Consider the following 144,179-nt stretch of genomic DNA (forward strand, 5'->3'; position numbering starts at 1 on the left):
TTTTTGTTGTTGTAGGTCTTTTCCTTTTCTTGTGTTTCTTACCTAGAGAAGTTTCTTTAGCATTTGTTGTAAAGCCAGTTTGGTGGTGCTGAATTCTCTTAGCTTTTGCTTGTCTGTAAAGTTTTTAATTTCTCCATCGAATCTGAATGAGATCCTTGCTGAGTAGAGTAATCTTGGTTGTAGGTTTTTCCATTTCGTCACTTTAAATATGTCCTGTCATACCCTTCTGGCTTGCAGAGTTTCTGCTGAAAGATCAGCTGTTAACCTTATGGGGATTCCCTTGTATGTTATTTGTTGCTATTCCCTTGCTGCTTTTAATATTTTTCCTTTGTATTTAATTTTTGATAGTTTGATTAATATGTGTCTTGGCATGTTTCTCCTTGGATTTATCCTGTATGGGGCTTTCTGTGCTTCCTGGACTTGACTATTTCCTTTCCCATATTAGGGAAGTTTTCAACTATAAGCTCTTCAAATATTTTCTCAGTCCCTTTCTATATCTTTTCTTCTTCTGGGACCTCTATAATTCGAATGTTGGTGCATTTAATGTTGTCCCAGAGGTCTCTGAGACTGTCCTCAATTCTTTTCATTCTTTTTTCTTTATTCTGCTCTGCAGTAGTTGTTTCCACTATTTTATCTTCCAGGTCACTTATCCATTCTTCCTCCTCAGTTATTTTGCTATTGATTCCTTCTAGAGAATTTTTAATTTCATTTATTGTGTTGTTCATCATTATTTATTTGCTCTTTAGTTCTTCTACATCATTGTTAAAAGTTTCCTGTATTTTCTCCATTCTATTTTCAAGATTTTGGATCATCCTTACTATCATTACTCTGAATTCTTTTTCAGGTAGACTGCCCATTTCCTCTTCATTTGTTTGGTCTGGTTGGTTTTTACCTTGCTCCTTCATCTGCTGTGTATTTCTCTGTCTTCTCATTTTGCTTCACTTACTGTGTTTGGGGGGTCCCCTTTTCACAGACTGCGAGTTCATAGTTCCCATTGTTTTTGGTGTCTGCCCCCAGTGAGTGAGGTTGGGTCAGTGTGTTTTGTGGGCTTCCTGGTGGAGGGGACTGCTGCCTGTGTTCTGGTGGATGAGGCTGGATCTTGTCTTTCTGGTGGGCAGGTCCACATCTGGTGGTGTGTTTTGGGGTGTCTGTGACCTTATTAGGATTTTAGGCAGCATCTCTGCTAATGGGTGGGGTTGTGTCCTTGTCTTGCTCTTTGTTTGGCATGGGGTGTCCAGCGCAGGAGCTTGCTGGTTGTTGAGTGGAGCTGGGTCTTAGCGTTGAGATGGAGACCTTGGGGAAGGCTCTCGTCAGTTGACATTATGAGGGTCTGGGAGGTCCCTGGTGGACCAATGTCCTGATCTCAGCTCTCCCACATCAGAGGCTCAGGCCTGACACACGGCTGGAGCACCAAGGTCCTGTCAGCCATGTGGCTCAGAAGAAAAGGGAGAAAGGAAAAAAACAAAGAAAGAAAGAAAGAAATAAAAATAAAGTTATTAAAATAAAAAATAAATTATTAAAATAAAAGAATAAAAAAGCAATTTAAAAAAAGGAAGAGAGCAACCAAACCAATAAACAAATCCACTAGTGATTACAATTGCTAAAAACTACACTAAAAAAAATGGATAGACAGAACCCTAAGACAAATGGTAAAAGCAAGCTTATATAGACAAAATCACACAAATAACATACACATACACACAAAAAGAGAAAAAGGAAAAAATATATATATATAAAAGGAAGAGAGCAACCAAATCAGAAAACAAATCTCCCAATGATAATAAGCTCTAAATACTAAACTAAGATAAGCATAAAACTAGAAAGAAATTATATGCAGAAAGCAAATCTCAAGCCTACAGTTGCTCCCAAAGTCCACCTCCTCAATTTGGGATGATTCGTTGTGTATTCAGGTATTCCACAGATGCAGGTTACATGCAGTTGATTGTGAGGCTTTAATCTGCTGCCCCTGAGGCTGCACGGAGATATTTCCCTTTCTCTTTGTTCACATAGCTCCTGGGGTTCAGCTTTGGATTTGGCCCCGCCTCTGTATGTAGCTCGCCCTCTGGCGTCTGTTCTTCACCCAGACAGGGCAGGGTTAAAGGAGTGGCTGATTAGGGGGCTCTGGGTCACTCAGGCCGGGGAGAGGGAGAGGTACGGAATGTGGGGCGAACCTGTGGCGGCAGAGGCCAGTGTGACGTTGCAGCAGCCTGAGGTGCGCCGTGTGTTCTCCCGGGGGAGTTGTCCCTGGATCACGGGACCCTGGCAGCAGCGGGCTGCACAGGCTTCCCAGAATGGGGGTGTGGATAGTGACCTGTGCTCGCACACAGGCTTCTTGGTGGTGGCAGCAGCAGCCTTAGCATTCCATGCCCGTCTCTTGTGTCTGTGCTGATAGCCGCAGCTCGCGCCCGTCTCTGGAGCCTGTTTAGACGGTGCTCTGAATACCCTCTTCTCCTGCACCCTGAAACAATGGTCTCTTGCCTCTTTGGCAGCTCCAAACTTTTGCTTGGACTCCCTCCTGGCTAGCTGTGGTGCACTAGCCCCCTTCAGGCTGTGTTGAAGCCGCCAACCCCAGTCCTCTCCCTGCGCTCCGACCGAAGCCCGAGCCTCAGCTCCCAGCCCCCTCCCGCCCCGGCAGGTGAGCAGACAAGCCTCTTGGGGTGGTGAGTGCTGGTCGGCACCGATCCTCTGTGCGGGAATCTCTCTGCTTTGCCCTCTGCACCCCTGTTGCTGCGCTCTCCTCCATGTCTCTGAAGCTTCCCCCCTGCCACCCTGCCCCCCCCAATCCCTGCCAGTGAAGGGGCTTCCTGGTGTGTGGAAACTTTTCCTCCTTCACGGCTGCCTCCCAGAGGCGCAGGTCCCATTCCTATTCGTTTGTCTCTTTTCTTTTGCTCTACCCAGGTACGTAGGGAGTTTCTTGCCTTTTGGGAGGTCTGAGGTCTTCTGCCAGCGTTCAGTATGTGTTCTGTAGGAGTTGTTCCACATGCAGATGTATTTTTGATGTATTTGTGGGGAGGAAGGTGATCTCCACGTCTTACTCCTCCGCCATATTGAAGGTCCTCTGGGGTTGGTGGCTTTTCTTTGCTTCTCAGTGACTTTGGTAAAAAAAAGTGATACGTTTTTGCACCAGTCAACAGTCAAGCGAGCCTCCTGCCTTATAAATACGTTCTGAATTGTTCACGTGTGTGCAGTCATTTTAGATTTTGTTTCCCTATAGATTTTCTGGGATATGAGTCTTTCTTATGAATGGTTTCAGTGAAAGATAAACTAGGTTATCCGAATTTTGGTTATTAATATAATTGCATTAAATGTAATTTCTCAAAAAATTAAATACATTTTCATTGCAAGAAATTATCTGAGGTTTTTTAAGTACTTAATTTAACTTGCTATACACATAGCATCTGGTCATGATTTTTCCATCAAAAATAATAAAGAATAAGGGCTTGCCTCTGAAGTGTGTACTTTGATTTGTAAATAGAACTATCTAGTGATATAATTGGTAGAAAATTGAAATCCCAAAGAGGATTGTGTTCCGTGAAAAGGAGAGACTATGAAAAGAATTTTTTTTCTTCCTTTTTGGTTCTCCCAGCATGCTTTGCTTGTGTCATAAACTATGGATTTTTCATATATAGTACTTACCTTATCTCCATTATCAAACTCTCCATTACCAAAAAAACATAATTTTTTACAAACAGTAGTTGCTCAAAAAATGATTGCAAATGAATGAATCTATCATACTTCAGAAAATCAATTCATAGTCCTGAATATTTTAATGAGAAGCATTGAAATATTATGTGTATTGATGCAAACTTATGGACACAGTAAAGTTGCATTTTATATTTTAAAATAGATCTGGTCCTAATTTATACATTTAAGAATTTAATTCTTACTTAACCACTTGACCTACTACTGTCCACTATTCTCAATTATTTAACAACTTAAACTAACACTTAATAAGTATGTATATGGAAACACCCTAACATAATGCAGGTGTCTTCCTAAGTGCCAATTATATGCCTCAACATTCCCTTCAATTTGAATGTGTTAGTAAGAATCTAATTACACTGGTTAATAGCTGATGGCATTACGGAAGGTTTCTCTCCTACATACTTATTAGACCTCAATAAGTGTTCCTTTACAATCTGTCGCTATTCAATTACCAAGTAATAACTGTCTTAATGAATCTAATTGAAATGCTTATTTCAGACTCCTGTCACACACAAAGAAGGAGGCTTCACTTGGAGTGCTTCCCCTGGATGGAACCTGACTTGTTTATCCAGAAAGAAGTGACTTCACTGGGAAGAGGGTCAAGGGGCAAAAGCTTTTGCAGAGTTTCAAGGGCATTCATTTCTCCATCATTCAAGTATCATAAAACTTAAGCCCTTCCCCCAAAGCTTGCTACTCAGGCCCATGCCTACATGAATCTTCACCCAGTCTTCAGCTTGCATTTTCCCCTTACAGTGAGAAATGTTGGTTTAGCTTTCCTCAATGAAGACAGAATAATAATAAAAATGTAAATACCAATAGCTAATATGCATAGAGTACTTCCTAGTGCCAGAGCTGCCTAAACACTTTACATATAGAAACTCATTTAATCTCCACAAACTCCCTAAGAGGGATATATACTGTTATTGTACCCATTTGACAAATGAGGAGACTGAGGCTAATTTATTTTTTCGAGAAGGACAAATTTGCACAGCTTATAGGCTAATACATGGCAAAGATTGTGAAGCAACCCCAGGTCAACTGGCTCCACTGCATAAACACACAAAAGCAAGACGTGAAATGAATGTTAGAGCTTAGTTGATGCAACCTCTTGTTACTCAGGAAATTGAGGGTTAAGCCTTACACAGCAGAGAAGGGTCTAGTTCCTGCCCTCCAATCTTGTGCACTCTGACCTAAACTATGCTGCATTGTTTAAAAACAACAAAATAGTTACGAAACCAAAACAACAACAAAACCCCTTGAGTTAGATGTTCTATTTAACACTCCTTCCTGCCTCCCTCCCCCTTTCTGTAATTGTTGTTTGGATCAGCAACTGGGTTTTAAAACTCATTTATCTCAAGGTGATGATAGAATTTGTTTGGAAGAATGTATAAGAGGACAGCCCAAAACATACCACAGTGTTTATTTTTCTTAAGGAAGAAATTTCAATTGTATTAGTCCAAACAGGGATGTGAGGTTGATGCAGGGAATTGCAGATCACTGATAGTTTACAATTTCTATGCAGATTATGTGAGGCTGTGCCATTGAAAACCACCCTTGGAGAACTGGCTTGGCCACAGAGCTGCTGACACACGTGTACTAAGCCCAGAGACTCACTGAAAGTCAAGTTAACCTCAGCAGGATGTGGTCCTTCTCAGTATGTGTCCTCATAGTCATGGTGATGGGCAGTTATCACATCAGGGTTCAGCTCTGGGACATACGCTGCATGCATGATAGTGTGTCCAGGAGACCCCACAGTGATTGCAAGGATTTCTGCTAGGAAAATGTCTCTATGGAATTTACAAGGATTTTAGACACACACACACACACACACACACACACACACACACACAAAAGAAAACCTATCTGACAAGAATAACAACACTTTATATAAATTAGCTAGGTTTGCTGAAGCAGCGCCTTATATACAGATGCAGTTTTTCTTCTTTACCCGTGGTCCATCTCAGTGGTGATTGGTGTCATTGCTCCAGTTATAAATGGCCAGAAATGGGAGTGCTCAGGCCTGTTCCTGACCCACATTGTCATCTGTGCAGCATTCTTCTCATTTTAGTCTGTGATATTTTCCTCCAGTCATCTATGCTTGTCCATGCTGATTCTAGGGGCTTGCTTTAAGACTCCTTTTGCATTCACTCAGGAACAGTTTGTAAGGAGCAAAGGGTCCTCATATCTACCCAGTGAAGATAGCAGCAAAATTACAGAGACTTTGGGCTTCTCTGGTGGCACAGTGGTTGGGAGTCCGCCTGCCGATGCAGGGGACACGGGTTCGTGCCCCGGTCCGGGAAGATCCCACATGCCGCGGAGCGGCTGGGCCCGTGAGCCATGGCCGCTGAGCCTGCGCGTCCGGAGCCTGTGCTCCGCAACAGGAGAGGCTGCAACAGTGAGAGACCCGCGTATCGAAAAAAAAAAAAAAAATTACAGAGACTTCTAACAGAACAATAACTTCTTTTCTGTGGAAAGAAAACAACACTACAGGAACACTATGGAACCCCACTTAAACTGGGAAATTTAAGCTCAGTGCATTCCCACCAGTTTCTCTAGGTGTTTTCATACTGCTCAGCAGTAGACACTCACTAAATGTCCATTGAATGAATGAATGCATGCTTGCAAAAGCGTACCTGGGTTAGAGAACTATCATAATTATTACAATGTGTGCACTCTAATTGCCATTATTTGTTTATTTATTTATTTATTTTTGCCTGCATTGGTTCTTCGTTGCTGCATGCGGGCTTTCTCTGGTTGCGGCGTGTGGGCTTCTCATTGTGGTGGTTTCTCTTGTTGCAGAGCACAGGCTCTAGGCGCACGGGCCTCAGTAGTTGTGGCATGCGGGCTCAGTAGTTGTGGCACACGGGCTTAGCTGCTCCACAGCATGTGGGATCTTCCTGAAGCAGGGATTGAACCCATGTCCCCTGCATTGGCAAGTGGATTCTTAATCACTGCGCCACCAGGGAAGTCCTCTGATTGCCATTTAAATTTTTATTCCTGGCCCCAAGGTAAGCCTTGAATCCAATGGTGGGAAGTGGGGGAGGGGGGAAAATACTTTGTTCATATTTGAATCTCCAGCAACTGGAAGACTGTATATGGTCCATAATAGGCCCTCAATGAATTCTTACTTGAATGAATGAATAACCAGATTACTGAATGCACAGTATTGGCTTCTAAGTATGACTTAGGGAAATGATAGGAGATAATGAGGACCCATCACTGAAGCCATGTTGGGAAGGTCCTGGTATACAAATAAGGAAGTTGGGATTTATTACTTATTCTTTTTGTTATAGGAAATGACTGAAGCTTTTTAAGCAATCAGGGAGTAATTTAGTAACCAAAATCTGTTTTAGAAAACCACGCTGATGGTCACGTAGAAGATCAGTTGGGGGGTGAAAAGACTGACTTGCACCTAAGCTTTTGTTGCTTTCAAAAAGTGATAATGAAAACTTTAATGACCAAAGGGCTTTTCAGTCCAGACATAGATGTGGCTGCCTTAACTCTGTTTTGTATTAACGGAAATAAATATACTTTACCGACCTTACACAGTCTAAGAGTGCTGTATAGTTTTAGAAGACAAGTCCCTATGAAATTAGTGTAAACACATTTAATGTATTCAATTATCTATCATTTCAGGAAATATAAAGTAACAAGGAACTTCTAGATCCTTAATGGCCACCAAGACTACCCTGAGACTAAGAATAAGAAATGCTCCCCTTCTGAGGAGTTTTTAACATCACTTTGGGAAAGAGAGTGCTTTGATTCCTACGGTCCTTTAAAGTGTTGGACATCCAATTGCATGATTTTGTAGCCACTCTAAGATTCGAAGGGTTGGACTTATAGAAGCAGATTGTTTTGTTTCTTTCTGCCATCTGTGTTGTGGGCCCCTGATGGTCACAACTTAACATACAGTTTCAGTCAACCACTTGGGATTTTTTCCATCAGAGTTAACTGAAATGTGTTGGCCTAGAGCTGAGGCTACTTACTTCAGGTCCATCATCCTGTGCTTTTTGCACCTCTGAAACATACAAACACCTCTTGGTTACATATCATCACAAATATTGATTGGTCACTATGACAATATATGGCTGTAAAATTTTTACAGCTCCTTCCATCAAGCAGTGGGGGTCTTTTCTCCCCTCCCCGCTGGATCTGGGCTGACCCTTTGACTTGCTCTGACCAAAGGAAGTGACAGACATGATTCTGTATGATTTCCAAGTCTCTACTTGAAGCGGCCTTGGAGCGTCCACTCTCACATTCTTGGGACTCTACACCTTGAAGCAAGCCTAAGATAGCCTCTTTGAGGGAGAGACATGGAGAAAGACAGACAGAGATCCTGTTACAATAGAGGTCCAGTCATCCCAGACATCCCAGATGAGGCCCAAGGTATGTGAGGCCATCAAAGACTAGCCAGCCTCACGGACAGCTCTACCGGCTGATGGATTGCAGATGCATGAGAAACTCCAGCCAACACCGTGTGGAGCAGAGGTGAGCTGTCCCAACTGAGCCCTCCCCAAATTGCCAACCTATAGAATTGTGGAAAATAATCATTGTTGTCAGCCATTAAATTTGGGATGTTGTGGTAGACAGAATTTTAAAGATGGCCCCCTGCCCCGCCAAGATTCTCATTCCCTTCTTATTTAATCAAATACTAATATAGGTACTGCTGTGAAGGGATTTTTCAAACATAATTAAAGCCCCAAGTAGTTGACCTTGTGATAGGGTCCTGATGCAATCATTTAAAGTGCTGAAGTGAGCACTTTAAAAGCAGCGAGTTTTCTTTAGTTTTTCTTAAAGGTTTTCTTAAAGATAGAGTGGCGCCACCTGACAAGGAATTACTGACAGCATTTAGAAGAGTGGCTCCAGCCATCAAGGGAGATGGGGCCTCAGTTGTATAACCAAAACTGAATTCTGCCAACGGTCTGAAAGAGTTGGAAGCAGATTCTTTCCTAGAGCCTCCAGGTAAAAGCCCAACTCAGCGGAGAACTTCTTACAGCCTTGTGAGACCCTGAGCAGAGAACCCAGTCCAGCATTCCCACAACACTGACCTATAGAATCATGTGCTAATAAGCATCTAGTTTGTGCTAATTTGTTCTGCAGCAATAGAAAATTAATACAAGTAATTTATTTCAGATGACGAATACACATACTAACATTTTCATGACACACAAGAAAGACATAACATAGAGCAGGGAATTTTAATTCTGGCTGAACATCAAAATCTTGTGGAGAGCACTTTGAACATACCAATGCCTGGGCCCACCCCAGAGATGCTGACTTAATTGATTTAATTGTTCTGGGATGTGGCCCAAGCATTGGTAGTTTTGAAAAGCTCCCCAGGTGATTCTAATATGCAGACAAAATTGAAAACCACTAATATGAAACAAATTATGTATGGGCAAATAGATAGATGAGAGAGATTTCCACCTCATCACCCCTCCACTGTGAGATAACTACCTTCAGCATGTTGGTGACTCTATCAGTTAGGGTGCTTTCAACTGGAAGAAACAATATCCCATCAGCCGTGGGACAACAAGAATATTAATCTCTCCCTTAATAGGAAATTCAGATATGAGGGGCTTCAAAGTTGGTGAGTTCAGAAGCTCTATATAACCATCTTTCCTCTGCCTCCTTCAGCATGTGGGCTTTTCTCCCAGTTTACTTCATGGTACCAAGAAGGTACCTGCTGATTCATGCACCATATATCACTTGCCACCATCCAAAGGAGGGGAGCTTCTCCTCATGTATTCCCTTCTATTAGGGAAGGAAAACTTTCCCAAAGCCTTCCCAGACTTTTGCTAAGGTTCTGCTGGCCAGAACTGGGTTACATTTCCATGTCCTCACTGTCAAAGAGACTGGAAAAGAAGTACTTGACATGTTAAGCCTCTGTAGTGGGAGGTGGGCTCTCCTAGCAAGTTCGCAGCAGGAGAAGATGGGTGGAAGGTTACTGGGTAGACTACCAACCACCTTGATTCTTTCATGCACACCCTTATGCTCATATAAGGATACATGTTTATGTATCTCTATATACATGTACACACATGAGTAGAATTATATCATAGATGGTCTTTACTGTGGTCATTCTCCCTCTCACATTCTAGTATTGTTATTATAATAGTTTTAACTTATTCTGTTTTAGTCCAATAACAAATGTTCACACCTGGTGTTTATCCTTTAGTAATTTTCTCAATGCATACATAAATCATCAAAAATGCATATACTAGGACTTCCCTGGTGGCGCAGTGGTTAATAGTCTGCCTGCCAGTGCAGAGGACATGGGTTCGATCCCTGGTCCCGGAAGATTCCACATGCTGCGGAGCGACTAAGCCCACGTGCCACAGCTACTAAACCTGCACTCTAGAGCCTGTGCGCCACAACTACTGAGCCTGTGCTCTAGAGCCCACGAGCCGCAACTACTGAAGCCTGTGTGCCACAAATACTGAAGCCTGTGAGCCTAGGGCCCGTGCTCCACAACAAGAGAAGCCACCGCAATGAGAAGCCCGCGCACCATAACGAAGAGTAGCCCCTGCTCACTGCAACTAGAGAAGGTCTGCACACAGCAACGAAGACCCAACACAGCCAAAAATAAATAAATAAAAAATAAAGTAAATTTTAAGAAAATGCATATACTTATGTGTTGGAGAGGGGGTGTCATGGTTTATTTACCAAAAGAGGATCATATTGTATATTACAGCAGTTCTTTCAAGCCAAATACATGCAAAACACAGGTATTTTTCTTACTAATCTCTAAATATTATCTATTACTGCCCAACTTTTCTCAGTTTTCCCTCTCATTCATCTCTCCTTTCCACTCCTTCAACTTTTATCAGAGTCCAATTAAAACTGAGTACAAAGTAGCTTACCTCATACTTTGTTGTTTGGGATGTGAGGGCAACATAGTTATGAAGCAAAATATTTTCTAACTACTCCTCTATCTTTCAACTAGTTGCTTGCACTTAGAAAAGTTTTCTGGATATTTGCAAACGAATCAATGGACAAAGGATTAATCTCCAAAATATATAAACAGTTCATGCAGCTCAATATCAAAAAAACCCAAAAAACCCAATCAAAAAATGGGTAGAAGACCTAAATAGACATTTCTCCACAGAAGACATACAGATGGGCAAGAAGCACATGAAAACCTGCTCAACATCACTAATCATTAGAGAAATGCAAATCAAAATTACAATGAGGTATCACCTCACACTGGTTAGAACGGGCATCATCAGAAAATCTACAAACAATAAATGCTGGAGAGGGTGTGGAGAAAAGGGAACCCTCTTGCACTGTTGGTGGGAATGTAAATTGATACAGCCACTATAGATAACAGTATGGAGGTTCCTTAAAAAACTAAAAATAGAATTATCATATTTGGTAATTGACCCAGCAATCCCATTACTGGCCATATATCCAGAGTAAACCATAATTCAAAAAGACACATGCACCCCAATGTTCATTGCAGCACTATTTACAATAGCCACGTCATGGAAGCAACCTAAATGCCCATCAACAGATGAATGGATAAAGAAGTTGTGTATATATGTGGTACATATATACAATGGAATATTACTCAGCCATAAAAAGGAATGAAATTGGGTCATTTGCAGAGACGTGGATGGACCTAGAGACTGTCATACAGAGTGAAGTAAGTCAGAAAGAGAAAAACAAATAATGTGTATTAATACATATATGTGGAGTCTAGAAAAATGGTACAGATGAACCAGTTAGCAAGGCAGAAATAGAGACACAGATGTAGAGAACAAACATATGGACACCAAGGGGGGAAAATGGCAGGGTGTTGGTGGGATGAATTGGGAGATTGGGATTGACATGTATACACTGATGTGTATAAAATGGATAAGAACTAATAAGAACCTGCTGTATAGCACAGGGAACTCCACTGTACAGTAGAAATTAACACAGCATTGTAAAACAACTGTACCCCAATTAAAAGTATATATATTTAAAAAAAGAAAGAAAAGTTTTCTGGGTCTCCTGATATTCCCATGTAGCTTTTAAGATCCTTTATCCTCTTTCTACTTTCCCAGTGAAAGCCAGTAATTAATTTTGTCCCTCCTAAGCTGCTGGAAGGTGCATTCTCTCCTAGGGGAATGTAAGACCTTGGGATGATGTTTTGCATTTCCAAAGATGCCATATTTCCCCATGACTTTTGCTACCCAAATGGTAGAAGTTCCCTATTGCAGGATAGAGAGGAATTCATTCTTTCCAGACTCTCTTCTTTTCCCATGTCTATTGCAACATGGAAGGGAGTTTCTTCACAAAGCTCTAAAATACAACCATTCTGCCAAAGAGTTTTGTTTTGCTTTGTTATGTTGTTGGTTGTTTTTAGTAGGTATGGCCTTTTCTGTTATTTTTTAAAATTATTATTAATTAATTAATTTATTTTTGCTGTGTTGGGTCTTCGTTTCTGTGCGAGGGCTTTCTCTAGTTACGGCGAGCGGGGGTCACTCTTCATCGTGGTGCACGGGCCTCTCACTGTCGCGGCCTCTCTTGTTGTGGAGCACAGGCTCCAGACGCGCAGGCTCCGTAGTTGTGGCTCACGGGCCTAGCTGCTCTGCAGCATGTGGGATCCTCCCAGACCAGGGCTCGAACCCGTGTCCCCTGCATTAGCATGCAGATTCTCAACCACTGCACCAACAGGGAAAGTTATCTTTTAATCAGATGTGAACAAAACCAAAGCGTTGTTAAACAAATTTATATACATAGTAAACCTGAGTCCTCTCTGTCTAAACAACTCCCTAAATATACTGATGTCTGAGTAAAGGAGAGAAGAAAAGAAGCAAAAGATCTGATCATCGGAAAAGACACAAAACCATTCAAAAAAGATTACAACAGAATTGTGACTCCTGGTCACCTTCAATTCAGGGACAGGGCAACAACTTTGTCAGACCAGGGCCTGATCAGAGTCTAATAAAATGTGAATAACGCCTAGAGCAGCCAGGGTTTCAAAACGTTGTAACCAATGTGTTTTCAGTGTGCCCAGGCCACCCATTTTAGATTTAGAAATTAAAATGATTCAATTGAGGTGATTTCATATGTAAAGATGAGGAAAGTACTCTTCCTTTACAAATAGCTCTTCATTCCCTGGCATTAGGTGACCAATCTAAAACCAAAAGACGCAAGTCCAGTTATGTGATTAATTTACATTTTTTCAACAGTGGGGGTAATTTTCTCTTTAGTGGTTTCATTCTCCCTTTTGCATTGTAAGCTTATTTTCAGAGAAAAAGAACTTCCCACTGAATTGTCTTGGCTATTGATACTCTATATAAGTTAGAACAGCAGAAATGCCAATAAAAAATATGACGTACAGCTAAGACCTTAAATGCCATGTTAGAGGTTGAATTCCATTTTAGTCTGGCTACACTGGTTAAGATTACCCAAAAAACTTTTTCAATCCCTTTAAGGTGGTCCATGCTACAATAGAGAGGAGGGGACAAAGTCACTTCTTCAAAGGGAGAACTTGTTCAATTCAGAAAATTCACTTAAAAAAAAGGGATGGGGTCAGTGGGAGGGGCGAGGGGAGGAACCACAGGGAATTTTGGAAAGGGGTGTGGCTTTTCTGACAGCCTTAATTGGCATGCTGTCACAGAGGAGAGCATTTTGCTCTACTAATTATTTTGTGTTTTCACGAGTTGTCATTGCCGTAACAATCTCATTGTCCCCAGAGCTACCTGTTCTCTATTCACGTGCTTCCTAGCTTTCTGTTATTCTGGAATCCAGGGAAGAGAAGACAAAGGAGAAAATGGGTCTTTACAGGTTTCTGTGTCTGTGCCCTTTGAGAATAAGACCAAGGCTGACACAGCTTCTCCATTCTGAGGTCCTGCTCTGGACTCTTAGCATCTACTCATGCCCTGCTCAGCTGCTGCCCAGGCCGCTCTGCCTGAGTCTTAGTTCTTTCCTCGGAAGCCTCTTTTCTGCCTTTTGGGATTTTCACAATTTTCATATTTCACCACATCAGTCCTAGGATCTCCAGCTGAAAATGAAATACGCTGTTTAAACACCTTGGAAACCAAAGGACGCCAAGGTCAATAACCACTGGGACATCTCTCTCCCAGCTAAATCAAACCTTCCCGGAGTTTGTTTCTAGCGGTGGACCGATGTCACCTTTTCTTGAGACCAGAAAACTAATCAAAGTCAGGGGCTGTCTCCAGGAGGTTTTTTTTTCCTTTTTTAAAACAAATTTAGAAGAATCTAAATTAAAGACATTTCTCCAAAATATATGTTTGAATGGGGCACGTTTCAAAATGTTAGTTTTAATGGTTACAGCCAGTTTTTAGTATTTTGTGTGTTTCTTTCCAGACTCCCTTCTACATGTATACTTACATTTAAAATAATTTGAATTCCATCACTTTCTTCAGTTAAATTTTTTACCATTTTCATTAAATAAATTTATGGTAAATATTTATGTAAATTATGCCAGCTTCAAGAGTTCAACTGTTTCTACCTCTCTGGAGATGGGTTGCATAGGTAATTGGAAATAATAGCTTAATAAGTCCCAGAATTCAGATGGGCTTATTCAGGGGGCAGCCTTCACTTGGTCAGTCTGAGAGGCTGTCATCAAGTCAGGTTGAATCTTAAGGTTTGACTTCAATTTTATGAGTTGCTGTAGGTACGTAACTGACCAACAAACAATCCAGATTGCTTAGATCAGCTAATGGTCCTGTCTCTCAACCTGAGATGTCCTTGAATTTTGGAGCCTAAGTCAAATTCCAAATGCACACTAACGCCTGAGGCTTTCAAGTTTGCAAAAGTACCCCGTTTCCATTTCCTTTTTACACTTTCTAAAGCTCTCCCAAACCTATGGCATGCTCCATTCAGAATGTTAAAGAATTCTCTAATCCTCTTATTTGGGAACCTGATTTGCAAATGCTAAGTGGTATATGCTTCTGCTATGTTTATTAGCATTAACGTTTGCAATTGTCTGGTCAGTCTCTGCCACTTGACTTAGAATAAAACCCTGAGGCAGTCATCAAATTTGCTCCATCAACAGACATTTTCTATGTTCTTATTCCAAGCCTCACAGAAGGCTAGGCAGCTCAGATCATCAGAAAACATTTTCCGTTAAGATAAAGCGTGATTCCTATAGGTCTCCCAACCATAGGGAAAAGTGGGAAAATTATAACCGTGTTTAACTCCCAATATGCAACCCCAGCTCAACATGAAGAAATTCCAAAATAAGAAATAAAGTGAATTCGCCCCCAAAGACTCTGACAGTCCACAGATGTAGATCTGGCAGGATGCCCAGAAACTTAGATGGGTACAATTTGGACACCATCCTCTCTGGTTGCTTTCAGCCTACAGTACTGCATCACCTCAATCCAGGGATTTTTTTTTTTTTTTCCAAATAATTGATTTGGCATGTTCTTTATGATAGTCAAGCACGTGACTGATTCACTAAATGTTTCATTTTTCACTTGGTATTTGGCACATACCCCTGGATACTGTAATTATTCTACCCTTTTTGTCTCTCCTCATTATACATGAAACACTGGAGAGAGGCCATCCTTTCTGATTGAACACTGATATTCTCTTTCAGCCCTCTCATGGAGAGTGTTGGTTTGTGCCCAGGGCCTGAGTGTGAGAATATGTGAATTAGCCCTGATTTGTGAATTGGCTGTCATCTATATTTCCATAGCTGCCACAGCCCCGCTGATCTCAATTTCTGCACCTGGAAAATGGGAATGACAAATGTTATTCCTTTCCAACAAAAAGCATGTTGAGAATTAACTCATAGAGCTCGAAAGCACCAGGAAAATGTAAGAGGAAACCGTTCACCAAAGCCAAGTGCTGACCCTCTCTCAGGTCCCAATGGATGTGCTCATCATTGTTTCTAAACAAGAAAAAAAAAAAAAAACCAAAGACCCTCAAACTAGAACTGTGATTGATCGGTTGATCAACTGTGAGCTCAGTGTTTATGAGACACAAGGGTAGATATACAAAATGTACAAGGCAGATCTCATCTTCTAATCAGAGTCAAGTGTCCCTTGGAGTTGTTACATTGAGAGCAGCAGTTTGACCTCTGACAGTTGTGGCAGCAGCAGTGGTGGCTTTCCAGATCAGTGCTGTCCAATATAGTACTTCAGTGGCATTGGCTGCCACTGAAGTACATTGGCTACATTCCAACTGCTCAGAAGCCATATAGGCTAGTGGCTACCATATTGGACAGCACAGAGTCTCCACCAGCATAGAAACTTCCACTGGACAGGGCTGTCTGACACTGACAAATCTTCCCTCTCACAACTTCTCCAACTGGCCCTAAGTCAATCTTTACAGTAGCTTCAGGTGAATCCATCTCACACAAATGAATTAACAGTGCATATGAAACAAATGCCGTATTTTCATACTTTCCTTCACCCAAACCCAGCACAAGAGGCTAAGATAAGCCAAAGTGTATGCTACACAGAGATTTATCAACCAATAATCAATACCTAATTCTAAAAAGAGTTATATCATGGGACAGGGTCTAGAAATAGTCTATTTTCCTTAATATACGAGTCCCAGTTGATTCATGGTCTGAATATCCAGGGTTTGACTGCCCTCCCTCAACCTCTCACCCCCTGATTCCTCTGTGAATTAAAGATTGATTTTATTATCCGTCCATTCCCTCCTTGTTTATGGTATCACATCTATTTGATAAAGAAGGCAACGTTAGCAGAGATTTAAGTGTTTTGCATGCTATATATGCAAAAAGGGTAAACATCAAATATAGACACAAGCTAAATGGCTTAAAATGCATTGTTTTCATGCCTTATTTTATTGCCAATCTCATATATACCTCACATCTAACAGGGAACAGGGCTCACACATCCATAAAAAGCTTACAGACCAAGCTATTGAAAGAGTAACATTTAAGCGTAGCATTCATAAAATAGCTAATGGTGCTATAGAGTTGACAAATACCATAGAAGTGTCAGAGAAATGGATGTTGAACCATCTCCTTTCAAAAATGAGAAAACTGAAATCAAGAGAGGGAACGCTCTTACACTGTTGGTGGGAATATAAATTGATACAGCCACTGTGGAGAACAGTAGGGAGGTTCCTTAAAAAACTAAAAATAAAGGTACCATATGATCCTGCAATCCCACTACTGGACATATATCTGGAGAAAAACATGGTCCAAAAGGATACATGCACCCCAATGTTCATAACAGCCAAGACATGGAAGCAACCTAAATGTTCATCAACAGAGGAATTAGTAAAGAAGGTGTGGTACATATATACAATGGAATATCACTCAGCTGTTAAAAAGAATGAAATAATGCCATTTGTGGCAACATGGATGGACCTAGAGATCATCATACTGAATGAAGTAAGTCAGAAAGAGAAAGAGAAATATCATATGATATTCTAAAAAGAAATGATACAAATGAACTTATTTACAAAACAGAAACAGATTCACAGACTTAGAGAATGAACTTTTGGTTACGGTGGGGAGAGAAGGGTTGGGGGGGAGGGATAGTTAAGCAGTTGGGATTGACATGTACACATTGCTATATTTTAAATGGATGACCAACAAGGACCTACTGTATAGTACAGGGAACTCTGCTCAGTATTATGTAACAACTTAAATGGGACAAGAATTTGAAAAAGGATACATGTATATGTGTAACTGAATCCCTTTGCTGTACATCTGAAACTAATGCAACATTGTTAATCAACTATACTCCAATGTGAAATAAAAGTTAAAAAAAAAAAAAAAAAAAAAAGAGAGGTGGGCTTCTCTGGTGGTGCAGTGGTTGGGAGTCCGCCTGCCGATGCAGGGGACATGGGTTCGTGCCCCGGTCCGGGAAGATCCCACATGCCGCGGAGCGGCTGGGCCCGTGACCCATGGCTGCTGAGCCTGTGCGTCCGGAGCCTGTGCTCCGCAACGGGAGAGGCCACAGCAGTGAGAGGCCCGCGTACCGAGAAAAAAAAAAAAAAGAGAGGTAATAGTGCTGCAGTTACTTGATGGGTAGTGGAGTCGGGATTTGAACCCAGCTCCCAGACCTGGACGCAGGGCTATTTTGGACCCCTTGTTCTTTGCCCTCCTCTGATAAGGAGGATGAAGGAGATGAGCTGGGAGGGGAGGAGAAGGGAGAAAGTTGCCTTCTCTCAGATGGCAGAAAGGCGAGTCCTCCTGGTACCTGGCCAGCACCTAGGCCACACAAGGCCCACTACTTTGCATGTGAGACACCCTTTCTTCTTAGCCTGAACCAGCATCTCTTGTGTTGCCATTTCCCAGAGTAACCTAAATGCCAACCAATGGGATCTCTGGAACCAGAGTACGGGTGGTGTGTCTTGGTTAATTCACTTTCTTTACAATGCTTTCCTTATGAAAAGCTCCAAGTTCTCTAACTCCATTTCTCTCAAATGGCATCTAAGCACTTATCTCGAGGATTCGTAGATGTGGTTTTAGGGGTCTGTAAATCCCCTGAAAATGGAAAATGAAATTCAGCTCTCAGTCCATACCATTCATTAAATTATCAAAGATGTCCATGATTGAAAAAGGCTAAAATTTGCTATAAAGGAAGAAGAGAAAGATGTGCTTTTTAGAAGAAAATCACTGAACCCAGGAAAATTTGTAAAATGGCCAGAAGGTATAATAAACAGCCACTTAATAGAAATAGACCATAGAAATGAAAGAGAATACAATGCTCAAGAAGCCCAGGGAGAAGCAAGGCTGAAGATACATTTCCCTTAATTGTCTCTTCCTTCATTCGTCTAAGCCCAATGACAGCAGCCACTAACTCATGCCACGCTAAGGAAAGAACTAAGCGGAATCATTACTTTACCTCCCATTTCCATATGTGAGGAACGTTATCTCTTACTACATTCTGATTCAATTGAAACAATGGAATTGAGAAATGCCCTATACCAAATAGCAAGCAATGTTCACAGGAACCTGATTTACCAGCTATAATTTTAAACTAAAATATTAAAAATTTCACAGGAGAACACACATCATGAATGTTAAAAATGCCTGTTGAACTAGCGATACGTGGACAAGGTGAGCCACTGGGATGTTGGCCTGAAGCATTTGACTGTTGCTGTGGTACAGTTCATCTGGTTTTCTGAATTATACGTTTTTCAGGGGCTCTGCCCAGCCTTCCAAGATGAGAATGGTGGGGTAACCACGACCTGACGGCAAGTATTCCAGGTAAGAATATTTTGGTATATTTTAAAAGAAGCTCTCAAGGATGTTGACTGACTTAAAAATATGTTAAAAACACGATACCTTCCAGACCTCTTCAACATCAAGAGGCAGGATATAATGATTTGTATATTTTATTTTGACTTTACATGCGGTGTTAAAAACCCAAAGTACATATTATTTACACATCCACAATACAAGTTTACAAGATATCTATACATGTTAAAGTACTCTATAAAACAGTATAGAGCCACTTCACTTTAGGGTTACTTTTTATGCCGTACCATTAAAAAAGATACAATCTGTGTTTACCTTTGCACAAATGGATAAAGCATTTTAAAATTAAATTAACAGGATACAGACTAGATCTTATGTTAGAAATTTCAACATAAATACTGATAGAACTCACATTACAAACTACAAGGCAGCACGATGTTAAAATGTTATCCGGGTTCACATAGAGTTACTGTTCCACTTTCCGCACGCTGGGATTAATATCGGTAAGGTGAATTCGAACAGGTTTGTCAGCGATGGACTGAGGAGTGTTTATCGTTGGTTGGTTTAATTTATTATCAATCTGTAATACTTTCGTTTCAAAGCTGAAGTGTTTCAAGAACATAAGTTTTAGCTTTTGAGCTTCCAGAGACCTCAGGGAATTGTGTTCTTTATTAAACAATATTCTCAAAGGAAAAGAATGACTGCATCCGTATTCTACATTCTGCATCAAAATGCTCTGGTCTTCTGCAACCCATCTCCCCCAGGTAACAGATATCATCACGGGAAAACAGTTGAACTGATTTGTCTGACCTTGATACTTTCTAGATGAGGTTCAATAAACCATGGTGTGCAGCCTATTAACCGAAATCGTCATCAGGGTTGCACATAATCAACTCTAAGTGGCTTCTGCGAAACTACAAATAAATGACTCTGTATGGTTTCCGCAGGTGTCACATTACCCAGGAAACCTCATTTGACTTCACATTATCACTGTTTCATCCTTAAGAAAGTAGGAGTGGAATGTGTATCATGGCAAAGGATGTAATGCAGCTATTTGGATAGATTGTTTTACAATTGACTGTTCTAGACTGTTAGGATTTTTTAAAAGTCTTTTCAGGTGCTGGTTGAAAAACATTTACAACTGGCACTCAGTAAATGATGTGCTATACTGAAAACACTTGACATATTTGAGTACTTCTATCATTCTCATGAATAAGGCACAAAATGCACAGATTTAGGTAAACTCACATGTAATATGTACAGTATACTGTCATTACCTGCATGACTTAGGAGAAAATTCTCACATCACACAACATAGACAACATGATTGCACCACTGTTAGGTTTTCACAGACTGTTTCTGCTAAGCCAATTACAACCCTCTCACATCCCCTTCTTTTGTCTTCTGTTGTGTGTGTGTGTGTGTGTGTGTGTTTGTTTGTTTTACCTTGGGGTTAGGGGGAATTAAAAGAAGGGGAATTTTACTACATGGGAGAAACCAAACACAATCAAGATAAAACCTCATTAGTGTGTCCAAGGTTGAGTAGAGTGATTCCGGCTCGGATTCACAGTGGACAGGTGAATTTTACTACTGAATACTGGTGGATAAATCAAGGATACCTCTTATCATCTCCATCTCCTTAAGCTGGCAAGACTGTTATAGAAGTTTTAGTGAATAGCAGCACAAAATTACTTAGAACTCTTACATTCTGGCATTGGGTAACACGTAAGTCAAGTTAATCATTTTGACTGTCAAAATCAGCCTCGGTTTTACTTCTTTCTCAAAGCTGAACCCAATGGACTGCTGTGGGAAGAAGTTATTGTCTCTTGTTCAGTAATGTGCGATGTAAATAACTCCATAGCACTAAAAGATGCAATGAGCACCTAAACAAATCCTAGTGGGGACAGAACACACACACACACACACACACACACACACACACACACACACACACTTACACGCACACACACATGCACACGCAACACAGTTCCTTGGTGGCATGAAAAAAAATGCCACACATAAAAAAATGCTACAGTTTGGGTCAAAGACTGAATTTTTAGCAAATTGTTTGGTAATCTACAACTTCTTTTCTTTGAGACATTACCATCGTTTTTTGACATTTGTGCAAGAGGCAAGGTGAATGCATACATATTAAAATGTTCACATTTAATGGGAAGACCACACAGAATGGCAGTCTAAGTTGAACCCATTTTCAAGTATTTACTCACAGACAGATTCTTCTGAGCACTGTATCAGCTCCTTATACTGGTTACAGGTAGCCCCTCGGAGCCACATATCTCTTTAGTTTCAAACAAAAGAAATGGAATGACCAGCACCTTCCTTTGTTTTCAGACAAGTACGCAGAAGCCTTTGCTGCAGTAGCTACGTATGGCAAGTTCTGATGTTGCCAAAGTTAGGAAGAGTTTCTTTGGCCACTTGGTTCTCTTAAAATACAAGCGAGTCTCTTGTCTTAATGTACCCTTACAACATCATCCTCTCAACAACACGGACAGGATAAAGCCACGTGGGGAAGAGCACACTTGAGGCCTAGTAAGTGTATTTGTTCAGTGGTCTGACAGATGTGGTTTGGGGAACAAATGAAGGCTTTGGTGGTACATCAGGTTTTAATGACGGTGTCCTCTTTAGTCCCGTCCTGGGAAGGGTGCCATTACTGGTGTAGCTGCTCTGTCTGGAGAGGGAAGGCTGCAGATGAACACTTACTGGTGTTCCCTGAATATAGTCCACCTTCGCCCCTGCGGGGGTGGGCATGTAGCCCCCACGGTTCATACTAGGCTGTCTAGATAACAAAACACCATTTGGTGAACTTAAGTTTTTAGGCATAGCAGATATAGAGTGCCTCTGGGAGGAATTTTTATGATAACCCCTCTGTCTTTCCAGAGAAGTCATTGGGACGCCAGGAGTGGTGGGGACGTCCACTCGCTTGGTTGGGCTATTTCTGGGGAGAGTCGAGGGAGGAGAGTAGAGTGATGCCTCGCGATGAGGGACCTTGGGCGGGACCTCAGACATAGGTCCCACGGGATCCAGCATTAGGGTCTGGTGGGCCACTTGGATGTCTCCCATGATGGCTTTGGGGTTACTGTTTGGGTCATTTAGATGCTTCAGGAGATCGTTGAGGGTGTTTCTGGAATCCACAGAACGCCGGTGATCCCTTTTACTGGATGACTTTGTAAGAGGGTGGTCAATGTTTTGAAGTTTCTTTTCAGCTTTGTGAGCATTGGAGTTTGAGAAAGATGTGTTGTAGTCATGGGTAGCATTAGGAAGGACAATGGCACTGGGGATATGTCCATGACTTAGTGGGGAATGCGGTGGAGGACTAGAAGGAAAGAACTGGGGGGCTTCCTTCCTTGAAGCCCCGTGGCCGTGGGCCTTGTCTGAGTGGCTCTTCATGGCCTGCAGGGTCTTCTGGTGAAGCACAGGTGTAGACTCAGGTGTCGGGAGAGCAGCCAGCTCGGGAGGTTGGCCTCGATGGTCCATGACCATGGATTTCGTATCTCCATTGGGTGGCAGCTCTTTCCGACTGGTCAGCAGGTTACTATACAATTTGGGAGAATCTATATTCTGTTGATATTCCTTGACTGGGCTGTCAAAGAGACCATTCAGCTTGGCAAAACTTCCACTGGAGTCTGTGCACGACTGGGCAGATTCTGCATCTTTATGGATCTTTCTGTTTCTCCGAACAAACATGTCACGGTAGCAGTATACTGCCACACCTGCAATGAATGCACCCAAGACAAAAGCCGCAAAGACACAGGTGATGAGGACATTCATGTGGACCATCTGGTTGGACTCTCCAGATTGGACTTCCCATCGTACACCTGCAACAGACACACAGGAGAAGAGTCTGAGTGAGGAGCTTCTTTAAAACAGTATTAGCCAGCAAGTGGCTGCCACTGAACCAACACTACCTTCACATGGTCCATATGCTTAGCTTGGAGGGTGAGGTGGGCTCCAAAATCCCATATTTTTTCCTTTAATCCCAATAGGATCCCCAGAGACATTTATGATCGCTACAAATACCAGGATAACTCTAATCTTCCACTGATCTGTATTTGTCTTTTCCCCTCCAGCCCCTCTTAAATAGTTGTTACATAACATTCAAAATTTTAAGGGTTTCTACCTAAAAATTAGAGCTAGAAGGTATATATTTTCTAAGTGGCCCATTTTAAACTCATAAACTGTTTTTTTCTCATGATTTTCTCTTAATTCATAAATCAGGATTAAAGGGCAGCTACTGGGATTAGGGAAATGTATGAATTGGTATAAATATATATTTTTCTAAAATAATTATGCTAATGCAATTATGCTATCTTAATTAGAATGAAAGTATATAGTTCGTTCACAAACTAAAAGCATCTGCTTGGTCACTGTTAGCTACAAATACAGCCTCTCATGTTTACTTTGTTTTTTTTTTTTTCATTCCGTCTTGGAGTGAAGCACTCTTGAATTGCCTGCTATGAAAGAAATCCAGACAGTCTAAGGAAATATACTATGTTAAGTAATATTATCCAATTGTCTTAAGATATTTAAGAAATATTTAAATTAGACTAGGAATAGAAGAGTGAATTAGTTTATAATTATTGGGATTTTTAATGCAACCACAGACATCTAGACATGTTAGTTTAAGAGGTATCCAAGTCTGTTACATGCTACAAGCACAGCTATCCCAGAGTAAGGTAAGTCAGAGTGATTTGAAGATTCTGTTGCTCTAGGTTAGTACTAAGGCCTTTGAACATTAGTTGTTTTTAACCAATGTTGAGGGCTATGGAATTCAGTGGCATTGTGAAAGACAAAGAAAGAAACGTAGAGAGAAATGGAATTACTAAAGAAAATAAAAGAGGAAGAATGATTATAAAATTGTTTACAATGAAAACAAATAAAACCAAAATCAATAGATGTAAATCATAAATGACAATGCACTGCTATAAAAACTGATTGGAAACCTGATAACCACAGTTTAGTAAGCACTAAAGAATAGATTTTTTCCCCAGCGTGATCTGTCTAACAAGGTAACTCAGCAGACAGCTCTTTGATAAATGCTTCTATTATGGGCTGAAAATGATAGTTACGGACGAGCACTCTGTTACGTTTCAGTGCTTGTGGCATTCAAACAACTTCGCGCCTCCCGTACTTTTCAGATTGCGTTGTAAATTGCAGCTAAACAAAAGTCTGGGAAAGGCTCCTCAACAAAACATCCGATATCAGGATATTTGCAATTAATGAGTTTTGCTTTTGGATATCGCTGGGGTGACCCTCGGAATTCTCTGATACCCAGCAGAGTGTAGCTTTTTCAGACAGAAGCCAACACGGATTAGATTGTCTGAGTGGCTGTTTTACCAACTCCTTCTTCAACAGCTTTCCACCTCTTTCATCCGCTAAGGAATGCACACTCCACATAACCACAGAAAACCGGTGTGAGTGTGGCCAGCGGCGGCGATGGTAACAACAGAGGCAGCTCCGTCCGGCTTCACCTCCACACGTTCCTCAGAGATATTAGGAATCAGGTTTCCACTCAGTGAGAGATGAGTTCCCTGGTGAGGCCTTACCCTTTGGGATACCTGAATAAGGATCAGTAAAATCAGAAGTGTTTGGGTCATCTTGAACTACAAATTTCCGGGAGCTGGTCAGTTTAGGTCTCCAGGTATCAATCACTTTAGGTGTAATTTCTGGGATACTTGCCATTGTGGTAACAGAAGATGAAGATACCTCCATGTCTGTGGTGGCAAACAGATTTTTATTAACATGGGTAGTGACAGCGGATGGCTTCTGACTGGTCTGTTGTATTTTCAAGTAAAGTTTAAGCAAATTTTATGAGAAAGCCTGTTCTAGGATTTCATAAAAACACATCCAAGGAGATTATACCAAATCCTTTTCTTGCAAGGGAAAAATATAAGCTAAAAATGAACAATAAAGACATATTAAGCAGATTTCCAACTTGAAGACACTGAAAATACTCCTCTACGAAGCCTCTACAGTGATGAATGACACTCATGGAAAAGGTACGATGAATCCCAAACACTAATTGCTAGTTTCTCATTCTTTTGTGAGACAACATCCCTTCTTTTGTGTATATTTGTTTAAAGCATTTTCATAGATGGTTGGAAACTGTATTGCCTTCACTGGGGAACCTACAGTGTAACGTCATCAGAACACACCTGATTAGGTCTGCATAAACACTTGATTTTAGACCTGACAAAGAGGCTGTCCTGCTTTACCACAGACATCTCGTCTATCTGTAGATTACTGACTGCACTGAGGGCTCACCATCCATGGTAAAGCACTGAAGCAGGGATGAACCTTGTCCGTGCCTTCCAAAGTGCCCGGGGAGTTTCTTCCAAAGAGTTAGCAGCAACTCATGCAAAAGAAATGGCATTCACAAGCTGAATAAGGATGTTCTGATACACAAGATCTTCCATCCTTTTCTCCCCTCTGAGGAATGAAACTGCTGGTAAGTTTTAGAACCAGCAACAGGATCGGGAGTAACTTAACCTCTTTGTGTGTCTATTACTGATTTCTGCCAAGTAGATTTTCCCTCAAAATGTAAGCATATGATCTTAGGTCAAACCCCTGGAGACCCCAATTCAGACTGGTGCAACGGTCACAGATGAAGACTCCAAAACGGATGCAGACAAGAGGGGCACAGGGAGCCTAGCGAACATCTTAATACATCAGAAACCAGCTTCATTCGATGGGAACCTTTTTCACACCTCTGAGACCACAACATTCAAAGGTTTCTAGGATCACCACAAACCATTCAGAAAAGATCTCTCAAATTTATAAATACACATTTTGGGGAAATGTGTATTTGTTTACTAGGTCTTAGGAAAGGTGAGGAGAGAAGGGGTAAATAATGAAATTCTGCCATCCATTGAATATAGATGACCAGAGGGAACATTCACAATGCACAGGGGTGAGAGAGAAGAAAGCTTGGGTGGACGGGCGTGCAGCTGGAATGCAGCCTATGTTAATCCATTGGATTTTTCTTAAAGGATGTGCCTTGGTCAATGATGGGCTGTTAACATGCTACACAGGGTGAAGTGCTGAATAAGAAAAAGTCTTTCGGACCATCAGGGGGGTTATGAGTCAAAGCAGAAAAATGAAGGGCTGCCAAACTGTGCAAAAGGAAGGGAGAAGGGGCTGAAAATGCTGAACTGAAGGAAAGAAAAGGTTGTTAATTCAAAAAAATGAAAAAAAACTAACCAGATGTTGGACCGCCAAATATTTTGTAATCTGGTGTAGTTGAAGTAGGCAAAATTTCTAAAAGAATTAAAGGAACAAGTAATCAGTAAAAAGTAACCAAAAGAAAGCAAAAATTTACGAATTCCAATTAACTCAAAAAGTCAAAAGAAAGGACTATAAATTAAAAGAGTAACCTACTGCTTAGACTACCTTTCTCTAGATTTCCTACAAGATTGTAAATCGTGAAGGAAAAAAAAAAAGTAAGATTCTTCTCTAATGTATCCCCATGACCAAACAGCTCAGCTTTTGTGAAGTTTAAGTTAAATGCTAGGTGGCATGTGTCCTGAGTCATTATAAAAGGCTGATTGTAAAATAATGTTCACGTGCTAATGTGGTCAAAAAGAAGCACCGGGAGGGAAAGGAAGATTCGGTCTTACCATGGCAGTCCCCTAGATGGGCTGTGTTGCCATATTCCGTGTCCTGTTCAAATCCTCCAGCGCTGTGGTTATGGAAAGCAAAGAAGTCTTCAGTTAACAGCCTTCATAGGAACACAAGTGACAACCAGAGCAGAACCAAGAACACAGATGGATTAGTAAGAATGAGCAGACAGAAAAAAAAAAAAAGGACATTTCAACATAGCTTGCTAAAATGAGTATTTCTATTAAACATTTGGTAACTAGAATGTTTAAGAGAGCAGAAGAGAATTGGTTCTTTCTCTCCATCCATTTCCCATAGGTATTTCACTGTCTACAATCTCCTTTCCCTCTCACAGCTCCAGATTTTCTTTTTTTTCCTTCTCCCATACAAAACAAACAAACAAAAAACAAAAACAGATAAAAGGAAAGAAAGAAAGAAAAGTAAAGCGAAAAAGAAAAGTAGTGTTATTGGAAGTTTTCTAAAATTTCTAGCTTTAGAGTCCCTGGAGAAGATAGAAGCACATCTGGAGAAGATCTCAGCTAATGTGACAAAGTATACTTACAGCATCCCTGGGGTCACTTGACCACAGGCCCCTGGGCTTAACCAGCCACAGTACGGGTCTCGAGATGCAATACAAGACCTGTATAAAACCAAACAGAACGTAAATTGAATTTTCTCGTCATCAAAGGTAATGATGCTGTAAGACCCGGGATAAGGAAAGAAACATCAGCCTACTTTTTACACGATGCATAACGCTCACAGCGACTGAGGGGGATGCGGATAACACAGCTAGAGAACGCCACGTATAAAGCATGATGAACTTTATCCAACTGGAGTGAGATGACCCTTCTGTCCTCCTCATTCTCAGCATCGCACCTAGATTGTGGGAGACATTTTGAAGACAGACGTTTAGTAAGTCAAAAGCTACAGGAACTACACGAGGCAAGTGAGGCTTGGTTTTTGCACTTATTGAGAGCTGGGGAGGCGTTAAGGAATACTCTCAGTAGCAAACCAGGCAAGCACGTAGTTTAGGAAGTAATAATGATGTGATTCATCTTCTACTGCTCTGCATGGCTGGTTTAATTTCAGGCTGGACAAAGGGTTTTTTAAAGATTGGCTTCCTGTTCTGATGATCGAAAGGAATTGCATTTGTGAACAGCATGTTAGACTATAGGGAAGAAAAAGGATAATGTTTCAATGCATTTAAATCTTCCTGTGCTAGACATTTCTGGATCTCTCCTTAGTCTTCTTTGCTCCATTTCTTTCATCTATTTCTTGTTTGTTTTAATGGTCCACATAATTTTTTATACCAGTGGTTAGAAGAATTATGGTGTACTCTGTGTGTGTGTTTGTAATCAGCTGTCTGCTCCATGTAGCATCCTGAAATATATCTTCAAGGTAAGAGGGTGGTGGTAAAATATTCTCATTCTCCATAGGTGACAAACAAGGGCTGAATTATTTTTAAACTCATCACTGTCTACCCTCCAAGCCCTAGCGGACTCAGGAAAACAACAAACCCGGGTTTCATTTCAGTGAGGAAAAAAACAAAACAAAACACTGATATGCCAAACCACTGCTAATTTAGAGGGCTGGAAGGAAATGACTAGGTGAAACACACACTGGAAGTACTAGAAAGTGTTCTCGTATAATATACCTACTTTGCATGGTTGTACGCTTCAATCTCTTCCAGTAACACGCTGTCATTCAAAGAGAAAGGACTGGTTTTTGCCAAAACTTTAAGTACCATGCCAGCTTCCGAGCCAACGAAGATGACTGTGTAGTTCTGGTGGGGTCCCGCAGAATGGTCAACGGCGATGGCCGTCAGTCTGTACCTGCCGGAGGAGGGGAGCCAGGTCAGGGGGGCGGCCAACAGGAAGGGAAGCCACTGGATGGGAGAGGGCCCGTGTTTCTGCACAGTCTTACCTGATCCGAGTCTTTGTGAACCAGGGCTCGTCGGCAATGGGTGGGACGGCAGAGTCCATCAGGGGGTGGGATTTAATGAACGACAGGGTTTCATCCGGGAAATCGATGGAGGTTTTATAAGCTTCGGCAAGCCCATGCTTTGCACAACAGCCAGGCCTGAAAGGAACATAGTGTGTTTGGTCCCCCCTCACAATTTGTATCTAGGGATTAAGTGTCCATTGTGGAAGACACTTAATCAAGGTCAAGAGAGAAAGGAGAGTGAACCAAACCAGAGGAGCGATGCTATTTCCCTGAACTCTGGGGACTCTCCATATTCAGGCTCTCAGAGTCATATTCACTGACTTTCTGTCTGTAGCGCTGCACAGGGACCCTTCCTGGAGTGGGAGGTTGGCCCAGCTGCTCTCTGAGGATGGATGCTTCCCGTGACCAGAGGGTTTTGTCAAAGACAAAAATCCTCTCCGTTTTTTTTTTTTTTTCTTACCTTGGCTTCGGTACTTTGTCTTCAGGGACTGCTGTCCAAACAGAATCTGGAGTTTTCTGTTCTTTAAACCGTCCTCTGAATACTTTTTCAATGTCATCCATGCTAAATGCACAGACTGCAGAACCAGGAATGCTGAAAAAGAGGAATGGTATCAGGAGACAATGGGCCTGTTCTCGGTTCCCACAAGTGAGATGCGGAAGGCCTTTTGAAGTGCCAGGGATCTGTTCTCACCTGTTGAGCTGTGTGGTAAACACCCCGACCACAGTGGGGACGCCATTGATTTGTATTATGTCTGTGACAGACTGCAGAACATCAAAGTAGAAAAAGGAATCTCCGGGGACAGAACAGTTAAGACGAGCCTTCAGAAATGAAGTCCAGTGTTTCTCCAGGACCCGCTGGGAGCCACCCATGTCGTTTTTACATATGCGGGCCACACGGGAATATACAGCCTGCCCACGGGACAAAAACAAAGCGACGGGGTTATGAGCACGTTGGAAGAACGGGAAAAAAAGCTGCCAGATAAGGGAGGGATGAAACATGCTAAAGATACATGTGGTTCAAAAGACTCCGGCAGCCTTCTCCCTAGGGATCTGTATAGTAAGAATGTCAACTAGATTTATCTGTGAGAAAAAAGGGCCATTTTCCTGCTCTGCCAAACAAGCTCCATAAGAAGTGAGCTATCAAACGGCCCGGCTGAATGGAAACCACTCCCATGCTCTGTTCTCATATTGTTAACAAAATGCACCATTCTTAAAGCTGGCATAGAACGGGCCGCAATGTTTTAGAATCATATGGGCTTGTACTGAAGTATTCAACAGTGAACAGGGGCCCTTACTTTCCATCCTGCCTTTTGACGCTGAGAAAGAATAGCTATCAATAGACTCTAAAGAGTTAAAGAAGCATCCATAGCTCAAGGGAGCCTGCAGAACATTCTCTGTAGTAACAGAAAAAAAAAAAAAAAAGAAATCTCAAGGCCCAAGGCTGCTGTTCCCACTCTGGCCATTGTGCAGGCATTCCACAGCAATTATTCTCAGGATAAGCAACTCACCTCTCTGCACTTGGCCCTAAATGCTTTGAGTGCTGGAAAATATGCAAAGACTTTACCAAAGTGGGCTCAATTCCATGCAGTATGAGTGCACAATCATATACTTGCCTTGCCTAAATTATTATGTTCTACAGCAATTTCTCGAAAGAAGAAATAGACATAGTTTCCATATTCTATGGCGTGAAGAAAGTGTGGCTCTGAAAGAGAAATTGAAAACAAACTGGTTCCTAAAGGATAATTCAATTAGTATCAGACCCTGACTGCCAGGCATGACTGACAGATGTCACATTGCTACATTCAAGCCAAGGAGAACTCTGATATGCCAGCGAGTCTGTGGAGTCCCAGTATGGGTGTGTTGAAGCTTCAGGGAACCCGGAGTCTTTAATGTTAGCTAATGGACTAGAAAAAGCCTACAGGGAAATGAACTACAGCAAAGGTCTTTGTTTCAACAGATTTATTCATTAACCTGTAGTTAACTAGGGAAGGAAACTTCTTAAGTTGAAAATAAAAAATCTTGATTTCTAGACTCCAAAGATCAAAATAACTCTGCAGATACGAACTACTGATTCCCAGGGTTAACTTTCCAGGGTAGGTAGATGGAAGTGGGCAAGGATTATCACATGCATTTAGAGTTAGGCAAATGGCACACAGAATTGAGATCTTTTTTTTGAGGTCACTTAGGATAAAAATCTACTTTCCTGACGTGGCTACTGGTCTCCTCATCCCCCATTAATGCTCCCGTTCACAACCAAGGCAGCTTGTTCTTGGCTCTAAATAAACCATATAAAGTCATGCACTGAATTTCCTGATGCCCAGGTCTCCTGTTCCCACTCGGCCATGGTACTTCCCTTGGTGATCTCCCAAACCCATTCTTCAAAGATACCTTTGATCCACTTGGAATCATATTTTATAGTACGAAGGGCAGATCCATCGCCCATGCTTCGATAAATAACGGCATCACTGGCCAGGAAGTCAGCCACTGTGGCAGAATACAGCTTCCCATCTGAAACCAAAGTTATAAATTAGATAAAATAGCCATAATTATCCTAAGTGTGTTATCTTATATAGTGTATTATAGCCTTTGGAGTGATTTCACCTACATTATTGCTACATATACAAATAAATCTAAACCCGATGCTCATAATCAACCTGTGACAGCTTGACCCACGGGATCATCTAAGTTTACAGATGAGGGATTGAAGCATCAAAAAGTTAGGCAACTTATTCAGGATCACTGGCCTAGTTAACAACAGAGCCAAGTGTCAGAATACTTATAATATGCTCACTTTTAATTCCTCTTTTTTGAAAACTTGTTCGTAGCTTTTAGTCTTTTTTTGTGTGTGTGGTATGCGGGCCTCTCACTGTTGTGGCCTCTCCCGTTTCAGAGCACAGGCTCTGGATGCGTAGGCTCAGCGGCCATGGCTCATGGGCCTAGCCGCTCCGCGGCACGTGGGATCTTCCCGGACCGGGGCACGAACCCGTGTCCCCTGCATTGGCAGGCGGACTCCCAACCACTGCGCCACCAGGGAAGCCCAGCTTTTAGTCTTTGAAACACCTGTGTCAAGGTAGCTATCCTAGTTATGAGCTTTTCTCTTCCTTTAAATTCCTCTTGCACCTTCAATGTCATTAATCATTTATATTCATTACACTAAAGAATCTTACCGGCGAAAAGGGCAACATTGGTTTGTCTGGCATCAAATGGGCACCTTGCCAAGCCACTAATTTCTTCCCCATCATACTCTAAGGTATTCAACTACAAAAGAAAAATAAATAGCTAGTGTCATATCTGTTCAATGTACATGTTTGAAGGCAATACTGCTTTATTTGCACTGAAATTCTACGGGAAGAATTCTGTCTTTATTCCTCCACAGCATTAGAGATAAAACAAATTACTGGGTCTATAGGAGAAAGGATTTGACGCTAACAACATTCCCATAAAGGAAGAAAAGTTGATTTAAAAAAAGCACATTGTATAAAATATACTTACCCTATAGTATCTACACATGGGATTAAAAGCATTGGTGCCACAAACAAAAACCATCTCATCGTTTCTCGGAACAAATACTTTAATAAAGTTGTGGCATTCATCCTAAAGAAAGTAACAATTACATTAACATTAGACATTCCATATGCTTACACTGTGGGCTCAAACCCCCACAGAGACTCAATCTAGTAGGCAGTTGTTTGTTTCACTTACTTTATGCTTGCCTTTCATAGCACAGTTTTCTCGATCCTGTTGTCTTGACCGCCATGTCAGTTTCTGTAACAATCAAGCAAACCAAAGTTCAATATTTTAAATATTGAGGGGAGAGGGACATTAACCAAGTTCTGAGAGAGTGCAAATAAATATGCCAACTACACTTGCTCACCTTGTTTGGTATTACTTCTGTTTTGGGGATTTCATTTAAGTTTACCGTATAAACTTGATCCCTGTTGGAAACAAGGCAGTAAGTCATATCATGTGAATACATAAAAGCGTTAAGCTGATTCTTATTTTATTTTTACAGATCTGCTTTTATTGCATTTTGGAGATCACTTGGATTTTCTCTGTCTCCAAGAAAGTCAACAAAGAGTGTTTTTTCATTAGTGAGTTGCTTTTATACATCACTGTGGTTAGGGAGCAAAGAAAGCTCTTCAGGCATGGGTCAAACTGCTACTTGGTGTTAGCACAGACATACTTCTAATATTTGCTTGAATAATTCCAAGTTAAAAAAAGATTAAAGAATGATTTTTTTCTCCTGCTGCTTTAGGAATAAAGAATGGTGCATGATTTCTTGATGGCAGTAATAAAATAAGACTGCGAAAGGTTTTTGCTATATTTTGTTCCTGGTACACAGCACTGACTCTTCCGGGTGAATATTTTTGGCTACTTGCAATTTTTGATCACAATACATATTAGTTTTTCATGAACTAGACACATTAATGCAAGCACCACAAGAGAAAAGAATTTTAATCTAATAAACCAACGAGAGGAAAATTACCTGCCAGCAATATAAAGTGTGTCTCGAATTTTCAACATCAGCTGAAAGTCCAGCCTATGCTGTGATTCATTGCCTGAAGGGCGTCCTCTAAAAACCGGATATTGCCTTGAATCTGCAAGTAAAAATGGGCTAAACCATCAGTCAGGATTACGGAGCTGAAGAATCGATATACAGCATTGATTAGCTGTATATACTAGTTGTAAAAGGGTTTTAACTAAATTCCCCTCTTAAGGTCTTGAATATGAACGAATAAAGGACAGTGAATGTCAGCAAATGGTCTTTTTCTTTTAACTGAAAACATATAACCTATATATGGGCTGCTTTAGAAAAGCACCTAACTAAACTGTCCCATTTTCTCCAGACACTAGGAAATGATTGTGGATAAATTAGTATGTAAAACATTATAAAGACATAAAACTCTCTCTCTTTTTCTAAAGATGAATATGCTTAGAAAATCAAAACCGAAAAAGCTTCCTTCTTAGAAAAGGAGAATGTTCTTTAGATCACTTACAGTGATAGTCAACAGTATTAAGGGGTTCATCGTCTTCAGGAAAGCTGACTGCTCTCAGCTGGGAAATCATCAGAAGCAGCATGTAGGCACAAAGCAGGAAGAACCTCATGGTGGGCCAAGATGAAATCAGAGCAGCCCCTCCTCAGAAATCCCACTTAGCTACGGGAAAACAGAAATAGTTTGGAAAGACCTCTATGCTGTGATGAAACTGTTTTGTCATTTGCAATCAGCTCAATTTTCACCACCAGCTCTCCAATGCCCCCCCTCCCATCAGAAAGATGGCAGTGGTGGAGGAGGTATCTCTGAAAACACAGGCCAAAGATGGAATCATGCCAAGTCTGATTAAAGCATCTGGTGAGCATATTGAAATTTTAGGCCAATTTGCAAGAGTTTTTGAGGTAACTACATATGTTATCACAGCAAAATCACCAGAACCACAAACAGAAATGCTGGTTGCTGATAAGAAGATGGGCAAAGTTGGGATTAGAATTTTAATTAAACTCCAGTCTGCTTCCCTTCCCCCATCCCTGAAATAAATCCAGTACAGCTCGTCTCTACCCCCTCCCCACTAAGATGCCCAAGCTGCCTCGAGAGTATCCAAGGAGCTATCAGTCCTGTTGCCCCTCACAGCCCCTTGAGGCCTGCCAAATTCCCAGCATTATTTAAGCCCTACCCCTAAATTCTTAAGTAGAACAGTTCCCTAAGCTTAGAAAGAACAACATGAAAGTAATGACACGAATGACCTTGAATCAGGGTGAAAGAGAATTAAAAGAAATGAAATGATTTCAGGATCAATCAATCAGAGAGGGGCCGGGATGCAGCAGCACAGCTGACACCAGATGACTGGGGAAGCCTATATTTTTACATAAAACCATTTGGACACAAACCAATACCCTAAGTATGCCTGTCCTCTTAGCTTTATTAAGCTTTAGAGCCATACAGGGCCTTAGGGACCATCTAGTTCAACCCCCTCATTTTTCAGATAAGAAAACTAAGACCTGGAAAAATTAAGGGACTCGCTGGATTTCATGGAGCTATTTAGGGCAAGATCAGAGTCCAGACTCACATCACCTGAGTCCCCATCCAGGCCTTTTTCATCAAATTAGATAATGAAATTAAATGGCTGGGTTTTTTTTTTTCTTAGAAAATATAGCACTGCAAAAAAATCTTTGGTGGGGGGGTAATGAATACACTCATTATCTTTACTGAAGGGATGTTTCATAGGTGTAAGCATATGTTAAATTTTAACAAGTTGTACAATTACACATGTGCAGTATATTGTATGTCAGTATCTCAACAAAGCTTACAGTGTTAATTGTACAATATTAACTGCAAAAATCTTTAAGTGTTATTAATTTATTAGAAAAATAAATTAAGGCCCTACTGGGCCAATGGGTATTTTTGCGAAACTGTAAAATCTCTGCTTCGCAACAATTATCACTCCTTCTTCAACAGAAACTGTCACTTAGAGCTACTATACTGAACAGTAAAACATTTAGCTTTAGCCTCAATCTCATATATCTAAGAACTTTAGGTGTGATCATGAGAATCACTTCAAATTCTGGGGGAGTACAGCCACTCAACTAAGTACTCCCCATGCCTCTTTCATCTTAATGTCAAAAACACAGATGTACACACATGCATTCTATACAACACTCTCAGTATTTGTCTTTCTAACTAGAGTAGAAGCCAAGTATGTATATGTGGAATGTAGAATCCTAGTTTTTCAAAAAGAGAGAAAACTATTGCAATACGATTTTTCTCAATGGACAACTAATCCAGCGGTAAGTTAACACGCTTAAAATACTATATCGCTTATATGTGGAATCTAAAAAAATGGTACAAATGAACCTATTTACAAAACAGAAATAGAGTCACAGATATAGAAAACAAACTTATGGTTACCAAGGGGGAAGGGGGACTAAATTGGGAGATTGGGATTGACATATACACACTATATACATACTATAAAATAGATAACTAATAAGAACCTACTGTATAGGACAGGAAACTCTACTCAGTACTCTAATGACTTACGTAGGAATAGAATCTAAAAAAGAGTGGCTATATGTTTATGTATATGTATAACTGATTCACCTTGCTGTACAGCAGAAACTAACACAACATTATAAATCAACTATACTCCAATAAAAATTAATTAAAAAATAAAAATAAAGATGCCCTGCAAAAAAGCCTGGAGGACTGGGCCCTGCAGCAGCCCTATACTCTAGTTGAAAGAGTGTGGACTTTGGTGGCAATGGGACTGGGGCTTGAATGGAACTCCACCACTTACCAGCTAATCGACCTGGGAAAGGTTCTTTGATCTCTCTTAGCATTAATTTCTATAAGAACTAAAAGCTTGGCACCTACAGCTTCTGAGCAAAGTTAATCTTCCTTGCCCACTTCCTACAGGACACCATGGATATGACCAAGTTGACCTTAACAATATGAGCAAAGTCTGGGGAAAAGATATCCTAAAATATTAAAGCTATTTGGCCAGTTTTTTTCCCCGCAAGTGGGTAGTTAGTTTAAAATACGAAACCACTGTCCTTAGAATAAATTTTACAACTTGAGCCTATTTATCAAACCTAGAGAAAAAGTAAAAAGCAATCACCAACAATCCTACCATCTCAACCCAACAACCGTAATGATTTCGTTCTAATCTTCTTGCCACACACACATATTTTCAATCATGACAAAATGACCTCTTTCAATCTACCATTTTTCCTGAAGCAGCACCTTCCTGTCTTGCTTTTCCACAGTGTTTTTCCATTTGTAAAGACCCTAAAGAAGATGTAGTATATATACATATACCACATATATATGTATACAATGGAATATTACTCAGCCATAAAAAAGAATGAAATAATGCCATTTGCAGCAACACGGATGGACCTAGAGATTATCGTTAAGTCAGACAGAGAAAAACAAATATCATATGATATTGCTTATATGCGAAAGCTATAAGAAAAAGATACAAGTGAACTTATTTACAAAACAGAAACAGACCCACAGACATAGAGAACAAATTTATGGTTACCAAATGGGAAAGGGGGGGGTAAATTAGGAGTTTGGGATTAACATATACACACTACTATATATAAATAAACAACAGGGACCTACCATATAGCAGAGGGAAGTATACTCAATATTTTGTAATAATCTATAAAGGAAAAGATCTGAAAAGGAATATATATATATGTATAAGTGAATCACTTTGCTGTTCACCCGAAACTAACACAATATTTGTAAATCAACTATACTTTAATAATAATAATAAAAAAAGACCCTAGACATTGAAGCAGTGTAAAAATATGAAATGTTGTCCTAGGAATTAAAGTCTGCTATTACATCAATCCCAAACTGGATGTTTCTGCTGGGTATCAGAGGAAAAAACCAGAAACACCAATGAATCCTAAAGAAACACAGAAATATCTGCATGAACCCAAGAAGGTAGTTCTGTGAATCTTTCTCCACTAGGACAGGTAACTGAATGGTTCACATTATGTGGGCAGAGCTTCCATGCCCCCGACAGCAAGGCGGGGAGGGGCCCTCACCAGGAAGAGTGTCTTTCACAGCTGTGATTCCAGCATTGAGACTGAGGGTGGAATCACTGCTGACTCACTGGCAAGCACCAAGCTGCTGGCTGAGCCATCATTTCCTGTAACTCATTCATCTGACACTGCAGAAAGCAATTTCTCCCTATACCCCACCCCTCACCAATCTCATCCTCCAAAAATAAAACCCCACCACTAATTACTTCCTGTCCCTGCATAAAGCTTTATTTAAAAAATTACTTTCAGATTTGCCACAGAACTTATAAATGGAAGCATTTAATGTAAAAACATATATCAAAGCAAAGCTGAGTAGGGGAGGTAAGAATCTGGAAATACCCAAGAAAAATGTACCAGGAAGGAGATTTATTTGCATGTAAACCCCTCAGACTACTTTGTTCTCACCTTATTTAAGGAAGTATCCCAGGATTCCAGGGCTCGGTGAAATCATCAAACCAGTTATGTGGAATGAAGGCAAGACATGAGGCAGGACAAAATGTTGGAAAAGAACCTAGACCTTGAGGTTAGAAAGATCTGAGTACAAACTTGCTTGTGCCATTTACTTCCTGGCTCTGGAACCTTGTTTAAGGTGAATTAACCCTTTAAACCTCAGTTTCCTCATGTGTAAAATAGGAATAATTACCTTTACTACCTCATAGGTTCTTCTGGGGATTAAATGAGATAATCTATACAAAACGTCTAACACAGAACCTGGCCTATAATAAATCTCTAGTAAATCTTATTGAATATTATCATGACTATTATTGTTAGATCTTATTGTGCAAAAGGGCCAAAAAAAAAAAAAGAAATATGTTTACTCTTTCATTTTGTACAGCTATTTATTTACAACTGTTTATGTATATCATCATAACAATAATAGAGGTATTCTTAGAGGATAAGGTACAGCTTCATAGACATTGATGCCTCCAAGAAGGAGGAGGGAACCACCTTCCTTACGTGTAAGCTTATAGTAAAGAACATACCTATATGAGGTTATTCCTTTCAGTGAGAGAGCAGGGAATCTGAGTAAGTATATTTTGGATTTTTTTTTATATGGGCTTCCCCCGTACATTCTTGATTTTAAACCTAAATATAATGAGGATAGCTCTTAAAAGGAGTTCAGAGCTGCCAAGATAGCCAGGGTTTGAGTGACAGAGACTATAATTTTTTACACAAAATGCTCAACATTCAAGCAGCAATTACTAGACATTCCAAGAACTAAGATTAAGAGAGAAAAAAGACAATAGAAAATAGGACCACAGGTAACCCAGGTATTAGAATTCTCAGATATAGTTTTAAAAAGTAACTATGTTTATTTTGTCCAAGAAAAAAAGATGACAAGATGAAGAATTTCACCAGATACCTAGAATCTATTAAAAAAGAATTAAATATAAATTCTACATCTGAAAAGCACAGAACTAAAGCTTAATAGATGTGTTTAGCAACATATTTCTTACAGCTGAAGAAAAGATTAGTGAACTGAAAGACAGGTTACTAGAAAATACCACACAGAAACATGGACAGCAAAAAGGTTGGAAAAAACAGACCAGAGAGTAAGAGACACACAGGATCTTGTGAAAAGATGTCACATATGGGAGTTCCTGAGAGTGAGCAGAGAGAGAAAAATGGACAGAAACAATAACTGACAAGATAATGGCTGAAAAACTGATGAAGGACCATAAGGCACTCATTAAAGGAGCTCTAAGAACTTCTATATACAAAGAGAAAACACACTTAAATATATCATAGTCAAGATGCTAAAAATAAAAATTTTTTAAACGTTAAAAGCTAAGATGGTTTACCTTCAAAGAAGCAGGAATACTGACGGATGACTTATCAATAGAAATGATGGAATTCAGTAGACCACAGAATGACATTTTTAAAGTGCTGAAAGAAATTACATTTCAAGCCTAGAATTCTATAATCGTGAAAATATTCTTCAAAAATGAAGCAAGATGAGATGTTTAAGATAAGAAAAAACTGAGAGATTTATTGTTAGCAGGCCCAAACTAAAAGAAATACTGAAAGGAAGTTCTTTAAGCAAGAGAATTTATAGGGTTGGTTAATACAAGTTCTTTTTATGGTTACAGAATAGTGGCCAAATTTGAAATTAATGAATCCCAGATAGAGAAATTGATCTATCGTCTGTCTCTCTTAAAGCTATATTAGTTCAAAGGAAATGAGAATTCAGAAATGCAGTATGCCTACTTAATTTTCTCCCCAGTCCAAAGAACCCAGAAAGAACCATGCTGATTTTAAAACCCTGGCTCTCTTCTGGAAATGCTACTTCTCAAAGAGGAGCTGTTTAGACTCTCATACTCTCCCTACACCTCAGGATCTGACAGTGGAGTTGCTTCTGCCCAGTTTCCCAGTATTTCTTCTAGACTTTGGGCCTCCATCCTTTAACAATAAAATCCTGTGCTTACTTGAGGTTCTGCCCCTCCTTTCTTTTTTTTTTTTTTTTTTTTTTTTTGCGGTACGCGGGCCTTTCACTGTTGTGGCCTCTCCCACTGCAGAGCACAGGCTCCAGACGTGCAGGCTCAGCGGCCATGGCTCACAGGCCCAGCCGCTCTGCAGCATGTGGGATCTTCCCGGACCGGGGCAGGAACCCGTGTCCTCTGCATCGGCAGGTGGACTCTCAACCACTGCGCCACCAGGGAAGCCCCCCCTCCTTTCTTTTAGCTGATAACTTCCCGGTCACTTTCTCTAAGAAAAACATTTCAAAGACTTTAGCAGTCCTGGTCCATGGTTCCACTCTTGGACTTATCAGCTGTAGCTTCTTCACCTCAAAAATCATGAAGTCAAGCACTGCATGACTTGATCCCCAACTTCTGTCCCTCTAGCTTGTTTGACTGCTTTCACCAGACTACTCTTCCTTCTCATCAGGGCCTTCAGTCTACTAACTGCTCTCCTTTCTTCTCCTAACTTCTAATCCATTATTCATCCCCAGTCTTGTCATACCACTTTATCCATGTTATACGGAATATTCGGTAGTCAACCACTTCAATAATACTTTTGCCTGTACTCTAGACTCCCTCATCCCTTGTTACTGTGTCAGACTTTCTTGCAAAGTTTCTACCTAGGATGAACACAGCCTTCTGCACCTTCCCCAGAGCAGCTGAGCTGCTGTAGGGAAGACAACCACAGTCTGCGGCAATTTGGTATGTACTAATGTCACAGAATTCCTGACCACCAACTACAACTCACACTATAAAACTGTGGGGATCCTATGTTTCTCTACTAGATTTGCCCACACCCCAAATCAGTAGGTTTAAACTTTCCCCATTCACCTCAAGGCCCTCATCTCTTCTCCCTCCTCACAGCTACTTCACGTAGAAAATAAAGCCATAAGTTAGGAACTTCCTCAATCCTTCCCCCTTCCCATTACCAAGAACATCAACCTATATGCTTCGTCATGAAGTTTTTCCTCCCTCTCTCCTGTTTTAAGAGGGTTTCACTCCCCAAGTCCCCTCTATGTGCTTTAAACCCAAACCCTTCTGTTTTTCCTGGAACAGAAAAAAAACATGGATTATATTCTTCTCTTCCGGCACGTTCTATAAATTTTTATTGCTTAAATATTATCCATCAGCACTTAAATTTGCCCACATCCCTCTCATCTCAAAAACAAAAAAGGTGAAAAAGCTGCTCCGGTCACCCCAGATCCTTCTCTAGTCACCGCCTATCTCTTTCTTTCCATTCGCAGACACTGACAAAAAGTTTTTCATTTTCATTGTTGTCATCTCCTCACCTCCCACTCAGTCTTCTACTGCCTCTGTTCTAGCTCCTCTTTCAATAAGGTCTTTTACTAAAAACACTGATGACCTCCAGGTAGCTCAATGCAATGGATACTTCCCAGTCCCATCTCATGTAATCCCTCAGTAGCTTTAGACGCAGTTGACTGTCCACAGCTTTTTTTTTTTTTTTTTTTTTTTTTTTTTAAAATTTATTTTTTTTTTTTTTTTTTATAAATTTATTTATTCATTTATTTATTTTTGGCTGTGTTGGGTCTTCGTTTCTGTGCGAGGGCTTTCTCTAGTTGTGGCAAGCGGGGGCCACTCTTCATCGCGGTGCGCGGGCCTCTCACTGTCGCGGGCCTCACAGGCTCCAGACGCGCAGAGCTCAGTATTTGTAGCTCACGGGCCCAGCTGCTCCGTGGCACGTGGGATCTTCCCAGACCAGGGCTTGAACCCGTGTCCCCTGCATTGGCAGGCAGACTCTCAACCACTGCGCCACCAGGGAAGCCCTGTCCACAGCTTTTTAAAGCCTTGACTTTTACCACATTCTTCTGACCTTTTCCTTACTTTTCTGTCTGCCCCTTGTTTGTCTCCCATTCATTCTGTAGATGCAACGAGAATGAGCTTTTCAGAATATAAACCCCATCATAGAATCTCATAATCCTTCAGGAACTTCCTATTACTCTTAGGAGAAAGTCCAGATCTTTGCGATGAGGCTTTAAGGCAGTTCCTGTTCTGAGTCCTGGCTCCCTCTCCAGCCTTATCTTGAGTCTCTCTCCCTCTTTACTCATGCTTCTACCACCCTGGCTATGGTTCTGGCCTCGGAATGTGTCATATGCTATCTACTTCCACCAAGCCTTTGCTCCTCCTTTCCCTCTGGATGGCCCTTCTTGCCTCCCATCCTTGGCCTTTTTAAGTCCTCCTGTAGTTCTTTAGAGCCCGAAGAAGAGTCAGTCCCTTGGGACAAGCAGGTCTCACAGTTGTCAATACTTGATACAACTGTGAATAAACTGTAAATGAAGGAAGAAACAAAAGAACTAGTCATGTGTCCTGAAAACTACCAGCTCTGCTAAATCTCTCAGGGCAAGATTAGCATTTTGGATTCCTGTCTGATTCAGCTTTACTTAATACTGTTAAACAAAACAACAACAATAACAACAGAGAGCAGCAGACCCAGGGAGGATGAGTACCCTAGGTTCTGCTCCCAAATAGCATTCATTCTTTTATTTGAGTGTGCTGTGAACTACAGGAGAGACGCGGGGTGGGCCTGGAGCTGCAGCAAAGGGCACCATTCACTCCACAGTCTATGAAATTCCAGGGGGCATTCTTTACACTGCAGTCCATGAGAAGGACGGCCCATGGAGTTACAGGAGTTATAGGTCTACGGCCTGACGGCCCCACATGACAAAACGGAAATGGAGCAATGGGTTTAAGTAGATTGAAGAAGAACAAAGAGAAGGAAGTTAATTGCTATTCCTTGGAACCTTACCAACACACGGAGGGTTGTCATTGAAGGTCAACTACAAAAGAGAAGTTTATGTTTATAGAGCATTCACGTTTCTAGATACTAGGCAGTGCGTTCTGTGGAGGGCTATGGATTTCAATCTATACTCAACATCAGTATTTAATGAGAATGGTGTGACAACCAGGCTGACAGCAGAACCTCCGGAGTATAAGAATGTGAGAGGAAGAGATGATGATACAGATTCCAGAAGACCTCTTAGCAGAGTTGGGGCAGGGTACTCTGGGCACTTCTCAGCAGTGTGGGTAGCTACTTACATCCAGGCTCACCAAGTGATTCTTGACTGATGGGAGTCTCTTGGGAGAGCATCAGCTCTCTCATTTAAGGAAGCTCTACTGTCACCCCCACTGCCACCATCCCCACCTTGGCCCGATCCTCTCCTGCACAAGGGCTTGGGGACCAGGGCACCATGTATGAACAAATATATCCTCCCTGACCCTGGGCCAGGAAGAGGTTTCTGAAAGGCCCTCGACTTTGAGACCCTTCCGCCCTCTGGGAACTTGGGTGCCCAGGTGAGAGGAAGAGGCTTCCTGCACTGTTCTGTTAATGACACTTTCACAACTTAAAACATTGCCCTCTGGCATGTTGAGGAAATGACAAAGCAGCTCTCTGACTCACCCCCCGACACAGCTGAAGCCCTGCTGACACACCAGAATCTGTAAGGATGTACATTCTGATGGAGCAGGGAACAGTCAGTCTGGAGGATTGGGAACTTGGAAGCATAAGGAATGTCAGGGCTGCTTCTCCCACTGACACCGGCAGCAGGAGAGGAAGGGACCAGGCACCAGTAGACCTGGGGTCATGGACTTTCTATGTGACCATGGACAGGAAACCTCACATTTTGGGCTTGAGTTTCTTCATGTAATAAAAGGGAGATAAAAAGAAGATGTGGTACATATATACAATGGAATATTACTCAGCCATAAAAAGAAACGAAATTGAGTTATTTGTAGTGAGGTGGATGGAACTAGAGTCTGTCATACAGAGTGAAGTAAGTCAGAAAGAGAAAGACAAATACCGTATGCTAACACATATATATGGAATTTAAGAAAAAAAAATGTCATGAAGAACCTAGGGGTAAGACAGGAATACAGACACAGACCTACTAGAGAATGGACTTGAGGATATGGGGAGGGGGAAGGGGAAGCTGTGACAAAGCGAGAGAGAGGCATGGACATATGTACACTACCAAACGTAAGATAGATAGCTAGTGGGAAGCAGCCGCATAGCACAGGGAGATCAGCTTGGTGCTTTGTGACCACCTAGAGGGGTGGGATAGGGAGGGTGGGAGGGAGGGAGACGCAAGAGGGAAGAGATATGGAAACATATATATATGTATAACTGGTTCACCTTGTTATAAAGTAGAAACTAACACACCATTGTAAAGCAACTATACTCCAATAAAGATGTAAAAAAAAAAAGAAATAGTCTATTAAAAAAATAAAATAAAAGGGAGATAAATTGAAAGTGTAGGAGTACTTTTTCTCAGAGTCCATGAGCTCCTTCTGAGGGCTGGAGGGCAGAATCCAACTTCCCTGCCTGCTCAGATAAACATCCTGGTGTAATACCCACCACTCCCACATTCTTTCCCCTCCACATTACCAGCATCTCAAGTGGCTCTCATCACAAACAGTATCTCCCTGATTCTGAGGCTGCCTCCTTTATCTCCCTGTCTCTCACCCCTTCCCCAGCCAAACTGCTTTGAAGAGAAGTCTCAGCCTACTGTCTCCATTTCCTCACATTTTATTCAATTTTTAACTCACTTCAGTCTAACTTCAACTCTTGCCCATCAATCACCTTACGGTCAAATCCAACTCAGTCCTCTTTTTTTTTTTTGGCCGCGCCTCACAGCAGCAGGCGGGATCTTAATTCCCCGACCAGGGATCGAACCCATGCCCCCGTGCAGTGGAAGTGTGGCGTCCTAACCACTGGACGGCCAGGGAATTCCCTCAATCCTCATTTTAAGTCTCCTTTCATCTCCCTGAAGTATTCAGTCATGGTGGTCCCTCCTTCAGATCTTGAAGCTCTACTTTTGGCTTTCATAGTTATCTCCTCACCTCTCCAGCTACTCCTTGTCGGCAACCTTCCCAAACTTGTCTGAACATGCCCACCCTTAGATGTGGTTCTTCATGGTTCTGTTCAGGCTCTTTGAAGATTCACCCACATTACACACACCTTCTTCACTACCACTGATTAATTGATGAATCCTCACTCCACATGCCCGGCAGAGATCATACGTCTCTGCTCCAGATCCAGCTTGCAACTCTCTTGCTAGCTATTTTGGCTCATAAAATATAGGCAACTTAAATTTGGAAGGTGCAAATCTGAACTTCAGATACTCTGTCTTGACTTGTACTCCTGCTAAATCCCCTACAGAGGGCAGGCTCTGAGCTCCAAGTGCTTGGGTTCAAATTCATGTACTATCACTTACCAGCCATGTGACCCTGGGCCTGTCACTTCACCTCTCAAAGTCTCAAGTTTTCACGCATAAAATGAAGATAATTTAAGCACTAATATTACAATGATTTAATGAAATAATCTGTGTAAAGCACGTAGCCAAACCCTTTGCACCTGGTAAGGATCCAACAATTACAATTATTATTATTATTGCTGTTAGTAATATTTTTAAGATCCTACTCAGTCACTGAAGCCTTAAACCTGGGAGTCACCCTAGATCTCTCCCCCTCCATCATCCTGTTTCCAACCTGTCAGTACATCCTGTTGATTTCTCTTTTAATTGTTCTAGAATCTACCCTGAACTGGTTTCTGCCCTCCTAGACTTTTAGTTTATTCTCCACAAAGCCACCAGAATAATCTTTTCAAAGCACAAATAGCATCATGTTACTTCCTTGTCTAAAAACAATTTTATGGTTCCCGAAGGCCTCTATGATAAGGTCCAAATTTATTTCCAGGATTTACAAGGTCCTCCACAATTTGATTCTTGCCAGCTTCTCTGTTTCAGCTACTAATGCGTCCCAATCTTCATCCCAAAGCAGTGTCTTCTACACATACTATTCTCTCTCAAAAGCCCTTCCTGGAAATTGTCTATTTATCAGATCAAAATGTCCCTGGCCTTTGCCCCTTTCCCATTCTTCCAACTACCCCAAATCCTGCTCCCCTGGGTGCTCTGTTCCCCTCAGGATGACTCACCATACCATGACACTGTGTAAAACTTCTATTACAGAACTCACCGCCTCATCATAATGTTCCTTATTTTCACATTTTCCCTACTAAACTGGGCTCTGCTCCAGATAGAGAGTACGCCGTACTTGTCCTCTTTATCCTTTGCATGAGGCACAGGGCCTGGAATGTAGGAGGTCCTCAGTCATTATGTAAAGGACAGAGAAAAAAAGAAGTAGATGGAGGCTGGACACGTGGCTGACTCAGCTGTGGGGGCACAGGTGCCACGGCTTGAACACCTCGTCACCATCGCCCCAAACACCTGGAGTCTTGGGTCTACCATTTCCCTGCAACAGCAGTAGCACACAACCCTCATCAGCCCCAGGCGTTTCCAGGGGCTCCAAATCTAAGAGGTTCTTGCAAATGGCAACAGATGCCTCCTTTCACACCCTCCCATCATTAAGGAACTGCTCTTTGATTGGAGGCATGGGCAGCACAGGCCGAAAGAGTAGGTGATTTCCGTCACCCCCCACTGAAATTCCGCCTCATTCTGCAGCTTTCCCAGAACAAGGAAAACTGAGCTGTTCCTGAAATTAAAGAGTGGGGTCTATGGAACTGACAGAGAAGGAAGTCTGTTGACTCCCCACTACCCAACAAGGAAAAATAAAATAAAAACCAACCTGCCTAATGGCTGACTGATGCTGGAGATTCTGCAATGGGAAATTCTTTTCTTTGGCTGACGGACTTTTTTTCCAGTTATAAAGTATGTGGTGCTGGAGCGTAACATAAGCCAGAAATCAGTATGAATACATTTGTAAGATCTTTCCTTGGGGCTAGATTCTGATAGAAGAGAAAAGAAAGAAAGGTGGCAGTAGACACCACGGAAGGCAGAAAAGGGCACACTGCAGGGTATGGAAGCCTGTTGTGTTCTTTATTAATGCCTTGCTTTTATAATCAATGTCTTCCTAAAAGTTGGGTCAGTTTTGTTTATTTTAATTGTATTTTACATGCATGAGGAAAGCTGGCTATTTAAAGAAGTTTTCTGAAAATTAAAGCAGCTCTTATGTCAGGTTTTCATTTTAAGTCTAGGTGTTCTTAAAGCAAAGCATACCAATATCTCCATCAGTAATGCTTCTGGTCAAATATTAATAATTCAGACAGGAGCTGCACTGAAAAGGAACTGAGCAGGAAGGGACAGAAAACAGGATCTAACCTGTGTCTGCCAAATTCTAAGCAAATCTGAAGAGGAATCCCAGAATTCCACCTCTGACTGGAACCACGGCTCTGGGGAGCATAATTCTAGTGACACCTTGCCTACCAGATTTTGCCTGTCCATCCTAACTCACGTCGGGTAACATTTTAAAGCTAAACTGACCTAGAAACAATCTTCATTTAAAGTGAAAATAACAAATGAAACTAATGAGAGGATGAGCCCCATATCTAAGCAGAGAGAATCTGCTACCCGGGCAGATGACAAAACACATCAACTTCTTAAGAGATCAAGATGAGGACTAGCTTTGCGAAAATATAAAATATGTTTTATATTTTGCAATTGAAAAAAAAAAAAAGAGAGAGAGAGAGAGAAAGCAGAAGGTTGCTGTGGCAGAAATGAATACAATGGTGTCCTTTTTCCAGGGAGGACTGCAGGGCTTTCAAGGCTAACTAGTGACAAGAGACATTAAAAGCTTTTCCTGTGTTATCTCCTCCACACGCGTGCTCCCTGCCAGGCTTGGCTGCTCTCCTTTGGCCTCCAGGAAAGGAACCGTTCTAGACAAAGGAAGGGCTCCTGGTTCCAAGGGATGATTGAGATGCCAAAGGACTCAGCCTGTCTTTGGAACATTGGCTTATTCTACTAGATCACCTGCTGGGGCTGCCATATGGCCTGCGCAGACATTCTGTTCAGGCTAATAGGGCCTGGGTCCATGCCTGGTTCTGCCCTCTGGGCTGGGATGACAGAAGTAGAGCATGCTTGTTCTGTGTCTACTGACTTGTCTGATGCCACCACTATGGAGCCATAGCTTTCAATATCCTGTATGGTGCCCGTCTTAGGTTTTCAAAGAACATGAACAATACCCAGGCAAGGGAGGACTGAGGATGGGCTGCTGCTACTATTCCTAGGAGAGAATGAGGAGATAAATTAAGGGACTTGAGGTCCAAGAGTGGTAAAGCTGGTGCAGAACCCAGACGTCATGAGAGTCTGTTGATGTATGTTTCTCATCCCTGCCAATGACAGGAATTTGCTCTACATGAAGAAGCTAATGTTTTCCTGTTTTATCTTCTGCAAATCACCTCACCAGAGGTTCCCAGGTGATGTCATGATTTCAAATAGCTGCTGAAGGGTTTACAGAAGGGTTAAATGTAACAACCCAGAGAAAGCAAAATAGACTTTAAAAAAATGTGTAAAGCCAAAAACTCCTGGTCCAAGCACTATGGTTTCCAGTTGCCAAAAATATGGCCTTTGTATTTGCCCTCTGTATTTGAAAACACAGTAACAGCTGCTTCTCTATGGCAAATGTGGAGAATGATTAGTAACTGTTCAGAAGGATCTACGATAAAGCCCTACCATTATCTGCATTCCATTAGGGAATTCAGTTCTGACTTGTTTTTAAAAATCCACTTCCTGGGTGAAGAGTACATGGGACCCTACTATTGTTGCAACTTCCTGTTAGTTTATAACCATTTCGAAACAACTTCTAAAAATGTCATTTTGTTCTACTGATGGAAATGAGGTCCCCTGGCGAGGGTTCAGCCAACAGACCTGGACTAATAAATTGGCCCAAGTGAATTTTTATGGCCAGAAAAAGCTCTGCGAGGGCCCAGCCTGGGCCTGAGTCAGTTCACCTGTGACTCACCTGTAGCCCTTTGTCTGGGCTCCGTTATCTATCATATCTATGAGCTTTTGAAACCTCTGGGTCCACAGAGGAAAAATGGGAGTCTAGGTAAATCGATGCCAACTGCTGAGTTTTACTGAATCTATTCAACACCGAGCGGGTATGAGAAAAGTTGGGCCCTTCCTCCTCTGGGGTGGAGCCTGAGTGAGTGCTGAGCAGTGCTGTACCATGATTGCGAACATGAACTCTGCAGCCAGAATGCCTAGGGAGGAGACCAAGCTTGGTCACTTAAGCAGCCTCGGGCAAGCTGCTTCACCGCTCTGTACTTCAGTTCCCCGTGAAGTGGGGATAACTAGCAGCTCCTCTCAGAGAGGTGCTGTGAGGCCTGCGTGAGTTACCTAAAGAGCAATCCCTGAGCTCCTGTGATCATGTTCTGTGATCAGGTGAGTGCCAGGAAGCCAGTGCAAGGCTGACCGCGGCACCACCTTGAGGAAGGGCTGCGTGCTCCATGCTATTGCTGGAGATAATTATGCCTCAAAAGTTACACTACCCTTATCTACATTTATTCTCGCCTCTCCTTATGGGGATGCTAACTTCACCCCAGACGTCAAACATATCAAACACACCTAGAGATAACAGGGGACTGAGCAATCTAGATTCTACTCTAGCAGCCAAGAGGCCGCACCTGCTCTGGCTTCAGCTTCCTCATCTATAAATGAAGGGATGGGCTACAACATCGACCGTTTCTAAGGCCCGTCTAAGTCATTAGCTTTTATTGATTCTGAGTTTGGTGCCTGGGTCGAAAAGGCTCTTTACCGAAAGTAACAGAATTCCCAATTCACACTTCTAAATTTTTCCTATAGCTCTGGCGTTGCCAAGGATACAAAATGCATGTGCCCCCTCTGAACCCCGAGACAGGAGAGCTGTGATCGCTGCCTCTGATCTATAACACCAAACCACAAATGGGCTCTGTAGTACAAACCGACTGATGTGCTGAACATGGAAAGTGTCTCCACTGGCACTTATGAAAGTATTGTGGCATTCTGACTCTGTGCCAGATAGAATGGCAGAAGGTGCATTTTTTCCCCTCCTCCCAATCACGTGGTCTTGGAAATACCGCCTTTATGTGCTGCCCTCTAGCTTCCCTGGACCCAGGGGTGAGGTGGTGCAGCCCCTCCCACTGGTCAACAGATCATTTCCAATTTCTTCTTTAAATTGTGTGATATGGACTTCCCTGGTGGTGCAGTGGTTGAGAGTCCGCCTGCCGATGCAGGGGACACGGGTTCGTGCCCCGGTCCGGGAAGTTCCCACATGCCGTGGAGCGGCTGGGCCCATGAGCCATGGCCGCTGGGCCTGCGCATCCGGGGCCTGTGCTCCGCAACGGGAGAGGCCACAACAATGAGAGGCCCACGTACCGCAAAAAAAAAAAAAAATTGTGTGATATGCTTGTGGGAAGCTCAGGTCACATACACCAGGAAACTCTAGGTTTCTTAGCCTCTCTCTGTGTCCCCAAATGTACTTTGTAGCTGATCTGATGGAGGTATTTCACTAACTTCTGTGTGTGAGGGTGGGATCAGGAACTCCCAGCTCTCAGTGATAGTCATCCCAGACCAGAGAGTTGGGCAACGAGCTTTCACTTTTATAGCACCTTGCACTTTGTAAAGCAAATATACCTTACCTTTTTTTTTTTTTTTTTTTTTTTTTGCGGCATCTGGACCTCTCACCTTTGTGGCCTCTCCCACCGCGGAGCCCAGGCTCCGGACGCGCAGGCTCAGCGGCCATGGCTCACGGGCCCAGCCGCTCCGTGGCATGTGGGATCTTCCCAGACCGGGGCACGAACCCGTGTCTCCTGCATCGGCAGGCGGACTCTCAACCACTGTGCCACCAGGGAAGCCCTACCTTATCTATTTTGGTCCTTAAATGTTTAGGACAGAGGTTATTATTTCCATTGAACTCCATGTCAGCTTCAAGGGAACAGAAATTAGGTCTGTTCCGTTCTCTGCTTTAGCTTTATAACCCGCCATGGTGTCTGGCACCCGGTCTCTATTTAGTGTTGGTTGAGTTAGTGAATGAATCTCCACTGTACAGATGAGGAGGTAAAGAACTGCTTGAGGCCAGGCTGTTAATAAAAGGCTTCTGGGTCATCTGTCTCTAGGTCCACTGCTCTTTCTATCACCTTAGTGGCTAATCTCAAGAGAGGCTCAAAGTGGATTTGGATAGAAAAAGAAAAACCGGGTTCCGCAGTGACATTCAGCGGTGAGCTTACAAAGATGAGGCCCAAGAGGGACCAGAGGTCAGCATTTGGATGTCACTTCTCCTAGATGACACCTCTTTTGGCGCCCCAAACTGTGGGTATATGAATTCACTGAGTTCTAATAACAAACCTGCTTCTCCTGTCTCTTGGCCTTTGCATGTGCTGTGCCCACCCCCTCGAGTGCCTCTCTTGTCCTTTCCTCTTCCTTTATGTGGCCAATTCCTAATCAGAAATCACCTCCCACTAGGCTTTTCCCTCTTTTCCTCCTCCTGCCGCCAAAATCTGGGCTCACCTTTATCGAAGCACGTAGCACACAATATTATATTTCCTTAGTTTCTCAACATCCTCTCCCCTCCCCCAGCCCCACACTGTGAGTTCCTTCAGTGTAAGGACTGTGTCCTTTACGTCCGTAAATACATTCCTTAGAAAGTGGTTGGCATATAGGTTTTTAATAGTTGTTGGTTAAATGAATTGATACATGCAACTCTGTTATCTTTTTTTTCATATAAATCTATTTTTTTCTTTGCGGTACGCGGGCCTCTCACCGCCGCGGCCCCTCCCGCTGCGGAGCACAGGCTCCGCACGCGCAGGCTCAGCGGCCACGGCTCATGGGCCCAGCCGCTCCGTGGCATGTGGGATCCTCCCAGACTGGGGCACGGACCCGTGTCCCCTGCATCGGCAGGCAGACTCTCAACCACCACACTACCAGAGAAACCCTCTGTTATCTTTTGAAGAAAAAAAGAAAACTTAAAAAATCTCCAAAGAGCACTTCTCCCACTCATTGTGATCTGCTAGCAACAGGTCATCCCCCAGGTCACCAGTAACAAACAGACACACACCAGCATGGAATGATGCTGCAGTATGCAGGGAAGGTGTTCTCTCTTACAGCTGCTGATCTGACCACAGTAAGACTTGGGCCTCCACTGACTTTGCTATCGTTGGGATGAATATATAGGACTTAATGCACCAATGATATTCTCTGTCCCATTTCCTACAATGACCAGTGCCTTGGACCTGGGGCCCCAAATTCTATCCCTGTCACAGGCAGCATCCTGGGGAAGTGCAGAAAAGAGTTTTGCTTTACACATGCAAACAGGTTGAACATTGTTGAAATTAGCCTGGTTACCTTTGGAGGGAAAAGTGTGGCTGCCTTTCTTTTTCACCTCCTACCCTTACTACAGACTCACAGCTCCTTGATAAAAAGGAAAGATTATAAAGCCAGGAGAGATGGAGGGGTTGAGGTCTTTTGTATAAAGGATACATGGACAAAAGTGGGGTTACAACCAGATTCAGTAGAGAACCCTAACCAGTACTTGGAGAAGAAAGATAGGAGGGACCTCTGGGTTTCCTCCAAAGTGGTTGTGTCCGTACCAAGCTGGGGAGAGGGGGAGAGCTGCCTCTTTCATGTTGGGTTATACATGCTAAGGTCCCAGAGAGCCCTCAGGGTGGTGGGAACTCAAGTAGCGGCAGCCACTAATAGGCACGATCTTCAACCCAATGGAAGTGGGGCTACTCCTTTCGAGGTGCCCTAATCAAAAGTTCCCAGGCCCTAAACTCTGTCTCGAGTGATCATTTATACCTTGTCTGCTTACTGTGTCTTTTGCGGCATCCATCCTGCCAAAGGGAGAAGAAACGGAAGCCACTGTGAAGCAGAGGGATACTGCGGCAAGGGTACCACCCGCATGTGTGGGATACAGCGGCCTCCCACGCTCTCAGGCCAGCCCTGTTGCCTCTTTGGAGGTGAGATAAGGGGGCATCGCTGCTGACTAACTCACCATGGTTTTTCAAAGAGACAAGTGAGAAAATGTGAGTAAAAATACTCTGTAAATTGCAAAGGTGCTATCCAAGTGTGAAGAAGTAGTATTATTATCAGTGCTTTATTTAGTCGCAGGTTGCCACAGCACGGTACACTGACATCGCTTCTGCCTCTGCTCAGATAAATATTAACATGCTTGTTTCCCTGGATGCAGCTACTCTGCAAGGCGAGGGCCTTGCTGGGCCTCCTGTTCTGGGCTCCTGCTGTTCTCTGGACCAAGAACACCTTCCACGGCTTCTCCTCTGACTGGCAAGTTCCTATTCGTCCCTTAGGACCCTTCACCAGTTTGAGCCCTTTTCCATTTCTTTCCTTTCACAACACTCCATCCATTTTGACTCTGGTTTGACCGTGGTGGGTAGCACTGGCCGTCTACATGCTTGTCCTTCTGATTAGACTGAGTTCCTGGAAGGCGGGATCTATGACTTCTTAGTGGAGATAAGTTCACAGGCCACTACATGAAATATTTACCATGCCTGCTCCACTAAGAGAGCAGGGTTTGCTGGGTAGCATACTCCTCTTGTGTTCATGGGACACACCTGGAGTTATGTGTAATATGCACATGCCAGAGACTGGAAAAGTAGAGATGATACTGATCACAACAAGCCATGGCTGAATGCTAAGGAAGCACTAGGCATTGTGCTAAGCACTCCCTAGGAGGCTGGTGCTATTTTCCCAAATTTCAGATAAGGAAATAAAGAGATGATCTGTCTCCAGTCACAAAACTAAAGAGCGGGGCTTAAGTCAATTTGACTCCAACGTCTGTCGTCTTAATCACCACACCAGAAAAAGATAATGCAAAAGAGACAAAAAGGAGAGGAGAAAGAGGCCTTTGTAATTTATTAAGAAAAGAACACTGTCATGTTTTTAGCTTGATTTATTACTGTTATTTTAAGATATGAACAGCACTCATCTCTTCTTCTAGTCTAATGACCTAGCAGGTGACTGCAGCAGACAAAGAAATAAAGATTCCATGAAACAAAAACGAATAAGACAGGAGTTTCATGCCGGAAGCAAGCGAAGACCCTGTCTCCCTAAGTCTTGGGAGTCGGTTTCCACCTCTTCTTCCTACCTCCACCTTTGAAGCGGTCAGGGGCCTTTTCCTTACCATCCCTGACCCAACATCAGAGCCTTCAAGTTGTTTCTGGGGGTGACAGGGCAGGGATGCAATGGGGACCCACTCCCAAAGTCAGGGAACCTCCTCGTTCAGGTGTTCCTGCGTGGACACAAATTGAGGGTGGAAAGCCCGCCAGGCCCCTCTCTGCTCCTTGGTCCCTCAGAGTTAAAGAAAGGCTCCCGTGGGAATCTCTTCCTTTAAATGTCCTGCAGGCCACACAGAGTGGATGGGGGTGGGGGTGGGGACGTAAGAAGGCAAGTCTCCACCTCTGAAGGCTTGTCTACTTCTTTTAGTAGACAAGTGGAAACTTATCCAGAGCCCACCTCAACCCTGAGAAATGGCTGAAAAAGGGGGTCACTGTGGAAACCCGCAGAAGGAGCCATGAGAGGATGGCCCATTTTCTCACCACGCCTGAGAATAAACACCCTCATACAATCCAATGAGGAAATGGACTTTAAGAGTACTCTGGTTCCACCACCCATTAGTGGTGTGACCTTGGAAAAACTACTTCACCTTGCATCTGTAAAAAATAGAAAATAATTGGACTATCTTAAAGGATTGTTTTAAAGGTTACAGGCTTAATATTCAGAAAACCTTTAAAACTGTACCAGTCACATAAGTGCAGTAAGTATTAGCTAGTATTATGGTTATTGTTGCTAGTATCATGATTAGCAGAACTCTGTTTCTGTGTCCCCTGCCCTGTGATAATTTAATCTTTTCTGAAGACCACCTCTGGTGATTTCAGTGTCTTCTTCTCTGTTCCAAATTCTCTCTTGGAATGTTCTTTGGAAGACTAGACAAAGAAACTGCCTTTCCCTTTGCCTGGCACTAGGAATAGAAACACCTAAATAAACCACTCAGCAATCAGGTGAGATCCTCATAGGTGCAACTGTCAGCACATTAGATGATAAACATTTTGCCACTATAAATGCAGCAAATATACTTAATGCCATTATTTTTTTTGAGATGTATCACATACCCAGGCCCACCTCTAATATCTATCTTAAAAGAAAAGAGCCATGACACAGGTGATTGAAAGCCCTGAGACCTGGCTTCCTGGGGAAGGCTGGGGAGTGGAAGGAATGCTGCTAGATTTCCACAGTGGAAAGGTCAGTCAAGAGACACCAACCTGAATGACTGAATTCCTTGTTGTGGGAAAGGTGAGTTAGGTAAATGGAGAACTCACTCCTGGAGTATTCTAGAAAGCAAGGGTAGAGGCCAGTGCTATAATATAATACCTCCCAGTCCATGGTGTTTCAAGTACCTAGATTCTTAGCCTTTCAAAGAGCTAGAATACTGTATGGCAATTTAAAAACATAGTCCCCAAATATTTTTATACTGTTCCCATTTAGAAGTGGGTGTATAGATTCTTCTTTTGAATCTGGGATATGACTGCCTGAAGAACAGAATATGGTAGAAGTGATGTTATATCACCTTCTGGGCTGAGAACATAATGAATGGGCAGCTTCCACTTTCTGTTTCTTCAGACACTTTTTGAATCCAGCCACCATAGCATGAGGAAGCCCAAGCTGCCTATGAAGCATTCATGAAGAGGCCCATGTAGGGAGGGACTAAGGCTGTGGCTCTCAGCCCTATCGTTGATCTCCCAGATGACAGGCAACACCCATGGGCTTCCCACATGAGTGGGCCAACTTGGAAATGGATCCTCCAGCCCCATAGTTGAGCCACCCAAGTTGATACAATGTGGAGCAGAAATGAGTCTCTCTGCTGAGCTCTGCCCAGATTGTAGATTCATGAGTCAAATGAATGATTGCTGTTATTTTAAACACTCGGTTTTGGGATGGATACTGCATGTTTTGGGGAGAATCCTTTAAGATACTCTCTGTGGCCTGAAATATTGCTTTTTTTTGCTTTCTCCTCTTAGTCGAGCTGAAGACTGAAATTAGCTGTCAGAGCTGGATATATTGCAGAGACACAGGAAGCTGTTGGTCAGAATGCAGATGCTATGACAACTCCCAGTCTTCAGATTGTCTTTCTGTGTGTCAAGCAGGACTAATCTTGTCCCTAAAATGTCTTATCTCAGTTTCTTAAAAAGTCTGACTTCTTGTTATTAATCAGAAATGCAAATTACATCAACAAGGTACAATTTGACAAAATGCAAATACCTTTTGTTTTTTTCTTAAGGATAAAATTTAATACTAGTAAATTGGGATGAAATCAGTATATTGTACATGGCAGGGTAAATCAGTACAACCATTTAGAAAACAATTTGGCAACGTGTACACACATGCTCCCATCCAGGCGTGCTAACAATACTAACCCTAACTCAGTAATTTTTACTTCTAATACTTTATCCTAAGCAAGTGATCTAAAGTAAGAACACATAAAGAACCTGCTAGAGGAAGATGCTTATTCATGATGGCGAAAAAACTGGAAACAGGTCAATTTTCTAACATGGAGTAGTTAAAATAAAAGTATATTACACCAGTCTCATGGAATATTATGCAACCATTCAGATGATAATAATGAAGACCAGTAATCCTCAGTTTATGATGTAACACCAAGTGGGAAGAATCAGAATATAAAATTGTACGTCCACTGATTACAACTCTATAAAAACAGAGATACATACAAACAAATATTAAATGAGACTAAAGACAAAATAAGTGATTTTAGGTTTTTTCCCCTTTGAAAACAATACTTTGTATTTTTTTTTAACGTTATAAGAGGAGAGATGGAGAGATGATCAATTAAAAATATAAAGTCTGGACTTCCCTGGTGGAGCAGTGGTTAAGAATCCGCCTGCCAATGCAGGCAACATGGGTTTGAGCCCTGGTCCGGGAAGGTCCCACATGCTGCGGAGCAGCTAAGCCCATGCGCCACAACTACTGAGCCTGTGTGTCACAACTATTGAGCCTGCTCTCTGGAGCCCGCAGGCCACAACTACTGAGCCCACGAGCCACAACTACTGAAGCCCACGTGCCTAGAGCCCGTGCTCTGCAACAAGAGAAGCCACTGCAATGAGAAGCCCGCACACTGCAACGAAGAGTAGCCCCCGCTCCCCTCAACTAGAGAAAGCCTGAGTGCAGCAACGAAGACCCAATGCAGCCAAAGATAAAATAAATTAATTACTTAAAAAAAGCACAACACTTTATATATATAAAGCCACCCTCCAACCCAAGTAAGCTGAGCATTTTCGTGTTGAAGGCACTTACTGCCCTTCTGTTGACCAAAGCCAAGAACTAATAGTTGGATCCTACGGAATATGTCTCTTGGAATATTATTGTAGATGGTAACTTCCTAGGGAATAAGTCCTCTGTAATTCTAAATATCATATTTATACTCTGGGTGTTCAGTAAAAGAAAATGGAAGTAATTCAGAGATTTCAGTTAAATTGGCATGTCATAATTCTGGCTTTGCTCTTCTCCCCTTCTAACCTCCTACTTTTTCCTTCCTAGGGCTCCAAAATATAAAGTGCTAAAATAAAACCAGCAACAACAGTTTCTATTTTTAAAGTGAACTTTAATCTGATTTTCACAAAGATTCACGCCAATTCAAAATCGCTGCTGTACTCTTGGTGCTAGTAATATGGTGATCGCCTTTTGCATTAAGAATTAAGAATTCTAGTCACACAGGAGAAAGAAAACCTGGCTTAGACTTCTCAGTGGTCAAGTGCAAAAGCAAAAGGAGAACTGATTGCAATTGTGTCCTTGGATATTTAAAGCCAAAACCATTTTTACCCCAGTTGTTTAAATATTGGCATCAAGGTCTCCTTTCTCTAGTCTAAAAACATGCACAGGAAAATGGAGAAGAAAGACCTGGCTCACTCAAATTCCAAACTTCCTGTTAAAGCCCGGTGAGCGGAGTGGCAAGAAGTAAGGACGCTTTCATTGCCAGCCTTCTTGCTGGAGTCATCACCCTACTTCACTACCCGCCATGTAAGTGACATTCTAAGCATTAAGTATACTTTTATTTGTATGTGTAGCACAACATTAAATACATGTTTTCCTAAACTAATTTCTAAGCAGAACTGTTTACAGTTTACCTTAAAGATAAATGGCTGATGGAACACTGAATCCATTTCAGAATTTGGTCACTTTGAGCCATATTTATTAGTCATAAAATAAATACCACAGCAGATAAAGATAATGCTGTGATTCCGCCTCTAGGTGTTAAGAGTAACAAGAAGTCAGACTTCAGCTCTTTCTGTGGCCCTTTTTGAATCAGCCCACTCAATGCTAATACAAATGTAAACACATCAGTCAGCCAACCATTAGGGGCTGAAGAAATATCTCGTGAGCTAAAATATAAACTCCCATTTGGTTCCAAGGCTCCTAAGCTAATCACCTTATTGCACACAATAAAACAGGTAGAAATCAAGATGTTCTCTCCCAAGATAAACTAGAATTAAATGAAGTTAAATTAAATGAAAATAAGTGAATAAACAACCCCTAAACTGAGTAACTTTTAGGAGGCCCAAAGACATGATACTTCCAGCTCTTGAAAGTAGAAAAAATTACCATTCTCTCTCTCTCACACACACCCCCTAAATTGAGTTTAAAAGAATCTACATTAACACCTCTTGATCAATGTCAAAGTAAAAATTGCTTAATATTTAAGGGATGAAATCTGTAGCACCAAGGCTTTGATTTTAATTGGCTCCTGGTACTGTGACTTACACTGGAGTTGTTTGTGGGCTTTTAACATTACAGAACGGCTTCCCATCTCTGCTCAAACAGGCCAACAACATGCGTGCAAAGTGGAAAAAGGTCCACTTAATGATGCAGGTGTTTAGGTGGGTGATTAGAGACACTCTGAGCATCAAATTGTCTTGTGATCTAAAATTTGCTCAAGTGGAAGGCAGCTCCAGGCAGAACTGAAGGTCTGTCTAAAACTGATGACTGCTACATCTCAATTAACTTAAAGTTGTTTTTCTTTGCTATGTCTTTATTTATTTCAGTTTGCTGGTGACCTCAACTTGATAAAAAGCATGAGTATACCTGAAGTCTGTGCTTGCCATTAAACAGCTACAAGTTTTAATACAGAATTTGCAACAGTGCTCTGAAGTGTCATAATGACTGAATCAGAAAAGATCTTGGTTCTCACACAGGGTGACTGCAGATTCATTGGTGGTACCTCTTTCTTGCACCTTGGAGAGACTGGGTCTCCAGAGAACTAGATATTTGGACCACCATGAGTACAGTGGTGTCTTCTCTACAAGTTAAAACTGAAGTTTAAGCCCACACAGTATAGGCCCAGAGCCAGCATTCCCCCTGGCACCACACTGTGGGGTCTGTTTTAATTGGCCAGTTGCCCATGCCAGCAGGCTGCCTAAATGGTTTGACTATCACCTTGTAATATACAAAATGAGGACTGTAAATTAGAGAACTCTTTAAGGATGCCAATATTTGTATATGAGAGTTTTAAAGTCTTGGATATAGATTTTCTTCTAAGTGTGGCAAAAGTACTGGAGTGAGTTACGTCTCCTCTGGGATATTAGCATAAAATCTATAGAGAGGAAAGGACAATACAAATGAAATGAGCAGAATAATGCCAGTGTTCAGTCAATTCGATTTTATGTTGTAAAATCACTAAACAGCATGTAGGCCTAGTCTAGAGGTCACAAGTTTCAGCTACACAAGCTCAACTTCTCAAAAAGAGTCCTGACTGCAACTTCTCTTTCTTTTGGTCCCATAATCCCCATATCCTAATTTTGAATTTTGAGAGGGTGGTCACCCCCGTTACAATCCAAACCCAGGGCGGACATCAGTTGACACTCGTGTCTTAGTCTCCTGAAGTGTGCAGATTACCGGCAGTGACCCTGGAGACCATGTCTTTTCTGCCTCAGTTTACAACGGAGAGAACCAAGGCCCAGGGAGATTAGGCAGCTTGCCTGAGAGTGCGAGGCAGTGGGAACTCAGGCCCTGTCAACTCAGATCCTACAGAAGAAACAGCATTGGTGAAAAGGAGCAATCAGGCCAGGCTACGTGATTCACAGGGGCCAGTGCAAAATGAAAATAGGGGGCTCCTTATTCAAAAATTATTAAGAATTTCAAGATGGCTAAAGCAGCACATTCTAGGCATGGGGCCCAGTGAGACTGCACAGGTAACACACCCATGAAACCGATCCTGGAGGCAGTTATTTCATTATTTACTAAACTTTGACTCTTTGAAGGCCAAGGGGAAGATAAGCTCTTTGAACACTGAATACGTTAAAAAATCATCTATTGTGTGGATAAGTGAATGAATGTGTATGCGAATGAGTGAGGGAATGTGTCTAGAAAATTACAACTCAGACCCAGGGTCAGGTTGAGTTGATCCAGTAAGTCACTGTGAGTAACTTGGTCCCTTATTTTAAGTGATGCAATTCATAATCTGAAAATACTTCACAACATAATAAAATTTCCCAGCCCCAACATAAATAAGTTGCCAGAACCACGTCCAAAATGTGAGCAGCAAGGTGTACACGTGGTAGCATTACCATGCTTTTATGTGCTCAAGAAAGGCCACTTCTTAGCAGAATTGGTCTTGCTTTTTTTTTTTTTTTCTGTCTCTTTGTGTGTTTAGAAGTAGCCATCCAGATATATTTTATGGAACCTATCCATGTGCAAAATCTACAAAATACTTCGGATATGAGTATTTCCTATTGCCAAGCATCCTTGATTTGAAAACAGTAGTAATAACAAAACTATAATTTATAGTTTTTTATTATGTCAGATACCATGCCCAGTGCTTTGCATATATTTCCTCCTGAAGAAAGACCTCACCACAACATCTCTATGAAGTAGATATATTATCCTGATTTTCCAGTGAGGAAGCGAGGCTCCAAGAGGTTGAATGGCAGAATCAGAATCAGACCTTAGGACCATTTGGACTCCTGGAGACTAATAGTTCTTCGCAAGGTTGGGTATACACAGAACATCAGAGCAAGGGATACTGCTTCCTTTAAGGAATGAGACTTTTATCTGATAAGGACTGAGTGAAGTTTCACTTTGGTGAACAAAAATGCAGCCACAAAACACTGAAAGCAGAAATTTCTGATACTGAAAATCTAGGTGGTTAATTTTATAGCTTATTGCAAAGTCGTACAAAGACAGGTAAAGGAGGAACCTCCTCATCCAGGTTTTAGGGGGCCTTAGGATCTGATTTACTGCATTACTGTGTCAGGAAAAGAGGCTGAACAGTACAGAGTGAAGGAAGACTTAGCTAGGCTAAGATTTCCACTCAGGTAGTCTGCAGTATATTTCATTAAGGGGCAAGAAAGACAAAAAATGTGGGTAACTTTCAGGATTATAAATTCACATTTATCTCAGAGTTAAAGAGAAGAGAGTTAGTGTTTCTGTCTCTACCTCTCAAGAGATAAAAGTGGCTTCATAATTATGGCTTGTATTTATTATGATGTTTCAAAGTGTTAATCTGGCAGGGGTATCTTACTTCTCATTTAAAACAAGTCACGGTGGGGGTGGGGAAAGAAAAAAATATGGGAGCAAATTCATTTGATATATTCTGTCCACTTGTTTGTAGCAGTGTCCTCCAATGTCATACCTTTTATATTTTTTAACTGCCTAATTAAACGAAAATGCTGTTCTAGGGACATAAAATTTTCAAATAATGGCAGAAAAATATTTCTGGCCAAACACTAAAGTTTTATAGCTTGAAAGCACTCATGAATATGTTTATGTCATGTACATAATATGCATATATAACAATGTATAGATACAAATAGTTTGTATTTTGTTCATGTATCCACTGGTAAGCCAGTCTCCTCCATGTAAGTCGATTGTGGTGGTCCCATTCTCCTGCCCAAGGCTGCTTTAGGTTACAGGTGTGAGCAGGTGTCATGATTCTATCAATGGGAGAGTCTGTACTAGGAAAGGTTTCTTAGGGACTCTTGGTCTCTTGATCTGCTGGATTCTCACCTGGAACGTGCCAGTTTTACTGGGAACATGAAAAGAGCTAGCCAAGGGGAGGTTGACAGGATGAGAATGGCAGAGAATATAGACAGCGCCTGAGTCTTTGATGATATTGTTAAGCCAAAGAATTAATCAACACTGGAGCCACCCCATCTCAGGACTTATTATTATTGACTTAATGTTATATTTCCTCATTGTTCAGCAATTTGGAGTTGGGTTTTCTGTTATTTGTAGCCAAAACCAACATGACTGAGCACCTATTGTGTTCTAGGACACAGCTGGCCAATTTCCATGCATTAGCTTTAATTTATTTCCCATTTCTTAAGGGACATTTTCTCCATTTAACAGAAAAGTAAACTAAGACTTGGGGAAGCTAGTGATATGCCCAATTTCTCACATCTAGTTAGCAGATAGGGGGCAGGATTCCAACCTATGTCTGTCTGACTTTGAAAAGTTATTTAAAACCTCTGTATGTGTTTGTGTATATGTGTGGTGGTGTTCTATTTTTATATATGTCCACATTTATACATCTACGGTGAAGGTGTTATCTGTAGTAGCACAACCATTCATCGCATTTTTGAGTCTCTGATAAAATAGTTAAAAATGTTAAAAATATTCCCTCATAACTGAGGGAATAGCAACAAAATAAAGCAAATGGTAAGAACTGGCAAAAGTAATCATTATCAAGTTTCCTTATCCATTAGGAGTTACTTATTTTCAAGCTCGGTTCTGAGACGTCGTGCCAGATGACATCTGCATTAAATTACTCATCAATCTGTATAGAGATCATTAATGAGTGTGAGTGCTTTAAGAGGGATATGTGTCTCCAAAGAAAATACTGAATCAATACTGAAATATATACTGAATACTGAAATACTGAAAAATACTGAATCAATACGCCAAATACTGATGGCGAATTTGTTGTATAGAAGCTACCATGCCCTCTCCCTTTTTCACAGATGACTTTGCACATCAGTCAAGGCATCCTTTTTCTCCCTGACCTTAGATGTAGCCCCATAAGTTTCTACAACACAAGATGCAACAGCTACTACCAATCAGGTTTGGCTCTCTACTTTGAAACTCATTTGCCCTGTCTGTCCTACACGTTCCATGGGGAGTGGCTCTTCAGGGAAGGAACTGAAAATTACAGGGAAATTGTGCAATGGTAGCGTATCAACCCCTGAGAGCTGAAGGAGGTGCAATTACTGCTAACTGAAAATATTATCTATGTATTTCTGAAAATTGAGTCTAAAAACTCAATATTAGCAGCAATGAAGTTTAAGTGATCTTGAAAGAAAAGGGCAAAGTGTTGTAAAATGTAAATGGCAATAATAAAATTGAGAAGTTGGACTACTTGTGTGTCTGTCTCTTTGTACAGATAGCTCTATGCACATTCATGAAGTGGATTCATATTTTTTTAAATCACCGTTAGACGTGCTACTATGAGGCAATTAAAATATGGAGATAAATATAACATTAAGGAATCCTACTACTAGAAAGAAACTTGGAAATCATTTAGACTGTCTCTGATGCCCATCCCGACCTCACTTTGTTCTAATGAGAGCACTAGGGCCAGCAAGGGCAGGGCCTTGTCCAGAGCTACCTGGTGGGCTAACAGAGGAGCCAGGCCAGATTTCCAGACTCCAGCTCTGTCCTCTCACAGCCTTTTCAGTGATGGGTGTACGTTTTGAATTTTAAAACTACATTAAGCCTCAGAAATCAGCAAAGTGTGTGGCAAAGAGAAGTAAGGGAGAGAGAAGAAAAGCAAGAGAGTGGGAAAGAGATCTCTGATAACTTTCTACAATTCTTAGCAAAACACAGGCTCCCGATTTTCTGATTGACCTTTGAGGACATCAAGCCTCATAAGTTGGAGATGGTCTTGGCTATCTATCAGTGGATGGGCTGGGGTAAGTGCTACCTGAGGAACCACGTCCAATTGACCAAGAGACACTGCCAGAGACAGCAAAGGTTGGTCTGGTTATATCCACCACCTTTTGTCAATCATCCTTTGCTGGACCAGTAGCTCCATTAAAATACCTTTGTATAGTCTTCCAAAATGGTCCCCTGGTCCCCCAAATGCTCTTTATTTAGTCAGCCCCATGAAAGACAACTGGATTCAGGGACCCTGTCAATTCAGTTACCAGGTAAATAATATTCAGCCTCACAAGAAAAAAGTGAATGACTATATATATATAGAATGCTTAGTACAAAGTTGGACATGGAGATCAGTAAGGTTAATTTCTGTGTTGTTACTGCCAAAATGATATTTAAAAGCCCCCAATTGATTATTCTAAAAGTAACATGGCCCTCCTCACTACTTATGTTCTGTGATTTTATTATTTCTTTCACTGACTGAATTGAGGAGATTTTATAGTGAGTGGTTGAGATCATGGGCTTTGAAGTCAGACAGGCTTGGCCATGGATTCTGACACTGCCATTGTGTGCTCCTAGCAGGTACTTAACTGTGGTAGACAGAAGAATGTCCCCCTCCATCCCCAAAGATGTCCACACCCTATCCCTAGGACCTGTGAATATGCTATTATACACAGAAAGAGGGACGCTACGTATGTGCTTAAATAAGAGATCTTAAAATAGGGGGGTTTTCCTGGATTACCTGGGTGGACTCCATGTAATCACAAGGGTCCTTAAAAGATGGAAGAGGAAGGCAGAAGAATCCAAGAAGGAGATGTGTCTAGGCAAGCAGAAGACGGAGTTATATGATGGCTGGCTTGGAATTTGGAGAAAGAGGCCACAAGCAAAGAAATGCAGGTGGCCTCTAGAATCTGGAAGAGGGAAGGAAACGAATTCTCCCGTCGAGCCTCCAGAAGGAATACAACCCTGCTGACACATTGACTTTGGCCCAGCGAAACACATTTGGGACTTGCAGCCTCCGGAATTGTCAGGTAATAAATGTGTGCTGTTTAGACATCTAAGCTTGTAGTAATTTATTACAACAGCAAAAGGAAACTCACTTATGCTCCTTGACTGTCTGTGCCCTCCGGAATCGTCAGGTAATAAATCTGTGTTGTTTAGACATCTAAGTTTGTAGTAATTTGTTACAATAGCAAAAGGAAACTCACTTATGCTCCTTGAGTATCTGTGCCCTCATCTATAAAATGGGAATAAAAAAAGGCTGTGCCCCAAAGGGCTGACAAGAGGATTAAATAAGAGAATGCAAATAAAACTCTTTAGTGCTTGGCAGAGATGAAGAACTCAATAAACGTTCACTGTCATTATGCATGATGTCATTATATAGAGAGGAGATGTATATATTGTGATTGTAATAAATGGTGATTCCATAAAGTATAATTCATTGTATCATAATAATCCCTTACATTTGAGCCGCACTTATCTGGTTTTTACGAAGCCCTTTTATCAACATCGTCTTATTTGATGCTCGGTATAATTGTGAGTCCACAGATGAGGAGGCAGCGCTTTCCTTAGGTCACTCAGAGAGCCCACTATTGGCCAAAGTTGGAGTCTAGGCCATCTGATTCCAGATACAGTAGGCTGCCAATTTCATCATGTGGTTTATAAAAATATACACACAGGGTATGTAGAATCTTAACAAAAACCAAAAATGATTAAGGCCAAATGATGGGGTTGTTCATCCCACACAAGACCATTTCCCATGTGATCTCATCCAGCGGCGTTTTTTGCCGGGGCCTCCTGCCCCAGCTCCTGCAAGCGTAGCCCGAGGCCTCTCTGTAATGCATCTAGTCGGTTGTGCAAAGGACAAGGGAAAAGATTCCATCCTGACCCAGCAGGCAATCACCTGATGCCCTGAAGCATGAAGTTTGATTACCCTTATCTCAGTTTATCATTAAATCAAAAACTGTTGCTATGAATACTGGCCCAGGACTCCATTTAGGAAATGATATAGACCAGTCAGCAGAAGTAAGTGAGTGTCCTTTTTCTTTCTTAATTTCTGCTCACTGTGAAGATCTTTTGCAAACTAGAAAAAAAAAAAAAAAAAAACGGCAGCTTTGAGCAGATTTTATTTCTTTCTTACTCTTTCATGAGCTGGCCAGGATGCCTTTGGCTCATAACCATTCACCCTGTGCTGCAGGCAAGAGGTTTGAGATCTACTACCCAGGGGCCTGCCAACACTAGCCTTGAAGTCTACCACTTTGATGGGAATCTGAATTTTAGCAAAATGCCAGGCAATTTGCAGGGGCACTGATGTTTGAGAAACTCTGGCTACACCAGAGCATTGTTTCTCAAATTGTGGCCAAGGGACCATAGCATGTGAATCACTTTAGGAGTTTGCTGAAAATGCTGACTCCAGGGCCCCATCCCAGGCCCAGCAACACAGATCCATTGGTGCTGGGGCCCTGGGAATCTGCATTTTAGCCCTATGTGATTCTGAAAAATTTTAAAGTTTGAGGACCACTGGTAGAGATCAAAGATGTGGGTGATGAGAGGAACTGTTAGGAGAGGGCCTGAATTTCCATGGTGTTATTCAGGTTTTAATCAGACTAGGGAGCAACCAGCATAGAACACATACCAGTCACCTATATTTTTGTCCTTCGGCCCAACCAAAAGAGGAAGCCAGATTTCTGCCATCATGAATCTGAAACGGCTGATATATGGGTCAGGGCTAGGCAGCTAGGCGTCAAGGTCTGAGGTGACTCTCTAGGCCCCTGGAGCTCTCCGGCCAAATTCCCCTTTGCAGTCTGGCTGAATCTGTGGCAAGTGTAGTGGGTGGTGGTAGAGAAGAGCTGGTTGTAAAACTGGCTTCAAGGTCTATATATCAGTCAAAGAGATACGATAAAATCACATGTGAAAAGACTGCATAGTATAAGGGCTAAAAGCATGGGCCTTGGAGCCAGACTGCATTTACTTTTACTTAACAGACATTGAGATAAATACAGCACTCACTGCTAGCCAAGCACCATTCTAAGTGCTGTTCAAATCTTAATTCATTTAGGTCTCACAGCGCCTACCAGGTGGGTACTACCGTCATCATCCACCTTTTAGGTCATGAAACTGAGGCTCAGAGAGGTTAAGTAATTTGCTCAAGATCACACAGCCAATCGATCACACAGCCAGGACGCACGCCCCAACAGGCTGGCTCGAGTTCATGTTCTTAACCAGCCTACTAAGTTGCTTCCCATGGACCCGAATCCCCTGGTTCCGTTACTCATTAGCTGTTTGACCCTGGGAAAATTACTCAATCTCCCATCCCTTCGTTTTTCCCCTGTGTAAAATGAGGATATTATTAATAATAGTACCCACCTCAAAGAATTCTGATCAGATGACTTAATATATCCACTTAAAAGAGTATAAGGCACATGGTCAGCACTTAACAAACGCTAACTCTGAGGGAGCTATCAGTCCCACACTCTCAGGGGTAGCATGAGGATTAAATTAGGTAACATATTTAAAGTACTAGGCGCAGTGCCACGGCACCTGGTAAGCACACGGTGAGGGCTAGCTGTTATTATTAGTCGAGTTGAGCCACGCCAGTTTATTTTAGGTTTTGTCTGGAAAGCAACTGTGCTCTATGCAGGGAGGCAGCACGCCCTTCACTTCAGAAAGTGACTGGGTAGGAGCCAGACTAATTCCTAGATCCAGCAGGTTCTCTGCTTTATGTCACTGGAATATTCCTGAAAAGTCCCTAATATTGAATTTGTATATGCTTAACGCTTTTTCCCCATTGACCTATTTTATAATTCCTGATTGATCTTTCATTGGCAGTGTTTCCTCAGACTTAAGAGTCTTCTCTCAGACTGTCATGTAACCATTAACTTGTAAAAGACTTAAACATACCAGGGAAAATTGAACCACTGGAGCAATTCTTGGCAAAGCAATTGGCTTAACCATACCCCAATGTAATTGTTTCCGTTTTATTTTTCCTTTGTTATGTATTCACGTGCTTATACTACAGAGAACTTCCGGTCTTTCCTCCCAGAAAGTTTATCACCTCCACTATTAAATTTAATCGTGGATTGATTACCATTCACGTTAACTCAAGGGGTTAATGATGGCTTGGAAACCCTCATACCCAAACAGCCTCGCTTGGAGTATGGCTGGGCACTGGGGTAGGGGAGAAAGGTGAATGAAGGTGTGGGAGTTGGGAAGGTAGGGTCGTGGAGAGGCATTGATGGGGGTGAGTTTATCCTGGAAGCTCAGACCCAAAAAGGGATGCTGGATCCCCATGGCCTCTCAAGGATGGGGTTTTCTAAAAGGACGTATTAGTAACTCCAAGTTGTTTACTGCCACTTTTTCGCTCCTTCTATTAGGAAAAGGCTACCATAGCTCTAACCCCATTGCTTGCGAATTTTACCAGGCATGATAGGTTATAACCACAATCGAATGAAAAGTTAAACTCAATTAACACGTTTACTAAAATATCTGCACCACGTCTACTATGTGTCACGCACTCTGCTAAGTTACAGCCGTGAACAGGCAGTCTAACCTCATGGGGCCTGCGGGCTCCTCTACCAAGCACCTAGAGTCCAACTCATGCCTCTCTCACGGTTTCAACAAGTTTCTACTCTCTCTTCGGCTTCCTATCTCCACATCCTCCCCAAACCCACATCTAGGTACGCAGCTTATTCTTTGTTATAGAGTCTCTGTCTAGAGCCTCTTGAAGTTAAAGCAAAAAATAAAGCCCATGAAGCATCAACCTTCTAGTTTGATTCTGCTAAACCCCTCTGCGGGGGGGAGCCAGCTTGCTGGGTAATTCGAGGCAAATCACGCGATCCCTTGCAATATTCCTGTGTAACACTGAACCAGTTGGCAGTTGATGTGGGGTTTTAGCTCTGATCACGGAGCAAACTCCGGAATCATCGCAAGATTGATCCCATTCATTCTGACGGCTTAAGCCTCAGGGCCATCTGCTGATCGGCTAAGTACAGTAGACCAGAGACACTCAAAAAATATTTGTAGATTGCATGGCAAACTGCTTCTTCACACCTGAAACGCGAGTCTAGGTCAGGACCCAAACGTGGACAAGTGATCTAGACCCCTACCCACATCCCAGGGCCTTTGCCTAAGCTGTTCTCTATGCTTGGAATGCCCTCCCTCTCACCACCTCCCCTCCTGGCCCTTGCTGTCCACCTGTCCAAATCCTACCTAGGTCAAGGGCCAGCTCGAATATCAGCGGCTCCACAAAGCCTCCCCTGCCCACCCTAGCCAGAAATAACTTCTCCCTCCTCTCAATCACCATAGGTCCGTGTGTGTTTTCTGGCACTTAAGACACTCGCCTTTTTATTTTGGCTCTGTGGTTACCTCGTTTTTTCTACACCACTTAGTAAGAGCCTTGAGCTCTGGATCCATGTCAGTTCCTCTTTGAACCGTTTCCCCACCCTGGCACCTCCTTGTACAGAGCCAACACTTGGTAAGAGTTGGCTGAATGAACAAATGGTTACCCTAGCAAGGACAAAAACAGAAACAACTGCAACATTCTGTATCCCCCCTTTTGCTGCCTGTTCTCCTCCTTCTTCTATAGCTTTTAAAAATGTATTTACTTGATCCACCAATTACCCACGGGAGGTTTGGGGACTTACTGATAAATGTAGACAACTCTGCAGACCAAAACGTTTCCAGAGACCCTTCTAATGACAAGAGAGGCCTAGGCCAATGTAGGCGCTGGGGGAGTCTGAGTCCCTGGTCTGCTGACAGCCGGCTCCTGGGAATGGAAGTGCTATTTTCTCAAAGAGCTTCATCTGCTCTTGTTCATATGTGCCAGTTCCTCAGCTGAGTAGAAACTCCTGACTTTATTTTTAAATACAGCCTCCAATAATAGGCTAAGTAATTGCAGATCTTCCTGAGGCCTTATTATACATGTACCAACATATTGGACTTTTTAAAACCCATATTTCTTTTCCAAAAATGTATGTTGAAAACCTTAAATTTCAGCATTATATGTAGTGGTAAGGTGTATTTGTTTTTTTCCCTCCCATAGGAATTCTGAGTAAAAAAGAACAACAAAAAATGCAGATGCATGGGTGACAATTTCTCAACAACGTATCTGATTACTCACAGAGGTCAAAGGATTCTCTCTCAACCGTAAGTAAGAAAAATGTATATTACAGTATAATACACAGTCAAACTTCAGTAAGACAATTTCCATCCTCGTGCCACTAATGCTTGAACAGCTGCAGCTCTCACTGTCTCTGCTGATGGAGCCCATAAATACTCCTGGGGAATGGGACAGAGATACATAACGGATCTTCACCTGCCAAGATCAGGGAAATGAGTGTCAATCGCACCCTGATGCAGAAGCACTTTTTTGGTGGCGAGTGATGAATACTGCCATTTGTCCTATGCCATGCAATCTTGGACAGGAAAGTCTAACATGGAGAAAAATGGTGGGCGAAGATGCTGTTCTAGGACACTTGAAAAGAAGAGAGTGTCATTAATTATTCGGCCAACAGGAATAAAAATGAAAGAGTACGCCAAGATGACTTAGTTTAGAGAAATGTTAAAACTTAAAGAGCATACCGATTCTGTACCTATCATTTCATTCAATACAAACATTTCCCTCAAAGTATGACTCTTTTATTGAAAAAACAACGTCCGAAATACCAGGGAGTCAGAAGATTGCAGGGTGATCTGTGTTCCTGGAAACAATTCAGTGCAGTGATGACGTGGTGGGCTGAGATGTCAGGGAGATCTGAGTTCAAATCCTGACTCCACCACTTCCCCGCTCTAAGACCTCAGGAAAGTGACTTCTCAGGTGCTTGAGTTCTTTTCTTGACAAAGCAGTGACAATAACAGAATCTGCCTCACCCACCCCAGTTGTTTGTTACATGACATAATTAAGATAAAGGTCTTAGTGTGTGCCTAGAAATTAGTAAGCGGACTAACAGTAAGTGTAGTTGTTGTGGGTACTGCTTTCTCTTCCTCCTCTCCCATAACCATCAGCATTAGGAGCGTCACATCATCTCAGCTGTTTTGTGGCTGATTTCATTAGTAAACATTAGGAAAAGAGATGAGAAGACTATCTCCCACCAGAGTATGAGGCAGTCTCCCCTTCCCACATCAAACTCCAAAAGCAGTACTTCTAGTTATAAAAGTCTTCTTTTTTTTTCAAAGCTTGGCAACATAACCTAATAAACATGTCCACCTGATTTATGCCATTCTTGCTTTAACAAGCAATGACTACTGTAACATATCTTATTGAGTAAAAAGAAGAAAACAAACCAAAAAATGTGATAGAAAGCATTGGGTTCTGTTACTCACGGGTCCCAGGTTTAGGTACGTCACAGGTTCTTTGTGATAGGAGATGAAGCAATGATACCTTCAGCTCTCCAAAGAACGAGACAGGGTCTTTTTCTGCTTTCAGTCATTTGGGATCACAGGCTAAAAGCTACTTCATTCTTTTCTTCCCCCTTTCAATAGACTGAGTTCTGAAGGTCTAGGATGAGTGGTGTGAATGGCTCCTTCTAATTCTGTAATTCTGGTGGTTTAATCGTATCAAGTCTATAGAGGCTCTCCTGTGGGTCACGTAAGGTTGAGGCAAGTCCACTCTTAAGTGGAACATGCCACTGCAAGCCAGCAGGGCCTTTCTGCAGGTGTGCCCCCAGAAGTGGGTGAGGGGCCCAGCACAGGTTGGCAGACAATGGAAACATCCTGTTCTGGGTGTTAACTTTAGCTACCACAGCCAGACAATGTTGCCAGTGGTGTGGAAGAAAAAATTGCTGTAGCCAGCTGTGTTGTTCACAGTCGGATGGATTCTGTGTAGCTCTAAATGGTGATGGAGCCAGCAGCCTGTTGTAGCCAAGGACAGAATGATGGATGATCTACATACTGTGTCCAAGTAGAGAGAATGGCAGAAGTTCACTTCAGGGTTGTTAAAATGCTAATCTGGGTGAGTTAACAAAAGCTTAATAGAAAAGAAAAGTTTGAGAAAAGTATACCTTGTGCGGTATCTAGCGGACCACTGATTTGATCACTCTTGGTTACATAAATGGTCGCTTTTCAAAGTAAGAATGTTTCCTAGTTATCCTACTGGGAAGAGTGGAAGCAGCTTCACTTATCAGTTGTACTGACACTTGTCAGGGTCTGAGGAGGAAAAGTTAGCCCAACAATAGCCACCTTCACTGAAAAGGGTTATGATATGCTTAAAATAGTTACATGATTTTCATTCTCTCTACATGTCATGGGAATAGATCAAAACACATTTTCCCCCCACAACTGGAGGTTGGCAGCTGTTCACAAAATAAGCTGCAACCTAAGACACTGGCTTTGGTAGATTTTAACTCTAAGTCTCCATTCACATGAGCCATTGAAAGCGAGATCCCCTGCTCCAATGACAGTTTCAACATGTGAATTACACTAATAGTACATTGTATTATTAGTGTTAAAGGCAGGAAGATTGGCCCCCTATAAATCTGTGGTATGGATAATCTTGCCTTAAAACCTTTAGGATGAAATAACATCCTTCAAAAAAAGATGCAGATTTACATTTCTTGCCAAATGATCCAGTTTTGCCACTCTTTGTTTCTTTGGATTCTTCTTTCTTACTTAAGTTGAACATAGAGAAACGTGTCTGCCTCACCTGATGTTGGAACGTTGGCTAGCATAGCTCCTTGCAAACGACAGGGACTCAATAAATACTGACTGGCTGGCATACCTCAAGCACTTCTTGCTTCCTCTAGAAACGAATCTAGAATGGGCAGGCTTAAAGTCTATTAACTGAAATAAAAGGTAATATTTTATCTTGTAATATGCTAAGAAAGGAGTCCACCTCCTACGGTTACACCAATAATGGCTAGACATTCAGCCAGGCTCTTAACTCTGCATAAAATGCATCAGAAGGGTGAAAAATGACCCTATTTCAGATGCATTTTTCACTCTTTGTCTCTTAGTGGAACTCAAATGCAAGAACAATGACTAAGCTAATTACCAAGGCTTATTTTGATGGAGCAGCAAGAAGTGAAGAACTTCTCCAGTTTCAGTAAGTCCTTAACAATTATGGGCATTTTTGTGAAACAAAGCTCCAATTCCTGCTTACTTTGTCTGTGTGCCTTTCACGCAATAGAAACCACCACACAGGAGTCAGGGGCCTACTTACGCAGAGCACAAGTTACTGGACAGATCCTTCCTGTTTAGCAAGCAGCCAGTGAACTTAAGTCCACTGGATTTCTAAGGAAGTTACCCTCACTCTAAGGACTAATAGGTTTGCATCACAACCATCTTTCAAATCCATCCAAACGAGGGGAGACAAGACCAGATGGTGCTATTAGAGGGCACCTAAATAAATAAATACGTAAATAAATAAATAAAGAGAAAGAGGGCAGACTGCCCACACATCTAAATCAAATTCAGGTCAACTAGCTGTTTGGTGAAGGAGAAGCCACGATATTCCAGGCACACTGTCCTGCATCACAGAAATGTTCCTCAAAAAAAGGTTACCTATGTAGCATCCCTAACAGAAACAAGGACAGGTAACAACTAGAATCCAGTAAGAAATAGTAACTGGCTGTTAATTTCAGCAAATGTACCACTGGAAGAAAATGGTTTGCTAAACAACACCATTTGGAAATCTCAGGGTTATTTATTTGTCTTTCTAAGAGCACAGTCTAGGGACCTAAATCAAAGCATGGACCCTAACTTTAAAAACAAAACTCAGCTATGTTTATTTACCTCAAGATGTTTAAGTTCATGGTAATACAGGCCCAAATCTCAGAGCTTACTTGGCAATTTCTATTCATCTAAGCCAGCATAAATGTTTGTGTCATATTGGCCAGCCTGACAGAATATGCCTGTCACTCACTACATTAAATGTGACGACACACAACTTAATTTCCCGAGTTAGATATCAAAGAGAGTGAGGGGATTTTTTTTTTAACAACATGGATAAACCAGCATCAAAACCTATTGTTAAACCACCAAAAGAATAGTAAAATCCTCACCTTGAGCTGTCTGGGATAAGATTTCTCAACTCTACAAGGAAGAAACCTTGAAAAATTTCTGCAAACAATTATTTCTCCAATTCTGAGGAACGGAGACCAAACCAGATTTAAAAATGTTAAACCTTTCCCCAGGACTTCAGCCTTGAAATAAAAGCATCCACTTTACTGCCCCAAATACCAAGTAGAGGGAAGGACAATCCTTAAAAAGCAACTAAACATTTTACTGCAGACTTAAATTCTTAGGAGCCAGAAGTTCTTGGGAAAATTGCCCTACACATTTCTTCTCCCAAGTAACTGGAAACACTACCGTTATTTTTAAGGGAAAGCCGTGGCCCATAGTGATGGACATAAGGTCCGATTATTGTTTGCAAAATCTGTATATCTATAATAATGATCTACTGTTCCTTCTGTGTGACTATCCCAGCTGAACATAGTGAGGAGTGGGGATGCCGGAACCTGGGTTACTGACTGGTCACCTCTGAATGAGGAATACTACTCTGGGTTCCTATAACACCGCTACTTCACTCCTCTCTAGCTCCATGACATTTAGCTCTTTAAAAGATCGGGATTTAGAGAATCACCTGACAGCAGTGGTCCCGAGAGCTGATTTAACAAAAAATTTTCAAACCCAGTTCTCATCCGCACCTTCAAGTCCTTTATGACCTTTAGTTTCAATCCAAGAGTTATACACGACAGAGGAAGCTTTAAGCCCTTCCAAATTACCCAAGGCGGCCGCTGTATCAGTTTCTGCAGACCAGGAAGAAACATCATTGCTGTCAAGACGGGAGATAAAAGTTTCCCTACCTTCCGCCTCACCATCCCCCTGCCAGCGGCTGCCGACGCGAGCGGCGGCTCCCTCCCGGCTGCAGAATGCCTCTCGCCACCGGAGAAGGGGCTCATGCAAAATTGACTCTTCCTTATTTGTTTCCATCCATAATTGATGGGTAGATGAGAACGTAACACATCTCAGCGCTGGGCTCTTGCCGCCTGGCGGAGACCCTGTCCAAGACGCTTCCGTAAATCATTTCCAGCCGGAGAACAAAGCACGGAAAGTTGCGGGGGAGAGCGGCCGGGAGGAGAAACTGGGCGCCGGGTGAGAGGCGGGCAGCCCTGGGCCCCGGAGTCCGCCCGCGGCGCGCTCGGCCAGCAGGGGGAGAGGGAGGGTTGGGAAGTGGCCGCCCTCCAGGCAGAAGCCGGTGCCGGAGCCTGGAGGGCTGGGGGAGGGCCGAGTCCCCCGAGCCCCCGCCCCTAGCCAACAGGCGCTACCGGTGGGCCGTCCGACCCGGGGGCGCACTGACAGGTAGCCGGCGTCCGCCGTGAGCCGCTCGTCCGTCGGCTGCTGAGCTGCGCCCCTTCTCCTGGCGCGGGCGGTTGCTCGCCCATCCACGGCTAGCCTGGCCCGGCGGTCCCAGAGTCGGCTCCCGGGCGGGCGAGCAGGCGGAAGGGGGCGGCGGAGCCAGCAGCCGGCTCCTTCAGCCTCGGCTCGGCGGTCGCGCGGGCTGGGGACGTGGTGCCCGGCACCGAGGCAGCCGGGTTCCCCCTGATAAGGTGCGGGGGAGCGCGGAGCTGGCGCTGCCTGGCGAGAAACTTTTGCTGGCTCCCTCCTTCCGCTTTTTTTTTCCCCGAGGGGGGCAGTGTTGGGGGGCCCACTCCCCTCAAGCCTCCAGCAATGCGAGTTTTGACGCGACCGCCAAACCTCTCCAGCCCTTTGCGCGTCCCTGGTACGGCAGGCGGAGAGAACAGCTTGGAAAAGAAATCAACTCTCCAGTGCCAACACACACGCATACGCACACGTACACATACACCAGAAGCAATTCAGGCTCTAAGGATCAGGGTCCGATCCCCACCAGGCGCCTAGAGCATTAGCAAATTTTTATAGGGCTGTCTTACCTCATGGGGGGAGGGGGGAGGCTGGTTTAAAAAAAAAAAAGAAAAAAGCTTGTCACGTTCAGGGAGAAAAGAAAATAAAAAATAAAGAAAAAATTAGAAAAAAAGAGATATATCCCTGTGTCTCTAGGTTTTGGCTTCTTCGATATAATCCTGAAACTCGCCACCAACAGTCCTTGCAGCAGCGGCAGCGACAACGACAGCAGCAGCGGGACGGAGCGGGAGCCAAACAAATCGAGGCACGGCAAATGGTGTAATTCGATCCATCTTCAAGTCAATCCATCAGGCGAGCCGGAGCCTCGTTCCCTCCCCGCACTCGGCAGCTCGCGGCGTGGGGCCCACCCCCGGGTGCGGACGGCAAGAGGCGCGGGCGGCCCGGCGCGCTCGCCCTCTCCCGAGCGCCGCGGCCAGCGCCGCCTGGAGGCCCCCAGCCCGGCGCCGCGGCCCGGCTGACCCCTCGGTGGCCTCCGCGTCCCTCCTCCCCGGCGCTCTGCTGCGCGCCCTCCCTCTCGCCACCTCTGAAGAGCTGCTCCTTCCAGCAACTCGCAGCGCCTCAGTCATCCAGCTCGCGGTGGCTGCTGCAGCCTGAGAAGCAGCCTTTTCGCTTTCCTACCTCTTTCCCTGTTTTTTTCGCTCCCTCACTTTTTTTGAGCTTTCCTCCAGACATGTAGAGGACAAGGCGTTGCAGCCCAGAGGAGCTGCAGGCACAGTTGATCCGTAAAGTTATGCCTTAGTTTCCTCATCTAAGATTTATTTTTTAAGCACATCCTTACAAGCCCGCCCCCATATTACATTTGTCGTCCCCCCGCCCCAATTTCTCTTTACAACCACTAAGCAAAACAGCTAGGAAGAAGCAATCAAACATTGTTTTATCTTTATAAAATACAGAAATTGCCTACTAAAAATCCCATTTCTACTTTGAATGAAAGCCATTCAGTACAGTGTAATTTTGCAGGCTAATGAGCAGGTTTTACAGGCAAATGTGTCGTGTAATATGTTCTGGGAGAAATGAAAATGTCCTTGAAGTGACATCATTTCAAATTGACTGTCACAAAGGAAAGGAAAAAAGTCACATACTTAAAAACAAGAGGATTTTAATCCAAACTTCATATCCAAGAACAGGCTGTGTTTTATTAAAATTTCCAGTTGATTTATGAATCACTGGGGGGTCTAAATGGCTGGAATGAACCGTGATGCCCTCATTTAAAGAAAAAGAAAGAAGGGAGCATTTCCGCCAAACTTTTAATTTTCATTTGAGTATGGTTAATTACCGTGAATGAGAGGAGAAGGGGGCAGAGAAAGGATTTTCCTTTCCTCAATGGTTCCTGCTTTCTCCTCAGCACAGTTACATGTTTACATTTAGGAAAAATACCCTGTACTGAGTTATTTCTAAAACTTCCACCGACAGCCTTGAAAAGGAACTCAAAAAAGACACCCCAAGGAACTGCTGCAGGACTCACACAGAGAGCTGTTTCCTCGCTAGTCAACACTTTGTTACCAAAAGGAAGAAGGAGGGAGGAAGAAGGGGAGTCTTTTAAAATATAACTCTCTTCCCGCTGTTCCTCCCATTCGAAGTAAGGGGTAGGGGGCAGAAGGAACAGCTTTGGCAACACAGCTTCGTGATTTTTCTGTTGTTGTTAAGGTTTTTGTTGGCTGGCTGGCTGGTGTTTTCAGGTTGTGCTGGGCTCTGACATCATTGCAAGTTACTTGGCAGTCCGGGCCCTTTCCCAGCCAACTTCTGACCCAGAAAGCTGTGCCTGTTTTACTGGTGCCCAGTCATTCCGTATTTTCTCCATCAAGGGAGCAAGCCCCGCTGCAGGCAAAGGGCTCTGTGCACTGAATGAAGATGCAAGAGGGTGACCAGTGGTTTGAGGAATCCTATCGCCACCCACCTGGAGGCAGAAAGCTTATGAACTGTCTTCTGTCTGCAGTAGCAGACAAGTAGCAGAGAAGAAAAAAAAGTTCAGTTCTCCAGATTCTTGAATTCTTTGCTGAAATTCTGCGACGGCCAGCTTTACAGAGCGCCACCCCAGAGAGTACAGTTTACCTGAGATTGAGCTCTTAAATTCAGGAATAAAAAAACCTTTAGGTTGCAGAAGAATATGCTGATAGGTTATTTCGAGCCAAGGATTAGATATGTAACTTATCACAGGGAAGGGAAAATAACTGTTTAGGATGACTTCCTTACTGGGTGCTTCTTAACTGCTAGGATCTTGTCTTATTTACCTGGACAGCCCCAGTGCCTAGCACAGTGCCTGGCATTTAATAGATACTCAATACATATTTGTTAAACAGATCTGGCAAGGAAACCCACAACTTTCTCACACTCTTTTATGTGCTGAATCAGGGAGTATAGTCATCTCTAGATTGTATGCTCCTCCAGGGTAGGGATTTATTCATTTGTGTCCCCAGGGCAAGCATAGTATCCATGTAAGGATGTTCACTGAATGAGTGAAGAAAAATGAAGAAAGGAAGAAGGACGGAAGGAAATAAGGAAGATTTTGGCTCTTTTCACACCTAGAAAGAATACTTAAAAGTGGTCAGTGCTTTAGATAATTAGTGGTTATGCTTTTGCTGTTATCGCATATCTCCCAGGAGTGATAAGTAGTAACTTTATTTACAGTCTGTTTACTTTAGGAAAAGTTCAAAATTTTATTGCTATGTTTCATTTCCAATCTAGTTTTAAGCATAAAATGTATCTGAAAATTATAGAAAATCTGTGTGTAATAGTCAATAAAATTTTATCAATCATTGGAGAGTACCACTCCTTAACTATTACAGTTATTAAACAAAGCAATAGTGCTTACTATCTGCCAACCTCTTTTAAGCATTTTATAAGTATTACTGCTTGCAACACTTCTCTCATTTAAGTACTATTATTATCTTCATTTTGTAGAAGAGGAAGCTGAAGCTTAGAGGGTTTAAGGTACTTGCCTAAGGCCACACAGGTAGTAACTGCATAGGAGGTGAAGCCTACCCTCTTAGTTGTAGTAGTGGTTAGTAGTGAGGTCACAGTTAGTAGCAGTAGTAAATAGTGAAGGCTTTGGAAACATTTGACAACCTGGATTCAAATCCAGACTCCCCCCTTCTCTTGGGATAATTTGTTTAACTACACTGTGCATCGGTGTTCTCATCTGTGAAACAGGAGTCATAACAATACTTCAGGTGGATTTTATGAAGACTGAATGTGATAAGGCATGTAAAGTGTTCAGCATCTTACTTGGAACACGGCAAGCACTGAATAAATATTAGCCAATGTTATTATACGTGCCCTGTAGGCAGAGCAATCTTGGAATCCTGCAGAATTGGATTAGAAATTTAATCCAACCTCACACTAAATGCGAGACTTCAGGTGAAAGCACATGGTACACAATAGGTTTGCAGAACATTTTTGTTCCATTCCATCTCCTTCTTTCCCTCATCTATGTATATATGTCTATTAATTCAGCTACATACACTACTTAGTATCCAGTTGATATGAAATAACATTTTGTATGAATTTTAATGAATCATACAGTTTAGAATGTAGAATTTCATGTTTCAAAAAAAAAAAGATATCGGTATTGAAATTTCAAAGGTAGCTACAGCTCCTGTGATTAATTTGGAATGCACATATAGTATTCCTTGTGTTCGCACATTATAGAAAGAGCTTTCAAAACTCTCCGTGACATGATAAATCATTAATAATGTAGACCCAAATCTCGGCATCTGCATGGGCGCGGCTGGTCTCCTTATTTCAGCGGTCTGCATATGGAAGTGACTCTGTCAAGACACTTCACTTCAATGGAACATATTTGTCATGGTAAAGCTGAAACCTCAGACTTTACTGACATAATTCATTTCTATTATCATGTACTATGATAGTACACCACCACAGCTATGCTTATGTTTGGAATGGTAAAATGTGCTTTTGTAGTCATTGCGATCGCTCTATCTTTACATGAATAATTTTGCCGCGCACTCTGAGTAAGGGGAATGCACCGTGCATGTATGCAAATAATACATCAGTTACTTATCTAGTTTTGCTAATGACTCCTCAGGTGCCACTGTGTGGAAGGACACTGAGTGCTCAAGCCAAATAAAAAGAATCAGGCTTTTTTTTTTCCCCCCATCCAAAAGATGAACAGCAAACAACCTTTAATAATACTAGCTCTTTTGAAAACAGACAAGAGGCAGGAATGCTATCAACATTTTATCAAAGATCTTTTGAACAAACAGAAGCACAATAAACTTTTTGGATGAAGGGTGAGTTGCTTAATTTTACTTACTTATATATACTTTGGGAAGGAATACTTAGGACACAGGGAGGTCAGCTTATATCCTGGCAGATGTAAGGAATCTGGGACTCTGTGTAAGTTCCTGACAGCCTTCTCTCCACAAATTTACAGTAACCAAGCCTCTGACCTTGAAGAATTGGGACCGAATAGTATCTTTTAAATGTTAGAATGTCCAAGGAGAAAGATAATGAAAATGAAAATAATCAAAAGGGGCAGAGAATTAGAACATTTTATCTGTTTTAAAAAATGTATAACTTTTTACTTTGTTTTTAAAAACAGATCTCCTTGCCTAACATTATTTTTTTTTTGCTTGAGCCAATGTTAAAATTCAAATCAACAAAGGGAGAAGAAACTGTGGCTAGCCAATATTTGGCTAGCCACAATAGTATCACTTAATTCTTACCACAGCTCTTGGAAACAGGCATCATTTAGGAACAAAGAAACCCATCCTTGTTTAAGTTAACCATCTTGTCAGGATTTTTAGCCCTTGTAGATGATAGAGTCTAGAGTCTAATACAGGTCTGTTTGGCTCTTAAGCCTAATTTTCTTTCTAGGACACAATGCTCTGAAAAACGGAAAGAGCATAAGTTTAAAAAAATATGTCTTGAATAATAAAGGAAACAAAAACATTAAAAAACCTTGTCACATATAAACGAGTGTCAGGAACTCTTCAACGGGGTTTATAGCATGGTTTAAACCTCTATACATTGTATGCATTCTATTACCCACGTAACTCCCTTGGATCGCTTGTAAATAAAGAGATAAAAGACCTGTTTAGCAGCATGTGAATTTATGTTAAAATCAACCTCACTGGTTAAGCCACAAGTATTTCAATTAATGGTTAGGGCTATATGATCATACCTTTGGCAAAATAATAATAATAATAATAATAATAAGAGCCAAATATTATTATTGTTGAATGCTCTAAGTACAGGAACTTCTATATATTAGAGCCAATTCTTTGCCAGAAACCACTAGGGCCATCTATTGGTTAAAAAAAAAAAAAAAAAGACTAGGATTCTGGGTAATTCCTGTCTTTCCAAATAAAGGCACACAAAGGATACATTTTTTCTTTCCTTTTGCTTTCTCAGATAGGATGCTTACTATTATGGACATTTTATTAATATTGAATATATTAGAGTCGTTTAAAAAATTACACTGCTAGTATGAAAGGGAGTCAGGAAAGTATGTGTACAGGTGACAGGAAGAAGCTGACATTCTGGGATAAAAATCAATAGCAAACACTGTTAGTGTTCCACTGTAATTATAGGAGTTGTCTAAAATCCCCAATGCCCTATTAAACTGTGATAAGTGACAAGGCCCAGTAGCACATGGGAGATACATCTGGCTAACAAGTGTTTAAATCTGGGTCTGGGATATGGTGCCACTGAGTCAGCAATGGCACAAACTAGGTGAAAGGAGGTAATGCTTGCTCCACCAGCCCCAGTTACAGGGGTTTTATTTGTGTCCTAGAAGGAGGCTTGGGAGAAACCTACAACTTATCTAACCTTTGGCTGATTCCACAGAGTGGTCTGCACCCATGTTCTCCTCATCCCCAGATCTCTCTGGCCTTTGAACCTAGAACATATCACTTGTTGACAGTCTGCAAAGAAAAACAATAAGGCTTATTACATTTTTATAACAGACTTTCGTACCAGGGTGGCCCTAGTAACCCAGTTAGATTTAAACATTATCTGATCCACTTGACTATGGGCCAGGATGGGCTCCTCCATGGCTGTCTTCTACAAGCTTGAATTGTGATGGTTGCTGAAAAATCACTTCAAACTTATATTATCAAGGAAAGCTTTATAAAGGAGGCTCACAGAGTTTGCCATTGTCTGAATTTGTATTTCAATTACTAAGCTAAAAGAAGAAACTGTTGGCTAAGAGCCTTTCTGGAAAATCCAGAAACGTCCAGAAGGACTGTTCAGAAATTTTTAACAGTATCACACAGCCATTAAGTTAGAATATTTCCATGTTATAGTATATTCAACAGTTGACTTTTCAAATATTACTGCATCTGGATCCACACACACACACACACACACACACACACATACACAGACTGTGTAGTTTTCCTCCAAGAGTCCCTATTGAAAGGCTTTGTGAGTTCTTTTACTATTTTAAAATTTGGGGAATTGTGCTCATATCCCAATATGTTCTGAATTTCTGGGTCATAATTACAGAATAAACAGATTCACTTCTCATCACAAATTTTAATTAAGAATTCCAGTTATGCAATTATTTGCTAATGAAAAATAGCTGCTCAGTACCAAAACATACCATTTAGTATGTTTACTCAAAATTATGTTTTCTAAAGATAGTTTACATAGGTCAGTTTCTCATTTTTATGTCACCAACCTAATTTTAAAATAAGAGGAAAAGTTACCTCTTATTTTATCGAGCTACGTGGGGATTCAGGAGAAAAAGATAGTCTGTAATTGCCGGAAATAAATTAATTTAATGTTAAAGTCTAATTAGTCATGATCTCAGCTCTTCATAAATGTCAAGATACTGAATTCTGTGATTTACCTTTGTTTAGATCCCTTCGTGAAGATACCCGATTGTCCATTCACTGGCTGGGCTTTTGCCTAGAAAAGGGGTCAGTCGAGGCAATTATTTGCCCCACATTTATCTATTGTGCTTTAGAAAAAATGACCCCAATCTGGGTTACTGATTCCTTAAATATGCTCTTGGTTCCCATGTGATAGGAGAACACTCAATTTGTTTGCTTTTGACTTATTTGCCAGCTTTTATGTTGATGAACAAAAAGTATACATAAATGAACAAATAAATAATGCATTTTGATATCAGGCAAGTGTGCAGCCTACTGAAGGGAGATATTTCTAGAAATTTCAAACAAAGTTAACCCTTCCAAGTTAAACTGCTAGAAACATACAAAGCCTGAGATAGACTATGTGCAGAAAGGTTTCCCCTAAGAGACAGTGAGTTTAAAGGGAACAGAAATCAAATCAAGGCATTACAAAATCCAGTCAAGGTGACGAGAAGATATCACCCAGAGAACATAAGTGAAGTGGAAAAGGGCAGGATCATTCACTCATTTATCCTTGCATGCATTCATTTTACCATTATTAATAGCAGCAATCTGCTATGTGTAAAGCAATGTGCAGAGATAAATGAGAAATATCTCGCATTTAGACAGCAACTTCAAGTTTGAAAAGCAGTTTTATCAGAGTCCTGGCAGGAAACAGATGGCACATTCGACTTGGGTAATTTGAGGAGCCTTTAATAAAGAGATTATTTGTAAAGGTGTGGGTAGAGTGCAGGGAACCCACAAGGGAGAGTTACCCTGGGGCCTAACTTCCCCTAGGACCTAAGCAGCCAGAGGAGGGAGCAATTAGCAGAAACTGGAGACATAGTGGCGATGTGGAGAGGACCTCCTGGCTTAGAGGTCAACTTCTAGAGGCAGAGAGTAGAGAAAAAGGACAGAGAGTGAATCTGGTGGAGCAAGTGGAAATTCACTATTTAATTTTATTTTGAGCCTTAAAGAACACTAAGTGGTAGGGATCTTAATTTTGCGAATGAGAAAACTGAAACAAGGAGATTTGTTCATCATAACTTAGTTACATTAGCAGAGCCAGACCCTGAACCCGAGTCTTCTGAATCTCAGGCTGGTGCTAATCACACTGTCTCCCTATCTCCTGCCCTTCGGACTTCCTTATTATACTTATCTCACCATATCACATTATTTACATGTTTTATCACATACTAGACTGACCTTATTGAGAGAGAGAAGTAGGTCTTTGTATCATTATTGTCTAGAATAGTGGCTGGGACTGGAATCCTGGAGACATTTGATGGATGCAATAATGAGCGAGAGGGTGCACATCCTAACTGGAGAGACGAAACGTGCAGAAGCTAACATCATATGTGGCAGTAGATGCTGAATCCAGAAGTAGAGAAAGAGTGCTGCAGACAGATGGAAAAAGGGGGTTGGAATAATAGTGAGGTTGTAAAAGACTTCATGATGCGGGGTCATAGAAGCTGAGCCAAGCACTCTGAAAGACGAGTGTCAAAGGTAGAGGACTATAGCCAATGTGGACTCTGGAACAGCGAAGGCGAGAGAGGGTGGCAGGGGTGTGGTGGACTTGGGGCGTGCCTGCCGTTCCTGGAGGCAAAGAGTAGGAGGTGTGACCGGAAGGACGGGCTAGGGTTCAGTATGGGATTTCTGAATTGGCTCTTCCTGGAGTTTGGAAGTTTTTCTCAGGGTGTTTAGAAGCCATAGTATTTTTTAACATCTTTATCGAAGTATACTTGCTTTACAATGGTGTGTTAGTTTCTGCTTTATAACAAAATGAATCAGCTATACGTATACCTATATCCCCATATCCCTTCCCTCTTGCATCTCCCTCCCACCCTCCCTATCCCAACCCTCTAGGTGGACACAAAGCACGGAGCTGATCTCCCTGTGCTATGCGGCTGCTTCCCACTAGCTACCCATTTTACATTTGGTAGTGTATATATGTCCATGCCACTCTCACACTTCATCCCAGCTTATCCTTCCCCCTCCTGTGTCCTCAAGTCCATTCTATACGTCTGTGTCTTTATTCCTGTCCTGCCCCTAGGTTCTTCAGAACCGTTAGAAGCCATAGATTTTTGAGGAAAATATCATGCTAATCTAGGTTGTTCTTTTGAGAGACAGCGCTTAACCAGAGAGAAGCACAGCTTAGAGAAACAGGAGGCTTCTGAAGTAAGGATGCTAATATAGGGGTCATGACAGAAGATGACTTTAGTGGTGGAATCAATGGAAAAGTAGGGTTATATACCAGTGATGCACCAGAGTGGGCTGATCTTTGAATGTCAGAGGTAGAGATGTGGGAGATTTTTCCAAGTCTCTCTGTCTGGCTGAATTTAAGAAAAGTTGAATTATTGTAAGAGATGGAGACACAGGAAGTGGAGCAGGTTTGCAGGGGGGATAACTGAGTTTGGTTTCAGCTAAGTGGAGCTTAAAGTGCTGGTATGGTGTCCCTGTGGGGACACCCAGCAACAAATTGGAAATTCTTATTAAAATTACAGCTAGTGGACAGAAGAACTTTCTATCTTCCAGAGAAACACCAAAATCTAAATGAGCCAAATGCTTACAAGAAAGTAAGAGGAAATCATTGGACGACCAGTTTAGCCCACATATCCTCTGAAGTTGCTCGTGCCTGGAAACATTGAGGTGAGAAACTTTCACCCTTCCCATTTTCTGGACTGTTTCCTCCAACATGGAAACCATACAGTGTACAATGATGGAGTTATTCCCATTCCTCAATCATGTCTTACAAACACAGAAAAAGTAGACCCAGCAATTCATCATATTTTATCTAATACTTTTTTGAGCTGACTGTTCAGTGCTATCTTTTCAGCCTGACACTTTTACTGAAAATGCTGATAGATACTTTTAAAATTTTTTGTGAAATTATCCAAAATCATCATGTTAGATTTGCTAAGAGAACTTTTGTCTTTCTTAGTGTGGTGTAGATGAGAAAAATGTCCAAAAATTAGGTTACTTAAACCATTATCACTCCAGGTAAAATTAAGCACCCTTAGGCTCTGATTATCAATACTTGCTGCTTAAGTCTAAATGAACTTAGAGAAATACAATGCAGACAAATCTCTATGACTATAACCTGGGGAGCATCACGGAAAACTTGCTTTGGAGCCGTGTGGCTGACAGGGTCTTGGTGCTCTGGCCAGGTGTCAGGCCTGAGCCTCTAAGGTAGGGGAGCCGAGTTCAGGACACTGGACCACCAGAGACCTCCCAGCCCCATGTAATATCAAATGGCGAGAGCTCTCCCAGAGATCCTCATCTCAACACTAAGACCCAGCTCCACCCAACAGCTAGCAAGCTCCAGTGCTGGATGCCCTATGCCAAACAACTAGCAAGACGGGAACACAACCCCACCCATTAGCAGAGAGGCTGCCTAAAATCATACTAAGTTCACGGACATCCCAAAACACACCACCAGATGCAGCCCTGCCCACCAGAAAGACAAGATCCAGCCCCACCCACCAGAACACAGGCATCAGTTCCTTCCACCAGGAAGCCTACCCAACCGAATGACCCAACCTCACCCACTGGGGGCAGAAACCAAAAACATTGGGAACTACGAACCTGCAGCCTGCAAAAAGGAGACCCCAAACATAGTAAGTTAAACAAAATGAGAAGACAGAGAAATATGCAGCAGATGAAGGAGCAAGGTAAAAACCAACCAGACCAAACACCTGAAGAGGAAATAGGCAGTCTACCTGAAAAAGAATTAAGAGTAATGATAGTAAACATGATCCAAAATCTTGGAAATAGAATGGAGAAAATACAAGAAATGTTTAACAAGGAACTAGAAAAACTAAAGAGCAAACAAACAATGATGAACAACACAATAAATGAAATTAAAAATTCTCTAGAAGGAATCAATAGCAGAATAACTGAGGCAGAAGAACGGATAAGTGACCTGGAAGATAAAATAGGGGAAATAACTACCGCAGAGCAGAATAAAGAAAAAAGAACGAAAAGAAAGGAGGACAGTCTCAGAAACCTCTGGGACAACATTAAACGCACCAGCATTTGAATTATAGGGGTCCCAGAATAAAAAGAGAAAAAGAAAGGGTCTGAGAAAATATTTGAAGAGATTATAGTTGAAAACTTCCCTAATATAGGAAAGGAAATAGTCAGTCAAGTCCCGGAAGCACAGAACCCCATACAGGATAAATCCAAGGGAAAACACATATTAATTAAACTGTCAAAAATTAAATACAAAGAAAAAATATTAAAAGCAGCAAGGGAAAAGCAACAAAAGGGAATCCCCATAAGGTTAACAGTTGATCTTTCAGCAAAACTCTGCAAGCCGGAAGGGAGTGGCAGGACATATTTAAAGGGATGAAAGGGAAAAACCTACAACCAAGATTACTCTACCCAGCAAGGATCTCATTCAGATTTGACGGACAAATTAAAACCTTCACAGACAAGCAAAAGCCGAAAGAATTCAGCACCACCAAACCAGCTTTACAACAAATGGTAAAGGAACTTCTCTGGGCAGGAAATACAAGAGAAGGAAAAAACCTACAAAACGACCCCAAACAATTAATAAAATGGTAATAGGAACACACATATTGACAATTACCTTAAATTTAAATGGATTAAACGCTCCAAGCAAAAGACACAGATGGGCTGAATGGATACAAAAACAAGACCGATATGTACGCTGTCTACAAGAGACCCACTTCAGATCTAGGGACACATACAGACTGAAAGTGAGGGGATGGAAAAAGATATTTCATGCAAATGGAAATCAAAAGAAAGCTGGAGTAGCAATTCTCATATCAGACAAAGTAGACTTCAAAACAAAGACTATTACAAGAGACAAAGAAGGACACTACATAATGATCAAGGGATCGAACCAAGAAGAAGATACAATTGCAAATATTTATCCACCCAACATAGGATCACCTCAATACATAAGGCAAATGCTAACAGCCATAAAGGGGAAATCGACAGTAACACAATCATAGTAGGGGACTTTAATACCCCACTTTCACCAATGGACAGATTATCCAAAATGAAAATAAATAAGGAAACACAAGCTTTAAATGACAAATTAGACAAGATGGACTTAATTGATATTTATAGGACATTCCATCCAAAAACAACAGAAAACGCTTTCTTCTCTACTGCACTTGGAACATTCTCCAGGATAGATCATATCTTGGGTCACAAATCAAGCCGTGGTAAATTTAAGAAAATTGAAATTGTACCAAGTATATTTTCCAACCACAATGCTATAAGACCAGATATCAATTACAGGCAAAAATCTGTAAAAAATACAAACACATGGAGGCTAAACAATATGCTACTAAAAAACCAAGAGATCACTGAAGAAATCAAAGGGGAAATCAAAAAATACCTAGAAACAAATGACAATGAAGACATGATGACCCAAAACCGATGGGATACAGCAAAAGCAGTTCTAACAGGGAAGTTTATAGCAATACAATCCTACTTTAAGAAACAAGCAACATCTCAAATAACCTAACCTTACATCTAAAGCAACTAGAGAAAGAACAAAAAACCCACAAAGTTAGCAGAAGGAAAGAAATCATAAAGATCAGATCAGAAATAAATGAAAAAGAAATGAAGGAAACAATAGCAAAATCAGTAAACCTAAAAGCTGGTTCTTTGAGCAGGTAAACAAAGTTGATAAACCAGTAGCCAGACTCAGCAAGAAAAAAAGGAGAAGACTCAAATCAACAGAATTAGAAATGAAAAAGGAGATGTAACAACTGACACTGCAGAAATACAAAGGATCATCAGAGATTACTAAAAGCAACTGTATGTCAATCAAATGGACAACCTGGAAGAAATGGAAAAATTCGGAGAAAAGTACAACCTTCTGAGACTGAACCAGGAAGAAACAGAAAATATAAACAGACCAATCACAAGTACTGACATTGAAACTGTGATTAGAAATCTTCCAACAAACAAAAGCCCAACACCAGATGGCTTCACAGGACAATTCTATCAAACATTTAGAGAAGAGCTAACACCTATCCTTCTCAAACTCTTCCAAAATGCAGCAGAGGGAGGAAAACTCCCAAACTCATTCTACGAGGCCACCATTACCCTGATACCAAAACCAGACAAAGATGTCACAGAGAAAGAAAACTACAGACCAATATCACTGATGAACATAGATGCAAAAATCCTCAACAAAATACTAGCAAACAGAATCCAACAGCATATATTAAAAGGATCATACACCATGATCAAGTGGGGTTTATCCCAGGAATGCAAGGATTCTTCAAGATACAGATCAATCTATGTGATACACCGTATTAACCAACTGAAGGAGAAAAACCATATGATCATCTCAGTAGATGCAGAAAAAGCTTTCAACAAAATTCAACACCCATTTCTGATAAAAACTCTCCAGAAGGTAGGAATAGAGGGAAACTACCTCAACATAATAAAGGCCATATATGACAAACCCACAGCCAACATCGTTCTCAATGGTGAAAAACTGAAACCATTTCTTCTAAGATCAGCAACAAGACAAAGTTGCCCACTCTCACTGCTATTATTCAACATAGTTCTGGAAGTTCTAGCCACAGCAATCAGAGAAGAAAAAGAAATAAAAGGAATCCAAATTGGAAAAGAAGTAAAACTGTCACTGTTTGCAGATGACATGATACTATACATAGAGAATCCTAAAGATGCTACCAGAAAACTACTAGAGCTCATCAATGAATTTGGTAAAGCAGCCGGATACAAAATTAATGCACAGAAATCCCTGGCATTCCTATACACTAATGATGAAAAATCTGAAAGAGAAATGAAGGAAACACTCCCATTTACCACTGCAACAAAAAGAATAAAATGCCTAGGAATAAACCTACCTAAGGAGATAAAAGACCTGTATGCAGAAAACTATAAGACACTGATGAAAGAAATTAAAGACGATACAAACAGATGAAGAGATATACCATGTTCTTGGATTGGAAGAATCAACATTGTGAAATGACTGTACTACCCAAAGCAATCTACAGATTCAATGAAATCCCTATAAAACTACCAATGGCATTTTCCACAGAACTAGAACAAAAAATTTCACAATTTGTATGGAAACACAAAATATCTCAAATAGCCAAAGCAATCTTGAGAAAGAAAAATGGAGCTGGAGGAATCAGGCTCCCTGACATCAGACTATACTACAAAGCTATAGTAATCAAGACAGTATGGTACTGGCACAAAAACAGAAAGATAGATCAATGGAACAGGATAGAAAGCCCAGAGATAAACCCATGCACATAAGGTCAACTTATCTTTGATAATGGAGGCAAGAATATACAATGGAGAAAAGACAGCCTCTTCAATAAGTGGTGCTGGGAAAACTGGACAGGTACATGTAAAATAATGAAATTAGAATGCTCCCTTACACCACACACAAAAATAAACTCAAAATGGATTAGAGGCCAAAATGTAAGGCCAGACACTATAAAACTCTTAGAGGAAGACATAGAACACTATGACATAAATCACAGCAAGATCCTTTTTGACCCACCTCCTAGACAAAGGGAAATAAAAACAAAATTAAACAAATGGTACATAATGAAACTCAAAAGCTTTTGCACAGCAAAGAAAACCATAAACAAGGCGAAAAGACAACCCTCAGAATGGGAGAAGATATTTGCAAATGAGGCAACTGACAAAGGATTAATCTCCAAAATGTACAAGCAGCTCATGTAGCTTAATATCAAAAAATCAAACAACCCAATCCAAAAATGGGCAGAAGACCTAAATAGACATTTCTCCAAAGAAGATATACAGATTGCCAACAAACACATGAAAGGATGCTCAACATCACTAATCATGAGAGAAATGCAAATCAAAACTACAAAGAGGTATCACCTCACACTGGTCAGAATGACCATCATGAAAAACTCTACAAACAATAAGTGCTGGTGAGGGTGTGGAGAAAAGGGAACCCTCTTGCACTGTTTGTGGGAATGTAAATTGAGATAGCCACTATGGAGAACAGTATGGAGGTTCCTTAAAAAACTAGAAATAGAACTACCATATGACCCAGCAATCCCACTACTGGGCATATACCTTGAGAAAACGATAATTCAAAGAGAGACATGTACCACAATGTTCATTGTCGCACTATTTACAATAGCCAGGACGTGGAAGCAACCTAAGTGTCCATTGACAGATGAATGGATAAAGAAGATGTGGCACATATATACAATGGAATATTACTCAGCCATAAAAAGAAACAAAATTGAGTTATTTGTAGTGATGTGGATGGACCTAGAGTCTGTCATACAGAGTGAAGTAAGTCAGAAAGAGAAAAACACATACCATATGTTAACACATATATTTGAAATCTGAAAAAAAAAAAAGGTTCTGATGAACATAGGGGCAGGACTTGATAAAGACGCAGACTTAGGAATGGACTTGAGGACATGGGGAGGGGGTAGCTTAAGCTGGGGCAAAGTGAGAGAGTAGCATTGACATATACACAGTAGCAAATGTAAAATATATAGCTAGTGGAAAGCAGCCGCATAGCACAGGGAGATCAGCTCTGTGCTTTGTGACCACCTAGAGGGGTGGGATAGGGAGCATGGGAGCAAGAAGCAAGTGGGGAGGGGATATGGGGATATATGTATACAAATGGCTGATTCACTTCATTATACAGCAGAAACTAACACAACATTGTAAAGTAATTATACCCTAGTAAAGATGTTAAAAAAAATAAAAGAAATACAGTTCAGTGGCTTCTTCTCTCAGTTATCTTGGACAACATGAACATCACCATTTTACTTGATTTGAAATGTTAACATGAAATATAATAGAGAGTGGATCATTTTAGAGTAAGAAATCACACCTTGACAGCCAGCTGATGAAATTCTATAACAATAAAGATTAGATCACTTCCAATTCTCTTTACGAAAAGTTCTAGAAAAAATTGAATATGACTTTAATACTTCAAGGACAGTTTTCCTTTTTGTTTAGAAAAAGAAAGGTTATGAAAAGTGAGTGTGGGGGGCCATGATCATCATGATATTATGTAATGGTCAGGGTGAGCTTTGAAGTAACAGTATTTTCAAGAAAATTTATAATGTCATAGAGGATTAGAAAAATGGCCACTTTATTTTCTCTTATAGTGATTAGTTTTCATTTATATTATGTGTGTCATTTGAAAACGTATAGTGTTTTCATAGTGTTTAGCGGGGAGAGAGAGGAGGGCAAATGGGGAGGGGGGCAGAAAAGAAAAAACAGAGCAAAAAAAGTGAAAGAAAAGGAAGACAAATAAGAAATGTAATTAAATTTAATGACACATTTCAAAGATATAGCCTTTAGCAACATCTGCAGTTTCAATTTCTAAACTGCAGGGGCTTACATAGGTAGGTACTTACTTGTTTTTCTTTTTGTTTTATTATTTGCCATTAATAGAAGAAATAAAACAGATATAAGTATTTGTTAATTTCATGCAAACCATTGCAAATTACACAGAATGTTATAGAATGTATGCTTAATTACATAAGGAACCTTTGTATTAAAAACATCACTTTATTGCCCTCTATGAACATTTTATGAATCCATTTAGTTTATGGTTAAATTAAGAGGAAATGAAAGGCAGGGATAAACTACAAAGGATTCTTTCCTTATCTTTTAACCTGACTTCATTAAAACTGTAATTTAGTGCGATGTGTATCTGAGCAATCCAAGAGTAGAGATGGGACAAAGCTACACTTGTATTAGTCAGTCAAATGTTGACAAAGTAGTGTTTGGCTTTTGATGAATATTTAATATGCCAGAGAGCTCTCAAGATTCCACTTTAGCAGTGAGATCTGGAGCAGTTTTCAGCAGGGACTGAATTGCTGATCTGGCCTCCTGAGCTCCCTCTACCAATTTTCTCCCTCTGATATTCCTTAAGTTGCAGAGAGGTAAAGAAATACAACATCCTGTTGCCCAAACAGTCTCTTATGTGTGCTCAGTAAATGGAGACAATTAAGAAAAGGACTTGGGTACTGAGGCAATCCCCACTCTGGGGAAGGAGCAGGTTCCCCTTGGTTTGAGGAGTATGGCTACCCAGCAAAGGTTTCTGACTCCCTGGTAATGGCCTTAAGCCTTGAGGGCTTGATGGAAAGCCAGCATTTGTTCATACTGCAGCAGAGAATTTGGCCCTGATTGGAACATCCCCTCCCCTGCCTCTTGATCAGCCCAAGTCAAGACAGTACTTGTGGGACAAGAGGTCTGGCCTTAGGGATTCCTACAATTCAGAGGGATTGGGAAAAGCAATGATTGGGAAGGCCTGGTGTGATTAACAAGTGACTGTCTGGTTAAAGTGGGAAATGGGGTAAAAAATCTTGGGGGTAAAAAATCAGGGAAGAATGAATTCTAAAATCCTCTGCCAAAGATGATGGAAATTATTAAACCATATATTGTTTTATTCAATTATTTTCTTAGGGTGAGTGCAAAGAGCACAGGTTTTGGTGTTTTGCTTAGCTTTGGTATCCCAACAATGCCAAGTTTCAGTTTCCTCTTCTGTAGTGTTGACAATATGTGTAACATGAGGTTATCATTAGGAGTAAAGTAATTAATTTTGTGAGAACATATGTAAGTTTTATAGAGTAAAACTGTAAAAGCCTATATATTAAGGTTAGATATTACTAAAGTTCAGAGACCAACATGGTGGCCATACAGCACCATGGGGTGCTTTGTTAAATGTTACGCACCACACCTGCCTCTCTTCCTTCTCCAGTACTGATCTGTCCCTCTAGTGTCCTCTCCTCTCTCATGAGCACCACTGCTTTAGTGACCCACTGTTATACTGTGTCTCATAAGTTTCTCAGAGCAATAAAGAGGGTAAAAGAAATTGCCTCTAGCAGTGAGAGCTAGAAAGCAGGGGCCATATTTGTATCCCTAGTGCTTAGGTCGGTGTTTGGCTAAATACATATTTATTGAAAGGACGATTTGAGTGATAACACAGAAATTATTACCAGAAAGGTGAATTACTTCTACCACTACAGTACATCTGTTAAAAACTTGAAATACATCTTGAGTACAGCTCTGAAACAAAACTACAATAGGATAATGCTTTAACATGATCAAATGTAAACTGTTCAAATCGAAATCCAACTCAGTTCTTAGTGGTAAAATCCAAGAATTCCTCTTAAAGAAAAAAAAAAGCCATGGACATCAGTCATCAATTGCTACTATTATCTACTATGATTTTGAATGTGCTGCCCAAAGCAATAAATCAAGAAAGTGAAATATGATCATCAATATATTAGAAAGAAGAAGGAGAACATGGTAAAAATTTTAGAAGAATAAGAGAGTTTAGCAAGATTAATAGTTCATAAAATAATGAAAAAATCACGAGCTTTCCTATAAGCCAAATACCACACAGATATTGAAATGTTTACTGGGAAAATATTCCATTCACAAAGGCTAGTTACACATAGGTTACCTGAGGATAAACTTGGAAAGAAATGTGCTGAATGTATATGAAGAAAACTGTAATGTTTTTCTGAGGAACATGAAAGGAGACGGGTAAGTGAAGAAGATTTAATTCCTACGTAAGAAGTCTCAACGTGATAACTATGTCCATGATCTCTAAATTAATCTCTAAATACAGTGTAATTGGAATTAAATTCCCAATGCTTTTTTTTTGGTGTTGGGTTACTGAAGACTACTTTAAAAGACACTTAGAATTATAGTATGCGGCTAGTTTGGATGGTTCTGGACAAAGAAAATAACCCTTGCCTACTCATGTAATAACATGTATTTTAAAGCTACAACTATTTTACATTTGGTAGTGTATATACGTCCATGCTAAGATAGGGAAGATGGGAGGGAGAGGCAAGAGGGAGGAGATATGGGGATATATGTATATGTATAGCTGATTCACATTGTTATAAAGCAGAAACTAACACACCATTGTAAAGCAAGTATACTCCAATAAAGATGTTTTAAAAAAAAAAAAGCTACAAGTAAAACAGTGCTACAGTGATGCAGGAAGAAGCATCCAAGTCAGTGGACCAGAGCAGAGGATATGGATAGACACACATTTTAATGTACAAATTAAATTCATTCTAATATGCCAATTAAACATAAATATGGTAGCATTTCAAGCAACAGCAAAAGGATAAATTATTAAATACCCAAGCTGAAACAACTGGCTATCCATTTTGGAAAAAAAAGCTGGAATTCTCTTTCACATTTGATTGCCTACCCAAAACTTAAATTTCTAATGGATCAAATATCTAAATTTTAAAAAGAGATTATAACAAAGTGTGATTATTTCCACAAACCTAAAGTAGGGATAGAGTTTCTAAATATGACACAAAACCAAAAATCATAGAGAAAAAGACTGATATTTTTACTATAAAAATACGGAAGATTATATATAGTGAAAAACACAATAAAACTTGAAAATACTAACTAGAAATTGTTTGCAAGAACAAAAGTATTATTATTTTTTAAAATAACAGCTGTATTGGGCTTCCCTGGTGGCACAGTGGTTGAGAGTCCGCCTGCCGATGCAGGGGACGTGGGTTCGTGCCCCGGTCCGGGGAGATCCCACATGCCGTGGAGCGGCTGGGCCCGTGAGCCATGGCCGCCGAGCCTGCGCGTCCGGAGCCTGTGCTCCGCAATGGGAGAGGCCACAACAGTGAGAGGCCCGCATACCGCAAAAAAAAACCAAACCAAACCAAACAAAAAGCTGTACTGAGATATAATTCACATGCTAAAAAATTTATTCTTTTAAGTTATATAATTCAGTGGTTTTTAGCATACTGATAGAGTCATGTACCCATCACTACGATCTAATTCCATCTTATCACCCCTAAAGTAAACCCTGTACCCCTAAGCAGTCACTCCACCTCCCTCCTTCCCCTGTCCCTGGTAATCACGAATCTATTTTCTGTCTCTAGATTTGCCTATTCTAGACATTTCTTACCAATGGAATCATACAGTATGTGGCCTTTTCTGTCTGGCTCCTTTCACTTAGCACAAAATTTTCAAGGTTCATGGTTCATCCGTGTTGTATCACATATCAGTACTTTATTACTTTTATGGCTGAATCATATTCTTTTGTATGGATAGACCATATTTTATTTATCCATTCATCAGTTATTTCTACTTTTTGGCTATTATGAATAATATTGCTGTGAACATTTATATACAAGATTTTGCATGGATATATGCTTTCGTTTCTCTTGGGTATATACCTAAGAGTCGAACTGCTAAGATAACCCTACATTTCATTTTTTGAGGAACTGCCGAACTGTTTTCCACATTGGCTTCATAATATTCTATTCCTACCAGCAATGTATGAGGGTTCTAATTTCTCTTTGTGCTCACCAACATGTGTTATTGTCTGTCTTTTTGATCATAGCATCTTAGTGGGTGTGAAATAGAATCTCACTGTGGTATTGCTTGGCATTTTTTAATGACTAAAGATGTGGAATATCTTTTCATGTGTTCATTGGCCATTTGTATATTTTCTTTGGAGAAATTATTCAAGTTCTTTTGCCCATTTATAAATTGGGTTATTAGGCTTTTTAATTAATGAGTCATAAAAGGTCTTTATATATTATGGATGAAAACCCCTTATAAGGTATATGATTTGCAGATGTTTTCTCTCATTCCATGGGTTGTCTTTTCACTTTCTTGATGGTGTCCTTTGAAGCACAAATGTTTAAAATTTCAGTGAAGTCCGACTTACCTATTTTGTATTTTGTTGTTTGTCCTTTAGTGTCATATCTAAGAAACCATTGCCTAATCCAAGGCCACAGGGCATTGTGTTTTCTTCTAAGAGTTATAATAGTTTTAGCTTTTACATGTAGGGCTATGATTCATTTTTGAGTTAATTTTATACGGTGTGATGTAGGGGGTCCACGTTCATTCTTTTACAATGAAAGGACTAATACTCTTAATATATTAAGTGCACTTCAATAATAAAAAATGCAAATATGCCAATAATAAAAAGGCAAATGGGGCTTCCTGGTGGCGCAGAGGTTGAGAGTCAGCCTGCCAATGCAGGGGATGCCGGTTCGTGCCCCGGTCCGGGAAGATCCCACATGCCGCGGAGCGGCTGCGCCCGTGAGCCATGGCCGCTGAGCCTGCGCGTCCAGAGCCTGTGCTCCACAACGGGAGAGGCTACAACAGTGAGAGGCCCGCGTACCGCAAAAAAAAAAAAAAAAAAAAAAAAAAAAAGGCAAATGATATTGAGCAGGTAATTTCGGCCAATTGACCTATAAAAAGGTAACAGTTCCATTAGTAATCAAAATGCAAATTAAAACAATGAGTTATCATTTATATTCAATAGTGTTGGCATTAATTATAAAAAATGATAAAATCAAAAGTTGAATATGTATGCGCACATGAGCGTTCTTGTATGTATTGGTGGGAGCAATTTGACACTATGTATTTGAATGTAAGATGTGCTTATCCTTTCAACCAGAAGGCCCACCTCTGTGAATTACTTCTTTTAAAAAGAATTAGGCAACTGCCCATAAATGTATGTATACTTAAGTCTATTTATGATAGCAATAAATTTCAAACAGCCTAAAATATCTATTAACAGGAGAATATTTAAATTATGGTGTATTCAGTCACTGGAAAACCATACAACTGTTTAAAGTGATGAGATGTTAACATTTTGTACATAGAAATACATCTACTATATACTAATATAAAAAGATAAGCTGTAGAACCTCTTATTTCATACGTTTTCATTTTTGAAAAACAAAACCAAAACGAGGAGGGTGTGCGTCTGTGTATAAATCAAATTGTTAAAACCCCTAAGTTTTTAAAACACGTAATTGTCTTTCTTCTACACACTTCCATGTACTATCAGAAGTATTCTTCTTTCATTGAGTAGGGATTAATTTTATTTGCAGCCAAAACTTAATCTTAAGAAAATCTAAAACCTTGTAAAACTTTTCAATATGTTCCCACATAACGATGCACACATAAACCTACCCCATCTTCCCTCCTCTCCAAAAAAGAGAGAAAGAAAACTGGGCCATTATTTTTGTTTGTTTGTTTGTTTATTATTTGCGGTACGCGGGCCTCTCACTGTTGTGGCCTCTCCCGTTGCAGAGCACAAGCTCCGGACGCACAGGCTCAGCGGCCATGGCTCACGGGCCCAGCCGCTCCGCGGCATGTGGGATCTTCCCGGACTGGGGCACGAACCCGTGTCCCCTGCATCGGCAGGCAGACTCTCAACCACTGCGCCACCAGGGAAGCCCAAACTGGGCCATTATTTAGCGTTGGACTGAAATGTTATTCTTATCTCTACTAATTGATTTGGATATTTCAGGGAGGGTTTTTTTTTTTTTTTGCCAGATTTATCTAGATTATTGTATTAATTTTCTACTTTCCTTTATGAAAATATAAGTTCAAAGAGTAAGAGCCATCTTACAGGCATCATTTTCCCCTCCATGTGAAGTTTCTGGAAGTTGTCAGAAAGTGAATTGTTTAATGGTGGATTCTTTTCTCTTTTTCCATAAAAATAGTGACATATATGAACCTTTACATAGAGGACCAAAAATGTGTTATATTATTGATTATGACATAAATAACAGCTCTAGCCAATGTCATAAATTAAAATATGTAAATATGCATCTTTATATTTACTTTAAATAGCAAAATTAAATTTCAGGTCCTATAAAAATAGCATGCAAATATTTTTATTGATTACACAAAAGGCCCTGAAGTGCTCTAAAATGAATGTATAGCCTATAAAAATACAATCCATCAGGACATAAATTACAGTTAGCTAAAGCTAATGGGCTAGCTACAGTAAACATTAAACTCTTGATTAACAATTGTACACCTGCTTTAGAATTCAGAAGTTCTTCTGGAGGATTATTTCAATAGACTGTGTCTTCTTTTAAAAAGTTGTACATGGAAATATGAAATAAGAACTTTTTACTCTTAATAATAAATTCATGGAGCTATATTCAAAAATTTTCCATCTGTTCTTTTCTTTAAACATACACACACATTGCATCACAGTCATTTTGGGGAAGCACTGACAAACACTGTGCTGTAAGTGGGGGATTAGAAAGTAGGAATATCTTGCATTAGGTTTTCTGGCTTTTCCTCTGTTTTCTTTTCTCCCCTAGATGTTTCCTTTCCTTTCCTACTGGACTGATGTTAAATGTAAGAGGGCAACTTAAGCTACATGTGTAGGTATGGCTTGGATAGACAGCCACTGCTCTGTGTTTCTGGTAACTTATGTTTCCAGGATTCAGTTTTCTGATATGTTAATAAAAAGAGTGCCAAATATCTAAGGTCTTTTTAGAGGTAATTTGGTATAGTGGAAAGAGCACTGAATAGAGACAAATGAAGCTGGGTTTATATCCCAATTTCTTGGAAACATTACCTCGATGAGTTTTAATGTTCTTATGTATAAAATAAGAACAATGCCAATCCTAATAGGGTTGTTAAAGACTTAATGATATATCATTGGCCAAGCACTACCATAGTGCTTGGCACATAGCAGGCTTGCAACAATTATTAGGTCTCATGTTCTTTTACCTAAATCCTATTGAGGTAGGGGATAGATAGGCTCCAGGACTGGACAGCTGGTATCTGTCAAGTGGAGTAAAATTGAAGCTCTGCCTCCCCCAGACATTCCAAGGACAAAGCTAGTGGCAGAAGCTGAGCTCTGCTGAAGTAAAGAGATAAGATGACCACTCCTGAGGTCAAGGTAAACGTCCCTGTCTGCACATGTGCAGGAAGGTTCCTTGGAGGTCAAAAAGGGAGGGGGTGCCACCCCATAATAAGTGTGGACACACCCCCAAAGGTCTCTGCAGTGGGATCCATCTTAGCAAAAAGTTGCGCACACATGTTTGGGAGGGTCCTAGAATAGGTCAGGTGTGGGAAAAGAAACGAGATAATTGGTCACAGGTAAACAAAGACCAAGAAGGACTGTCCTATATAAGGGATTTAAATCACCTCTTTACTGGCTCCCCCTCATTAGGAAGGATGCCCACACCCTTTCTCTCTGGGTGTGTATTTCTGCCTTGCTTCAGTCTTAAGTAACTGTTTCTCTGTGTGCTCTCCGATATGTTGTGCTGGGTGTCTAATAAACTTTGTACCTGTGTTTACAGTTTTTGCCTCCTTGAAACATTTTTGCTTTCAAACAGGGTAAGAACCAGGGAACTTTGCTTCTAGCCTCTAGCCCCTGGTGGACTAGCCGCTAGGTACAATTCCTGGACAGAGAACTAAGATCTTTCTTCGGGACCACTCACTGCTGTCTCTCTGAGATCATTATGATTACACAGGGATTAGTTTCAGAGATGAACTATAAGTGCTCATTGAATAGTAGTGAATAAAAGGAGAAGTGAAATAAAGGCCTTTCAAAGGCTGGCATAGGCTTACCCTACTCATCATCTCTGGTCTGGGTACAGAGTAGATGTTCAATAAATTATATAGATAATTAGCAAAAAAAGCAATTTAGTAATTACTCTTTTTTCAGATTCTCCCTCTTTCATAATCATAGTCACTTCCCTTGTGCCTACCTTTGCTCTCACAGCCATTTTTAAACTTTATTGAATGATACAGTGGACAATGTCACAGCTACTACTCTGGGGGTAGTGGTAGGCCTGGAAAACCATACATTAGGGACCCAGTTAGTCTCTAGTTCATGGGAGGCAAGTAAGTGTTATGTATTATGCCAACTCTGATAGTGACTACGTGGGATGCTGCACTGGCAAAGATGCTACGGCTACAGAAAGAAGCATGGGGAAAGAGCACTATGATTGATTAGTTATGCCTGCCACGGGTGCAGCAAGAAGGACTAGATGCCTGTGTTCCATGTATTTCTATTTCACGTGTGTGAAACAGCTAAACCAGAGGGAAAAATGGAGGAAGGGAAAAAGTAACAGGTGATTTACAGACAGGAAGGGAATAATCAAGTTTATAAATGTTTCTCATTTAGTAGATTCACATTTTTAGGTCCCATCCACATCAAAAAATAATTCATTTCCCTCTTGAGAAGTTCTCCTGGGTAGGAAGATTTTAATAGCCATGCCTTAAAGAAGTCTTAAGAAAGTTTTATTGCTAGAGGTTTTACAGTAGAAGCAAAAAGCATTTATAAAATTTTGTTCTTGCCATTGGAGAGTTTGATCATTTTGTCTGTTAAAAAATACCTTAGTTTACACTGGCCCTCTTTTTCTCATTTTCTCATCTCTTCCATTGGTTACATAAAGATAGAGGCAGAACATCTTAAATAGTTTGCATTTAAATGTTTATTGATCATCCCCCCGACTTCACCATGAGCACTGTCCAAATATTAAATTTCATGGATTATACAAAAAATACGTAATCCCAAAGGGATCTCACCAAACCCATAGTTTAATAATAAAAAGTAGTTATTTTGAGGGGAAATGAAAAAGTGCACATAGTTTCTACATGCATATGTTAAAGGTCAAGTGATTTTTGATAGAACAGATTGAAACCTGAATGGATTCTAAAGATCATCTATGACCAAGTCTTCTAATTTACTAATGGGAAAACTGAGGCTCAGGGAAGTTCATGATCCTTTGGCCTTAGTGAGTGAGGTAAGCATCATATTGAAATGGAATCCAAGTTTCTTGGCACTAAGTCATAACATTTGCTACCAAATGTTACTGACCCTGAAAAGAGCTGTGTCAGAAATAAGATGGTAAGTATATGTAGTAAGATGCTAGGAGGCTTATCTAAGGGAAAGGGGTAGGTAGGTTGAGGTGGAAAAATGAAGAAGGTTTAATCACTGTTACACATAAAATTAGATTAATTAGAATTAATCTCAAGTCAGCAGAGCTTCTCAATACAGGAAGAAAGATTTTGAAAGAGACTGAGGGACATTTGAAAAACAATGGACTAAAGGGATTTTGGAGTCTGAATTCTAACAAATGTAGTTTATTGGATTATTATCTGAAAATAAGTAAAACTAGGATCAACCTTGGAATCCAATGAGTGTTAGCCAGTAATCAGCCAATGGGAAAACCTCTCCCACTAGCAAATGCCACAACCTTTGCTAGTGGGAGACGAGAAGAGGCAAGAGGTTAACTAGGGCAGCAACCCATCACTGTGGGCACTCTGGGTGTCCTGAGAAGTTCTTATGGGGAGTTCACAGAGGAAGGCAAGGCAGGATTTGCTCTTTTTAGGAGAGTAGGGTAACTGCTAACCCTCAGAGTACATATCAGGATACCTCTGTGAACAGTCATGGCCTTCCTGTGCTTCTCTGCTATGGCAGCGAGGAGAGATACTCAGGTCCCTACATCCTGTTCTCTTGTCTCCAGCAAATTCACAGACTTGCATTGCCTTTGCCTTTCCTGCACAAGGGAAGTGCTGCTGACACACCGTAGCATGTTCTTTAAAACCTGGGCCTGGTGTGAGAGTGAAGAGAAGCAGTAAATACATCCTCTTCCTATTTGGTAACTGGGTAATTTTATAAAATTTATTAGACACTTACGAAGTGACCAGCACATTATCACATAGTAATAGGGGCCTGGGTAGGACTAACAAGGTGATAATGATTGATTATTATGATAATGATAATAATAGCAGTTTCCATGTATTGAGTCCCTATTGTGTCAAGTACTTAGATACTTCACAAATGTTAGTCTTTATAACAAATCCATGAGAGAGGCATTATTATCACCAGCATTGTATATACATCCATGAGATGTGTAGGCTGTCCCTAGAGCAGTGGTTCTAATGCCATGTCTGTCACTACCTGTGTGACTTAGAGAAAGTAACTGAACCCTTGGAGTCTCAGATTCTTATGTGCAACATGGGAGTATCAGTTCCCACGTGGTAAGGTTGTGGGTGAAGTGCCTTTCACAGCACTTGGCCTCCAATAAGCTGCAGAGCAGATGTCAGATCTTTACCATGGCTCCATCCTTTCTCTTCATCTTGGCAGCAAGAGAAGTCACTAGGAGCTTCTGCCAAGTTTTCTCACCACAGAGAACCCCTCTTGCTTCCCCCTCCCTCCCCTACTTCTAAAAATAGCTGCTGAGAGTTGCAGTCCCTGAGAGCAAGGTCTACAGTGTGTTGTTGAGGCTGAGAGAAACCCCTGAAAGTCCCTCCTCCATCCTGAACTTAGCAAGTGGTCTCGTCGCTCAGGAGACGTTCAGAATTTCAGTGTCAGGTCACATAACTTTGACTCTGGGGATGGGTGGAGACTGCAGAACGTCCAACCAACACCTGGAGGAGATAATATAACCTGGTGGATTTGAATGAAGGCTGAGTCATCTGAAGAGAGTTTGGCTTGAAAGCACGTTTTTAAGTCCCTAGTAAAAGCCTGGGAAAAGTGGAGTTCAGATCACCCTCTTAACCCAGCATCAGCTGACATCAAGGGAGGACACTGGAGGTGAGTGAAGAGAAGACTTCTCTTGTGCTAAGGAAAAATATATTTCCTAGTGGGTAAAGGACAGAATTAAACATTGTAGATATGCACGCACACTTGTACATATATTTATGTTCTCTTTCGCAACAAATGTTTGCGAATGTTTACTAAAACTACCAATGACGTGATCCTAACAATATATTTCTGAAACTTATGCTTACTGGATATACTGATCGCATACTGGTTGCAAAAATGTCAGCTTAGTTTATCACAGATCAATAACTCATTACATGTTCCAGAATATACAAAAATCCAATATGAATCAACTTACTGTCACATCCAGGCATTCAAATCCCACACCAATATGGACCTTCACTCATGTGACTTCATTTTTTCTTCCTGTACTAGCTTTGGGGATTAAAATACATTTTATCTTTTGTTAGATAGAAAAATAATAAATGTTATGTTTAGATTTCATGTGGAAATTTTGACAGTTGAAGGGAAGGCATCAGATGATGATAAGAATTAAGAACTTCATTTAACAAGACCTATAAATTTGTGTGTGTGTGTGTGTGTGTGTGTGCGCGCATATGTGTGCACACAACTCCTGTCTTCCTAGTTAGAAGTTATCAGGGCTTCATAATTCATATTAGCAAATCTCTTCCAGCCGATTTTAGCTGAGACCATTTATGGCACCTTGAAAGGGAATGAAGGTTCCCAAACTGTCCCTACATTGTTCAACCATATAACCTGTTAGGGCCTGAAAGAGAACTTCACTGAAGGGAATATAATTTACATGGCTATGCTAGCAAGATTCTTAAAGGCAAACAGGAAGAGGAATACATACTTTTTTTTTCCTTTTCTTGATTTGAAAAAGTAGATTTGGGTTTGGCATTGGTATTACAAATCAGCTTGAGTCCACAGAAGTTTGATTTACATTTGGACTCAGATGAGGGACTTCACTGAGAATAGGCACCAAACACGTATGGACCACCAGTGGCTAGGCAATTTGCTTGTCTGCGTAACTTAGGTTTTAAGCCCTGGGGGCATGTGACAGGCACAGTGTTGCCATTTAATGAATAAATAATCTCCATCAACATTAACAATTTTTGCCTAAGGCAATGCCCGACTCAAAAGCCTATCATGTTGGGGGCTTTGGATCCTCTTCCTGTAACTGGCATACATCACTATCTCAGTAACTGCAACACAGACGTATTTTAATTTCCAACCTTCTCTGCCATGACTTTTTATCTTTGTCACTTTCTTATAAAAATGATTCTGATTGGAGAAAAGCCATCATATTCTTCCTATGCCCTGCTGCAAACAATAACTTGCAGCTGACTGGCCACAACAGACACATGCGTTGATCTTTTCACAGCTGGGTTATTTGTATTCATGTGAGCCTAGGAAAAATATTGCCATTGCTATCAGGTGAGTGAACGCACAGCTCAACCACAGGCCTGGAAACCTCAGTATGGAGATGGATGGCCAGAAGAAGGAGGCTTGGGTTTCTTCTAAGCAGCCCTTGAGTTAGCTGGAGAGGGGCATGTGAGGGGGGGCAGGGGAGAAGACTTTTTCTTGGAAGTTTGCTTATTTTGCAATTAAGAAAGGGGCTAAAAACTCTCTTCTAAATTTATGGTTTGGTGAGTCGGAGGTAGAGAGGAGAAGTCTCAAGTTCTTAAACTGGGATCTTTTGACCCGGAGATGTCCATGGAACAGAAAGGTAGACCATGCACTCTCTGATATTAAACACAAAATTTTGTGCACGTATACATTTTTGTTGGTGGAAAAGGTCCGTAATTTTTCAGATTCTCATGAGCTGCCATCATGTAAAACAGCGGTCGCTAACCTTTTTGGCACCAGGGACCGGTTTCGTGGAAGACAATTTTTCCACGGACAGTGGAGGGTGGGGGAATGGTTTCAGGATGATTCAAGCGCGTTACATTTCCTGTGCACTTTATTTGTATTATTATTACATTGTAATATACAACGAAATAATTATACAACTCACCATAATGCTGACAGGAGGCAGAGCTCAGGCTCTGCTCCCAGACATTCTATTGCAATTGGTCTGGAGTGCCCAGGCAGTCAAATTTTCTGTCAAAACTCTCCAGGTGATTGTAATAATGTGCAGGCATAGCTGAGGATTACTGTGGTAGAGCAACAGGAGGGTCACAGTGATAGTGGGGGTAGGGAATGTATTGAGATAGAAGACCCCTTTCACCTTCAATGATTTATCCATCTCATTTTTTCTTCTATCCCAGGTGATGAACAACTGCATTAGCTTGCTAGGTCTGCTATAACAGAGTACTACCGAGTGGGGGGCTTAAACAACAGCAATTTGTTGTCTCACAGTTCTGGAGGCCAGAAGTCCAAAATCAAGGTGTCAGCTGGGTTGGTTCCTTCCAGGGGCTGTGAGAGAAGGATCTGTTCCGGATCTCTCTCCTTGGCTTGTAGGCAGTGGTATCCTCCTTATGTCTAATCACATTGCCTTCCCTCTGTGCACACCTCTGTGTTCAAATTCCCCTTTTTATAAGGATGCCAGTCATATTGGATTAGGGCCCAGTCGAAATGGGCCCTCATTTTAACTTGATTACCTCTGTAAAGGTTCTACCTCTTTATAGGTCACATTCTGAGGTACTGGGGCTTAGGACTTTCAACATATTAATTTGGCAGGGGTTGGGGTTTGAACACAATTCAATCCATAACACTAATACTGTTCTTTATAAGGCAGCAAATATCCTTGGGAGGAAGACTCTTTCAGCAGATTTTCCATTCAAACCAAAGCCTTTTATAATTTTAGAAAACCAATCTTTTGTAAATATTGTCTTCTTTGCCTATGATTGCAGATTCCACTTTTCATAAGATGCTTTTGAGGCAGAGCAGTGAGATACAGAATGAGGTCCCAGGGTCATTGCTACACGACTAGAAAATAGATGGTCATTGTTATGCACTGTGATGGTCACATCTGAAACCGGACCCCAAGAAAACTTGAACACCCTTTCCAGTTCAGCCAGCCAAGAATTTTTCTGACAGGTTTACATGACTACTTTCCTCTGAGCATTGGAGAGCCAGGTATAATGTGTTTTTAATGTAACGTGACAATATTTAAGGCGCTAGACAACCTTGTTTTCACAGCTTAACTCTCTGTGCTCAAGGAATGCTGTGCTTGCAGCATGCCTAGGGATTTTTCTAAGCAGAGAAATTTATGTAATCACAAGTGGACCTTAGCAAGATCATTACCAGGGCAGCAGAGTGGTGGTTGGCATGGAAGATGTGGGAAAGCAAAGGTGGTGAGTGTACATCCAATATTCTGATATGTTCACAGTGGAGGAGGGAAAACTCCGTGGAAATAACACTTTCAACTATGAGCAGAATTAAGTTAAGGGCTGGGGTGGGGTGCATTTCTAACACCACCCATGACTTAGATGAATGGCTAAAAGCTGAGCAGAAATCTAGACGGTCATTAATTAAGAGGAAAAAAAAATCTGTGAATAAGCTTTCTGAAGAGTTTTGGCTATTCAGTACAGGTAGCTCTTAAATTCTTCACTGTGTTCCAGTCACTCTGGCCATCTTTTTTTTTTCTCAAACATCTCAAGCATCTTAAGGTTTTTGCCATTTCTGTTCCTTCTGCTAGAAATGCTTTTCCTCTGGCTCTTTGCACAAAACAATCCTTGCCATCCTTTGTGTTTCATGGTGAATGTCAACCCTTGAATGAAGTTTTCTTTAACCATTCCATCAACATATGTTCCCTCTCCCACTTTTCTTTTATAAGAGTTTCACATTTTATATGTTTCCATTTGTTTACTGGCTTTTCTTTCACTAGAGAGTAAGTTCCACGAAGGCAAGGACCATATGCCCAGCACCTGGCCTCTGGTTGGCACTCAATATAGACTTTTTGAATGAATAAATGAGTGAATGAATGAACCAACCAGTCTAATAAAGGTTTCATGAATATGGACAGCTGACCAATGTTGGACTGGAACAGAGACATCTACTCAGTCTCCCATCAGACATGGTTAATACTTTTTATTAAGTACCTATTATGGGCCCAGCCCTACATGGGAACCCTATATTTATAATGTCTAATATTCAACTCAATCTGCAAGATATATACTATTATCACTATGTTGTAGAAGAGAAGGTTAATAACTCCTCCAAGACCACAGACCTATGATTCAAACCAAGGATGATCTGACACATCATTCTCATTTTATCATGAGTAACTATTGTTCCTTAATTCAATGTATTCCCCTGCGACTGCAGACTAAAGCACCAAGTGACAACGACAAAGGTGCAAGAAGTGTTTACACTGCGTATCACCTTCAGTAAATATAGATACAGATGAGAAAGAGCATGGTTCAGCTTCTCTGCCTTCCCTTTGTTTCAAACACCCTGAGGTGCACGGTGGTTACTATGATGGGTTACATAGGCTTTTGGGTATCATCCTGGAACTCTAGCTTTTAAAAAATAATGGCTCAAAGGGAGAAACAGTAACTTTTACAGTGGAGAAACCTGGGAGACACCACTTTAACCAAGGGATCAAGGTTAACATCATCAGTAATAAGACTTTTTTTTTTTTTTTTTTTTTTTTTTTTTTTGCGGTACGCGGGTCTCTCACCGTTGTGGCCTCTCCCGTAGCGGAGGACAGGCTCCGGACGCGCAGGCTCGGCGGCCATGGCTCACGGGCCCAGCCGCTCCGCGGCATGTGGGATCTTCCCGGACCGGGGCACGAACCCGTGTCCTCTGCATCGGCAGGCGGACTCTCAACCACTGTGCCACCAGAGAAGCCCAGGAATAAGACATATTGACATCAAGTACTGTATCTTCTGATACGATGCTCTGAGATGGGCTCAATATTGCTTCTTTGGTATTTTTGAAAACAATGCATAACCTCATTTTAATTATGAGACAACACAGATAACTCCAAACAGGTGCATTCTAACAAATAATTAGCCAGTACTCTTCAAAAGTGTCATGTGGTCAGTAGGAACAGTCTGAGATTACAGGAGACTAAGGAGGATCAAGGCAGACCCTGGATTGCCTCCTGAACCAGAAGAAGGTTAGTGGGACAGTTGGTGAAATTCCAATAACAGAGCAGTTACTAGTACTATTGTATCAATGTTGATTTCGGGGTTTGGATTATTGTTCTATGGTTATGTAACATGAGGAGGGAAGTTGGGTGAAAGGTATAATAGAAGTCTGAGTATTTTTGTAACTTTTTAAAGTTCAAAATTATTACAAACGTAATGTTAAGAAACAGCATAGTTTCTACAAAAAACAAAAACAAAAAAAGATCTTCCAATTTCTAAAAACTAACACTGAAAGAAAAACCTACAGAGGGAATTTAGAATGAAATTTGCTTGTAATTTGGGAACTCTAAGTTTGGTGCCACTGGGACCCAAAGTCTGTTTAGTGGATTCTGAAGGTACAGTTTGGTAATGCTTTGTTATTATTGTGTTTCTTAGATGAGGAATGAAGAAAAATAACTTGTGGAGTCCACAGGATATCTCTGTACATTTGAATGGAAACGGAGAGTCTTTGATCCCTCACCCTCACCCCTGCTATTCCTGGGAAAATGAACTCCTTGTGGAGAATGTGGATAAAGTCTGGAATCAAGCTAGGAAGTGGATACTAATTGTCTATGTGACAACTATAACATCTCTAAGATTTGTGGTTCCTCTTTTCTCCATCTATCCTGAAAGACTAATTCAAATGTTACCCCTTCCCTATCTTTACCATACACAGCACACTTGAAATACACCAGGAAAAGGTTCACAATCATTTAACTATGAGCCAGACTCTGGAAACAGTGACTTCTCAAAGCCACGAGGGAGAATCACCTAGGTTCTGAGGCTTCTGAGCTTTGCCATAGACACAAGTTGTTCCCTATTGTAGCCAGCCTATACCTCATAAATGGGCAAAGCGCCATGCATGCAGATGGGTAGCACAGAGTGTAACTGATGGACGGAGCCAGCACCTCTGTATGACAGTAACACTCCACTTAATAAGGAATGGAGGCATATGGCCATGGAGGAGCTTTTAACAGCAGAACCAGCCCCCCCAGGCAGTATGTTTCAGGGAAACACTTTGCTCTAAAGCCCTGCTTTCCCTGCCCCCTAGCAAATCTCCTGCTGCCCAGGAAACCCCTGAGGAGCTGTGAATAGAAAAGAGATGATGATGAACAGGATTCATGCATATGGAAAAGCTGTGTGCTCCAGGAAGCTCATTTCATCAGACTATTGTGGACGCTGAGACTTTGAGTAGAGGCATGCCAACGAGAAGGGGCAGGAATGGAGTCAGGACCTTGCTCTGAAATATGCAGTCAGCTCATTGCCCGCATAAGTTGGCAGTGCCGCGGCAGGTTGGTGGCGGGGCCAGAGAAAATTAGGCATCTTAGAGGCCAAATCTCCCCTTTTGCTAGAGCTTTTAGGTTGATAGGGGTTCTTCATTGAAGGCTCTTCATTTTATCCAATGCCCAGGGCAAGCCCTCACACTGTGATATGACGAAAAAGATACTGCGGAAAGCAATCCAGGCGTCTGCTTATCTTCTAATGTTCTTCCCAATCACCTCAATGAACTAGAAGCTGACCTTACAAGGCCAGGACCCCTACTCTAAGATATAACCAATTGGCTAAGCCTGACAAAATTCTCTGGGAGTTGCCATCTGATTGGTATAATTTTATATGTGCTCATTTGGGAAGGAACCAAACCAATTTTTACTATGGAATTCAGTTACATGCTGTCTGAGACTGTCTTCCTAGAGCAACGTTCAGGATTTCAGCCTTTTTTGAACACGTCAGCAGGGCCTAGAGATGTTCCAACTATCCATTTAAAAATGAAATTCAAAGGGGTGACTAAAATTAGAAGCATACATTTAAAAAATCTGAATATAAGTATAACTGTTGAGCATGATGAATGTGAACAAATATCACCGATACACTTTGCAACGTAAAGTCTAAGCTGCTATCACCCACCAACTTGGAGCCCCTCCTCTTCCTGGGTGGGTCTTCGAGCAACATTAAATCCATTAAAATATTTGAATCATTGTCATGATTCAAAATGGCTTATCTATGACTCAACTGGTGTACACCTTTTTTGCCATCGTGTACAATCAGTCAAGACTCATTTCCTTTGCCTCCCCAGAAGTCCTCTTTTTTTTTTTTAAAGTTCTTTCATCCAACCGAAACATGTGTGTGATAAATCTGCCTAATTGAAGTGTATTCGTTACATATGGATAGAAAGTGTAGCCAGGAATATTAGCAAAACCTTCACAGAATTTAAGGACCTTAGCGAACATTTTGTCAATCTCTCATATTTCAGTGAGGAAACTGAAGCACAGTCTGGTGAGGTTACACTATTAAATGGTGATTTATAAAATAAGCCTTCTTCTGGTTGCCCACTAAAATTATGTTGCCTCATATATGTCTCTCTGTCATCCCCAGTCAGTGTAAATCATCTCAAGGTTGGAAATACATTAAAGGTTTGTTAACCTACCCATCCGTCTGATCCATCTAACCTGCCACAAAATTCTTACCACGTCTTCACCGAGGCGATGCTTAAATGCCCCCAGTGACGAGGAACGTACTACCTCCATGTCTTTAATGAATAATTGTGAAATAAATGAATACTTTTATTATTTTTCATCATAATCATTAAAATAATTTTAATCCAGCTTCTATCGGATATTTTTAATATTTGAAGAAGAGTCATCTTTTATTTACACTGGACATTCATGCTCGCTTCAGCAGCTCTTAGGTTTTCTCTTGGTTTTCAGTCTCTTCATCACCACCCTCTCTTCTGAATCTGCTTCTAGTGTGGAACCCAACAGTTAGCATGATGCTCAGCATGGTCTGATCAGCCTCAAGAAGAACAGAACTCTCCACTGTCTTAATTTGGAAGCAAATACTGTACTCATGCATTCTATCATTACTTCACGTTTGGTAGCCACATTGTGTTGTTGACTCTGTGAATTTAGTATATGTATATTCAAGCTCTATTTCCTATATATTCTATCTCTAATACTCTGGCCTCATTTAATCCCATGGCTTTAGTCATCATGTACATGTTGACTCTCAAATACATAGATCAGTCAATGAGCTTAGACCTCTCTCATGAGTTCCTGATTCTTATGTCCAACTGTACTTTCGTCATCTGTACTTCGATGGCCCATAAGAACATCAAATTCCATATGACTCATATTTCGGTCATTATTTTCTCTCCTTAAACTGTTGTCCCCCAATATTTTCATCTCACTGAATGACATGATCATATATACTCAAGCTGGAAATGTCGGAATCATCAATGAGTTTCCCCATCTCCTTACATCTCATATTCAGTAACTCAGCAAGCACATCCAATTGCTTCAACCTCATACATGTCTTCTCTTGGTTATCAGACTCTTCAGCCTGGATTTCTCCTACACATGCCTATTTTCCACAAGCTTCCAGGTTGATACTTTTAAGACTCATATCTGACCTCTTGCTTAAAACTGTTCAGTGTGCTCCCATTGCTTTTATAGTAAAACCGAATCACTTAACGTGGCTTAAGAGGACTTTCATGGTCTGACTTTTGCTACACTTTCCAATTCTTTGAATAACCATGCCACAAGCTATTCTGAAACACTCTACAGCTCTGCCTTACCTACTAATTCCCAATCTTTCTTTAGATTCCAGCTTAAATGTCCCTTCTGGGGGTTTGGAAGATATCCACCAGATAAGTTAGGTATCCTAACACTGTTTCTACTATTTTAGCACTTAGCCATATATTTTAATTCTGCTAGCTAAATGAATCTTCCTTCCCTGCTGAGAATCCCTGCTGGATCGTAAGAGCTTTGAGGCAGGATAGCATTCAGTGCTGCCCCTCACTGTATCTACAGGCCCAGACAGTGGCAGACATATAGCAGGTAGTCAAAATTATTTGTAGAAGTTTCCATTCTATCTCTGTAAAAACTTCATATTTCTATATCTGTTCCATTGCTTAAGTCTTTCAAATTATTTTTGGGTATTTTGTCTGTCATAATTAACATTACTTTAGTTTTAAGTCATCTACGGTTAAGACTATCTTCTGTGTGTTCATTCAAGAAATTTGACACACATATTGAAGTAATGATGAGATCATATGCTGAAAAACAGCTGTTGTTGGAGAGTTGGAGGGCCTGGGAGGGTGACTGACCAAGAGGATGAAAAGAATAACCGTGGAGCTACCCTGAGGCCTCACCACATTTGGCAACAGTGAATTTGTGTGATGTTTTTTCACTGTTTTATATGTCCATAATGTTAGCAACCTAGGTAAATGCATTATTATTGAGAATGTCCTAAACCTCTTTGAGATAGCTTTTCTTGCAGAATCTCATACCATGTAATCATGTGTATCTTTCCTCTAAACATTTTTTGCACTTGGTCTAACTATGCTTAGATACCTAACCCTTCATGTCTAGGTATGAAACTGTCATTGAAGCACTTTTAGAAAGTTTCAGAAGGTTGGAACTTAGTTAAAAGACTCTTCTAAAACCTGTAAACACTGAAAGTTTTTTTCTATTTGCCCCCAATTCATTACTTAATTTTTACTGTGAACCACTGCAAAGGATTTTATAATATGACTTCTCCTGGGAACAAGGTAGGTTATAAATGACTGAAGTCTTCTTAATAATATATCTGTACAGGAATGCATCATCCACCTGTTACATCTGGACAATAGCTGAGAGTGAATATCCACATTTTCATTTAAATATACAATATCCAATATTTTCATTTCTATTCCTCTCTGCAAATCCAGACCCTACTGCTCTCCACTGGGCTCTGTGGCAGTAATTATATACTTCTCCTCTGGCCCATTCTCAGATATGCTTCTCTTAATCAGGTTGTGTTTTCTTTCTGGTTACTAGTTCTCCCAAAGGTGTTGAATGGAGTCTAAAGGATATGCAAAGCCATAGAGAATGTGGCACATCTCCCTGAGGTCATTACTCATGAGTTGTATTAGATTCCTCATATGACAGCCTCAGATCCTCTGGGCTTCACCTGTCTCCAGGATCCTACGTCACATGCCCTACCTTAGCTGTTTTGGTTTGGGGCTCCCACTAGGGATCTCAGGACCCTTCCCCTACTTCTTGACTCAGATAAAGAACTACCTCACCTATGGGAGATATGGGTTGCTCCATGGCTTCTTGAAGGGGCTATGTGGTCCAATCCTGAATGCAGGGGAGTTAACTCCTGTGGGACAAATTTTCATAATATGGGAAGGAACCACTAGATAAATTCCTCCCTGTCCCCTCCCCCACCCCTTCCAGTGAACTTTTCTCCAACACAATTGTCCCCATATTGCCTTTACCAAGACTTCTGGTCAGACCAGGAAATCAGTTCTGTTTGCTACGAGTGATGGCTAACTTGGCGATGTCCCCTCATCTTTACTCTCTCTTCTTCTCCGCTTCATCCCCTTTCTCCTTCCCTCCTGCCTCCCTGGGATTGCACTCACCAATGAAGTGTTAGCATGAGAGAATCTGCCTCAGGCTCTGTTTTCTAGGAATTCTGAGAAAACTCATTGGATGATATTTCACAAAAATGTCATAAATTTTATGATTAAATATGAGTCGCCAAAAATAGTTAATGCTTTCAATGGGCCCTTCATGATGTACAACTAGACCCCTTGGAGAGACAGTTTCCTTCTCTCTGCTCCTAGGGATTCTTCAGAAGAAACATTTGAGACAGACTGGAATAAGGTTGTGAGTCTTTCAAAACATTATTTGATCTTAATTAATATCATGGGAATTAATAATTATAGGAATTGATAATTGAAACTGATTATAATTTGATAAATCTGCCAATATAAATTTTTAAAAATAGAATTCTCATATTAGTCTTACAAGTTGCTAAACATTCAACTTTTAATTATAATTGGTAAATTATTGGCATACTAACCTTTAGACAAGCTATATTAATCCATTCATTTATTCAACAAATAACTACTGAAGAGAGACCTTCAGGATGGTGGAGGAGGAAGACACATGGAGATCACCTTCCTCCCCACAGATACACCAGAAATACATCTACATGTGGAACAACTCCTACAGAACACCTACTGATCACTGGCAGAAGACCTTAGACTTCCCAAAAGGCAAGAAACTCCCCACATACCTGGGTAGGGCAAAAGAAAAAAGAAAAAAAAAAGACAAAAGAATAGGGACAAGACCTGCACCTCTGGGAGGGAGCTGTGAAGGAGGAAAAGTTTCCACACACCAGGAAGTCCCTTCACTGGCGGAGATGGTGGGTGGTGGGGTGGAAGCTTCAGAGCCATGGAGGAGAGCGCAGCAACAGGGGTGCAGAGGGCAAAGCGGAGAGATTCCTGCACAGAGGATCAGCGTTGACCAGCACTCACCAGCCCGAGAGGCTTGTCTGCTCACCTGCCGGGACGGGTGTGGTCTGGGAGCTGAGTCTCGGGTTTCGGAGGTCAGATCCCAGGGAGAGGACTGGGGTTGGCTGTGTGAACACAGCCTGAAGGGGGCTGTGCACCACAGCGAGCCAGGAGGGAGTCCGGGGAAAAGTCTGGACCTGCCTAAGAAGCAAAAGACCATTGTTTCAGGTTGCGCGAGGAGAGGGGATTCACAGCACCGCCTAAACGAGCTCCAGAGACGGGCGCGAGCCGCGGCTATCAGCAGGGACACCAGAGATGTGCATGAGATGCTAAGGCTGCTGCTGCAGCCACCAAGAAGCCTGTGTGCAAGCACAGGTCACTGTCCACACCTCCCCTCCCGGGAGCCTGTGCAGCCCGCCACTGCCAGGGTCCCGTGATCCAGGGACAACTTCCCCGGGAGAACACACGGCGCGCCTCAGGCTGGTGCAACGTCACAGCGGCCTCTGCCGCCGCAGGTCCGCCCCGCACGCAGTGCCCCTCCCTCCCCCGGCCTGAGTGAGCCAGAGCCCCCGAATCAGCTGCTACTTTAACCCCGTCCTGTCTGAGTGAAGAACAGACGACAGAGGGTGACCTACACACAGAGGTGGGGCCAAATTCAAAGCTGAACCTCAGGAGCTGTGTGAACAAAGAAGAGAAAGGGAAATCTCTCCCAGCAGCCTCAGGAGCAGCGGATTAAATCTCCACAATCAACTTGATGTACGCTGCATCTGTGGAATACCTGAATAGACAACGAATCATCCCAAAATTGAGGTGGTGGAATTTGGGAGCAACTGTAGACTTGGGGTTGGCTTTCTGAATCTAATATGTGTCTGGTTTATGTTTATTTTAGTTTAGTATGTAGAGTTTATTATCATTGGTAGATTTGTTTATTGATTTGGTTGCTCTCTTCCTTTTTTGTCATTTTAGATATATATATATTTTTTCCTTTTCGTGAGTGTGTATGTGTATGCTTCTTTGTGTGATTTTGTTTGCATAGCTAAACATTTGTCCTAGGGTCCTGTCTGGCCATTTTCTTGGGTTTTTTTTTAGTATAGTTTTAGTGCTTGTTATCATTGGTGGGTATGTTTTTTGGTTTGGTTGCTTCTTCTTTCCTTCTTTCTTTTGTTTTTCTTTTTAATTTTTAAAAATTAAAAAAAATTTTTATTTTAGTAACTGTATTTTATTTTTTTCTTTCTTTCTTTATTTTTTCTCCCTTTTCTTCTGAGCCATGTGGCTGACAGGGTCTTGGTGCTCTGGCCGGGTCAGGTCTGTGCCTCTGAGGTGGGAGAGCTGAGTTCAGGACAGTGGTCCACCAGAGACCTCCGGGCTCCCTGTGATAGCAAACGGTGAAAGCTCTCCCAGAGATCTCTATCTCAATGCTAAGACCCAGCTAGACTCAACGACCAGCAAGCTACAGTGCTGGACACCCTATGCCAAACAACTAGCAAGACAGGAACAAAACCCTACCCATTAGCAGAGAGGCTGTCTAAAATCATAATAAGGTCACAGACACCCCAAAACACACCACCGGATGCACTCCTGCCCACCAGAAATACAAGATCCAGGCTCATCCACCAGAACACAGGCACCAGTCCCCTCCACCAGGAAGCCTACACAAGCCACTGAACCAACCTTAGCCACTGGGAGCCACTGAACCAACCTTAGCCACTGGGGGCAGACACCAAAATCAACAGAAAGTATCAACCAGCAGCCTGCAAAAAGGAGACCCAAACACAGTAAGTTAAGCAAAATAAGAAGACAGAGAAACACACAGCAGATGAAAGAGGAAGGTAAAAACCCACCAGACCAAACAAATGAAGAGGAAATAGGCAGTCTACCTGAAAAAGAATTCAGAGTAATGATAGTAAAGATGATCCAAAATCTTGGAAGTAGAATGGAGAAAATACAAGAAATGTTTAACAAGGACCTAGAAGAACTAAAGAGCAAACGAACAATGATGAATAACACAATAAAAGAAATTAAACTTCTCTAGAAGGAATCAATAGCAGAATAACTGAGGAGGAAGAACGGATAATTGACCTGGAAGATAAAATAGTGGAAATAATTACCACAGAGCAGAATAAAGAAAAAAGAATGAAAAGAATTGAGGACAGTCTCAGAGACCTCTGAGACAACATTAAACACACCAACATTCGAATTACAGAGGTCCCAGAAGAAGAGAAAAAAAAAGGGACTGAGAAAATATTTGAAGAGATTATAGTTGAAAATTTCCCTAATATGGGAAAGGAAATAGTTAATGAAGTCCAGGAAGCACAGAGAGTCCTATACAGGACAAATCCAAGGAGAAACATGCCAAGACACACCAAACTATCAAAAATTAAATACAAAGAAAAAAATATTAAAAGTAACAGGGAAAAACAACGAATAACATACAAGGAATACCCATAAGGTTAACAGCTGATCTTTCAGCAGAAACTCTGCAAGCCAGAAGGGAGTGGCAGGACATATTTAAAGTGATGAAAGGGAAAAACCTATAACCAAGATTACTCTCTCCAGCAAGAATCTCATTCAGATTCAACAGAGAAACTAAAACATTTACAGGCAAGCAAAAGTTAAGAGAATTCAGCACCACCAAACCAGCTCTACAACAAATGCTAAAGGAACTTCTCTAGACCAGAAACACAAGAGAGAAGGAAAAGACCTACAAAAGCAAACCTCAAACAATTAAGAAAATGGTAATAGGAACATACATATCAATAATTACCTTAAATATAAATGGATTAAATGCTCCATCCAAAAGACATAGACTGGCTGAATGGATACAAAAACAAGACCTGTATTATGCTGTCTACAAGAGACCCACTTCAGACCTAGGGACACATACAGACTGAAAGTGAGGGGATGGAAAACGATATTCCATTCAAATGGAAATCAAAACAAAGCTGGAGTAGCAATTCTCATATCAGACAAAAGAGACTTTAAAATAAAGACTATTACAAGAGACAAAGCAGGACACTACATAATGATCAAGGGATCAATCCAAGAAGAAGATATAGCAATTGTAAATATTTATGCACCCAATATAGGAGCACCTTAATATATAAGGCAAATGCTAACAGCCATAAAAGGAGAAATCGACAGTAACACAATCATGGTAGGGGACTTTAACACCCCACTTCCACCAATGGACAGATCATCCAAAATGAAAATAAAAAAGGACACAAGCTTTAAATGATACATTAAACAAGATGGACTTAATTGATATTTATAGGACATTCCCTCCAAAAACAACAAAATACACTTTCTTCTCAGCGCTCATGGAACATTCTCCAGGATAGATCATATCTTGGGTCACAAATCAAGACTTGGTAAATTTAAGAATAGTGAAATCATATCATCAAGTATCTTTTCCAACCACAATGCTATGAGACTAGATATCAATTACAGGAGAAAATTTGTAAAAAATACAAACACATGGAGGCTAAACAACACACTACTTAATAACCAAGAGATCACTGAAGAAATCAAAGAGGAAATAAAAAAATACCTAGTAACAAATGACAATGAAAACACAACAACCCCAAACCTATGGGATGCAGCAAAAGCAATTCTAAGAGGGAAGTTTACAGCAATACAATCCTACCTCAAGAAACAATACCCCAAGTAAACAACCTAAACTTACACCTAAAGCAATTAGAGAAAGAAGAACAAAAAACCCCCAAAGTCACCAGAAGGAAAGAAATCATAAAGATAAGATCAGAAAGAAATGAAAAAGAAATGAAGGAAATAATAGCAAAGATCAATAAATCAAAAAGCTGGTTCTTTAAAAAACAAAAAAACCCAAAAAAACCCCCCAAAAATCTGGTTCTTTGAGAAGATAAACAAAATTGATAAATCATTAGCCAGACTCAGCAAGAAAAAAAGGGAGAAGACTCAAATCAAAAGAATTAGAAATGAAAAAGAAGTAACAACTGACCCTGCAGAAATACAAAGGATCATGAGAGATTACCACAAGAAAATGTATGCCAATAAAATGGAGAACCCGGAAGAAATGGACAAATTCTTAGAAAAGCACAACCTTCCGAGACTGAACCAGGAAGAAATAGAAAATATAAATAGACCAATCACAAGCACTGAAATTGAGACTGTGATTAAAAATCTTCCAATAAACAAAAGCCCAGGACCAGATGGCTTCACAGGCGAATTCTATCAAACATTTTGAGAAGAGCTAACACCTATCCTTCTCAAACTCTTCCAAAATATAGCAGAGGGAGGAACACTCCCAAACGCATTCTATGAGGCCACCATCACCCTCATACCAAAACCAGACAAATATGTCACAAAGAAAGAAAACTGCAGGCCAATATCACTGATGAACATAGATGCAAAAATCCTCAACAAAATACTGGCAAATAGAATCCAACAGCACATCAAAAGGATCATACACCATGATCAAGTGGGGTTTATCCCAGGAATGAAAGGACTCTTCAATATATGCAAATCAATCAATGCAATAAACCATATTAACTAATTGAAGGAGAAAAACCATATGATCATCTCAATAGATGCAGGGAAAGCTTTTGACAAAATTCAGCACCTATTTATGATAAAAACCCAACAGAAAGTAGGCATAGAGGGATATTACCTCAACATAAAAAAGGCTATATATGACAAACCAGAGTCAACATTGTTCTCAATGATGAAAAACTGAAACCATTTCCGCCAAGATCAGGAACAAGACAAGGTTGTCAACTCTCACCACTATTATTCAACATACATTTTGGAAGCTTTAGCCACAGCAATCAGAAAATAAAAAGAAATAAAAGGAATCCAAATCAGAAAAGAAGAAGTAAAGCTGTTTGCTAATGACATGATACTATACATAGAGTATCCTAAAGATGCTACCAGAATACTACTAGAGCTAATCAATGAATTTGGTAAAGTAGCAGGATACAAAATTAATGCACAGAAATCTCTGGCATTCCTATACACTAATGATGAAAAATCTAAAAGAGAAATGAAGGAAACACTCCCATTTACCACTGCAACAAAAAGAATAAAATACCCAGGAATAAACCTACCTAAGGAGACAAAAGACCTGTATGCAGAAATGTATAAGACACTGATGAACGAAATTAAAGATGATACAATCAGATGGAGAGATATACCATGTTCTTGGATTGGAAGAATCAACATTGTGAAAATGACTATACTACCCAAAGCAATCTACAGATTCAATGAATTCCCTATAAAACGACCAATGGCATTTTTCACAGAACTAGAACAAAAAATTTCGCAATTTGTATGGAAACACAAAAGACCCCGAATAGCCAAAGCAATCTTGAGAAAGAAAAACGGAGGTATCAGGCTTCCGGACTTCAGACTATACTACAAAGCTACAAAGCTATAGTAATCAAGACAGTATGGTACTGGCACAAAAACAGAAATACATCAATGGAACAGGATAGAAAGCCCACAGATAAACCCACACACATATGGTCACCTTATGTTTGATAAAGGAGGTGAGAATATACAATGGAGAATAGACAGCCTCTTCAATAAGTGGTGCTGGGAAAACTGGACAGCTACATGTAAAAGAATGAAATTAGAACACTCTCTAACACCATACACAAAAATAAACTCAAAATGGATTAAAGACCTAAATGGAAGGCCAGACACTATAAAACTCTTAGAGGAAAACATAGGCAGAACACTCTGAGATAAATCACAGCAAAATCCTTTTTGACTCACCTCCTAGAGAAATGGAAATAAAAGCAAAAATTAACAAATGGGACCTAATGAAACTTAAATACTTTTGCACAGCAAAGGAAACCATAAACAAGAGGAGGAGACAACCCGCACAGTGGGAGAAAATATTTGCAGATGAAGAAACTGACAAAGGATTAATCTCCAAAATTTACAAGCAGCTCGTGCAGCTCAGTATCAAGAAAAAACAAACAACCCAATCCAAAAATGGGCAGAAGACCTAAATAGACATTTCTCCAAAGAAGACATACAGATTGCCAACAAACACATGAGAGGATGCTCAACATCACTAATCATGAGAGAAATGCAAATCAAAACTACAGTGAGGTATCACCTCACACCAGTCAGAATGGCCATCATCAAATAATCTACAAACAGTAAATTTTGGAGAGGGTGTGGAGAAAAGGGAACCCTCCTGCTCTGTTTATGAGAATGTAAATTGATACAGCCACTGTGGAGAACAGTATGGAGGTTCCTTAGAAAACTGAAAATAGAACTACCATACGACCCAGCAAAGCCACTACTGGGCATATACCCTGAGAAAACCATAATTCAAAAAGAGTCATGTACCACAATGTTCACTGCAGCTTTATTTACAATAGCCAGGACATGGAAGCAACCTAAGTGTCCATTGTCAGGTGAATGGATAAAGAAGATGTGCCATGTATATACAATGGAATATTACTCAGCCATAAAAAGAAACGAAATTGAGTTATCTGTAGTGAGGTGGATGGATCTAGAGTCTGTCATACAGAATGAAGCAAGTCAGAAAGAGACAAACAAATAACATATGCTAACACATATGTTTGGAATCTAAAAAAAAAAAAAGTGGTTCTGAAGAACCTAGGGGCAGAACAGGAATAAAGATACAGACGTACAGAATGGACTTAAGGACACGGGTAGGGGGAAGGGTAAGCTGGGACGAAGTGAGAGAGTGGCATGGACTTATATATACTACCACATGTAAAATAGATAGCTAGTAGGAAGCATCCACGTAGCACAGGGAGATCAGCTCAGTGTTTTGTGACCACCTAGAGGGGTGGGATAGGGAGGGTGGGAGGGAGGGAGATGCAAGAGGGAAGAGATATGGGGATATATGTATATGTACAGCTGATTCACTTTGTTATAAAGCAGAAACTAACACACCATTGTAAAGAAATTATACTGCAATAAAGATGTTAAAAAAATTACTGAAACCTTGGTATGTGGCAGACATCAGACTCTAGGAAACAGTAAACTAGTCAAAAACCCCTGCATTCATGGAGCTTACATTCTATTTCATGTCTATGTGCTTCAATACTGGTTGTTAAATGGGTATAGTTCCTAGCTCACCTTTTTTAAATGAAAAAAATGGGAATATATGGTCATAAATATATATATATATATATATATATATATGGTCTCTCTCTCTCTCTCTCTCTCTCTCTCTCTCTCTATATATATATATATATATATATATATATATATATACACACACATACACACACACATACCCATAATTTTTAAGAAAGTAAGAAACATATAGTCAACACTGAATAAATGCTAGTAGCTGTTATCATTGCTGTTGTTTTTATTATTAGTCTGGGAATACTCCATAAAATTGCAGAGCCCACATGAAGCTAATGCAAGCATGACTATCCCCTTAGTGCAGGCAGTATTTGATGTGGCAGTAGGAAGGTATCAGCATCTATTAGGGAGAGGGGAATGGGGCCTATAATGCATTTCTTTTTGCTAAAACTGCTTCGGTGTGAAGAACATTGAGTCTCTCTTCCTGAAGTTGACTCCATATGAATTAATACAAAACATATCCATTCCTTTAAGGAATTCTGCCTCTTTATCATTTGTCCTCAGCATCTCTTGGGTTTTGCTATCATTAGGTATTAATAGGAGGGTCACTAAAGGCAAGTTGCTAGAAAAAAGTGAGATTAGTTTCACATTATCAGAACTGAACTCAGTGAAGACACAATGCATTTCTTCTGTGCCGTCAGTATTTCACTCAGCCATGGCCCCAGTGCCTCGACTCACAGAGAAGAATGAATCATTCATGTGCTAGTACAGCCATACTAAAACTGGCGTGTGATGCTAACACCAGTATACTTCAGATGTACGGTGTCTGTTTATAAAAACAAAGCAAATATCAATACAAACCAAATAAAATGTTCAAAGTTGGTTTTTTCTGAAAAGAATGAAGAGAAGATATACAACTAATATCGCCTTCCAGTAGGTACTAAACACCAAAGTGCTGTGCTTTCCAAATGTAGAGTTTATAATACAATGCAAATTTGAGAATTTTGAAATTTTTGTAAACTACTAGCTTTCTACTTTCAGAAGTTAGACATCACCGCTTTTAGGTGGAGATCTTCTCATGAAAGTATGTGCACAGACGAATCATTTCTCTTTGTGGTCTGCTGTTTGGAGTCTCAATGCAGCCGTGGGAGTTAAACCTGAGTGTGTTCACTGTGCTCAGGAAAACAATCAACAGCATTTATATGCTTAGCATTAGTGTTGAGTATGATCTTTTGCTGCGGAAATCTCTCCTCCTCCTCTCAAATGGTCTTTGTGTCGTGTCTGGGGTTTCCATCTTCATTTCTCTCAGTGGACATTCATGCGGAGAGTTTTATGTACTGCTCAGGCCATGTGAACTCATATCAAAAATGATTTACTTTTCAGTTTAACTAGGATATTATTACTGGTAGCACTGCATTATTCTCAGAGTACAATACCAATTGATCTGCAATAGTTTTATTGGTCTTTCGTTCGCACAGGATGATATGGCTAAGCCATGCGGGATAAGTAAACCAAGTCCTGGAAATGGGGGAATAGAGAGGGAATCAAGTCACTGAGGTCACCAATTCTTCACATATTTTCTTTTCTGATTCAAAGATATGATTGAAAGTGATGTGAGTACTACAGACACAATTGACACAAAAATGGCAGCTTTTGGGTTGGGCTGTGGCACCTTTGTCTCCTGACATATTAACTGGTTGAGAAGAAACCTAAGAGCTAACTTTACCTTTTCAGGGTTTATCTATGTCCCCTAAATCACACCTTACTTAGTGACATTTAGTAAGACTAATGTTATGGAGCTGAAACTTGGCTTCTATAGAAATGGAATATTATTTGAAACAAGTAGGCCATTAGACCTAAAAGCTTTTTCTTAGAGAGTATTTTTTGTGATAAATACTTTTATGACCAATTACATTTGAAAACCTTTGCTAACATCAACCACACCCCCATGACGATCTCTTCTTCAGGTGGAGAAATACTAATATAATTTATGATAACCGACCTTTCATTTTATAATCCTTTACAGTTAATAATCATTTCATTTGAATCTCACATCACTTTTTAAAATTTACTTTGATTTTTTAATTGAAGTATAGTTGATTTACAATTTGTGCTTATTTCTGCTGTACAGCAAAGTGACTCTGTTTTACACATATAGACATTATTTTTTTAATACTCTTTTCCATTATGGTTTATCCCAGGAGACTGGATGCAGTTCCCTGTGCTATACAGTAGGACCCTGTTGTTTATCCATTCTAAATGTAATAGCTTGCATCTACCAACCCCAAATTCCCAGTCCATCCCTCTCCCTCCCCACTCCCCCTTGGCAACCACAAGTCTGATCTCTATCTATCACCACTTTTTAAAAGATATTACTATCTAAGGATTGGAGGGGTGAAATATCATGTCCAATGACATACAGTGATCGAGTGACAAAGGCTGCTCTGAAACAGGCATTCATTTATCCATTTATTTATTCATTGAAATGTTTTTCTTCTTTATCGTGATAAATAACATAGCATGAGATCTACCCTCTCAACAAATCTTTAAGTACAGTACTGTTGACTATAAGCACAATGTTGTATGGCAGATCTTTAGAACTTTTTCATCTTGCATGACTGAAACTCTACCCATTGATCAACAACTGCCTGTTTTCCTCTCCCCGCAGCCCCTGACAACCACCATTCTACTTTCTGTCTCTATGAGTTTGGTGGCTTTAGATACTTCATATAAGTGGAATCATGCAGTATTTATCCTTCTGTGACTGGCTTATGTCACTTAGTTTAATGTCCTCAAGGTTCATCAATGTTGTAGCATGTGTCAGATTTTCCTTCCTTTTTAAAAAAATAGATATTTATTGGAGTATAATTGCTCCACAATACTGTGTTTGTTTCTGTTGTACAACAAAATGAATACATATATCCCCATATCCTCTCCCTCTTGTGTCTCCCTCCCACCCTCCCTATCCCACCCCTCTAGGTCATCGCAAAGCACCGAGCTGATCTCCCTGTGCTATGCTGCTGCTTCCCATTAGCTATTTTACACTTGGTAGTGTATATATGTCCATGCTACTCTCACTTCGCCCCAGCTTCCCCCTCCCCACCCCGTGTCCTCAAGTCCATTTTCTATGTCTACGTCTTTATTCCTGCCCTGCCACTAGGTTCATCAGAACCATTTTTTTTTTTTTTTTAGATTCCATATATATGCATTCACATACGGTATTTGTTTTTCTCTTTCTTACTTCACTCTGTATGACAGACTCTAGGTCCATCCACCTCACTACAAATAACTCAATTTCCTTTCTTTTTATGGCTGAGTAATATGAGGTCGAATAATATTTCATTGTATGTATATATCACATTTTTTTAGCCATTCATCCGTCAATGGGCACTTAGGTTGTTTTCACCTCTTAGCAGGGTAAATAATGCTGCAATGGAGATGGGAATGCAAAAATCTCTATTACCTGACTTCAATTCTTTTAGATAAATACCCAGAAGTGGGATTGCTGGATCATATGATTGCTCTACTTTAAATTTTTTCAGGAACTTCCATACTGTTTTCCATAGATAACATACCATTTAACATTCCCACCAACAGTATACGAGGGCTCTAGTTCTCCATATTCTTGCCACCACTGGTTTTCTGTTTTTGCTTTGTTTTCTTTTTGTTTTGATAATGGCCGTCCTAACAGATGTGAGGTAATATCTCCTTGTGGTTTTGATTTGCATTTCCCTGATGATCAGTGATGCTGAGCAATTATTTTTCATGTATCTATTGGCCATTTGTATATCTTCTTTGGAGAGATGTCTATTCAAGTTCTTTGCCCATTTTAAAATCAGGTTATTTGCTGTTTGCTACTGAGTCCTAGGAGTTCCTTATATACTTTAGATATTAACCCTTTGTCAGATGTAGGTTTTGCATATATTTTCTCTTTCTATTATACCATCTAGCAACTGTCTATACTGATTCGTTTGAGCAGTGGGCAAGGCTCCACCTTGCCAATAACCATGTAACTTTTTTTTTTTTACGGTACGCGGGCCTCTCACTGTTGTGGCCTCTCCCGTTGCGGAGCACAGGCTCCGGACGCGCAGGCTCAGCGGCCGTGGCTCACGGGCCCAGCCGCTCCGCGGCATGTGGGATCCTCCCGGACCGGGGCACGAACTTGTATCCCCCGCATCGGCAGGCAGACCCTCAACCACTGCGCCACCAGGGAAGCCCACCATGTAACTTTTGATGTGTCCAGGTAACTATATTTATGCCATTGACCTCATTTCTTTGAGTGTAAGGACAGAAAGTCCTATACAAGATATACAATTAGGTGTAGGATTAAATATTAAAAATAAAGTATCTAATACAGTGCCCAATACATAGAAAAGACTTAGTAAACCTTAGCCATTAAAACAATAATTATGACTGAAGGGAAAGAGAAAGTGGGCTGGGATAGAAATCAGTACTTCACCACTCCCATCCTCAACGCTTCTAGGTTACTAGCTATGTGGTTTTGGCAAGTCTCTTCACTTAACAAGGGCTCCATTTTCCTCGGATGTAAAATGTGGACAATAGTATTTAGCAGTATTATAGCTGGTGTAAGGATCAAATGAAATAATTTAGATAGCACTTTCTGATATATAACATATCCCTAAGAAAGGACTGAGAAAGACAGGAAGGATGGGAAGGAGGAAGGAAGGAAGAAAGAAGGGAGGGAGGGACGGAATGAAAACATCTGAAAACCATAAAGCACTTTTTGAATGTCAGGGGCTAAGAAAGGGAACTGTGCTCATCTGTGGCTGGAAAGCTGGGAACTTTACCTTCTTGCCGCAGCTCAGCCACTGACTCTGTCTGATGCTGAGAAAATCATTTAATCTCTAGATTACGATCTCAGTGGGTGTATATAATTTGTACTCTTCTGCCCTTTATCACTGCACTGGATAAGATGACCTTGAGGTCCCCTTCAGCTCTAATTTTCTACTACATTCTTTGTGCCAGTGGTGCCTCTCCAATAAAAAGAAAATAGTAAAGCCTTAGGCTGGTGAATGTGTCAAATGCTTTGAGATTTGCAGGAGAAAATTAATGTTCACAGGGCGGTCCTCGCTGAGAAAGGATCCTCCCCATTTTCACACTCCTTTTTTCTACTGAAGCTTTTAATTTAGAATTGTAATGCTTCTTTGCTGCTCTACAGCTTTCAAACGTGGTGTGCTTTTGTGAAAAGTCTTTAATCATCTAATTTCTTATATTCTCTGTCTAAAAGCTACATTATGAGAATTGCTGGCAATTTAAGCTTCTCCTTTTATACTATTTCTTGGTTTTCAGAGAGATACAGATGTCGTTTTTCACAAGGAGCCAAACGCTGGATGTCTTTAGTGTGAATAAACTGTAAAAAGTATCTTGTTCGGTTCTCTCATTTAAGAATTGAAGCTCCTGGGGCTCAGAGAGGGAAGGCATCTAAACCAAAGTCACAGAGTAATGGACCCCAAACTCCTGGTTCTTAGTAACTACGACAAATTGCATTTTCTAAAGGTGGTCATAACATTATTACCCATTCCCACATGTTTGTCTCTAGTGTGATTTCTGTCACTTTCCCATTAAGATATGGAGGTTAATTCTTCTCCCCTTGAATCTGCTTGACCAACTGAATGGAGCAGTGACATGGGAAAATTGCAAGGCTAGGTTATGAGGGACCTTAGCACCTTCTGCCTGGGCCTCTAGGGATGCTTTAGTGGGCCTCTAGGACCCAGCTTTAGTGTTGTGAGAAGCCCAAGCCACACGGAGAGGCTATGCCTAGGCAATATAGTCAACAGCTCCAGCTCAGCTCCCAGCCTATAGCCAGCACCTACTCCTAGCCGAGAGTGTGAATTGGATGTCCAGCTGAGCAAAACTTCACACATCTGAAGCCCCAGCCACCATCTGTGACTCAGTGAGACACCCTAAGAGAGAAACTCCCCATCTGGGTCCGGCCTATCTGCAAATGAATATTTGTGTCAAGATAAAAGTTTGGGGGTGGTTTGTAATAGAGCAATTGAAAGTGTAATGCTGCAAAATGTAATTCAGTAATCTGAATAGTACTCTACCTTCATTGGTTCTCAGATTCCACACTAATAGCTTGTTTGAGAACAGCTACTTGGGATTAGCAGGGTAATAGAATTAGCCCTCCATTGTTGCACAGAATTGGAAGTGAGAGCCAATGTGAGTTTGACTGGAGGAACAACCTAATGTCAGAATTCCTGAAGTTGCACAAATTGTAACTTCCCACCTTTTGCTTGTATGGAAAACTTGCCAATATTGGGCTATCTGTCCCTAAAAGTATCAGACCTCATACAATTTTATAAGAAAGGAATCAAGTACGGAGATGCAGAAGTACTTTTTAAAGATGCAGTGGCAGAAACAGTTATTTGCCACCCAATATTTACTTTCCCCATTTTCTTTGGTGACAGAACCCTAATTTACTCAGAGTGTAGGTAAAATCAGCTAATAGTACATTTCTCAGCTTCTTCAGCTGCTAGAAGTAGTCATGTGACTAAATTTTGGCCAAAATTTAGGTGTAATGGAAGTACTGAATTACTTCTCCCACAGAGACCTTTATATGTTATGCCTGCCAGTTTTCCTACGTGGGCAGAAGGGCATTTCTGCAATTTTCAGAAAGGTTGCTTAGAAGAGCTGCCTTAGACGAGAGGTAAGATGTTTTCATTCTTCCTCAATTTCCCTCTTCTTCTGTCCTAGAACTAGACAGGATGGGTGGAGCTCCAGCAGCTAGCTTGGACAATGAGGTGATATGAAGGACAAAAGTTGCTTTAGGCAGGGTCTAACCAGGAAAACAAAACCACACTCGGCATTTAACACTGATTGAATTCAAAGCACGGAATCGCTTGAACAGGTATTGCAATAGCTCAGCAGCTAAACCGAATGGTGAGAAGACCTAGAGATTAGCAAGAGCAGGTAGTCACCACCAATGCCACAATGGAAGGCAAAGGAAGGAGGCAGTGTTGCTGGAGCAGAGTGCAGAGTCACCCCACACAAACTGTAACACAGTGGACCTCTCCTGCTGGAGCTGGAGCCCCAGAGAGACACAGCTGCTCCAGAGGGGCAGACAAAGGCAGAAAAGTTTCTTCCTTCCTCCCGTGCCCCAAATTCTAGCCAATGCCTTCCATTGGTTAAATGCAGTGAGAAGCCAATGATCCCAGGAACCAAGCAAATAGAAGCTGCAGGGGCCAGCTTCCCTACAGCACAGGGAAGATTAGGGAAAGGGTTAGGTATGGCTCTAACAGCAAATGAGCCCGGAACCACCATAGAAGCCAGTGCCGGGATCAGGCAAAGAAAGACAGAAGGAGGCTGAGCCCCTGACGACCATGGAACTGCCACACAAGATACATATTGATTGCCTGTAAGTTGTTACTTGGGAATTTTTCTTATATACAGCAAAACACAATGCAAATTGATAGTAATTCCTCTTAGGGAGAGAAGTGTATTCGTTTTCTATGGCTACCATAATAAAATACCACAAACTGGGGGGCTTAAACAACAGAAATTTATTTTCCCACAGTTCTGGAGGCTGGAGTCCAAGATCAAGGTGTTGGCAGGTTTGGTTTCTTCTGAGGCCTCTCTCCTTGGCTTGCAAATGGCCACCTTCCTACCATGTTCTCATGTAGTCTTTTCTCTGTGTCTGCATGCCCTGGTGTCTGTATACCCAAATTTTCTCTTCTTCTAAGAACACCAATTAGATTGGATTAGGGCCCACATGAATGACCTCATTTTAACTTAATTACCCCTTTAAAGGCCCTGTCTCCAAATAAAGTCACATTGTGAGGTACTGGAGGTTAGGGCTTCAATGAATGAATTTTTAGGGGGACACAATTCAGCCAGTAACAGGGGGTAAGGAGATTAAGTCAATTAAATTATATATGCTAGCTAGGAAACAATAGCCTTGATAACACCAAAAAGCAAATAACCTAAGAAACATTTTTACATGGCTTTATAATACTGTGGTCACTCCTTGATTAGACATCTCTTAATCCTGCTCTGTATTTTGCACTGTTGATATGCTGTTATGTGCTCAGCCTGTTTTATTTGCTTACATGAAGGCCCACCATTAGTTTTTCACTTAGATCTCTGAGCCAAGAGATCTTCCAAGAGACCTAAAATTTGGCAGGTGCTAATTATTCGTTAACCCCTCAACTAATAGGAATTCCCGCTTCTCCTGGGGAAGGGATACAGAGGCCCAGTGAATCCTTAATAAAGGGGCAGCTGCAAAACAGTGTTGCCTCCATAGTTTGCTCCTATAATTAGCTCCACCTTAATCCTTAACGTACACAGTTCCTTCTGAGACTACAAAAGCCCCAGCCTTTTCCAGCTGCCATCCCTCCCGTTTAAGTTTGCTTTTGGCTGGACTGTGCTACTTCTGAAGATGTAATTTAGTGTTCTGGTTTAAAAGGCAAAGTCTAGTAAGTGATCTTGAGTGGTGATAAACAGAACGCTCATCCTTCCAACCACCATGGCTACAAACAGGGTGAGAGAAAGCTGAGGCAGTCAGAGCATCAGTGAAGGGGGCAAAAGCGACCCACTGGGTGGCAATTTCAAGTTATCCTCTTAATCAAACAATAGTTAATTGATGATGTTTTCATCATGAATCAAGCTTTCTCAAAACCGTGCCTGTATGCAAGTAGAATCACAAGGGTTTAACGCGGTCCCAGGGATTTCTGATGACATGATGATGACGGCCGAGGAATCAGATGTGCTTTCTACAACCTACTTCTTTCCTACCAACCCTTCCTTGTCACTCTCCCTTCTACTAGGAGTAAAAGCCCGGCTTGAGGATATTTCAGAGATTTGAACATTACCCTAAAACTGATTTTTGAAATAGACACTGAGTTCTTATTTGGAAATGATTCTGCTAGCAACAGCGTATTTTCCCTATTTCACTTTATAGGGGCTCAAGCCAATGGGCCTCGGGGACACTTTGCCCAGGATGGGGACCCGGGAGCCAGAGCTGGTTTGGTGTGGAGGGTGGGTATGTCCCATAGGCTGCACAGGGTGATGGAAGAGCTAGAGAAAGTGTCCGGGGACAAAGGCAGATGACACTGCCAAAAGGAGAGTATGCAAAGACTGAACCAGGTGAAAGACAGAGGTGCTGCAGAAAAACTAGCTTGAGAAAGCACCTCACACAGGGCACCGCCTGAAGACGTATCCAAAGGGATGGGATCACTGCATTACTTCTCCCACAGAGACCTTTATATGCTATGCCTGCCAGTTTTCCTACGTGGGCAGAAGGGCATTTCTGCAGGCATCAGGCTAGTTGGGAAATCAGAAATTAACTCCTTGGTTTCCTTTCATTATCTTTCTTCTCCCAATTATCCTGGTGCTAATCCCCCCTGCCCCCAACATGCCCACGTGATAGCTTTCCTTCTTCCTTTTCCTATCTCACTGCAAGTTCCTGAGCAGAGCTGCCTTTGCCCCATAGACCTGGCTGGTTTTCAGCTGATTGTGAAGCTTACTGTGTTACCACTGCATCAGAACAACAAACTTTCCTGCAAACCTTATCCCTGGATTGAATGTGACATCTCCCGCTGGCCGCTTTCTGGACCGGCCCAGTCGTTGTGTGACAGGAGGGTAGGCAGCATTCGCAGATGTGGATTCTGGTAGACAGCCATTTGAAAGCAGGGGTTAAGTGGCAGAGGGAAAAGGGGAGGGGGAGTGTTCTCAGCTCATGTTGATTTCTGTCAGATTTCAGTTAAGGTCTGTGAAGAGATAATTGCCCTTATATTTTCTCATCCTTCATAGCCTAGTGGTTCCTGTATAATTATATATGCACAAGCTTAATATTATTTCAGAAAGGAGAAATGTATACAACAGATTTTTAGCCTCGGGCTTCTTATGATTGGGTACAGATTTTACTCTTGTAAATAATTTAGTCCTTTTTTCTCTTCGCAAAGAGTCATTGTGGGGATGTGGCTCAAATGGATATCTGGCCACTGGGGGATTTTCTAGGGGTAGGAAAGATTGCCAGGTTAGGGGCATATGCTGTTCAGGACCCAGTGAAACATGCAGAAGTGGCCCTCCCCTGTTCTCAACAGCAACCAGGGAGATAGCGGATCTTTCTGTCTCTGGCATCAGAAGCTAAAGGAGTTGGCTTGCAATACAAATCCCATTTGAAAAAGTTCCCTGTCTTTCCGATAACCCAACTGAATTGTTAAAATTGTAGGAACATTTCTGAATGTCATTTAATTTTTGCCACTTACGTTATTAATGTGATTAAATATTATTAGGTCATATTTATTATGTTGCGCTGAATTATTCTGATAATTATTAGAGTGGAAAAATAAAAAGAAGCAACTCAGGTTGAGTGAAATTTTCATACTGATGTTATATAATTGTCATTATTTAGCCAGGAAGAGAAGCTGATGCAATTAGGAAAAGAAAATCTAGTCCAAACGTTTTTATTGATATCATTAATACAGGTACTCAGGATTGCCAATAAACATTTTAATAAAACTTGGTGATAGAATAAATTACATCAGTAATTTAACTACTTCAAGTTAACTAAAATATTATTGGCATATATTTTTCTTAAAACTCAGGATTTAACCCTACGTTCCTCACTATTTCCACTACTTTCAGGGTTTCAATTTCCATGCAGTTGACTTTTACATATATCTTAGGTTTTGCCTTCTCTCATAATTGTTTGGGGTCTATACACAATAGAGTAGTGGCATTCCCCCCAGTACTTCACTTTGTAAGAGCTTTTGATGTATAAAATGGGAGTGATCAGGAAAGCCATTTCTCACTGTTGTTGGGCTCTGTCCAGTGTGATTAGTTAAGGCATGTGAAATGCTTAGCAGAATAGCAGAGCGGTTAAGAGTTCAGGCTCTGGATCCAGGCTACCTGGTTTTGAGTCCTGGTTTTGTGTGTGACCTTTAGCGAGTCACTTAACCTCTCTGTGCTTCAGTTCCTTTCTTCGTAAAAGGGAGATAAAAATAGCATGTAGAAAAAGTATAAGGATTACATGTGATAATAATATCACACAGGGACTTGAAAGTCTTCTATGAATTCATATAGGTCGTGTTTTTACAACAGTGTCTGGAACATAGGACTCCAGTGTAAATGTTTGCTATTATTAGTAGCAGACTACCTGGCATGCAGTAACTGCTCAAATAATAGTAGTAGTTATTTTTACAAACATAATCACATATGCTCGTCCTCAAATCGGGATGTTTCAACTCCCTATTCCACTGTAAGCACGGGTACCATATTCCTCTCTGCCACTCAAGTTCTTTCTCACTTGCTTGCCCTTATATCGACCCAGTTACCAAGCTGTATAGCTTCTTCCTTCACATCTCTTTGATCCCATTTTATTGCTACCACCACCAGGTTTTCAAACTTAAAATACTGTAATAGCCTCTGAACTGCTACTCCTGCTTCCAATGTTCTCCCTTTCCAATCCATCCTTTATGGTAGTAAAGGACACGTTTTTCCTGCTCACTTACCACTTGGATCCTTACTTTGTCAACCCAAGCTTTCCACCTCTGAGCCTCAAATATGTTATTCCTTCCATTACCCGGTACTCCAACAGGCCTGATTTATTCCTTGTGCTCCCCAAAGCTATGATCTTTTCTTTTGTTCGAAGTCCCCCTACCTACCTATTCAAACCCTACCTGCTTTTCTGTTTAAGTTTCTCTTTCTAGTTCCCAAATGTTTTTCATTATGCCATTTCCTGTGGATTTCATCTATATCTTTTATACACTTGCCATAGTTACAGATACTGTACTGCATTATTTTATAATTTGACCTATGTCCACATTTGTATATACCCTTGAGAGCATGGGTCACTACTGACGGTTCTCTTGTATAACCTACATCGCCTAGTATACTGACAAGCCAAATGATAGGTATTTTTAAAATTCTTGGAACAGCTATCATATCTAGCCACAACTACTCAGTTTCATTTTTCAACTCAATTCAGCAGCATTTTCTAGTTCTTATTCACTGCATATAATGAGATTTGCTTTGAGTTATCAACACTGCAGGGAAATGTTTAAATTAGTAGAGAAAAACCCACCACCAATTTCTTTGAAAATGGAATAAAAACACGAAGATATTTTTCTATATTCTGTTATCAAAATATAATCTAAATCAAAAGCTATCATCTTGACAATACCATTGTTTTCTCAGGAATGCTAACTTGGTTTACAGAATGTACTTATTGTAAGTAATTAAATGGAAAGCAAAATCCTTATAAAATACTACTGTGTAATATTTCTCACTACCAAAAATAGGTTGGCTAATGCTGGGTAACTAACACAACAGGAGGAAAAAGCAGATACCCACAAGAAAAGCACTGGACATGGTCATTTAATAGCAGCCCTTTAAAAGTGAGGGAGAAAAGAAGGAGGTGAGTGGTTTCCTAAGTGCTGAAGTGTGTGTGTACATACAGGAAGGAGGCACTGGAGATTCCTTTTGTTCTTCAAACCTCAATTCCTTAACTATTTTCATCCCTTAGAAATTTTTCTTGTGCTCATCATGGGAATAGAAAACTTCCTAAGCATTATTTCAAGGGAGTCTAGTCTACAGTGGTAGGAAGATATTATTGAAGAATGGCTTCCCCATTTCTCACCAGCTTTCTGCTGTGCACTGGCCAAGACTCCCCAGGAGTTTTCACCTTGGGTCTCCAGTCAAGTACACCGCTAACCAAGCAAGGACAGACACCCAGGAACCATACCCTTCTCACTCAAGACACTTTGCAAAATATAATTGTTTCTCAGGTAACATATCACGTTCCTGGTGGTGGCTTTAGCACGTGTGTGTGTAAGACAAACGAAGACACTACAGCTCACAGAGCAGTGAGTATGACAGACCCTCCACAGGTGTTCACAATGCAACGTAAGAATATTTTGTAAAGGTGTCTATGGAAGGTTAAGAGAGCATAGAGAAGGGATTGACTCATTCTGGTTTTTGTTCCTGAGTGTTCAAGAGGAGGGTGTCATAATCCAGGAATGCTTCATGGCAAGTGTGCTACTTGCACGAGATCTTGAAAGATGGCAGAATTTCTCCAGGTGGAGAAGTGCTAAGGACATTTCAGGCAGGGGTGACATGCTCAAAGGTGCAGAATGAGGGAAGTAACTCCATGTGCTTTGGGGAAGGACGGGGACGTGCAAACTGACTGGCAAGCGAGTGAATGCCAGGTAGTTGTTTCACAAAAGTTACTGAAACTTACAATTACTACGGTAACAACATAATTCCCATATTCTAGAAGAAGAGAGGCTGGAAACAGCTGCAACATGTTAGAGCTCGGATTCAAGTCCAGGTCAGACCCTGAGGCGGTTTGTTCTACACACATAGAACAGGATGTGATGAAGCACAGATGCAAGTGTTGTACAGCAAAGGAAGAAAGATGTTTCTTTCTCTGAAATAACTTAGAAGGACAGGACAGAAACAGGCATGGAGGAGAAGGAATTGACAGAGGAATCGACAGATATGTGTGAAGTGACGTGCTGGGTCATCTTTTTTTTTTTTTTTTTTTTTTTTTATGCGTTACGCGGGCCTCTCACTGTTGTGGCCTCTCCCGTTGCGGAGGACAGGCTCCGGACGCGCAGGCTCAGCGGCCATGGCTCATGGGCCCAGCCGCTCCGCGGCATGTGGGATCTTCCCAGACCGGGGCACGAACCCGTGTCCCCTGCATCGGCAGGCGGACTCTCAACCACTGCGCCACCAGGGAAGCCCCTGGGTCATCTTTTGATAGTAAAAGAAATGAGGCTGGGGTGAGAGGGTGATAAGAGTTCTGAATAGTGGCCCTGGAGAATGAGAAAGCACCCTTCAGATTGTCAAGGCAGGCATGGCTGATATCCAAGGGGATGAATGGCTTTGGAATTCTGGGACAGGAAACCAAAAGAGGACTGTCCTCCTTCAGCCATTCATTTATTTGGCTGACAGCTAATAAGCATGTCCCATATGCCAGGCATTGGACCGGGCACTGACGACACTGAGAATAATAAGAAAAGGAGCCCTGCTCTTACGAGTTTACAGCTGATTAAGAAGATACAGCCTTATGAACAACTCTATCAAGTACGAGTTACAGATGCTGAAATCAAGGTGTATGTGTGAGAATGGGGAGGGGGAGGCTCAAAAGCTGAGGTAAGGGTTCCATTTGTGAGGAGGTGTCAGGAAGGACTTCAAAAGGTGGTGCTTTAAGAATGACCTTGTTCTGAGGAGCTCTGTGCCCAAATAGTCAGGGATAAAATGGCCTGACTGCTCTGCCCAACTTGCTTTTAAACCATTCAGAAAAGGAAAACAAAAGTCAGATAGAAAGATGCAGATGAAATCAACACAACATTATAAATCAACAATTCTTGGGCTTTCCCTGGTGACGCAGTGGTTGAGAGTCCGCCTGCCGATGCAAGGGACACAGGTTCGTGCCCTGGTCCGGGAAGATCCCACATGCCGTGGAGCAGCTGCGCCCATAAGCCATGGCCGCTGAGCCTGTGCTCTGCAACGGGAGAGGCCACAACAGTGAGAGGTCCGCGTACCAAAAAAAATAATAAAATAAATAAATAAATAAATCAACAGTTCTTTAATGAAATTAAAAAAAAAAAGAAAGATGAAGATGAGGCCAAAGGCAGTAAAATAACGGTTGGTGGGTCTACATGGATGTCCACTGTAATATATTCTAACTTCTCTGTATGTTTGAATTTTTTAAAAACTCAAAAGGAGTTACCTTACAATGAGAACGGAACTGTAATACATTTACTGCGGAGCAGGCAAGGGCTGAGGGTGGAGGGACGGCTGGAAGACGGGAGGGTACTCCAGCAGAGGAAGAGCATGGGGGCAAGACTCAGCCTGGGTGGGAACTGAAGACACAGCATTCAGAAAGGATAGCACCTCAATGCAACATGGGGAAGAGGGGAGAGATGAAGCTGCAGTGGCAGAAAGAGGCCAGCTGTGGTAAGGACAAAGAAACGATTCATTAGGTCAAGGAACAATGACATTAAGGTATTGGAAGAGACTGTTGCTTCCCAATCTGCAGAGGGTCTCACTCTACAGGTTCAAATAAGCTTTTGGTTTCTGGAAGTGGAGCATGCAGAGAGAGGTAGATGGAAGGCAGGGAGGCATTCATCTCATTGATTTTGTAATTTCTGAGATGTACAAAACCAGAGCAAGCAGCTGGGAGCAGAATAGAGCCCATATATTACCCAGCTCTTTATACATAAGCTGTTGGAATAGTGTATATGTTATAAACAGCAGAGTGGGAATTAGTTAGCCAAGACCAGGCTGGGATAGGTCTGACTTCATTTGAGTCTAACGCTTTCCAGAGTTAGATCAACAAGACGTTTATAGTATGACACAGAACAAACTGACCCAAGTTATTTCAGGGCCATTAATACTGTGCATTGTTTTAGATTACCGTTTTTACAGAGTATATTCCAGGCTACAAGGTATATCAAAGGGGAAACAAAGTCAGTGGAATTAATTATCAATGACGCTCTGGAGTAAGCTTGGAGATGAAGAAATATTCCACAGTAGTAATACTAAGGCTTTAATTTTTCCAAAACAAATTTCATGAACATTTTAATTAATTGTATTTGTTTAAGAAGATTTTTAAGCAGAGAGAAAAATTAAAATTTTTTAAAATGTCACAACAGAAACAGAGAATACGTATATGGGAATAAAAAGAGAAGGAAAAACTTTCCTATCTTGGAGCCTGCCCAACTGGGTCCCCAGAACCCTGGACACCTCCCTCAGTGTCACAGTTTATGGAACTATCTGGATTCTCATGGGGATCACCCAATCCAATCTTCATGTAGCTTCCTATGAAGCATGATGTCCTAGAGAATGCTTGTAGCTCCACACAAAATTTGATTATGCTGTGCTTGAAGAGTGTTTTTAAATACCCCCAGCATTCTGCACAACCATTTAGGGCTTCAGAAAATTAAAACTTCAGAATGACAAGTTCATTAATGATGATGGCGGTGATTGTTCCAGTTATTCTTGGTTTTCACAAGCCACCCCAAGATGTAGTGGCACAGTACGACTCTTTGATTATGCTCACAGATTCTGGGGTTCAGGATTTCGGAGAGGGTGCCGTGGGGGTGGCTTGGCTCCGCTCCATGATTTTTGGTGCTTCAGTTGGAAAGACCTGAAGGCTGGGGGTGACTGAACAGCTGGTGCTGAAGTCATCTGGAGGCTTCTTCACTCCCACGTTGGACAATCAGGCTGCAATGACTCCAAGGTGGAACTCGGTTGGAACTGCTGATCGGAGTGCCTAGGAGTGGCCTCTCCGTGTGGCTTGGGCTCTCTCTCCCAGCCTCGGGGTAGCTGAACATCCTACGTGGCAGCTTATTTAGGGCCATTTAAGACCATGTAAGGGCCATGATGATGATGGTAATAATTTAGAAAGTACTTTTCAAACACTTAAAATGCATTCCCATTGTAAAGCTTCATTTGCTGTTCATGTGATGAACACACATTCCCTAATTATAGAGTCTAGGGAGCAAGAACAGAAAGAGCAGGGGATTCTTACAAGTGGGTCATAGTGGGAGGAATTTAGCTGCATTTTGATAACTGTAAGAAAAGAAAATTCTATTAGAGCAGAAAAAATTCACCACTGCACTCTGCATACTGAGGGGTGTAAATACCTATGATCCTTGTCTCTGTCTTGCTCCCCCTACACAGTTCTGGTTTTGGAAAGATGCCACAAATCCATAGTATTTGCCTTTTTGAAAACATTCTCTCAGGTGCAGCCTCCCCAGTTCTCCTAAATGAAAATAAAGGAGTTGGTGATTAAGCAAGGGATTATCCGTTAAATGTCATAAATTTACCCAAGCCAGGCTGGTGTTAAATATAATTCCTAGTACAATTACTCAACAGGGGTAAAATAGGGAATTTTCACAGGGCACTGGCCTTGCCTTTATATAGAGAGACATGTCTGGGCTCAACTTCTTGAAACAGGATGACAGTTCTATTTCTTGTTTTCTTTCACAGAACTCTCATGGCGCAGTGAAGATGTAAATAAACACTGTTAGAGCAGAACATTCGGGGAGGAATTGGTAAACAAAAGCGTTTTTGTAAGTTCAGAAAAAGGTGTCATGTTAAATTTCTTTCAACTGCTGGCTGAAAATTTTACTATAAATGTTTTGGAAATCTGAATTCTCATGCTACCGGGACCATCCAAGTATTAGTGACAACCACCTAATTTTAGGACAGCAATATTTTACACTCTAAGAATTGGGACACATGATCCAACAATAGGAAGAGCCCCGGAACTCTGAATTTATTCTGGATACTCTTGGCTATATTGTTGCCAAACTTAATTCCCTAAGGCTGTTTCTTCATCTGTAAAAATGTGAGTGCTAAAACTGATCTAATGCTGCCTAGTTCTTCTAGCCTAGTCACTAAGGGTAAACGTTTCTTTAAAAAGGGACTGAACATATTTACCCAAGGCAAAGTCTGCCTACACCCTGTCTCTGACACGATCGTACTCTTTGCCCACCTGCTGTTCTGTCTTCCTGAAAAGTTGAGAGGATGGGAGAAAGACTGGGCAGGAAATGCAGAAAATAAAAGACAAAACATGAATAAGATAGGAATGGGAAGAAAAGGCAGAAAGGACGGAAAGCGAAGATGGAAAACAGCAGCTTATAACACAAGAGTAGAGGAGATGGTCTAAAGCCACGTAGAGAGTGGAGAATAGTTTTCCTTTGACCCTCCCTTCTTCCTACTCAAGGGCTGAGAATACCAAGAATCATTCATAAACACAAGTTAAATTAAAAAGTTAAATAACAAACCCTACCAAGTCAATGTACATTTGCTATGGCTGGGGGGGTATTTGACAGAGAAAGACATTAACTTGGGAAGCATAAGGTGCTTCTTAGAGGAGATAGGATCTTTTGGTGACACTCAGCCTGGGAAGTTTTATCTACTTCCCCGACTCCCCATTAAAGCTAGGGAGGTGCGTACAATCCTTCCATGGCAATAGCAGTTCTGTAGCAGCCATGGTTGCTGAAGCTGTTCACAGAGCCTGCCCAGAATTTGCATCTATCTGTCCAATTCGTGCAAATGCTGTGAATAGCATAAGGACTTGATTGGTAAAACCCAACTCTAGAGATGAGCTTTGAACAACCTCAAAGAAAATGCTTGGAAAATTTGTAATTAGATGTTCAGTTCTGATCCTAGGAAGTGGCTAATCGCTACAGATTGGTGAGGTTCAAGTGAAGAGGACAGGAGAGGTGTACACTGGACACAGGAAAAGGAAAATGAAAAGCAGGACCAAGAAAGGGAACTCATTCCTCCTGAGGAAGTGACTTCACAGAGATGTTAATAGATCTGCCTAGGTTCACCTCCTGTTGAGGAGGGATTGTTAAGACACCTGGTACCAATTATAGTTACACTGGTCTTTTATTTGTTTTTGAATATTTTACGGCTGTAACACATAATAAATGGTTCAGCTCATGTCATAGTACAGATTTGGGTCTAAATAACTATTTTATTGCCTTTTTTTTAAGAAGACTTAAGAAGATTTCTTAATTGGAATCACCGCTCCCTAGAATTTTGCCTGGCACATGTAGTAGGAGCTCACTAGATATTCTATAAACAGAACTCAGCTATATCTATAGGAATCTTCAAAAAGAACCCAATCGGAGCAAATTCCTCTGTAGTTGTGCCTGCATTTGTAAAGCATAAGGTAGGCACTTTATAAATGTAAAACGAGTGTCACCATTTTATGTGTGTATGTGGGTATAAATGTATGTAAGTTGAGCAGGACTAACTATAAATATTGGGTTGGCCCAAAAGTGCCTTCAGGTTTTAAGTAAACATAAAAGACACATTTTTCATTTTCACCAAGTACTTTATTGAACAACGTATTCACCATTTTGTTCCACTACCTTCTGCCATTTTTCAGGCAGCTTCATGATTCCATCTTCCCAAAACTTTTTATCTTTTTGAGCAAAGAGCTGGTCCAGATGCCTTTTACAGTCTAACAAGGACTTGACAATTTTTCCATTAAGAGAACTTTGTAAAGACCGAAATAAATGGAAATTCGAGGTGCACTGTCTGGTGAATATGGCGGATGAATCAGAACTTCCCAGCCAAGCTGTAACAGTTTTTGCCCGGTCACCAAAGAAACATGCGGTCTTGCATTGTCCTGATGGAAGATTATGAGTTTTCTGTTGACTAATTCTGGACGCTTTTCGTCGGGTGCTGCTTTCAGTTGGTCTAATTGGGAATTAATCGTTTGGTTTTCTGGAAAGAGCTCATAATAGAGAACTCCCTTCCAATCCCACCATATACACAACACCACCTTCTTTGGACGAAGATTGGCCTTTGGTGTGGTTGGTGGTTTATTTCACTTGCCCCACGGTCTCTTCTGTTCCACATTATTGTACAGTATCCACTTTTCATCACCCATCACAATTTGTTTTAGAAACGGAACGTTTTGGGTACCTTTCAGTAGAGAATCTCATGAGGAAATACAGTTAGGAAGGTTTTTTTCGCTTAACTTATGTGGAACCCAAACATCAAAGCGATTAACATAACCAAGCTGGTGCAAATGATTTTCAACGCTTGATTTGGACATTCTGAGTATGTCGGCTATCTCCCGCATGGTATAACGTTTATTGTTCTCAGTTAGTGTCTCGATTTGATCGCTATCAACTTCAACTGGTCTACCACAACCGTGGCGCATCGTCTAGTGAGAAATCTCCAGCACGAAACTTCGCCGACCACTTTTGACATGTTCGATCAGTCACAGCACCTTCTCCATACACTGCACAAATCTTTTTTTTGCGTTTCAGATGTGTTTTTACCTTTCTTGAAACAATAAAGCATAATATGCCGAAAATGTTGCTTTTTCAAATGAAGTTAAAGACAACTAAGTGCTACTAGAGCCATCTTCTGGAAAAAAAAAAAAGACGATTGAAAGTTTTGGCCAACCCACTAAGTAATATCTGCTGTAGACATAATACCTTGGGTTGAAAACTGTTTTGCTCTGAGGCTCTATTAATGTATCCAGTGTCATTTGTCTTCAGATTTGTTTTAACACTGATTTCTAGATTTTTTTATTCATAAGAAAAATATCTACTCAGTCAAGATGAAGAAATCTGACACAGTAAAATATGAACAGACCGGGCTTCCCTGGTGGTGCAGTGGTTGGGAGTCTGCCTGCTGATGCAGGGGACACGGGTTCGTGCCCCGGTCCGGGAGGATCCCACATGCCGCGGAGCGGCTGGGCCGGTGAGCCACGGCCGCTGAGCCTGTGCATCCGGAGCCTGTGCTCTGCAACGGGAGAGGCCACAACAGTGAGACGCCTGTGTACCGCAAAAAAAAAAAAAAAAAAAAAACAGACCCAGAAGTCTAAAGACTCAGGTTCTGATCCCATGAGTGCTCCTTATGGTCTGGGAGCCCATGGACAACCACTATGCATTTGTGGAGCTGCATTTCTGCATCTCCAAACAAGAGAGCTGGGTTAGATGAGTTTCAGTATCATGTCCATATGCCTAGATTTTTTGAAGGACAGCTGCATTTTCAAACTTCTTTTCTCTTCTCCCATCTACCGCTAGAATATCTGGGAAAATCGAGCAGTTCAGTTTTCAAATTTCAGTTCACAGGCTGCCTTCAATTCAAAGAAGCACTGAGATCTTTTGATGAATTTTGTTTCAGAATTTTGGTGAAGAGCTATAATCACTGCATTCCAGGTGCTTCCTTCCTGTGACACTAAATTTCACTGATTTTTATTTCTGGACACCGGAAGCTCTAGCACCAGTTTACATTTAAAGGTTTCTTTTCAAAGCTCCCAACACAATTACTACCGTGGAAACAAAACAAAGCAAAATCCTGACTCAGGTGTTTCAGACATCAATCCCGGATTAATTCAGGATCAGGAAATAAGGTTACTAGTTGGAATAAAGTACTTTTCCATTGTTGAGCACGCTTGGCCTTTTTCACAATGAACAATGTTCTTACAGCATTCCTTCTGAAAATTATTAGTGTCTGTGTAATCTGTAAGGGCTCCAACTACTCACAAAATTAAAGGAGTTGATGTTTGTTGGGCACCCACGTTGTATCGGGCACTATTAAATGCCTTATGTATGTTACTTCATTTGATTATCAAAATTGCTTTAAAATATATTATGAGTACTTTATGCTGATCTTTGAGGACTTCTGGAGTATGGTCTTAACTTACTTTTTGAGCCTACTTCTCCCCAACATGTAGCATAGGGCTGTTTCATCCCAACTGAACTATTTGCGATTCCCAAAATACACACTCTTGACTTACCATATCTATAACTGTTATCATTCTACATGAGGCAATGTATCTCTTTGTGTGAACAATAACCACTTACTTTGATCTCCTTCTTGTCTCCTGCAATCTAACCTCTCAATCTAGGTGAAATGCCATCTGCTTAAAAAAAACTTTTTTGTGTCCTACTAGACTCAAGGTTGTGTTCTATTCAACTCAAAATACATGTATTGAGTTGAACTGAATTCATATATTGTTCGTTTAAAATACAAGTTTAAAAGAAATTAACTCCTAAGAAGTTATGTAAATATGTAAACAAAGAGAATGCCTATTGGGGCAGGCCATCGCTGAATCTTTTGGTATTTGTCCAATTAAATGTATTTGGACACGTTTAGGGTTCATAGAGAGACCGAGGAAGGTAAATTCTAAGAAGAATGCACAAAGAGTGATGAGCTAATAACAGAATTTTCTGGCTTTCGTCATTTTACAACACTGTCATTAGCAGTTAAAACAGAGATGAATGCTATTTCATAAAGACTTGGCTAATTTTAGGTTTCAGTGGTTCATTCAAAGAGAATGGCAGAATCACAGAGATGATTTGAACTGTCGTTCTGCTGATAGTAGTTTTGCTGCTCTCGTAGATGGTACGTAAGGACTGTGAGGACACAACACAATCAAACTGTACTACTCTGATTGCCTGTTTGTGGGGGAGACAGTGGGAGGGGCTAATACTGCTGCTCCAACACTGCATCTCTTTTGAATGCACAGCGTTGGAAACACCACAACCTGTCACCTTCCCAAACACCTAGACACACAATGATACACTCTAACATACAACCCCCCCAGCTCTTCTTGTGCTTCCAAGGTGAGGCAAATCAGGTACATATCTGGGATTTGCATACCATAATGAAAGTCTGTAGTGACCAGCTAGGAAGGGGCCTCAGGTCAATTCATTGCCAGTGTTAGGAATATCAAATAATGAAATGAAGAAGCAACTGAGCACTTTTAACCATGATTTGTGCAAGGCTCCTGGGATGATTGTCCAGCTGGGACAAGAAATGTGTCTGAATAACAAAGTTTTGTATTAACATCATTAAAAAATTTTTTTTTTGCTTTCTTTTAGGGATGTGGGTTCTAACTCTACTCCTGCCTAAACTTCTGACATTTAGAGCAAAATCTCTCTGTAACTAGGCAACGTGGTTTTGCTTTGAACAAAAGGACTCCAGCATCACCTTCTCAGGACACAAGCTCGTCATTATTCTTCTTGGACGCACAAGCATTACCTTCAAAGTCTCCATTTTCCCACAGAGCCAGAGCTTCAGTTCTTCTGTTCACTTCCTGGAATGAGCTTTTCACTAATAGTGCTTTTCTCTCTGAGTTCCTCCCTTCAGGAGAGAGTGTAAGAAGCCAGCTCTTCATGCAGTTTCCATAGCTTCACCCCTCACCCAGAAAATCTTAAGGATTGTAGATTTAGCAGGGCAGTGCCAAGGTGTCGACGCCAAAATGGATTTAGAAAATCTTAAATTTAGTCTGGTAGACAGAGATTACATCATCAGTATTTTCATTATCATCAATTTTGATTTCATTTTTGTTTAAGTAGAAAAAAAAAGATGTAAAAGAATCTAAAAAGAAGGCATTTAAAATAGGCCACCTCAAAAACAAATAGAGTCAAGTTCAGTTTTCATATGCATCTCTTATGAAACAGTTTCCCAGGGGAAAAGCATATTGGAAATTTCACAGAGGAGGGAGGAGGGAAGGGGGCCTGTCAGGTAAATGTTCCTTAAAGAAATGTGCAAGGATGAAAGTGGTACTCTAAGTTGATTAAGAAAGAAAATCTACTTTTCTTTTACTTGGCTTCCTAAGAAAATTAAGTAAATACGAAAAAGAACTGATATCGATCACTGAGAGTCCAAAACTGACTGGCTCTCTTTTGCTCTAAGAAGACATTTGGCAAATGTTACTGTGTTTCTTTATCCAAAACCTAACTTTATTAACAGATGAAAGCAGCAGACTATGATTGCTTTTCAAATTATTTAAATTTGTGTTTGAAAACATGAGTTCCTGTAAACTGTCCAAACAAGTGTAAAGAAATATAGCAAAAAATCAACTCTTTAAGATCTTCAGGAAATTTGTGAGACGCTGGATACAGAAAAATGTCACTTGTCACATCAAAATTAGTTTTTAAATAAACTAAATATTTTAACTGAAAAAGCAATACATGTATATGGCAAAAATTCAAATATTACAAAAAACTATCCCCCCAAAGTAATTTTCCTTCATTCCCTGATCACTGGGTCCACTTTCTCAGAGCAAGTTCTGTTATTAGTTACTTGTATATCTGTCCAGAACTAGGCAAACAGATCCTATGCAAGCATGTAAGCCTACATACATCTACGTGTTATTTTGGCCCACATTTCATACACAGTTTTCTGTATCTTGATACTCTTATTTT

At 41.1% G+C, this 144,179-nt stretch overlaps 1 protein-coding gene across 6 annotated transcripts; it reads right to left on the reverse strand.

Moving 5' to 3' along the window:
- Positions 1 to 18,972: 18,972 nt before the first annotated feature.
- On the reverse strand, positions 18,973 to 74,580 carry SEMA6D (semaphorin 6D). 6 transcript variants are annotated; one of them, XM_032621941.1, is made up of 20 exons: positions 37,368 to 38,735; positions 36,532 to 36,587; positions 33,409 to 33,567; positions 32,898 to 33,009; positions 32,286 to 32,346; positions 32,114 to 32,176; positions 31,904 to 32,005; positions 31,579 to 31,669; positions 30,800 to 30,919; positions 30,025 to 30,113; positions 29,103 to 29,320; positions 28,872 to 29,003; positions 28,391 to 28,546; positions 28,126 to 28,299; positions 27,203 to 27,343; positions 27,030 to 27,107; positions 26,488 to 26,549; positions 26,072 to 26,128; positions 24,418 to 24,585; positions 18,973 to 22,689 (listed from the first exon to the last, which is right to left on the reverse strand). In XM_032621941.1, exons 3-20 carry the CDS (start codon positions 33,515 to 33,517, stop codon positions 21,401 to 21,403), a joined length of 3,222 nt encoding a protein of 1,073 aa, XP_032477832.1. In that variant the 5' UTR covers positions 33,518 to 33,567; positions 36,532 to 36,587; positions 37,368 to 38,735; the 3' UTR covers positions 18,973 to 21,400. The 6 variants fall into 6 exon arrangements, with proteins under 6 accessions (XP_032477832.1, XP_032477833.1, XP_032477831.1 ...); XM_032621942.1 differs by lacking the exons at positions 36,532 to 36,587; positions 37,368 to 38,735 and adding an exon at positions 73,899 to 74,580 and having other exon boundaries at positions 24,430 to 24,585; XM_032621940.1 differs by lacking the exons at positions 36,532 to 36,587; positions 37,368 to 38,735 and adding an exon at positions 73,899 to 74,580.
- Between the last annotated feature and the right edge of the window lie 69,599 nt (positions 74,581 to 144,179).

Source organism: Phocoena sinus, chromosome 2 (genome assembly GCF_008692025.1).
Source record: "Phocoena sinus isolate mPhoSin1 chromosome 2, mPhoSin1.pri, whole genome shotgun sequence".
NCBI classification, from domain to species: domain Eukaryota; kingdom Metazoa; phylum Chordata; class Mammalia; order Artiodactyla; family Phocoenidae; genus Phocoena; species Phocoena sinus.

Excerpts from the sequence above, each read along its gene's own strand:
- SEMA6D (XM_032621940.1), bottom strand. The coding sequence starts at position 33,517 with ATGAGGTTCTTCCTGCTTTGTGCCTACATGCTGCTTCTGATGATTTCC. Across the intron at positions 32,177-32,285 it reads CAGAAGTAATACCAAACAAG|AAACTGACATGGCGGTCAAG; the intron begins GTGAGCAAGTGT and ends TGATTGTTACAG. Across the intron at positions 30,920-31,578 it reads CAATGTTGCCCTTTTCGCCG|ATGGGAAGCTGTATTCTGCC; the intron begins GTAAGATTCTTT and ends CTTTGGTTTCAG.